We start from the raw sequence: 144179 nt of genomic DNA on the forward strand, positions 1-144179 counted from the left end.
TAACTTCTAAAGGTTTTCTGGCAGCAGATGATGCTCAGCCACTACATTCATCTGAAATAAGATACGAACTTTGTCCTGTGAAGGAAATATTTGAGGTTTGCAGCATAATTAAGGGGTTACAAATTCTCTGTGAAAATGGAAATTCCCTCCCATGTCTCCAAACAGGTCCCCCAGAGTGAAGTTTTCACCCCAGGGAAGTCACTCTTTCATTAACATGAGAGTCATCCCTCATAATCGTACTTGCAACACCAAAGTTCAGATAGAAATGTCTCACTGGGCTACTGCCATGAGGTAACACCTCTTCTAGACACTGAGAGAGAGGTTTTGAGAGACGATCAGAACAGATACACACAAATGCATCGAGTCAGCAGAAAGGGGAAAAGCAACATCCTCCATTTCTCCTTGCAGAACCTGATAAGTAGTGGGTAGAGACAGAAGGAAGAACTGTCCTTTGGAAAGGGCTCCCAGAGGGAGAGAGGGCCCTAGTCACTGCAGGGAAGCATGGCACAGAGAACATACGCAGTCAGAGCTGCCTTGTCTCTGCTTCAAAGCTGAGACAGCACCAGTCAGCAGGGTTTATTTCTGTTTTAGAGAAGAAAGAAAAAAAAAAGAAAGCCAAAGGCTACAACTGGCATTGCAGGACCAGACTGCATGTGGAATGTGCCCACTAAGAAAAAGTAAGATCACAGAGAAATAATTAGTAAAAAAGCTAGAATAAACAGAAAAATGTCCACTTGTGAGGAGGTTAAAAAGGGAAGTATTTAATTCTGAATGAGTTGTGGTATTACTTTTCTTCACTTTTCCCTCCATCTAGTCTTCTTTCTTTTAGAAAAAGAAATTTACTTAAAAGAATGAATCAAAATGATTTATATCTAATTTAGATTTTGGGCTCCTCAGTTACACCATATGGCAGCTTGAATTCCCTTGAGTGCTAAATGTGTGTTTTGTGATAGTAACAATAACAACTCATTCTTGTGTTACATCTTTCATCACTAAGTCTATATGTATTTCAGAAACACACAAAATATCTGAAGGCAGAGAAATATTTTGGATAAAGAGCATGGCAGGAGAAGCCTTCATCTTTCAACTTGAAGAGCATTCACAGCTCCTCATCAATAGAAAGACAGAATTTTTACAAAAAGTTGCAAAATGAATTAACAGAACCCAAGAGCATTGGCCCAGACTTTGACCCAAACACACGCTCAGACATTCTCAGTGTTTTTGTATGAAAACTTGGCAAGATCTTCTCTTTTTCTTTGCTTATTCCATCCTGTGCCTGCGTCCTCATGCATCTTTTTCCTACCCATCCCTAGCTGCTTCTGCCTCCGCACTGCTTTGTGCCACTGCCTCCTCTTTGCATGCCTGCTGCACCCGGCAGTGGCTCCAGGAATGGCCCTGTGGCTCCATCCCAAGCCAAGCCAGACTGGGACAGCAGAAACTTAATTTCTTGAGCTCTGTGCCCCTTCCTCTCTCTATTATATAAGTGCACAAAAACTAACACTGCAAGATGCTTTTTCCTTGTGGATCACTTCATGTCTCTGGGGCGTAAAAATGGCTAGCGGGCTGGGTCACCTCTAGGGACACTGACAGTTCCTCTGGCTTGTGCAATACTGAATTAATGCTGTTGCATTGTGGAGAGGTCAACATCAAAGCCCTTTTCCCTCTAAGTTCTTCTGCTTTGAGAACAGAACACATCTGGGGACAGATGCTGTGGTACTTGCTGGAATCAGACGAGGAACAGCATAGAACTGCTTTACCTTATGACTGAGCTTTCAGTTTTGCCTTGGCACACCTTGATTTTAAGTATTAAAACCACCTATGATTGTCAAATGTAGGTCAGACTTTCTGCCTTACTCCTCTACATCAGTTCTTACTTAAGTAACTCATTTGTGTGTTTATTTTTTAGGGAGTGCAGGGGAGCTTTAAATATATCACAAACTGCCAATGGAGATGGGCTGAGACACCAAGATAAGAGAGCTGTTACCTCTGTAAGCAGAGGGCCACGTACAGCATCCTGCTAGGAATGACTAGCCAGAGACCAACATAGAACTTGATTGTTAAATATAAGCCACACAACTAGGTCTGAACTCAAGGATTTCAGTGTAGCAATTTACTGGTATGTGCGGTGTTCACACACAGACAATATGAACCAAGGGACTGAATTAAACCTGCTGGGTTTTGACAGATAGGCTATTACTTCATTTTTACTGCTTATTGGTAAAAAGGGACCTGCCAACCTACCATAGTAGTAGGATTCTGGATCTACAGAATATGGACCATAATATCTTATGTTCTCTTGTGTTCCTTTAAAATTATCCATCCTACTTAACTAGGAGCTGTAGTGTTTCTTTTTTTCTTTTTTTTTTTTTTTTTTTTCCGTTTTAAACTTAAGATAAATAGGAGACAACACACAGCAGTGGAAGAGCAAAAACCTTTAGAAGCACTCTCCAAAATTAGTTTGTGAAATACTTCCAAACATCTGTATGAGCAGTGCTATATCAACTTTCCAGCTGACTGCTTACAAAGTGCATCCTTTAATCTAAACCATGTTCCTTGGGATTTCTTAAACAAATTAATTCTTCATCTTCTTTTTTACTTTGCCAGTGAGAAATGGACTAGTGGTAGTTACCTCTGAATCCTTTCCACTAACTGTTCCTTTCAGTTTGGGCATGATGTAGGTTTTCATTGCAAAGGGATCTCCACAAACAAAGGAAAATTGTGACTGTCAGATCAGATTTCATATGTTACTCTTGGCATTACACTCACTAGACCTGATATACAGCAAATTTTGAAAGCCTCTGATCTTTTATAATCACTTCCAGTCTTTTACATACATTTTAAGTTCCTCATCTGCAGTCACTAGAAATATGATTATTAAAGCTGAGGTAATTTGGATATTTTCTTTCTGCAAAGATATATGGAGTGATCCGTTACACCATTAATCATTACCAATGTTTCATTATCCTTTCTGCTATACTTCTTACTGTTCTATTAATACGCTTATTTTTTTTTCTTTCACTTTCTTTTATTTCCTCTAGTGATATATAGCACTGTAGAGCTTATAATCAAGGTGCTTAGATGCAGGAATAGGATAATTTATTTTATTTTCAGCACCTTTGGTTTTTAAGTCAGATTAATCTTACTTTTATTATTCTTTTTACTTTGTGATTTTCTATAGTGTTCTTTTATCATTATGTATCTTTGATTTAGTAGATTTGTATGTTTATGTAAATGCAAAAATGTTAAAATCTATTTCAGCAAAGAAAAGGAACTGCATTTTTCAGTACCTCTGATACTTAAGGTGGGGTAAAAGCAGTGGGTTTTGTGACTGCTTTGAATGGCAGAGTTAATACTGCTAAGGTATTAGTAAGTGGGCCTATAGGAATGAACACTGAGAATGAGTAAGAGTTCTGAGCTCCTCCTAGGTCTTTTGGCACCATGAAGTAGAGACATCAAGGACAAAAAACTTGTTTTCTCCCCCTAGACTGCTGTGTCAATCTGAAAGCCGAATGATTGCATGTTAGCACCTCAGTTATAACCATCCTGTGGGTTGGGATAAGTGTGATTTCTCTGCACCATTTCTCTGTTCTTCATCAGTTCAGGGAAATCAACAAACTGAAGATATGTTGACCTTTTGAGACTTAAATAGAAAATCTCTTGACAAAATCCTTTAAGTGTATTTTTATAGTAATTCCTTTGGCCAACTCAATAGGCCAAACAAAGGAGTTCCCGAGCTAAAAGAATGAGCCTTGACAACTTGGACTATGGTCTAGATTAAATGGAAAGGCTAAGCTTGATGGAGAACACTAACAGACAGGAATTCCTTGTTATTGTGGGATTGTAGCTCAGCAGTTTGCTTGAGAGATCAATCATACATGATTTCTTTAGGAAAGAATAGTAAGTTTTCGTGAACAATTGGCTGAGATGACAGGTTATTCAGATATCTTTTTTTAATGTAAAGAAAACAAAAGCGTATTATCTGTAATGCTTGTGTTATAAACAACTTGCATCCTGTTCTGAATCCCCTCTCTTCTTTCCATCACTCATATGAGCACTTTGATTTTAAAGGGGGAGTTATTTTGGAAAACTCTCCCAAACTTCTGATTGTATTTCCCTTCTTATTTGTACAGCTCATAGAAAAGTCAGCACAGAATATCTGTGTTCCTTTGTTGTGAATACAGCAGACTTTTTGATATCAGCTAACGTTCTTTCTAAAACAATTTCTTCGTATCCTTTCCATCCTGTCTAGGAGATTTGTAACTTTCTTAGAAGGATTACATTCTCTCTCTTCTGTTTTTTTTTTGTTTGTTTGTTTTGTTTTGTTTTGTTTTGTTTGTTTGTTTGTTTTTTTCTTGGCCATCTATTTAGCTACCTAACCTACTATTTGAATTACATCTGCTTTCCTAGCTCAGATGAAAGTCCTTCTTGTCTACATACCAAATGTTGGTCTCCTACCCCTGTGTGTCTTTTGACGGATCCTGTTATTTGTGCCATATCCTGACCTTTTGAAATTCCAGGTAGCATATTGACCTAGCATGTAGTCTGTCATTGTAGCTACATTTGACTTATCTTCATAAGTCATCCTGAACTGATGACAACAAATCTGTCATTTTCCTTGGTGCAGAAATCTCCATGAGGCAAGACTAGAGCTTCCTTCATTTTGTCTTCAGCACAGGAAATGTTCCTACCTCTATTTGCTGGCTTTTATTAGATGACTTTTTCTTCTCTATGTATTGAAATACTACTGCATTTCAGTTTGAGTAACTTGGTGTTATCCTTGCAAGATAAAAACCTTCTCTGATGCAGTGGTACCACAAGACTGTGGTTGGGTTGAGCTGGAACATGTCAGAAACAAATCCTTCCCAAGCCATCGGGGAATAATTCCTCATGGATTGTTCTCTTAGCTAAGAGTCTTTTTCTTACTTCAGAGAAATTCCAAATTTAGCTCAGCTATTTTTTTTCCTGCAGTGGGAAGATATGTGTAATGTCTCTGAGAGAAGGACAATAAGGCATTTTTCCTTAATGAGGTCTGTGTAATATTGCCTATGCTGGTCTTAACAAGCATGTTGTTGCAATAGAAACTCTGCAATTCATTAGCTAGTTTTATCTATCTTTCAAAGATGACAATAAATAAATAAATAAATAAAATCTGACTGATATGCCCATCCAAAGATACCTGCAAAGAGACCATTCTTCACCCTGGCCGTTCCCTTCTCTAACAAGAAAGACAAACAAAAGAACCCATGCATCAACTTTTTGATTCTCAAAGAAGAAAGCCTACAACCTAAGAAATGTTTTAGATTTAGAAAATGTGATAGAATGAAAGTAAATTCTTCAAGAAAGCTTCCAAGGTATGCATATGTCAACGTTAGCACTCTCCATTAAATTTTGTTTCTAAAAGGCAGCTTTCAGAGGCAAATATTACAACATAAAAGGAAAGACAGTGCACAGAAGTGAATGAGAAATATGAGAAGGTTATCAGTGAGTGTAGTCTGGAGGAAAATGGTCTTTACTGCATAGAAAAGAAAGTGTTTTATGTGGGGGTTCCCATATTTGACAGAACCTTAAGCTTTGCTCTAAGTGGTGTGGGCAGAAAACCTGTGAGGTTGGCTCAAAGTGGTTCACCTTGTGACCAAGCACATTAGGGAAGCTGCTATACAGCACCAAGTTCAGCGTGGAGATTATTATACCACTTAACCTTATCCTCAGGTCAGGCCCTCCTAGATCCATTAACTGTCATTTGGTTTCCTTCCACTTTCAAAAGCCCTTGAGATAGTCTGAAAATAAAGGGCCTGTTTTGCTTCAAATCATTTAGCATGGACCTAGCTTTGATCTAGTAACCTTTAGCAAAGCAGGGCAGTGCAAGAGCATTGCAGCATTACTGTGGTATGGAATATGCAACCTGGTGTGACACTAGTAACCCCAGCATCCAAGATACCATTTCCTATTATCAGGACTTCAGTCGTGTTATTAGCTGGTGGAGTCAGTAATTTCAGCTCCTGGAAATAAGTATGATTCTTACAAAATAACAACTGAACTTAATTTTGATGAATTTTTAACATTTCTTGAAATGCACCCACTCAAAAGGAAGGTGGCAGGTACTGGGCTGGACCACAAGGCAAAGGAAGAGGCATGGCCAGCACATGTTGCACTCCAGTTGGTCTCAGCTGGAGGATGGTCCTCTGAAGGCTCCTGATAGTCTCTTACTTTACTCCAGCGTCCTCACAGAGAATCTGAAATTTGGCAAATAACCTTAATTGTGGTGCCCCTATACATAAAACAGAACCAATGGGACTTTATTAGCCAGGAGGAATGAAGAGCTTTTAGTTTGTAAATACATACAAAGCATTTCAGTTGAAGACGGTATAACATGTGCAGTACATTAACACAATGACTTATCATCCTATTAGCCAAATTAATCGATCAGCCTTTCCTAACTGAACAGCGAATGGGGAAAAACAAACAAACAGACAAAAACTGTTGTTTACATAAAATACTGGCTTACTTTGTTATGATTTTTTAAGACAGACTAGGTCTTTAGACTAGATCTTCAGTACAAGTCTTGTGGTATCCTTAAGCCATAACTCTCAGGATGAGCTCCTTCCTCTGGGTGGGAGTGTTGTGGCAGAACACAGGGCAGCACTACATGCCACATTAAAGGAGCTTATATAGTATCCCAGGTCTGTGGGTCTGGTGGGAACCTTTGGCAGGTACAGAAATGCTTTGGAAGACCATGGGAATGCCGATGAGCTGACACTGATTTATAATATTGCATTAGAAAAATAAATACTTGTATGATACAGCAGAACCTGTCTGGATGGATAAAACAAAGATTTGCTGGTAACCCTACCACACAGCTTTCCAAACCGCTGAACCTGATAGTAAAGTGAGGCCTCTACTTCCTCCAAATCCTCAGAAAGATTTATTTCAGATGGGTACTAAGAAACCACGGGAAAAGTCTTCACTCTTCTGACATCATCTCTGCTTTTATGACAGTCTTGGAGCACCATTTTTTTCCCCTCCTCCAACTGGAAAGCTTCTCTCGAGCCCAACATGGTTTAATTCTCTCTTACAAATGGCAAACAAACAAACAAAAAATATTGGCCTAGCTGGGATAACCAAGGGATAAAGTACCAAAAAGCTTTATATGACCAAGAGAGGCTTAAATCACACTTGCAATCGCTGGCAAAGTTTCAGCTGCTGCGTGAGGAGCTCTGGTGCTATTCTCAGCCCAGGTATTATTTTGCTCAGGGGAAGGAGGGTAACTAACTGCCTGATATATCAGAACAAGACAGTTCTGTGTAATTCTGCTTCTCTTCTGTTATGCATTCATCAAAACACCAGGAACACAGAAAAAGCCCAAATGAAAGCCAGCCTGGGAGGCAGCATGATTTGGAGCTGACTGAAAGCTGGCATAATGGGGACCAGTCCTTGGCATGTGCTGTGGTCTTTAGCACCACTCTGTGAGCAGGGAGGCATTGTATACCCAGCTTGCAGATCCAGTTGGATGTGCTGTCCTGATAAACCAGGAAACAGCTAAGGAAAAGAGCCAAGTAGTGTATTATATGATGATGTGAAGGCAGTAGTTTGCAGAATCGCAGTCCTAATGCTCCGTTTTTCCCTTTGACCCCGAAACAAGCACCATCCTGCTTTTTAAACTGACAGATGATCAGTTTAAATCTCATTGATGTCAGAAGGTCTGCTTCAGAGCTTCAGGATGTATACCTGAGCAGTTTATTTGCAGAACCATGCTCTTGCCTAGCCAGACATTTGAAAGCAGATTCTCTGTCACCACAGAGATAAGAGTTAAAGATTAGTCTGTGATAACATTTTTTTTCTTTCCCCAAAGGGTAAATCTATTGCATTAAGATTTGATGGTTACTACTATAGTATGTGCATTTGCCAAAATGTTTCTCTATGTACATTCTTGTTCCAAAAAATGAACATTATACCTTTTTCTTGTGACTTACTGTAAAGTGCTGATGAATCTATTGGGGAATTTAACCCTGTGGAAATTAGGATCTCACTCCTCAACCAGTAAAGTCTGAGAACTGAAAGCAGCATTTGCTGGAAATATCAGGAGCAACTGGAATTATGTTGACATGCGGAATTACACCAAGTACCAAACACCAGTATTAGATGTCTGTTTAAGCCATCTTGATTTTTTCCAACTATTCATTGGTATGGTTTCTTTGACTGCATATATAACATTTATTTAATTGGTAACAACTGTCTTTTGTCATGAAAGTAGATGAAATTTATACTCATCCTGTACATCATTGTTAGTGCTTTTTTTAAAGAAGGAGTTATAAAGCACTGAAAAATCCAAAATAGAGAAAAGGACTTTTTACACATGAAAAAACAAGTGTGTACAAGCATTTTGAGAACTGACTGGCATTCCATTATGAACAGCATGTCAATTAATACACACAAACCAAAATCTTATTAAAGGACATTGAAAAGCATAAAACCGGCTTATTAAAAAGCAACCAATAGGACAAGTGCAAGAGTTAACCAAGTAGCTCATTCACTTATATGTGCCCTGAATCAAGATTAGATGTGAAGATATGTTGGTATGATTTTAATATTATAATTGTAACTATTTTCATACATTAAGAGGTTATAAATATATAGACAGAATCTCTTACGTCACAAAGGAACACTTCTGGCTGTATTATTAAGACTACAGGTATAAATACGTTTTACGTTGAACACGAAGTGTGCTTTGTATGTTCCTGGCGACAGTAGGTTAAGTCTCTAGATAACCACTTCAGACTGGCTGCATACTTCAATATTTTTCACCCTTCACAGTTGTTAAAACTTTATAGAGCCTCAAAACATAACCAGATGGACAGTAACTGTGACTGCCACTTATGAAACCAGTATAATCTAGCACAATACACAAAGTAGGGTAAGTGTGGAAGGAAAACAAGTTCTGAATAGAGGACCTCCTTGGAATATTGGATCAGCCATCAGACACACCAATTCTGTTTAGACAGGCCTGTTATACACACCCAAATGTTCTGCAAAACAAAGCAAACCCCCAACCTTTCACCACTTTAACTCCTAAACACTTCTGCCCAAGGGTGGTCTTCATCCTGCTTGAGGCAGTATTTGTGCCTACATCTTTATTCACAAAATGAAGCTCTGGTTTCCATAGTTTTTTGGCAAAGCTGAGATACATAAGCCATTTTCTTCCTCTCAGAGGAATATCGTATCTTGGCAGTTTTATTTGGGTCTGACCTTTTCAAATATGCAATAGAAAAATATAGACAAATAGATCACTGTACTAATGTGCTGTACTAATGTGCCATTGTCAGTGCATTCCCCTGCACACCTCCTTCAGCCTGCTTGCATGAAGCCAGGATTATTATAAATAACATAAACAGAGGATTTGGTCAAGATAGAAGCATGATTATTTGAAAATATAGTCTTTGTTCACTTGCTGGATGATGGCTACTAAGCACGTGAAAATAGCAATATGCAGTAGCTTCTATAGATTTTTTTGTGATGGATGCCAAAATAATACCTACTTTTTTGCATACTGTATACAAATATCACAACAGGATGATAACATAATGGAGCCAAGAAATAAGGGGAAAAGAAAAAAAAAAAAAAAAAAAGCAAACAACTTGGCAGCTTCACAGCAACTAAATCTATGGCTTCATTTCTCACTCCAGCTAGAATGGGTGCTTAATTCAACTGAACTGGCTTCTGATACCTATTTCTATTTAGGTATGTGTTAGCAGAGAGACATCTCAGTGCAGCAGGCATTGTCAGTTAGTTTCTTCTTAGTCACATTTCACAAATTTCCAACTTAGAATTTTGCAATTAGAAAAAAAGTCTGGGAATTTGCAATTTTAATTCACAGAGTTTCATCTCCTTTTCTTCCTTTCTTTCTTACCTTTCAATTCCTTGTAGTAACATTGTGTGTTAAAACTTTAGTGCAACTGTTCAAGTGTCATACCTGCTGCTTCTGGAGAACTTTGAAATATACTGTGCAAAAGGACAGCATCTCTTAACACGTGGTAGTAGTACTGTGTTTTAGTTTTCTGTTTTGCAGAAAAGATTGCTTGCCATATGTCTTAACAGAGCTTGCTCTTCTTTTCCAAGAAATTTTCTAAGGATGTTAAGAGTATTTTGTGTGTGTGTGTGTGTGTATCATAATTAGAGATTGGGACAGGAATTATTTAATTAAGCTGTGAATATCATCTTATGTTGCCAAGGTAAATGCTATATCTCCGAACAAACAAACTTAATTAAAAGCAAAAATGTTACATAAAGCCTAAATAATCTTGGAGTCTTTTTACCAGCTGTAATGTATATATACAATGCTATTCTATGGAATAAGAAAGCTCTCGTTCAAGGTTTCTGTCAAAGCAAATATATTTATAGTAATTCCAATACCTTTATTTCATTTTTTTTTTTCCATGTTGAAAACAAAGCTCTAGCCTTCAGCATAACATCTCAGCTCCATTTCATACCAGAGGTGACTGAGCCACTTGAATGGTTAGTTGCATGTAAATGTGCTGAACAAGAACCAGATCATAAACAAAAGCACACTTGGTCTTTAATAGGCTAAGCACAAGAGCAGAATATTAACCACAAGCCCTGCCTAGGTAAAAAAATTCCTTTTTCTTGGTCATGGCATATAACAAGGTTTCATGCCTCTCTTTCTGGTATGTCTAGTGCCACAGGCTCCCCAGGAATCTGATTTCATTCAGAAGTCTGCTTCTTAATAAGTTTTTCATCAGAGGAATGGCTATTTACTGATGCATTGCTGGGTCACACCTTTATCACATGATTTTTTCTCACAGTAGTTCATGAAATAGAAAGATCACTGCATCAGGAAACTGGAAACATAAGCAATTACAAGAACATTCATGCATTTGGATTATGTGATCCATACATAGTAATTTACAACAGAAATTACTAAAAATTGAATAGTCCAATTAAGTGGGTTAAGAAGTAATTAGGGATGCTAGGGTACATTAGAAAATATACTGTGTCATTAATCAACACCGTCATTAACCAATGCTGTTTTAAACATCAGTACATACAAAAAGTGATAAAAGTGATTTAAAAATGACTTCACCCACTTTGCACCTTGTGGATGTATCTACTTCACACCTTTTAATTTTTCAGGCTTCCACCTTTGAATACAAGGCACCCATAGCCACTTATGGGCTAATTGTTTAAATAAATTTCCTTCAGAATTGTTCAAAACAATCCTTTACTGAATTGTATCTCTATGAGAAAGATTGGGAAGGGAGTTAATGAAGCCCTTCAAGAACAACGTCTTCATGGACAAAAAGAAGAGACTTTGTGACTTGGTTCTTCCTCCCTGTACTTTATGTCTCCTGATTTTTCAAGTCTTTTTTTTTTTCAAGTCTTGATTTAGAGTTTGGCTGTTTCCCCTTGGACACCAGCTACCTCCTAATTTTACCATGTTGACAAAATAACCAAAAGATTGGTTTGTTAGGTGGACTTCAACAATTAAATATCGATTTTAAAACCTTGCTTTCCTCTTGGTATTCTTGTGTTAAATTTGCTTCCTGAAGCAAAGTAGTAACACCATTGAAGAACTGTTGGAAGTATTGAGCTAGCTAAGTATGAAAGGTACATAGGAGGGTGTTACCTCTTGGATATATTTATTCAATATTATTGTTGACCATCATTAGTTCATCATGTTAACAGAAAAAAAGGATGCATTTAATTTGGGAATTAGTGCACTTAGCTTTTCTAAATTTCATTAAGTCATTAGTGAACTTGTGGACCTAGATTACAGTATAAAACCATATTCCTGCATCACGTAAATCAGTTGAAATCTAGATGGTCTCTGTTGATTTCACAAAAATTACTTGAATTTAATTCACAGTAATTTGAATAGGAAATGGTCTATGTAATGAACAGACTATGATATGTAACACCATTAAAAAAGTAATGAAGAAAAACTTGTCTTGAAACAAAATATAGCTACAGACTAGTGAAAATAGCACATTTCAAGAATGCAATTTCTGTTCTGTAACAAGGTTCTGCATCAGTTAAATGTGAATCTGAATTAGTGTCTTTTTTCCAGATGAAGGAGAAACAGTTAAAGTTAATGAAAAGATGGCTTAGCTTTGTCTCCATCGTCAGACTGTAAAAATCTAAAATTAAAAAGACAAAGAGGAGAGAGATTTTCCTGAACCACAGCAACTCTGAAACCTTCCTGTCATATCTCTCTCCCCATCCTTTCCCTTTCCTTTCAGGCCCATTTGGACAAACATCAGTCAATCTTGTTACTTTATTCATTTTTGCTGATGTTCTGTGTGTTTCCAGTTTATTTCTGTGTAACCTGAAAAAATCACATTTGCATCACAAGCTGACCAAAATGTTCTTTAATTACTTCCCAGGAGCTTTGCTTCCTTCTCTGAGTGGGCACCACTTTGTTGCTACACTGAAGAAATTGTCAACACTCCCATTAAAGATGTCTAATTTTGCAGGATACTATAACCCAGCCAACTTAATTGTGTGGAGCTACAACTCATTTTACAAGTTTTCAGGAAAGATGCCAGTTATTTAACATGCTTACACTGAAATATCTTGGCTTATTTTTCTTTTTCCTCTTTTTTTTTTTCTTTTTTTTTTTTTTTTTTTTTTTTTTTTTTTCCCTCAAATGTGAGGGAAAAAATCACAAATCACAGCAGACTCAAAACATACCAGGTCATTTTTTTGTAAAGGTGGCTGTTCACTCCTGTCTCTTTGTTGCCTTTCTCAGACACTGGTTTTCAGACTTGAATGTCTGTCACTCCCAGTGCCTTTCTGGGGAACTCACGATCCAGATTTTGTGTGTGTGTGTGTGTGTGATGTCTTTGTTTGTCTCACTTTTAATCTTCATGTGACCCTGAGGACTCTCATCTGAAAATTGCATATCATCAAATATCTAATGACTCATTGGAACACAAAAGTTTAAAAAGCAATATATTGAGAGACACTCACTGCTTCAGCAGTGCACCACAATCCACATATGTGTAGCCATATGTTGCATCTGCTACTATGAGTAGATACTTAAATACTAAATGGATATCAATTTATTTAGCCCTGGGATGTCTTCTACCAGTGGTAGTAGTAGTAGTCTACTACTAAACCAGTGGTCAGGGGGACCACATTAAATCACTTAGCTATTGCCACTACCAAGAGTTGTCCCCTCCTCGCAGCCAGTGTAAGAAAAGTATCTGCATAGGTACATGTGAGACCTTCAAAAATGTTCAGAGTGTTTGGATTAGGTTCAGATAAAACTTTGGCTTTCTGTTTTCACATATGAAAAATCTGTGACCGTTTTGAAAATTGTCCATAAAATCTTCTGTATTTGTTCAGCCCAAAGGGATTTTGAAAATTCAAGTTGCAGCAGCGGAGAGTGAAAGGAAGCAAACCTTTTATCGGTCACCCATATTTGCTGAGGCAGTTTTATAAAAGCAGTGTAGACACAGAAACAAAAACTGGGGACCACTTGAGAATGCTCTAAGCCAAAAGTGAAGCAGAAAAAAAAAAAAAAAGAGCAGGCATTGCTACTACAGCTTACATCATATGAAATTCAAATAAAGGGGAACAGACTCAGTGCAAAGCGTGTGGGTGAGGCAGTCAGACACATGACATTGGAGATACAAGGTCAAACATGAAGCCATTTCTTCCAAATTGAAGCCCAGGGAATTGTCAACAAGACCCAGCCCACCTGGAACAAGTGAAAATGTGATTGTGAGGAGCCTGACGGTAATCCTCAGACAAATGCTGCTCTCTGCGAGCCTGGCATAAACTCAGAAATCTGCTGGCTGTGCTGGGATCGCTTTGCATTGACACTAAGTGAAACTGGAGCAGAGTTTAGAGTTTAGCCCCATATCATAGCGTGCTTATCCCCAAGGCGAACATGCGCATCTGTTTTTATATTCTAGTGATTTCTTGTATAGTTCTGTATTTCCTCACTGGTAGCCTTAGGGGTGTTTAAACAAGGCAAACCTTTTCACCTGCAAGACTGTAAAAAGGGAAGAGCTAATGAGGTACTATGAGGTGTTATGGCAGAGGTGATGAGGTGTCTTCAATGGACCTTTGCAAAGCACTTTGCATACCAGGTATAACGGGCAGAATCCCCCTTTCACCAATTTCTTGGGGAAGGTGCAACATGAAGCTTTTCCCAGCGATTGATCACTCTGCTGCCCATGTAAGTGCAGGAAATCTGTGAGATGTGACATGCTGGGTGGCCAGCCAGCACTCTGTGCTCTGTGCTCCCACCTGAAAATGGATGGGAATCTGCTGGCAAACCAGAGCTGCCACAGGTTTCACTCAGTCTTAATAATGACAAGCTCTGCTACCAGTTTCGGTCACTGTCTGTGTGTAATGAAATCAGCTGCTATACTGTGAATGCTAGAATTTCTCACCAGTGGGAGGGCACAGGCAAATTCTTCACAGACGCTTTTATAAATGATAGATGCATTAACCTCTTTCCTTGCCAATGGGAGCCTAGGATCTTGGCTTTCATTCTTTCGAAATTTGGCTTGGCCAAATCTTGTAGCATTGATACCTCAGTAAGCAGCACACTTTGAAGCCTCTGTGCTACAGCTCTGGCATCCAATACCAGAGAGATTCCTCCACTCCAAGGCTGCCATATTCAAAATAAGTGTGAATTTTTCTGCTCATTTGACATGCCCTGATTCTGCCCATAGCATTTCCATTGCCTTCCCTGAGAAAAGATTTTTGAGGGGTTTCAGCCTGCAGAACGCTTTGCTACGTACCTGCATGGTCTTCAGACCTTCTCCAAGTCCCAAAAGTACAAATGCTCTTTGCAGACAGAACCATTGGCTGTTACAGAGTAAGCAGTTGTAAAGGTGCCAAGTGGAGACCGGGGCTCAGCACAGTGCTTGTACTCCTAATGATGACATGAGAACCATGCTTCGGCTGGCAGTAAATACCCTGTGCCAGTTCTATGTACTATCTAATGCTACATGGCATGTCAGTATGAGCTTCCTATTTACATTATCTTCATTCCCAGACTGCGGCCACAGGGTTGCATTTGCTCAGGGCTTTGTTTCAAAGGTACCAAAATATCATTAGAGCATCTCCAGAGTTTTTTACATAGGTGAAACTTTGCTGTAACCTCCATTGTTCAGCTCTCACCATGTTCTTCTGTTCTGCAGCTGGAGGTTTTTGGGCCTCATCTGATAGTTTATGCTCTAAGAAAGGAGTGGTTTGGTAATATCACAATGCAAATAATGCACAGTAATCACCATGGGCATCAGTTTTTTGGAGCTGGAGGGAAAAAGGAACCAGGAGCATTTCGTGTAGCCACATTTTGGAATTCCAAAGAGTTGATCCACTACTGAGAAAAATCACAGTGTCTAAGGTCAGTTAAAAAAATAAATAAATTAAATCATAAGTCAAATAATTTATATATTAAATTTTAATATATATATATTTTAAATGAACAAGTTAATTGGACTTGTAGTAACAGGATAATTAGTACAAGGTGTAGAAGTAAAAGGTTTTTTTTGGCTAAAACTCTTGCAGATTTTTTTCAGAGTTCTTTTCTCCTTTTGAATACTGATTATGCTACTGTTTTTGTAGTTAAAAATAACCTTCTACTCGGATCAGGGCTTTCACCTCTTCTGAATTATGGATCCAACACACTTGAATGAACAGCATGGACAAAAACTTTACACTAGTTCCCACAATTCTTTATGTACTATATTATCCAGTATTTATAAAACCTATTATTCATCATAAAAATATTTTTATGTTTTATCTAAAGCAGGAGAGGAAAATTAAATTCAATAGCAGGAACTATTTGTTGAATAAATAGCAGGTAACTGAAATATAGTAAATAAGTTCTGCTGAGAGAGAGGCTTTAACCACATGCAGAAAATAAGGCCAGGTTTCCAAGTGGTTTCTGCCACTGATGACGAATGATCTGCTTTTGTGTCTCCTGATTTGCTTTGCAACAATGTGTTAGTAGTGATCTAAATTATACATAGCATAAAATACAAAATAAAATTGAGCAGAAAAAAAAAAAGAGAGAAGTAAAATAAAAGGGGATACAAAATATATTCAGATGGAAACATAAAAAAAAAGAACAATAAAACCTCAGAAGTTGCTATTATATGTATATGTACAGATGTATACGTTATATATATTATATATATATAGAGAGAGAGAGAGGGTACCTACTTAAGGTAAAAATTGTACTTCTAGTCATAGCATATCAGCCTTAGCCCTGCTGGCATACTCCAGGATGGTGTTGCAACATTTGCACACAGCCTGCCAATAAAATCAGTTAGTGCTGATAGATGCAATGGCAGATCGAGACCCAAGTCCTCTTTACTGTCCCAAGGCTTATGCATGAAATGAAACATGAGTGGTGACCACAAAATGCTCAGTCTACCAGACAGACGCTATACCAGTACCTCGGTGCATTTGGCCAGAGCGAGCATTTGCTGACTGCAACACTGAAACAAGCAAACAAAAGCATCATGGAAAAATGCTGTTATTCCGTCCCGTAACTACTTTCTCCTTGAAGCGATCATAAACATATCTAAGAGCACAATATACCAAGCATATTTGTATTATGGTGTTTGAAATTGGGTATTGTATTTCCCAAAGATAATGCAACAGTTAATGCTTTAGTTATAGTGCTTTCCTCAGCATCACTTGCTACTAAATAAGTCCCTATCATTTTTCAAGGGCGTAACTTGCAACAAGACAGCAATAACAATTGCATATTGTTTTCAAATAAGATGCCATTTTCCTTTCTGGCAGACAGCAATGGGTTTTTAATGTGTAACATTTGTTTAATAAAACTCACAGATGCTTCCTTGACAATTGCAAAGGAAGAGAGAAAAACAAAACCAAAGAAAAGGCAGAAAACACAAAGAGCAAATGAAGGATTCAGCTTCCATCACAATTATTCACGTTGTGTCTGAGGCTGATTATAGTCGGGTTTGTTGGACCCGATATCTGCTGGCCACCCTGTGCATAGCAGGGGTGTCTGATGTTCCCTGTTTGCTGCAGTCTCGCTGCAGTCTTGTTGCAGAAAACTGCAAATGAAGGAATACAAGGAATCTCTCTGTGCTGTCAGGAGGCCCCAACTTCATGAAGGTCACAGCATTTTGGCGTTTGTGTTTCATGAGGCAATTCAGCTGAGCAGGACAGATTTTTCTTTTGATTACCCAGGGCTGCTACATTACCAAGGTCTGTCTGTCCTTTCTAGAGTGCTTAAATTGCAGCAGACAACATTTCTTTCCTTCCTTTGAAGCAAGAGAAAATGGGTGAAAACATTTCAGTGATTGTTTGTGTGGTAAACTGAATGAAATATCATCCTGGTCTCACGATTTCTGATCTTAAACACAAAAGAAGCAGAAGGAAGGCCCACTTAAGAGTCCAATGGCCTTAAAAAATATAACAGACAAATCCCAGCTTTACGGCTATAAGAGGTTGTATATAAAGAACTGAGAGAGAAATTTCCCTAAGACCCCCCAGCCAACTACAGAGCTCTCCTGAAGTCTTTGGTCTCCCAACTCATGCAGCAACCTCCTCCGCTCAAATGTGCTCTCTGAAACACTATGGGAAATCAATATTGGAAGAGACCTACCATGCAAAGGGGTCCAGTCAGGTGAAAGCAAAAATCAAAGCGGATAGCCTTTCCAAAATATAAAGATAACAAATATAAATGCAAATATAAATGCAAATGTAAATGCAGAAGATAAACACAGACAGCTCCACTGTCATTCCAGCAGATAAAGTGCACCATGAAGTGGCAGCAGCCTAACCTGAACAAATGCAAAAGCCAACATGAACAGAAGAATTAGGACAGTAGCCATTGATGCTTCTTTCTCCATGCCTGTTTTTTTTTGTTGTTGTTTTGTTTTGTTTTTGAGCCTTCCTGCATACCTGGAGAGTGGCAATAGACACTTTTTTTTCCTGATAAGACACAAATAACTAAATGAGTCTGTCAGCACTGCCTAATGGCTGATGCCATATAACAACAGCCAGTCAGCTGTGAGTGCCGTGATCAAAGTGGCTGGACAAAATACAGGGGTCTCCATATATTCTGTTAAACAGAAAAATGGGTATTGCTGCTGGGTATCTTTGAAGCAGCCCTGCATACCTAAAACTGACATGCCCCCCAGGCCAGGAGAAGGCACACCACAACATCACAGGAGATGGCTTCTTGCTTGCAGCTCCAGGTCTCTCTCCACCTGGGCTCAGCCCTCAAGCTTGCTCCCACTCAGTTTCCTGCAGCTCCTCTCCCCATATCTGTTCCATTCAGAGCCTGTTTGGACTATTTCCTCTCTCCTAGCTTCTTTTGCTCTCATTTCTTCTTTTATGCACACGGAAGTCTCCAGGGAAAAACCGTGTGGGTCATGACTAGTATATTGCCATGCATTTGTTTTGGAGACATGTATCTGTACATGGAATGAGGTGTCTGAATGTCATATGAAGCAGATTCAGTGCATTTTCACTCATCACAATGCCTTTAATTTCAACAAACATCTATGTAGTCTGGTATTTTCTAAATCTAGTGGGTCTAAGAAATATCGCAGTGAAAACATTAATTTCCTAAACATAGGTATTTTGCTGAAGTTTGCAAGTCCGATTTGTATCACAGTGTGACACCAGCACATTATAATTTTTAATTAAAAATTGTATCCTTTCATAATGTCTGCAGCTCTTTCTGATGGCTGCCACCCAGAAACAGGGCAATGTGAGCCAGGCTCTGGAGGGAATGGGGCATCACGTCCTGACTGTGGCACATAGATGTTTTTTTTTCGGTCATCACACAAACAACTCACTGGCACAAAAAGCAGTGGGCAGGCATCGCCTTGTAATGGATGGCAGGCTGGGAAGGGAGCAGTTCCCAATTCACAGAGCAGCCGTGCTTTCTCAGATCAGCCTATAACTTGTGATAATGCTGTGCTCAAAATTTCCTCTGGAAAAGGGATTCCCCAGACAGCTACAGATCAGGAGATACTTCCTCATTACCCACCAGAAACTATGAGCAAACTCCCTGGGAAAAAAGCGAAATAAAACACAGCACAGAAACACATCTAGTTCTTACTACATATCAAGTCCATCTATTTTTCTGTTCCCCCAGCAAGTAAGTAAGAAGTGCTTTTCTTTTGTGATACTAGGGATAATTGTGAAACAAAAGGAGCCTTTTTTTTTTTTTTTTTTTTTTTCCAAAATGATTTCAAAGCAGATATCCAGTAATTATCATGCTCTAGCTTGCAGAAATGTGCAAAAGCAATGCTTGTAAGTCTGAAGAATTTTTAAGGGACTATTTGGTGGGGATGAGACAGAAAAATATCAGCCAGATGTCTTTATGTTAAACCGTAAAATTTACATTAGTTCAAATATTTTCTCTCATCAAGTAGGAAGGTGTTCTTTTAGTATTACAGGTAAAGTCAAACACTTATTTGCAACTAGAATGCCATATTATTCCTTAGCTGGAGAGAACTCATCTGGAGCAGGTATAAGTAATTATGGGTTGCACTTAGGGGTCTTCTAAAACTTTCTGCTTGATTAACTATCCCTGCTGGGCTGCAAATTGCTGTTAGGCATGAAAGTCTCCAGTGCTATGCAGAGGCATGGCTCCCCCAGCATCTCTTATGGCTGCTGATCCCCTTGTTCCCTACCCACGGGGAATTATGACTATTCAAAATTACTAAAAAGAGGAAGGAATGGGTTATATTCTGGTTTCTTGTTGGCTGAAATCAAGAGCTGTTCTAACAAGCCCAAGGAGTCAGGTGGATCTGAGCACCAGCCGAAGTAACAGGCAGCTCAGTTGGAGCAATGTATGCTGCTTGCTTTTACTTAATTAATTATTTTTCCACCAGCAATGCCCCCAAAACAGTCACTGACAGAAGATTCCAATAGCCATCCCCAGCTGTTTTGGGCTGCAGCCCCCAAAGCTTGCCTCCTGTAATTCAGTTTAGCTTTAGGCACTTTAAAGTTAATAGACTCATTTGAGCAAAGGGCTTATTTGAAATCTATGTTGGAAAAAAGTGAGTGTAAGTGTGCTATTGACAAGCTATAAACACATTTATACAGTGCAGTAAATCCACACTGCTGCCTTTTCTTGGAGTAACCAGGCCAATTAAGCTTCGTGTACAGGACATGAGGAGGGAGCTGGTCCAGCTGACGATGGATCCAGCAACAGAGCCTGTAGCCATATCACCCTGCTGAGCCTCATTTTGGTATTCCCCAGCCTGAACAAACTTTAGCCAACTTGCTCTAAGCTTGTCGTGTACTGACTACAGGAAGAGAATACATAATTTTTGGAAATTATCTAAAAAAGGGGTGGAAGTCAAGGAAGTGTCCAAGGCGTGTGGTAGTTTATTGTTTCACTGTCTGACAAAGTTTATGTAGGTTTTTCTTGGAAGGGTTGTTCAAATATGAGCTGGGCTGGGAACACTGAAGTATTTTCCTATAGCCAGCATTCAGCACCTGCTTAAATTTAAGCCTGGGAGTAGTTGCATCTACTGAAATGTCTGCAGGCTGACTGTCATTCTCTGGTCTGAGGGTAAAGGTATTAACCCAATTTTGTCTTGATTTACATGCAGTGCTTGGAAGATAGAGAAAAAGGGAATGAGAGAAATATACAATGAAAATAGAAAAACATCACAAGCCTTAGAAAATCCCGAATGGTCCATGGAGCCTTGTGGACATCAGAAGAGATCTGCACCTCTCAAAGTGAAGTGTCATGCAGACTCTCGTGTTTAAGATGAGGTTCTGTGTTTAAGATGAGGGTCTGAGTTGTCTGCTGCTAGGTTTGAAAGAAATCTGTCCAGCAGCCCTTTCCTACCTCCTTCTTGGTCAGAACTGCAGGAGGAAGTGTTTTCTCAGTTAGGAATTGCAAAAGAAACGTGAACGTTCAGGAGATACTGCTTTTCTTTCTTGAAAAACAGAATGCTTTCCTTCTTTTTTCCTGCTAACACCACACACTCAAGCCTTCACCCCCCTCAAAATCAATTGGCATAATTAATTTTTATATTAAAATGTATACTTTTGTATCAAAGCATTTTGGCAGGAGTGCATGCCAAACCCATATGTGCTGTCCTATGACAGCTGTTCAATGACCATATCTCTTCCTATTCCAGCAATGCCCACTGGTCTATGAAACCATCACTTTAACTTACATGCTTAGGTTGCATTGAAAAATATCACATTTAAAATAAGAATGTGTGGAACAAAGTCAGCATAATCATTCCTGTTTTCCTGATGGGGATTAAGTGTTCAGAGAGGTTAAGGGGTATCAGCAGGATCAGGCACAGAGGTATTGCTGTGAAGCTGCATTACAGGGACACATCTCACCCAAATGCAGCTTCATACAAGAGACATCCTGAGCCTTGGTCACACATTCCCCCAGTGCCTGAAACATGGACACAGGACCACAGAACCTGCCAGCCCCACATCCAGCTCCCACAGGGTGAGTTCTCTTCTGTCTTAGCACTCAGAAAAATAAATAAAAATAAAAAAAGATATTTTTCTAATTTATTGTATTGTTTTTGAGACTGCAAATATGTGCAGCTACCTGTGGTTTCAGGATACTTGTGTCTCAGGCTCAGCTTTGCACTGCATGGCTGGGAGATGAGGAAGAGCAAATGGAAAGAGGTAAAAAGGTGATGGACATCTACATCTTTCACTCAAACAGAGCCTGCACCTGAGAATAATTCATGCGGCTTTGGCTCTGTAATACTAGAATGACTATACAGTCACTGCATCTGTCCTCAAAAATTTCCACTGGTAACAATTTTCAAACAAGAGAATATTTTTTGTTTGTTTGTTTTTATTATCAGGGCATTTTTTTCAGTAAATTGCCTTAATGATAGGGTTTCCCCTCTCCTATTTAGGTATGGTAAAAATGCAAAGCACAGCTATGAGGAACAGAGATAATATTATGGAGAGCTGGTTAGCTTTTGTTGCATTAAGTCCCTGAAGATTATTTATATTTTGTGTTTATGTAAATTCAGAAATTGACTATTAAATGTAAAGCTAACGTTGCCTGAATAGATGCTAAAATCACAGAACACTTAGTGTAGTTGGAAGCTGGCAAAGCTGTCTTACAAAAACTCTCTAAAATGCATTAGAATGTGCACAAAAACTATTTTTTTTTAATGAGAGAAAACAGGAAGAAAAAGATGTCATATCATGTCAAAAAAAAAGTCATTTAAAAAGAAAGAATTCAGACTTTGAGAGAAGAAAAAAGGAGACCTTAAGAATTGTTTTAGATGTTTTCCTTTTCAGACCCCCCCAAACCCAAGCAGACTCCTTTCATGGCAGACCGAGCTCCTTGTGTAGGTTCCATTCATATCACTCTGCCATCACCTGTTTAAAGCCAGAGGGAGAGGTTTCCAAATGCACCTAAGTGCTGAAAGGCAGCTAGCAGGCTGTCTGCAGTACCTGCCCAGGTGGCAGCCCATCATGCTGATCGTCCCTCTGCCTCCTCAGGTGCCTGAGCTGTCTGGGGACTTTCTTGGAAAATGCCTTTGTTCCTCTTTGCATTCACACATCTTAGTCTGTGGGTGGTTCTTTTGGAATTATATTTAAATGTGCTAGTATTTAAAATGGAATAATAATAAAATCTTATAATAATACAAATACCATCTATACATTATGTGTATCTAACATATTGTCTTAATATTTAATTTAGCTAACTCATTTAATATTTAATTTATTAATGTAACAATATAAATACAAATATTATTAAAGGCAATAGAAACTAGTACTTGTTATTTTTCCATTCATATTTTCACTCATCTCATTACTCCTTCACTGCTCATTTACTCATTGGGACAAACATTGATTAAGTTGAGACAGGCAATAAAGAAATGTACATCTGTGAATAGACTCATGCCCCTAATGAGGTTAGCAACACACTGCACCACATAGTTACCCTTAAGTCTTGTTTTCTGGGAAGCAAGGAGGGAAACACATAAGCACAAAGTGTATAACATAAAACTGAAAATCCACAGATATGTCCTACAAGCAGGGTAATACGTGACGGTGCCATCCCTGGCAGGGAACAGTGCATAGCCCTAAAGATGCAGCAGTCACGGACAGCTCATTACAGCAGAGCAAATGCAGTCACCCAAAGAAACAAGGAGGTATCTTGGAATAGGCTGTGGAAACTTTTCTTTCCACAAATGTTGACTGTTAGTAGCATCTAGTGAAAGAAAAAAAAAAAATAATAAAAGAGCTACTGGGCTAAGAGGCAGAAAAGACAGAGTGCTCTACACATGGTCCATGATTGCTTCACCCCTATCCTTCCTCAGTGAGGCAGGAGGATATTTTTTCCCCTCCATGGCTTCTGCTCAGCATGATGTAGTGAGATGGCAATATTGTAGTCGCACAGGTCCTGGCTCCCATTCTCTCTCTGCTGAAACTGCCATCACTTGCAGAACGAAAAGAGCACAGAGCAAAATATAAAAATCTCTTGGGTGAGCTGATGACTGGAAAGGGTTTCATCTCTGGCTGCCTCTGCAGAGCACAGTTATTCCCCTCAACCTAGTTATTCCCCTCAATGTGGCACGTTATCTTTCATCCTGAGTACTCTTATTTTCTTAATATTTTGCCTGCTTCTCTCAGTACATTAGTCCTGCTTGTTTTTATAACTAGGATCTCTAGTCAACTTAATTTGTCCTCTTTTTGTCATTTTGCTTAGAAAGGCACCTCAGAATTTTCTCTATTTACATATTTCCAAGTATGATTCACTATTACAGTGTCTATTATATTGAGTTTGTATTGTCCTTACTACCCGCAAGGTATGTAAGGTTTCATTCATTTCGAATACTTTATAATGGCCTAATTTCTTGACTGGATTGGCAATAAATTTCATTGCTAATAAGCTGCATTTCAAAGCTGCCAAAGGCTTCATACAATACTAGCCTGGTATAGCTTCAAATTTGTTTTTTTTTTTTCAGACCCATATTTTGCAGAATACCTACTGCACAGACACATGCAATAACTTCACAATTACTAGGTTTTGTTCTTTCATTCCCCCCACTTTTTTCCCCCCTTTTCTTTCCCTTGACGTCATCCCATGACCCAAGGGCAAATGACTACTTTGCACCAGTACTTGCCAATGAACATTATAAAAGATGCCCTGTTGGTCTGAAAGAAGGAATAGGAGGTAGGGTTCAGATGCTCTCTCTTACTTACACCAAACCTGTTCAATGTAACTAAACCAAGTTTAGCATTATTATTCTTGATTCTCAGAAGGGCATATGTGACCAAAATCAGCTCCTGTGAGTACACACTCCGAATAAAATACACAGTTAATTATTATCTTTATATGAAACAGCTCGGACTGGCACAGCCTCTTTAACTTCCCCTCCTGTAGTGTAGAACAGACTTCAGAGAAAACACAAAAGCCTCAGTGGGGCTATCACAAGTAAAACATTTCAAATAAACCCAAGAACTTTGAACAGTACCCTTATTTGTGACACATAATGTAGCATGATATGGACATACAATACTGGGGGTGTATTTCACCATCAAGTCTACAGCGAGTTATTAAAGAGGGCTGCTTCCTGATTGTTTTGCTACAATATAAACTTGTAAAAGTACATTAGCTCCTCATCAATTTGCAGTTTATTTCTGAATGTTTCCCAGTGATGTTCCCAACAGCAACGTGAGGAGGAATGAAATGGCCATAGGGATTTCAGAACAAATCCTTTGCAGAGACAATAATAATTTACAATATGTACATTTATTTACTTCCATCATAATTGTTATGTCTGCTTTACTGACACTAATTAATTAAGCCTCATTTAATTCGTTGTGCTCTCTGAGGAAGGTGATGTTGACATTTTGCAGCTAGCAATGCAGACAGATCTGGGGAATGCAAAGCTCCTGGTGGTGCCTCTGATACAAACACCTCCAGCTCTCTGTACCCATGCCTGTGTGTGTAGACTCCATGAAAATGGAGCACCCTGGACCTGATCTTTCAGCATCTGACCTGAAGCCCAGAAATTGACAAAATAACTATTAATGGAGCAGTTACAATCCATATTCTGAGTTAACCCAGACCCAGAAATAGATATGTAGGTAGAATACCTTGAATTTCCTTAGTACTCTCAGAGAGACCTGCTCCTCTATTTATTTGCTCATTTAGAGTTACATAAACTCGCTTGGGTCAAACTCGGATGTGATGGGAGAGATCTTCTGTTCTGGATCAGCTTAACATCAGCCCCCATGCCTGCCTTGCACATCACTCCTGTGCATGGCTGCATGCCTTGTTTTACACAGAAGGGCAATCATGCATACAAATGCTGCTATAATTTATCCCAGAGTTGCTGAGCTGTTTACACAGGCGACTTTCCATCTATTCCTCACAGTCCACATCCTACAGAGGTGTTTTCTCTTGTTCCCAAAATATTATTCCTCATTAATTAAATTTTGGTAAAGAGGCTATATCATTGAGAAATGGTGATTCTTAATCTCCTGATAGGCTCTTTGTGGTTAGGAAAAAAAATCTAGTATTTTCCACATGGCAATATTACTTGCTGATTTATTGTCAAAAGGGCACATGTGTACCACTGCTGGTCTATTCTCTGACTTGAGTTTGGCCATAATACCTTTGTAAGCTATCATTTTACAAGCAAAAGCTGTACCTTTCCCCCCGAAAGCTATTTCTAAAAACACTTCCTTTAAAGAGAAATCCTTTTATAACTGCACAGCGTGCAAGTCCTGCTCCCAGTCTGGCTTTGCTGATTGCAGCACCGTCATTCCAGGCATGAGCAGGAGGCTCCCGATTGTTTCCTGTGGCATGATGTCGCATGCATTTACCATATCCTTGGCAACAGGGGGGCTGCCCTACGGCCACTTCAGAAGAAAGAAATAAAGTGAATCGGAATAAGCCATAGTCTCCACAAAAAGAGGGAAGAAGAAAAGACAGAAAGAAAGGAACAGCCATGAAGTGGGGTCTGGGAAGATCAGGCACTGGTTTGACAACAACGAGGCAATGAACTGAAATCCAAAAGATTAGTTGTCTACTTTCTAGCTGCACCAATAGTCATTTCTCTGCTAATTACCTTCCCTTTTGTGGAGGCGGTACCGTTAGCAGTATCACAGCGGTAGTGCTGTTGTACTCATGACAGTCTTTGGGTATGCACGAGGGAAAGCTTACACAATGAGTGTGTTCGGGGTACGTGCCGCAGGATCGGCCACCAGACGGATTTCAGAATGAGTCTCAATGCCTGAGTTTACTTTGTGTTGCTTGCAAACATCTTAGCTCTTACATTTGGCAGGAAAAAAAAAAAAAAAAGCACTGCATGCAGTTTTCTGTAATGCTCCACGCAAAAACCCCATCAGTGGTTTCTGGGCAGCAGTACAGTACTTCCCTCAGCTTGAAGTGCCCTCCTGCTCCTGCTGCCCATCCAGATGGAGAGGTTCTCCAAACAAAAGCCTAGTACAGCAAAGGCATGTGTGACTTCTCCTCCAGCCACTTCAGGCCACAGATACTTGTCTCACTTTCTGCTGATGGCAAACCTGTCTTTGAAGGGCATAATCAGGGGCTTGTTAAAACACAAAAGAACCTCTCTTCCCATGCTGTCACTCTGTCCTTCCTGCAGAGAAAGTTATCAGCAAACACTTGCCAACACTTGACTGCAGGTGATTACAAGAAATAAGAAATATTTGGTCTCTGAATGCCTTCTGTCTCAGTCCTTACCCAGGGTGCCACTTCCACTTGGAAATGTTTTTCACCGCTGTTATCTGAAGCCAGCAGATTATAACAAAAAGGGCTGATTATGTAAAAACAAAGTGACATTGGGCTGTCAAAGCAAAATATCCTCACCACAAATCACAGCCTGGGCCTTGTGCCCGCAGCTGGATTGCAGAGCAGCAGGAATGCCTTTGTGGAGATGGAGCATGCTGCCAAGCGTCCCACCCAGCCCTCTGCCCGGCACTTGGTGGTGGGAGCAGGTCAGCACCTCCACACCACACAGCCATCACTCCTGTGCACCCCTTGCTCCTGGATCGGAAAGGGCACGGGAGATGGATAAGGAGTGTGAGTAGGATATGTGTGGCGTTAATGTAAACAGTCTGGAGTAAAGCACTGCCCCGCAAACATATTTGATGTGTAATAGAAGCCATGCTCCTCTGCATGAATAAATTGTAGCTCTGCAAAAACCATAGACTTTTGCTAAGGGTTTGAATTTTATACATAGTTCCTTCTCCTAGGTCATGTTTATATATAAAATAATAAAAAGAAGAATATATGATTACACAGATTCTTTTTCTTTACATGAATGCAGGCACGCTGCCGCTAGCCACAAGCTTCATTTTACACCACGTCAAAGGGAGCAGCCTTCTGTCTTTTACCTTTTACTCCATTTTAGGACTGACACTTCCACTGATGATTTCAATAGAACCTATTACTGAAAACAACCTGTACCTCCTGCTACATAACCAGGGCAGGGTTCCACTCACCTAATGTTAGCTGTCTAAGACTTGGGCACTTAGGCTAAAGCTGCTTGTTTTGGCTTTTCTTATAGTGAATGGAAGCCAGATATTTTTCCCCTGTGCAAATGTTCCTTTCATAGCATGGCTGTAACACAGGGAGCTCTCTAGAGGTACCTATTTTTCTGCTTATTCCAGTGGAGGGAATTAGCTAATCCTTGACTCCTAATCAGCTGAAGCTGTTTAATTATGATCTTAAATATTGAATTACCACAGCATCTTAATCTAACATTTTATTGGGTAATTTTGTGAAATTTCTCCCCCCATCTTGTTATAAAAGTGTACAAAAATGTGTAAAAGCATTCTCTCTTGCAGGATAAGGTTTTCATTTTAATTTTGATAGCATCAGAAACAAAAACTATAATTTCAGAAAGGCTGCTATTACTGTCAGCATAAAGTCAGCAGTCAGTTTTGGGTTGGAGAGTTTGGTTTGTAGTAGAGCTTATTACTAGAATGAAGATGTGGCTTTGATAAAGTAGGAACATGCCCAAACTACAAATCAGAGATCTTGCTAACTTCCAAAAAACTCCTCCTTGTCTTGCAGTCAGCTGACTTCTTTTTCTCTATTCTATTTATTTATTTTTTTTATTTATGGAACTCTTGGCAGTTTCTATGCTAGCTGTGCTTGTTAAGATGATTGCTATCTGTAGGTCACTGCCAGAAGGGAAAAAAAAATAGACTTTTGCTTCAGAGAAGCCCTGTAATGAAGGGGATCTGGAGAGATCATCATCCTGGAGTAAAGCAAATGACATGAGAATAGTTGGGAAATGCATTCCGAATACCCACATTCTTGGACAAGATCAGGGCTCTGAAAGGTCACTGGGTCATGAAAAACTGGGTTCATGGATAAGGTGGCAAACCCACTTTTTTATAAGGAATAAATCTCTTAACAATGGAGAGTGAATGAGTTTAGATAAAATTCAGAATAAATACTAGAAATTCCTCCTGGAAAATTCTAAAGAGACTAAAAAAAAAATAAATCCAAAATTATTTTGAGCCCGGTACATAAGCACTCATTGCAGAGGATGGGTTATCTGTATCTCTTCTTCAAAAAGTGCCCAAGTAAGTGATCTGAGATGTTAGAGACTCCATGATGTTGTTCCTCTGGACCACTTGCTCATACTTGAAAATAGTTCTCCATTATGCAGGCAGAACCTTAAACCTTTATCTTCTGCAGCTAAGCAAGTAAAGTTATATTTACATATCATAATTGTAAACTGAGAAAAATAGGTTTGTTTTAAAGTGGAATGGATTTTGTCACAATCTCAAAACCTTTTCTGAAGCTGAATTGTCATCAAACAGCACTCGTTCTTTGTAATTATGCAAAGGGCAAACTGCTTTTTCAAGCAAATGTTAGACTGAGGTTTATGCTCTTTAATTGCCTGCTTGTAAAGGGAGGGTACTAAGACGTGTTAGAGAAAACAAACCAGATTATGGTCTTGCACCCTTTGATTCACCAGAGCCAGAAGGCAACATGGCCCTGGGTTAAGCTAAAGAAGAACATGAAAATTGTGTGGTATCCACAGGCAGATGCACCATAGTGTGTGGTGAGTGTGGTGAGTAAGCAGCCTGCTGACCTAGGTGAAAGAGTTGTCATCCAGCCAGATCTGAGACTGTACATGCACATATGCGTTACAAAACCAATGCCAAGCTCAATGGCAAAAAAGCCCCACCCGATTGTTTGTAGGCCTGGAAATACCCATTTTTCTGTGACCCCTGGCAGTAAGTCTAACTGACAACATCTTGGAAAAAGCAGCAGCAAATCTAAGTCCCACCTTCTTGTTTCCTATAATTGTTTGTTCAATATACCAAATAAAAGAGAGATTTGAATGGTCTCCGGCCTTTCTGATAGTGTGTGGCTGCTTTCCATGCTGTATCCTATAAAAAAGGTGGTCCTTGCCTTGCCAGCTTTCCCTAGCTCCCTCAAGACATACAGGTCACTGTCACATTGTTCCTGGCCAACATCAAACAGATTTTTATTTTTGAAAATAAGGTATGGCAGAGTTACTCAGTGAGCTGACTTTCACTGCCCTAACTAATATTTTCAGTGTAAATAGGTGGTGTTATGTGCATCCTCCTCAGAGCCTTGTATTGTATACAGACACATAAATTTTAAAGAGAACCATGACACTATATTTTCCCCACTTTGTGACCCATGGTATGACACATTTACTAAAACTGTTCCTTTGTCTGTTTTTGTTATGAGTTGTGGGCTGAAATGTCTTTAGAATCTCTTTGGGAGCTTGCATGCCATTTCTCTAAAACTGATAGATGCTCATGTCTCCTGCTTTACTCTGAAAGCTTCAGCTGTAAATCTGTAAGATGTGATCTCCTGAAATGGGGAAGGGAGGACATACAGTACAGTAAAACTGCTTCTATTTGTTTCAACCTCTTTGTTACCACCTTTCTTTTCTATTAAGAAAAATCGATATTCTGTTATCCCTGGTCAGCAGTAGATCTCAAACCAAATCATTTCTCAAAAGCAATTTGCCATTTATAGTGTAGCGTAACCTTTGTCCATGTAACCCCCAGCTCTGTTCCTCTCCAGGCAGCACTTCCCGCTCTGGATCCCACATCAGATGCCTCTGGTGGGGCAAGGTTTTACATCTGAATGCCACTGAATCAACCTTTACAGCACTGTTTTTGCTGATACAAAGCCCTTATCACTGGTGGGTATTTTAGCTGTTACAACTTACACCTGTAATTCCTGGTTACTGAAGGAGTGTGTTTTAACCCAATTGGTGTAACTTCTGACTTTCCTTAACTCTTTTTAAAATTTTCACCTATTTAAAAAACAAAGATGCGATTAAAAAGATTAACCTGTGACCTAGGCAGAACATTTCTCTGGTTATATCCCACTTCTGCCAAAACAGTATGAAATGTAAGGGAGGGGCAGTGTGTGTCTAACAGCACCTCAGGAGCTGGCAAAATGTCAGGCGTGCCAAGGTATGGAGGGCTAGGCCCCATAGATCTGTCTTACCAGCAGTAGTTAACTATTCAGGACTCTAAGAAAAACTGAACAGAGTCTTGATGTTGCTTCCTAAGTACAAACTCTACTTCTTGACTTCAAAAGGTAGCAGAGAATAAAACTTGTTCCTATTCAGACTCCTATGTTCCGCAGCAGCAGCTACTGAAAGCTGTAATGTCCATCACTGGAGTGGGGGTCTGGTTCACCTGTGTAGTCCTTGGCGGCATCTCATACCGAGTGGATCCCAAATGTGTAGCAACATATTGTAAACCTCTGTCCATGTTCCAGAGCAGCTAGTGAGACCAGACCAGACAAAGAAAACTATTAAGCAATTGGAATTGAGCCTATGCAGGCAATAGGACTGCTTTAGCATCAATTTGTAGCGTAATTTGTAATAATCCAGAAAACTCCAGCTACTGGGACCATAACAAGATTTTCTCAATGTTTTCACCATGGAGAAGCTTTGAAGAGAGCAAGATAAAGTAAAACAGGAAGAAAGAGGAAGCTCAGACTGTGCCATGTGCAAAGGCATGTACACAACACAGGGCTCCAGGAGGGATGTTTTCCCTTGAGGAATATCTGATACATTCATTGTTGGAAAAGCTGAAAGAAACAGGAGAGCTCAGACTACAATTTTGACTAACATATATCTCAACCCAAACTATTTCTAAGCAGATACATGCTATTTAACTGTGAAATGAGCTGCATTGCTGATATTCTTTTAAATTTAGAACTAGAAAAAATGTGAAATCCATGAAGCCAAGGCAAATACTGCTTACTTTATACTGCTGCTTACTTTAATATGTCAGCATGTATCAGCACAAATTATAATATCACTTGCTCCTTTGTTGTAAGGGAGAGGAGTTTTTTGCTTCACTTTCTGAAATTAATTGCTTTTTGCAGAATGGAGACACCAGGACTAGGCAGTTGGTAAGTGGCAATCAGCTGCAGTTAGGTTTTGCTACAATGATTACTTAATCTTCTTGGCATCTAAGGACAGAAATTCATGGGAAGAAACCCAACGGTTTTTAAGATGGGCTGAAAAATTTCAACCTCACCATGTTGCAGAAGAGGAGAAAGTCAATGGGTTCCACTGGAGTTACAGTGACTTGACAACAGTTTAGACACAATGTGATGCATCATGTTTAAACCCTTGAAATTAGACAGTAACGGCAGGACTCCATTTAACAGGAAAGCTGCAGCTTTCTGTCTTCTGATACATACATAAATCAAGCCTTTTATCCCACGTTCCTCCTGCCTTGCTGTGATGCTTGACTAAGCTTCCCAAGGTGAGTGCCTACTAGCTCCAGACCCCATCTGTACGTGGTGCAAACTGGCGGTGGCAAGAAGCAGCTCAGCCCAGCCAAAGTGTGCCTCTCCAAACATTTCTTTCCAGTACAAAGAAGTCCTAATTTGAGCACCTAAGTTATATGTGTGCAGTTAGATAGGATGGCTGCAGGGATCAGCAAGTGCAGGATGTAGTGGATAGACCCTTGGGCCAGGGGAGGTGTTAAGCCTGGGATGGCAAAGAGCAGCACAACATAGCACCATGCGCATGTTACCTCTGTAGAGGCTCCCCTTCCACGTCCACGTTCAGCATGCAGAGAACAGGATCAGAATTCTCTTCACCTCTAGTATGGCTGAGTCAGCCTCTGTTGAAAAGAAATATGCATGAATTTGCTTCTTGCAAACAGCCTCCTGCTAATAGGAAACTATTTGTGACGTCTCTGGCTCTAGAGAAGTGCCAGGCGCAATTAATATTGTTTAACAAAGCATTTGGCTTGCCTCTGATGAACAAGAAAGGTCAGAGGCTGGAGACCTATGTTGAAAGCTAATTGCTGAAGTTTTTTGTCTGGCTTGTGTTAGATATTTGGCTCCTGCTATACGAGTTAGAAAGTGCAGAGTGCCCTAAGTGCAATATTTTAATTTAAGTGCTTATAGTACAAGAGAGAAACAATTCACTGATCGTCTCATTAGAGGCTTAGCTATTTACATCTGGACAGCTTTTCGTCTTTGATCTTTTAAGAAAAATGAATGGAAGTTTAGGACATGTTTATTTGGTTTTGTAAAGGCCTGGATCCAAGCAAAACATGCTTATATCTGGGAAATAACAATGAAAGGTTGTAAATGTATTAAATACCTTTGACCAGCACTAGATACCATAACAGAGATTTCCAAGGTTAAAGAATTCAAGAGTGCTGACTCCTGGTTTCCATTTGACTCCCATTACAAACCTCATTTCTATGCTACTAAACTAAACAATATACTTCTCCCTGTGGGCACATGAATGAGCTATATCGTCATTGTTTGGTTTTATTTTTTCCCCTTCTAGTCTTTCAAAAAACTGCAAGCATTTTACCCTCAAAATTTCATGAGTAGAGAAATCTCTGCTCCCATCTATTGGTGAGCAAGAGAAGAATGCCCATGAAACTAGTCTGTTCAGTTATTCATCCAGATCACTGGAAGGACAGATAATACAGAGAGGCAGGGGCTCTCCGATACCACCAGTTAGTTAACAAAAAATATGGCCTTTCTATGTCTTTCACTACTCACTCCTACAGTGGCATTTTGGGGAGATAACACATTTAAATGAGCAAAGTCCTACCACTCTTAGCCTTTCATACTGGGAGGACTCCTCTGTAAGAGTTCTGGCAAAGGATTTAACAAGTAGCCTTGATGGAGAGACATGGTCATGATGGAGCTGAACAAAGGGAAGTCTTTTTTACTCAAACCATCAGTAACAGCTGCAGAACTCAGACATCATCACTGAAAACTCCTTTACTGAGCCATGAAATAGAATGAGACCTTTAGATGGGGCTTCAGGAAGGGAATTCAGAATACAACAGTGTATGGATTTGCAGGGGGTTGGAAACAGGCCTGCCTAAGCAGGATTCAGTGTTCTGAAGCTGCAGTGTCCAAATACTGCTAAAATACAGTGAAATTTAGCAGATAGGGAAGGAGAAATGATTTTCAGAAAGAATGCATGCCTACAGGAAATTCACACCATCAGCTGGCGAGCAAGACACAGGACAATTGCCAAAGGTACTGAATGAGTAGATGGTTTTATTTATTGTGCATTGTTTCTCCGAAGTTAATGGTATCTTTGTCTTGCCATTAATGAAGGCCTCTTTGTCCAAAGAGTTTCATACTTGCAACTGTTGCCTGAAGGTGCTTGGAAAACACTGTGAGTTGGAAGTGAGACAATGCTATATACTAGTTTTGAAGAGAGGGAGTCATATTGTGAACACAGCCTTGTCACTAGCAGGAGCTGGGTTCTTGGTATTCAGACATTAGATGTGGTGGCAACATCCCAACTAGGTGGAGCAGAAAGCAGTCAAAAGAAAGTAAATTACTGAATTCATATGGAAGGCCTGAATTTCTGAGCTCATCAGCTTCTTCACTTGAATTTTCTCAGCATCTTAATCTTAAATGAAGCCTCACTGCTATTGTTAGAAGCAACATTCAGTTCTTGCCATACTCTCATCGGTGGTCATTGCTATTCTGAGACCATTAGGAAGAGGTGCGAGCATGGTAAGGAATGTAAAAGAGGGCTGGGGGGAAAGATGTTGCTGAATAAATCAATACTGAGATGAATACAGTTCTAAGACAGAATATTATTCAGCAGAATAGTTTATCACTAAAAACTGGCATGCTGCAGTTGAACTGAGATTTTCTAAAGAAAATGCATCTACAGACAGCTGACAGATGAGTTCACATTATAAAAGACTGTTCAGGAGTTCATCCACTGAAAGGGCATTTATGGGCTTTACTTTCTCACGGTCCCACTCTGGAAAGAGTTACTCTGCTTGTAAGAGTTACACAGCCCATGCATATCCTCCTATTGTTTCAAGTTAAGGGAACATCAGCTGTTTTTTCTATTGTGAACAGGGGCAACGATGGAGGGCTAATTGGTTCTGTTCAGCTAAATGTCTGTTTTATGAGGCCAGGCTATTGCATGCACCGATGCTGGACAATGGGACAACAGTCTGAATCTGTGATCTCAGTTAGACAATGAGCATTTAGGCCACTTCTGAGGGATTTGGCAACCAAACTCCTTGTTTCTTTTTCCACACAATTAAAAAAAAAAAAAAAAAAAAAAAAAAAAAGATAATTAGGTAATTTATAGTGGATAATGATTATCCATAGTTTGGAAGGAATTAGTCTGACAAAAAACTCCTTTGCATCTATAGCACAAACTGAGTTTACTGGAAACTTGTTATCAGCCAGAGAAAGCAAGCTTACAACAGAAATTTTAAGGTGCACATTATTTGTTAATTTGTCAGTGTTAGATACAGACAAGGTGTCCTGGTTTCAGTTAGAACAGAATTAATTTTCTTCCTAGTAGCTGGTGGAATGCTGTGTTTTGGCTTAGGATGAGAAGAGTGCTGATAACACCCCGATGTTTTAATTGTTGCAGAGCAGTGCTTATACCAAGCCAAGGACATCTCAGCCTTTCGCTCTGTCCTGCCAACAGGCAGGCTGGGGGTGCAGTAAGAGCTGGGAGGGGACAGACCCAGGACAGGTGACCCAAACTAGCCAAAGGGGTATTCCATACCATCTGACGTCATGCTAAACAATATATAGGGGTGGCTAGCCGGGGGGAGGGGGCCGGACTGCTCGGGGTTAGGCTGGGCATCGGTCAGCGGGTGGTGAGCAATTGCATTGTGCATCACTTGTTTGTACATATTATTATTATTTTCCTATTATCACCATTGTATTATTATTGTTGTTATTATTATTATTATTATTATTATTATTATTGTTACTGTTATTATTATTCTCCTGTCTTATTAAACTGTCTTTATCTCAACTCACGGGCTTCACTTTCCATTTCTCTCCCCCGTCCCAGAGAGGGAGGGGGGAGGGTGAGCGAACGACTGCGTGGTGTTTAGCTGCCGGCCAGGTTAAACCACGACACAAGGACACATAAGGGCAATTCCAAGCAAGCAAAATGGCAGTATTGCTAAAGAAAATTTGTGCATCTCTACCACTTGATGTGAACATAGCGTCCAGGTACAGAAACATGTACTTCCAAAATAATGGACTCCTGTTCTTTTGTTGTGGCTTGCTTGTCATTTCAAAAAGGGCCAGTGATCATGTGCCAGGTTCTCCAAGAGGCGGTCTCTGGGTCTGCTGGAATTACACTTTACTACCTCTGTGACAAAAAAAAAACGAATACAACATAAATGTCAAGCAGCCAGCTGATTCTGTAGCATTGGGTGATGTGTTTATTCCACTTCCCCTTTCTTTCTTGTTGAGATGGATGCTTGAACAGCATAGGCAGGGTCTCAGGGATGTTGAGGGGCAGAGGTGAAATAGTATGTGCAGCCAATTCCTTCATCCTGACCTTGCTAGTTCAATGAAGAAAATTAAAGTAGTCCTGTGGCTGTTCTAGTCTGTACAAGATCCTTAGTTAGAGCAATTATATCCCCCAGAACAGGGGAAGAAGGAAGGTGGTGTGGGTCACCTCTGAGCACCTGCCTCTGAGGCAGATGATTCAGAGGATTAAAGCTTGCTCTTAATACAGAAATAATATCATAGTTTAATAGGAAAGAAAATATAAAGAACATTTTACAAATATGCTGCCATAAGACAATCGTGTTATTGGTTAACAGAAAATTTTTTTGGCTTGGGAAGGAGAGGATCAGCAACCTACGAAGCTGGAAGTTTGCATGCTGTTTGAAGACAATGGATCTGTCTTTCTGTAAATTTAGGTCACTGGAAGAACATGTTCTTTTTTGGTTTTGCAGGGGTACATTTTAAAAACATGTAAGGAGTTAGAAAACAAAGGATGGGGTAGGAAGATAATTTTATGTAGCACATTTCAGAGAGGCCCCTTTCTGGGAAAGAAACGAGTGCATCATAGCTCGTTATGCAAGGTAAATACAATGTTTCCTTAATGTGTCTTGTTTTTTGTTGGTTTGTTTCCCTGACATGCCATATCTGTCCCTTCAGCTGCCCCTCCTGCAGTCTTAGTCCTTTCTGTGTCCCCCAGCCCCTGGGAAGTGGGGCTCAGCCCATGGCAGGGTCAGTGCCTGTGAGCCTGCACTGTCCCCAGGGCTCCTGGGCAGAGACATGGCCATTTAGGGGTGCTGCAGGGTTTTCTTCCAGAAAACGTTGAAACATGATTTGAATTTTGGATGGTCCTGTGTGCACACAAGCAGTTGGACTCGATGATCCTTGTGGATCATCAGGGTAGACACTTCCAACTCAGGATATAACTGTATGAATCCCCTGGGAAAAAGAAATAAACCTTAAAGATATATGAATATACTCATTAATAAAAATATTGTTTGCTTTTAATGTGTTCTTTCATTTTATTTTATTTTTTTTTTTTGTACCATACTGTGTGTGGATCAGCATCCAAGTTGCTGACAGGTATTTGTTTAATTCCAAAATTGTCATCAATTTGAAGCATCGGTATCTACCCGAAAAATCAAATGCTGTTTCCTTTAGTTTATATCATTACTCCGAAAATTCTAGTGATCCCGGTTATGCTGGAGAACATAAAACCAGGGAGCTCTGATCACCCAGCCTGAAATCCAAGCAGCCCCTGGGTTAGGAGGGGTCTGGAACACCCTTCGTTTTCTGCCTTCTACAAAGGAAGGGACTCTTGAGGGACTGTAACAAACGTAGTCTCACTTAAAAACCCCCTTTGAAAATTTAGTGAGCTCAAGTCTTAGAAAGAGTTAACACTCAGCTCTTTTTACCCTGTGGCAGTTCTAGGATCTCATTGCTTATAACCATCATAATTTGCAGCTTAAATTTAGTTATAGGCAATTTATCCCTGCTTGTTCCTAATACCAATGTTGCTCTTAGGTTGCTGAAATAGCATTTCTCCGTTGATACTTATCTCCAGAACCTATTCAGTGACAATGACTATAATGCCCTCTTAATTTTGTTAGGCTGCAGAGGCTGTGATCTTTGCTTTTCTCTTGTATAATAGGTTTTCCACTCCTCCCATCATCCTACCAGCATTTCCAGCATCCATCTGAGATCATCTTTCTTAACCACAGATGGCCAGAATTTTACATAGCCTTCCATGTGTAGAGCACTCTTGTCAGGGCTTCATACAAAGGTGCTAACACTTTCCTATCTACACCTGAAATATTTATCCTGATGAATCCAGATGTCACATTTAAATTGTATAGTGTTATTGTATTTGTATGATTACCTGCTGCCGAGAGCTCATATTCTTCATGGGGTCAAGAAGAACACCTAGATCTTTTTCTCACCCTTGCTGTAACAAGTTATGTCAATGAAACAAATCACAGAAATCTTGTACACTGAAAACTGATAACCAAAAAACACTTGTAAAATAGATGTTTTTCAACAAATCTTTGGCAACCTGTGTACTGAAACTGGAATTACATCTGGATGCAGTGAATGTGCATGAAGTGAATCATTTAATCAGCTTGGTTAAAGAGGCAAAAAGTAAATGTTTGTTAGATATTATTGTGACTTGCAAACAACAACAACAACACATTTTTATTACCGCTTATTGTTTGTATTGCATTAATGCCAGGTAGTCTTCCACCAAAACGAATCTTCTATTGCACTGGGCCTCAAACATAAATTAAAGCAAAACAAAAGACTCTTCAGCAGTGTACTCTAATGCGGAGAAAAAAAAAAAATGTCCAGAGAAGATGGGTGTTTAAGTCTAGTAACAGTTGACATTGGAAACAATAACCACACCATATGGTTTCATTTTATGAATGTTGACGTGTAACCACTTGAAGCAAAAATGTACAGCAACTGTATACAAATACAATATAATATGAAATACTACTACTTTCTAAAAACATAGGACCCTTCTCTTCACAAACTTGCACAGGAACTTGAGCATATATTTTTGCAGATTGACTTTTAGTTTGGCTTGTCTCCCTGTCCTTTCCATTTTTGAAATGGAAAAGAGGATAGCTGGTGTTTGCTCTCCAAACCACCTGGAAGGCGTGCATCCATACAACATACAGCCAGGGGGCTGAGCATCTTCCTTCACAGAGAAGCTGGGGATGAACTGGCTGCATTATGAAAAGATTAGGAAGTACAAAGTAGGTATTAAAAAGCACAATGGGGACAGATAGAGCTGCTGACAGGATGGAAGGAGGGGGCACATAATGCTTTGATTTTTGTTTTAATTTGTAACTGGAATTTATGCTAAAACTTGTTCTACAAGAGCAGACGTATTGTTTGAAAGACACTATCTCCTTAAAGATCTGTGTTACTCTCTTCATAATTATCCTCTGCAAAGGCTTTAAAAAGTCAGATGGGAGAAAAAAATGGATTTAAAACTCACACAAAGTAGATTGAACTGAAGACTGATTTAGAATCAGTTTAAAAGCTAATCATGCCACTGCCAAAGTTTTACATCTTTGGAGAAGAGTGCACTTTTGGTAATTAGTACAATTGCTGAGATTTCAGAGATTCCCAGTGTGTGTATATATATACACATATATATATACACACACACATATAAATATATATATATATATATAAAATTAAAGAGGAAACAAGAATCAGCATTTTTAAAGTGTAAAAAGAATTTTCTTTGTTAGACTGAACTAAAGATGGTACTCTAAATACAATGTTGGAAGCAGTGCTAAGAAAAACAGACAAGTCCTCCAGCAAGAAACAGAAAATGGTGCTTTCAGCTAGTTATAATAACCAGTTATTTGTTAGGATCTCTGACTTAAAGAGTTTATTCTTACAACCACTGTATTGCATAATAATTCAAACAGTGGCTCACTGCAGACATGCTTTTTAAAGGAGTGCACCAAACTCCTACGATCACCCCAATGTGGTAAAAGAGAACTTTATCCATCAGAGGGAAGGTAGCTCAGCAAAGGAAAACCAGTGATGCTCACTTGATTTATTTCAAAATAGTTGGGTCCAACTACCTAAAAGGCACCAGAGAGATGAGGGAAGGCAACCATCCCAGCTGGTGGATGGTCTATATGAAAAGACAGAAAGCAGTTACAAGCCTGGAGGCCTTTTTCTGTGCAAGGTACAGAAAATGAAAAACATCCTATAAAGAATGCCAGAAAATCCACAGAAGATTCCTACATCTTACTTTCCATTTCAGAAAGGCAGAGACTGTGACAGAACACAATTTAGTGGATTTTGAATAGACAAAATTTATTTTTTTGGCAGATTACAGGCTCAAATGTTACTCATCTAGTTCAGTGTAATTACTTTTAATGAGAGTACAGGTAGTCTAAATTGCCAATTTTCCATTCAATTATTTCATACTACTCCTTCATTCCTTAGCACAATTTGAAGTTTTGCCCATTTATAGACAACGTTGACAAAATTAATGCAACATTTAGAGACCTACTGTTCCAGAAGTTTCCAAACAGAAATGGCATTGCTTAGCAAGAGTCACATAAACCACTGGCACACTCTAATAGATTCCTCTCTGAAAGTCAACTTAATTAGGTCTAGATATCTAATTTAAAGAGTGGTTCCCATGAGAGGGTTACAGCCCTTGGATGGCTTTGGTCCAAGTTTGTTCATTACATATATGTAAAAGCTAGTGTAAATAAACTATTTCAAATAGAGATGACATGCCTTCTGGATGACTGTCCTGGTTTCCATAAACTTCAAGTCATGCAGCCTTGAACTAGCAGCTGACAAACTCAGCAAGGCTGATTTCAAAACTATGGTAGCTGTCACGCTGTCCCCACAGTGCAGAAATCACAATGATTTGCATAGAAATAGATTCAAAAATCAGCTCCTTGGATTGGGGCAAGCTCTAGACTACATGGCTTTCAGTCCCTTCGTAGGTAGTTTAAATCTAGTTCAGGTGTACCTCATTTATCTGCAGTCACATTTGATAATCCAGGTCTAACCATTACTCACCGTATGATATTGGCATAACCTGAGGAGAGCCATGAGCCACTATTTCTGGAGGTGACTTCACAGTGCCAAAGGATACTGCTGCCATTCCCAGTAGTGTGATTCTGGGTGATGATGAAGACCAACTCAAAGATATTCTCTTACATTCAAACTAGAGCTGACTGCACACAACCAGGGGAGATATTTCTCTAAATGCAAGGACAACAGAGAATAATTTCAATACTGGATACTTCAGAAACACACAGAACAAAGACAAACAAACAAATAAAAAACCCTTTTTATCTATTCTTTTAACACAGTTCTCTGAGCAGAAACATATCCATGCAGCTGAGTCCAGGTAGCAGAGGGCAGGAAAACCAAGTCTGGATCTTCATTGAAACTCCACTCGGTAAAATTCTAATCAATTTGCAGGAAACATTAATGGTCTTTTTGCTGCTAATACACTTGTAGCAACCTCCTATTACCTTCTTATACCCCTTAGTTTTAGCTCCAGCCAGGCTTCGGCCTTCCCCATTTCACTATTAAGTACCCAAGCAAGTAAGCATACTCCTGCCCTTGATGGCCCATGCTTGTTTCTGCTTCTTGTGTGGTTGCATTTCCATTTCCACCCATTAATAAGCTAATTGCATAGTCAAGAGAGCCTCCTGACATAGTTTCTGTCTTCATGCAAAAGGGCTGATTTGGTCCTCAGCTCTCAGAAAAACTCACCAGCTCTCTTGAGCACCTTTACCCCATGTGGCAGCTTCCCAGAAGATCTTAATTAGCTAGCTAGGCTTGTCTGTGTAAATCATGATCTGATTATTCCTACAGGTGGTTCCAGTAACTTTTTAGAACAGTGTTTGAATTATCTGATGGGAAGAACAGTAGTTAGTTTTCCTGGATTTCTTCTACGCTCAGCTTGTATTTTATTTGAATTTCAAATATTCTTGCATTCTGAATTTGAACCAAAATATCCAGACTAATAAGGATAATTAGAATTTATTATTTTTTTTAAATCTAACTTCTTTTAGTGAAATTTAACATTTTCTGAAAACAACATGAATTTTACAAATGAATCTGAAATGGCAAAATTTGAGCACAACTCTTCTTCATGTCTAGCTGTTGCCACTACAATAGGCCCAGTAATAACTGGAAGGAAGAAAATTAAAAACAGTGAAAAAGCCAGATGTGCCTTTTGTCCCATATTATGCCTGTGGCTTAATACACAGCTGCATTGTGCTTAACTGAAAAGCAATAAAGACATTGCAAGAAGTACCATGAATGAGTCAGCATTACCCCCTGAAGATTGGCTTAGTTGCTGGAATCTTTCTGGTGGAAATGCTTGTTATTTCTTATGTTCAGCTTTGTTTCCAGTGCTCCACATCCAGAAGTTCCCAGTTGCTTGGTACTAAGTAAGTAGCTACCAAAGGGTCCAGGCTGAGGTCATGAGCAAGATCACAGCCAAGTCCTAGCATTTCAGAAGTATATATGCACCACAGAGAGGGTAAACACAGAGGATGTTGGCACAGCAGCAAAAACTCAAAGATGCCTGGTCTTAACCAGGGATTTTAAAGTTAAGAATAGTCTAGCTTGGAAAGAAACATGAGGGCATATGGTGAAAATGTGCAAAATGTGGACAAAGAAGACAGCACTGAACGTACATGTCCTGGAACTTCTTGCTATGAGGAATTTTGAGATACTGCAAGATATGAGACATTCTTGAGACAATTACATTTTTTGTGTCTCTGCAAGGACTTAGGACTTGATCGGTTTAAACTTTTGAAAGTTACAGTTCCCTGGAGGCAAGGTGACACATTAAGAACTGCTGCAAGATTGCTCTGCACCTTCTCGTCTATCAGGAATTCCAGTTTGAGTGCCAGAGCAGTGGGATATATGACTGAGTCTAGTACTCAGTACACTGATATTAATCTTCCTTATTTCTGTTTGCTTTTGACCAGACCTGAAATTCCTGGTTCAAAATTTCCTTTTGTCATTTGGATATAAATGTTGCAATAAAAAGTCATTAACTAAAAATAAAATAATAATTTAAAAAATCAGTCAAAAAAAGGCAGGAAGGAAGATTTAGCAAATATGTTCAAATTTTTTTCTATTCCTTAGGATCTGATATTTAACTTACTGTATATGTTTTGAGGAAGTATGCCACAATACTTAAAAATCTTCATCATAAACATAGAGTACTGCAGGAAATAGCAAGCTTATCAGAGATCTTTACGTTGCCTACAGTATCAAATGTTATGTTCACAGCGAGACCGGACAAACAAATTGGCAGAATATATCATTATAGTCTAGACTGAAAAGAAGTCCCCTGAGAAATTAATTTCCAAATCTTTAATGCATCACATTTTATATATTCTATCTACAATAGTGCAGCTTTTCACACACCCTTACTTTAAGAAAAATGCAGATAAATACTGTTGAAAATAGAAGAAAAGGAATAGTTGTGCTCTTTTTTTTTTTTTTTATCTAACTGCATGCTTTCCCCAATGCAACTTGAAGCCCCATTCAGCAGAATATTTACATATGCGCCTATGTCATTCAGACTGCCCACACACTTCCTGTGCTTACTGGAGCTCGTCTGATGCTTTAAAATAGGTGTTGAAATGCACTATTGAATCAGAGCCATAAGATATATTTCACTTTTTTAAGGTGGAGAATGAAGAGCTAGCTATTTCTCCTGTAAGCATCAAGAGTTTGTGACAAAGGAGAAGATGCAGGAAACTTTGTGCACCTCTCCTTGTGGGTGATGCCAAGTTCACCACCAAACCTGAGGGATCAAAAATACTCAAGATAGTGAGGTGTGACATGACATTTCACACATTCCGAGATCATTGGCTTTGTATGCATATGCATATGTTGAAAATATGCATATGTATGCATATGTTGAAAATACATGCATGAAAATACATACTGAATTAAAGAAGTATGAAGGAAATACCAGGTTACAAGATAGTCTCTCTTTGTAATGGGTTATTTCAGCTTTAGCCCATTTTTCATCAAAATTTTATGTCAAATTTGCAGGACAGAAGGATTTTATTAGTATTTTAGCAGAAATCTGTGTTAAATTTAAAAAGCCAGTGCCATGCTATCCTGTGTAGCATCACTCATTTCTTCTTTCTGCTAATTCTGGGTAAAGAATTTAATGACAAAAAAAAAAAATAAAATTGATCTGATTTTGTGAAACCATGACTGTCCTTACATGCAGGACACTCACCAGGGCAGTGTCCTTTTAACAAAAATTAGGAAGATGATTCTGAAACAGTTGAGATTTTGTACCATGACAAATATGTCATACTTAAGGATATTGAGCATCAATAGTCATGACATCTATGGATTATCCTATAATGTGTTATCCCATTGCTTTTCAGGATATTTCACTGAATGAATGAGAACAAATCAACTGCAAACTTGCACAGAGAAAACACACAAGCTATAGCTGTCAGTCTCCAAATGCCAGTGACTAAGAGGGAAAAGGACCCCCCTCCAGTGCCACCCACAATATTCCTTATGAGTGAGCTCTTTCTGCAGCCCTCACTTTTGTCAGCTCCTTTCTGAGAGAAGCATTAGAAGTTTCTGTTTTTCTCACTTAAAATTTTCTCTGTATAGGGTGCTTTCATCTGTCCGTCCCCTCTCTGCCAAATAGAAATGACCCCTGACCTTTGCTGCCAAATCAGACAGCCCTTCCTGTGATTGCTGAAAAATTACCTTTATGGCTTTTTGGGGGAACCATGGTATATTTTAGGGAAGCCTTTAACACTACTTTACCTTGCATTGAAGAATCCCCATAGAACAGCAGCAGTAACATTATTTAGAATACTGTGAAAAGGAAGAACACTTCTAAATATCTTGAATGGTGGCTCGTTAAAGACTTGAATTTCATGATGTTGCCCCAGTCCTCTTTTTGTTGGTATTTTTGAGTCTTTTCCATAACTAGGGTGTTGCTGAAAAATATATGTGAGTTACAAAGAAATAAAATAGAGTGGTTAACAGTATCCTGCCAGCACTGACCAGCTTTGACAGCCTAGTGCACTTCTGAATTTATATTTTCAGCCTGTCCTTTTGCAAGTAGCCATAGCTCTTTACTTTTACGCTTTAGCTTGCTCGTGCATCACTTCCATGCCCCGTTACCACCCACCCCACTGCTCTCTCTGAGCAGTTCCATTTGTACCTAAAGCATTGTGGAAACAATGGCCAGAACTAACCAGCCTGCCTGAAAGCATGACAAGCTATGTTTTTCTGATAGTGAAATACTGGGTCAAATACTGCTCTTTGTGCCCATTACAACTATGCATTTAAGGAGAAGAATTCTTTTAAGAGTTGCTTTTGCCATTTTTGTGAGTCAGAAGCAGCGGTGGCATTCTGCTGGCTTCTGCTGTGTAATTTCAATATGCAATAATCTCTCCGAGTTGACTAATTTGGAATCTCTGCACGCTTTGCAGTTTCAAGATAATTTGATCTGAATTGCAGTTTCATGTAAATGTTTTGGCAGCAATGAAAATATCCTCAGCCTTTCCACTTACAACTTCAAAACCCAGTAAGGATTTTACATGCCAGCAATAAAAGAGAGTGATAGGCAGGTTAAAAATCATTAATTCCCCTCTCTGAAATGGATATTTTCCCACTGAAAGATTTGAAAACAAATCTACTTCCAACAGGTTATTTCTGTCTGAATGTGGTAGCAGCCACTCCTGCGCAGCTCTCTTCTGCTGTGGGCAAGCACTGTCCAAGAAAGCTTGTAGGAATACAGATCATGGTTGCTTCACCCCACAGCTGAGCTGTGGGGTAAACATGAGACATGATGTCTGAAGTGTTAAATAATGGAAGGAAGTGGCCGGAGAATGATAACAATAGCGATAGGGAAATTTCTCAAGTGGTCCGAGAAGATTGTCTGGTGCAGGCTAGATATTTGATTATGCCTGCATTGGATACCCACTCCTCTCTATTTGAATAATACATGGGAACCAAGAGTTGTTTACTTTAAAATATCAAAATGAGAAATGACCACGTTCTGAAAATAAAACCTGGGAGTTTCAACTCTGCCACCTCTAGCAAAGCCCAGTGGGAGGGATAAGATTGCTAAAGCCAGGGGAGGCCTCCCTTTTTGTATTTGTTATCATTGAACAAAATCTGAAGGCATCTTCCTTTGCAGAGAGCAGGAAATAATTCCTATGCCGCTCCGGGGCTGTGCAGAGGTTACGGTGCCCGTTTCACTTGCAGTGTTAAAAAACGCAATGCTTCAGGATCCCACAGGGGCTGCACTGAGTCACCCAACACCAGGCAAAGGAAACAAAAGAGCACACGTAAAGCAGAATGTTTCCGACTTAGTAACAGATGAAAATACATAGGAGATGGCTAAAGAGCACTGACGCTCTCAGATTCAACTTGTTATTTTCCACTGCTTGGGAGATTTCCTAGGGATACATTTGGGAGGGCATAAGGCAGCAGACCAACAGTTCCAGCCAAAGTGTTCCTGTTAATTGGCAATTGCTTTGGAAACCTCAACAAGAACATTATGAATCAATGTATTTTCAGCCTCTGCTCCAAATCTGCTTGAAATTTGGAGCCTAAAGCTTTATGGTGATAAACTCCCTATTGAGAAGTACTAGTGTACGTGTTGTCTACAAGTTAACAAATGCAACCAGGCTTCTGCATTTCTCTGAAAAACACCAAGGACGGGGCACATGACATTTATATAATGCAGCGTTCAGACGTTGACATCTGGGAGACAGATTGCAGCTGCCACTCCAGTCCCAGGACGAGGCAGCCTGGCAGTGTCAATAGCTGAGAGGTCCTTGCCTTATATAGAGCGAAATGTGGCGTTACAGGCTTCAGTAGCAAAGTTCTCTATGGCTTTCATGCTTTGCCCAGGGTGCGTCTTTATGCCCCATATATGGAAGCAAATATTTTGACAAAACAAGCGTGATTTTTGCTAATCAGAGGATATGTAGTCACGTAGACAATTTGTAACATTTATACAATGAATAGCTCAGATTTATCTTGCACAGATCTTATTTTTCTATGCAAAGTTAATTGTTATGCAGACTCTGAGGACTGTTATATATTGTTTGAACAACCTTTACACAGTATTACGAGTAGTTTGTTTGGAAAGGACTTTGAAAAAGATCTGGCTACAACCTTAGGGCAAGCTTCCCAAACTAAAACAATTGACTGGGTCTGTATTGATGTGGCAAAACTGCATTTTTTCATGTCTGTTAGCTTACTGTAACTGATGTGTTCTTCTCGTTATGGATCCAGTTGAACACCTTGAGCCACCATGAGCTTTGGATCTCATAGCCTCCTCTGCTCTCTCCCTTGTTTGAACAGAAGAAACAAACAGTGCATTTGATACCAAACGGCTTGCTGTGGTGCTGTTTGCTTTACCAACTGCAAACAAAGCTGTCAGTTAAATGCCCTGCTCATTTCAATCCCCTCACCATTAGTCTTGTGCTTTGCAGAGAACCTGTCTTACATCTGCAGGCTTGAGAGCCTTTCCCTGGCAAGCTGTATCTAGTGTATGTGTGTGGCTGCAACATTCCTGTTAGCGTGAGAGAGATGGGAATCATGCTGCGACAGGGTGCTGAAGTCTCCAGCATCCCCAAGACCTGTCCATAGTTACTTCATAGTTTTCTCAGCCTTGCCTGGGTTTTAAGGTGCCAAGCCAGGGATGTGAACCACATTGGGGTACATCTCATGCAAATCCCCTGTGGGATGAATGTGTCCCCTGCACTGTCTCAGGGAGCCAGCCCTGAACTGGTAGAAAATAAAAATTAAAAATTAAAACAAACAAACAGAAATAACTTTCCAAAGGACCATGTTATTCTTTTTCAGTCTTTGGCTTAACTCTTTCTGAATTGATGTTCTTTTCAATGTTAACTTCTCTTCATCCATCCTTTTAATACATCTGTCAGAGCCAACTCGGGAAGATGTTAAAAAATCTTCTCTCCCATTTCTGAGTTACCAAGAAATCACGATGCTTTTGATCTTGGTTTTTTGGGAGCTCTTCTTCCACAGCTTGTATCTCAGCAGAAAACCTAACAATCTGTTTGTGCTTACTGGGGAAAAGATATTGTTGCCTTGCCAACATAATTATATTGGTGAGTTAAGGAATAATGAGTGAGAACAGATGAAATATTTAAGTATAAATAGTCTGTTTCCATGTGCTGTGATTGTCACTAATAAGGCAAGAGTGTGTGGTTTGTGATTCAGGGACAGGATGAGGAACCAGGACATCTGGGTTCCTTTCCCAGCTTTACCACAGTGTATTGAAGGAGTCATCAAGCCTCTTTGTATCCCATCAGTTGGAAGTGGATAATAACACTCCAGGGACTAATTCTTTAATGCTGTAGTTTTCAGATGTGCAAAGGGAAGAGCAATACAAGTGTACAGTTTTTGCATACCAGAAAACAGTCCAACTAAAACTTTAAATCTAGATACCCAGAAAGTTTGTCAATAGCCTTGTCCTATCTTCACTTTAAGAATCTGACCCCCATTGATAAATCATAACAATGAAAGAAAAAAAAAAAGGAAAAAAGCAGAGGAAAATTAGAAACAATACAAAATTTTGGAACAAAATCCTGTCTGAAAGTATGTGATTTTAAATTTTTTGTGATAAGTTTTTTTGGGCTTTACATTCAAGCCTTTATTATTATTATTATTACTATATATATCTAAAATGGTTAGAAAAACAGCAGAGGTACTATGTACCTACTGGGGAGATGTCAACGATATCCTCAGAGGCTGAAATGTGCTCATTTGCTCAAAGCCTATAAAATACTTAGGCCTTAACTCATAAGGTTTAGTAGGATTTAATAAGGACCTACAGAGACCATCTACAAAGGGACACATTTCCCTCAGCCAATGTGTATTTTGCTTACTGCAGCTGTAACTAATAATTCACTAAACCATAGATTAAAAACATGTAATTAATATAAAAGTAATTAAAGCCAAATTTCATCCTACCTAGGATTAAATAAGCACATTCACTGTTTAAGTTGTAGTGGAAAAGAGATTTAAAAAAATATTAATATACATATGCTAGCAAAACATCTTGAAAGTAAAGTGTTGCTTCTTTGGCTGAGGAAGAAAAAAGCTAAGCTAGGGATTTAAAAAGCTTTGAGATTAAATCATGAGAATATTTCCTTTAGGGTGAGTATTATACTTTTCTAGGTTTTCTAGTGGTTATTTGAAACAATTTTACTAGTAAAACCAATAATATACCAAGTAATATATATATTTTTTCCTACTGATGGATGCTGGGCATCAGATTGCTACGTCTACAATAGAACATTAAGCCGCCCAGCTGGACTACAGTTGGTAACAGGGCAAGGTTTTGCTCTAAATCACTGAAGCTGGATAATGCTAAAGCTGCAGTTGAAATACTTAAAACGTAGTAAAACTTCAGACTGTTTTAAAAGAGGCTGATGGCTATGTTTAAGGAACATTGGCTTCAGTTGGTTGATTTCATCTCATTTGAGAACACTTTTAAGAACAGTTTAGTCACTCCAATATTAGCTTAGAAGCAATCTTATGTAGGGATAATTAGCTTTTCATCATTATTCTAGAGTAATGCTATGTTTTCTGTGTTACTAAGTGAAGAGCCAATCTACTGATGCACAAGACAAGCTTCTGGAATCTGCAGGGATTCATTTATTTCCTAATTGACTTTTCCTCCAAAACCGAGAATACAAGCCCATGGATAACCAAGCCCTTCTCCTTTCCTACCCGCTAAGTGACTTGTTCCCCCCCTCCCAGTTCTTGCTTTCACAAAGAAAAATGAGGGCATGTGGCCTGCTGCAAGATCTTCAGAACGTTTGCCTGGGTCCCTGCAGTGAGCAGCATCCAAGGGCTTACTATTGAGTGCTGCCAGCAGAGACGGAGCACCTGGTATTCAGAGAGGTCTACCAAGGTATGTCAAAATGGGTGAAAACTGGTGAGCTGGGTCCTATCATCACATGCATTCAGACAAGATGCCTCACTCACCTGCAGAGTCTTAGGAAGCAAACATGCCCAGAGCTGCAGAAAATAGTTACCTGGAAGCTCACCAGCTCTACTGAAAAAAAAAAAATGCACTCAGATTCAAAATCAACAGGGATGTATTTTGTATCTTTGGCAGCTTACAGCGTTTTCTAATGCTTGGACAAATGAAAAAGGAATGTGTGAAGGCTCTATTTCACATTTGCTTCAAAAGGTGACATATGCCTCACTATATGAGGAACAGAAAATGCGTTGTAAATTCTGGTTGAATATGTTGCTTTACATTGCCATGATTTCTTTCACAATAATTTCCCTAAAAAGGCATCCTAACCCCCTACCAACACCACACACATCTAGCTGTATATCTATGTATGTGGAGTCATTTAAATAGCTATCTTTATGTGGTAAGGCAAAGCAGCTTGAACAACCAGAAGATTTAGCAACAAAAATTCTTTTCATATGGCATAAATCCCACTAGTAGTAATTTCATCTTGAAATGGAAAGCATAGCATTACAGTATCTGAGCGTAAAGGCCAAATTTCCCTGGTTGCCAGTTAGACCCTATGCTCATACAAACACAGCAGGAGAAACCTAAAATGATTTTGTTTCCTAGTGGCACTAATTCCATTGCTGGAGAAAATGTAATTATATTTATATTGACATTATAATGATAACTTTGCAGGCCAGATTCTGGTCCGTCTGTTAGGCCAGATAGAAACAAAGCACCAGGAGAGACCTCAGGAATTTCTGTTGCTTTGTGGTGGTATGGCTGGTGGCCTAGCTAGTAATTTCAACAGTAAGAAAAAAGTTTGGTCTGTGAAAAATGTAGTTAAGATTTAATTTTGTCTTAACTAAAAAAACTCTTTATTTTGTATTGAGCATAACACCCTCAAATAAACTCCATCTGGACTTTGCAATTTGCAGACTGAGGTTTTGTCCAGGATATCTGTAAAACTTGGTCAACATTGGTTTTACCATTCTTGAGCCAACCATGTACAATCTTCTCTAATCCATGCTCACCCCTTTTCTATATGTTCCACTTAGAACATTTGCTGTTGAAAAACTCAGATATGAGTATTAAGAAAAGAACAGCTTCCTATGCACAATATTTTTAAAGCAAATAGATCTGTATGTATGTGCAGGGTATTTTCTTCGATGTTTTTTCAGCTCCCAAATTGGAGCAGTTTCTATTTCCTAAAATGCTTCCCAAGAGATGTTTGTGTTTTTTATTAAGATTGTTTCAGCTAAGCTCAGTCTGAAAGTTTGGGCAATTCTCATTTTTCCTTTTTCCACTCAGTACTGAAAAAGAAGTTAAAAATGGAAGCAGGAATGAATTTATTTTTATGTATTTATTTATTTTACCCCTAATGTTATATCAGTATAGCCATGGGAGTGAAATAAAGGACAGTAGAATTGAAATAATCAATCAAAAAAATATAAGTTCAGTATAATCTTTACCTTCCTATAAAGCAAAGAACTTTTTTTTTTTTTGTGTCAGCTAATATCTATGTTAAGGCCACCCTTCCTAAATTTGCCTTCTGAAAGTTACTCACCTGGGTTTCTTAGATCACCAGTGGGAACTGCATATACTGTACTTGAAGCTAACTTTGACTTAGCAAAGTAAACCAAATACTTGCCCAACTTCATGCACAGTAATAATTACATGAATATTTAGGAAAATATTGAATCAGATCATTTAAACCTACAAAACTGGGGAAGAGGTGCACTTCAGGAAGCAGGGGTTTAGATGGAGGTACCCAACTCAAGGCAGGCTGTAGAATTTATGTCTTCAGGTCTCATGTGTGTTGCTGACTCCAGAATACATGGAGCAAGGTGGGCAGGTATAAGACCTCAGATAAGCAATGACAAATACAGCAGAAGTGTTCTCATTTTCTATTTGTACAAATACACTTGATGAGGAATCTGCAGGTAAATGTGAATTGACTTTGAACAGACAGAGGCTGTTGTGTAAAACCATTATACTGATCAAGCCAAGGTACAGCCAAACCTCAATATAAAAAAGTGATTTTTCTTACTGTTATTTTTGTTTAAAAATCCCCCTTTTAGCCTGTGGAAGAAACTATCTGTTTCTTGACAGATCTTTTACTTGGACAATAATTATGTTAACAACTACAGGCAGACGTATCATTATTGAAGCAAAAATAGGACTATTTATGCAAATAAATAAAGAAGTTGTAACTGAAATTCAAATAGAAATTCATCACTTCCGACAGTAGTTGTGCTAGCACATTAAAACCAAACAAACAAACCAAAACAAATCACCACAGTAAGAGTTCAAAACTACTGGATATAGATAAGCTTCTACAAAACCAACAACAACAAAAAATCTCTCAGTAGGGAAATTAAAATAGAAGAAAGTGCACGTGACTTCAGAAAAAAAAAACAAGGAACAAAGTGTAGGTATTAGAAATTGGGTTTAAGGTTGTTCCTTTTCAGTTTTCCTACAATATTATTTATGGAGGGATTTGCAGAGGTTAAACAATAAAAATCTCTCAAATAGAGAGACTAAAAAATAAAGTCCAAGAAATTTTCAGAACCACTGATAAGTTCTTCATGGACACTGTTTGGAACATCAGTTGTATTTAAAAGCCAGGTACAGTAAACATCAAAGAGAGGTAAAGAAATTCACTAGGAAAGACAAGCACTGAAATGCAAACACTCATGATCAGATGAACTAACAAGATTTTAGAAAAATGAAAAGGTAAAGAAAATCACTTCCAAGTCACTAGTCCTAGAAAGAAATATGTGAAATGTTAAATGTTAAATCAAAATTACACTTGATTTGTTTGTGTCTGAAACTTAGGTGGTTCTGAGTTTATCAAACTTTGACCTGTGTTAACTCTTTGTCTTCCAGTCACATAGGAAAGCTTAATCATTGCTTTAATGTGGTATAAAAACAGACTTTGATCATTTATGTTTATATTTTCTGTTCCTTTGTGCACATTCTGCTGTCCCTTGGAATTGTTGTTAAGTCGATGAGAAGTTCATGAGAAGTAATAACTGCATCAAGAGATGCATGGAAATAGAAAACCTGTGCAGACATTCCTGGTGCACGGGAAGTGATTACACCCATTTACGTGTACATGGTAAAATGTTTTCTGCGCTATACTAACTAAAATTTATCAGAATTAAAAACTTGTTTGTTCATAATAAAGCAAGAGATACAGTTGGAAAAAAATCTTAAGAGAATTTACTACATTATTGTTATTAGGCTGTATTTCTTTAAAAGGTGTTAGAGTATATCAAAGACATGAATACTGACCTACACATTGTTTTCCTGAAGAACTGGAGTCTGCCAATGGAAGTTTATATTTCCCTCTGAGGGCTTTCTGTACATTATACTATGTTCTGCACCACGTACACAATATTAAGATGTTCCCCAAAATCACCTGCGTGTTTTGCAGTCCCTGGAAATAAAAGCAGAGAACTCTCATTACCTACTTTTATATCATTTCCTTAGAAAAAAACACATATGATTTTAGATTTAGACGCAAATGCACAACACATTTTGCATTTGGACTTATCTATACTATGCACTGAATTGACTACAGGCTGATTTATTCTGTCAAGAATTTTTTCAGTAGTGCTGGGAAATAGCAGTTCCCACAGTAGCCTAGAGTAGACACAGTGTCCCATGGCACTATGGCCAAACTGAGGCCATGGCATCCCTTCAGTGATCACAGCTGCCTTCACCTGCCTCCTGAAATTTGTGGCATCCATTGTAAATTTGGGCAGCACTCTTGGCCATAAAATACTTCTCTGGTGGTGGCTCAGATGGTGCTTCTTTTTAGGTGCTTGATATACATGTATCAACAGGAAATCTTGTATAAGGTATATATTTTCACATGTACATAATACAATGCAAGCTTAAGAGAACGATGTTGTACGAAAGAGGCTACTCACTATCAATATAACATTAACAAGGTTAAAGTTTTTGTTTGTTTGTTTGTAGTGAAAATAGCCATTTTATTTTAATAGACCTTGTAACAGACCGTGTTTCTCCAACATAGCCCTTTTCATGCTTAGCCCAACTTGCCACCTCCCCATATCCATGTGTTTGTGGATGGTCAGCAAAATTCCTGCTGAGGTCTACTGCCCAGGTGCATGAGTAGTCAGTGCATGTTACCATATTACTTGTTTAAGCATATGTAAAATAACAACAACAAAAATAAATATGTATGTATAAATATGAGCAGAAAGTTGTCACGTGTGGGAAAAAATTTACAAGGTATTTTAATTACCTCTGTTGTGTGATAGAAGTAGAATTCCTTGTATTATGTGTATAGTGCATATTATTTCTATGAAAAAATGACAAAGAAAGATTTTTGTTTTGTTAGTGAGGGGTGCCACTATGCCCAAGTTCAGGGCTGACATCACATTTCAGGGAAGCAAAATAAAATACAAATTTCAGTTAAAGCAATGAATTCTTCACATGGAGCTGATATATGTTAACAGCAGACATAATGCTCTTGAGATGCCTTGCTGTTGTGAACAGTAATTGCCTGCTAGCAGTTTGAGACCATTGTAATCACAAACTGTATACTTAGACTAAAGTCTGGCATCACTTAACTTGTGGTTTTGCTTACTTATTTATCATTCTTGGTCACCCCAATATTAAAAGAAAGGCCCTTTGGGAAAATGGAAGTTCTTTCCTTAAACTCAAGGAGGGAAGAATTGCAACCATTCATTGTTGACACATTAAATTTATACATAGTACCATTTTTAGCTATTTATCCCGGCTATACTAATGTAATGTGCTATGGTACATGTGCCACCCCATCCTATTGCTTTCTTGAGGCACTTTATCAGTGTGAGATATTGCTAATTCTAAAGTCAAGGTCATACTTCTATGGTATGAATGGTGCCACTGCCCACAAGAAAAGTTATAGTAAGGGAGGGTGATTAAACTGAGGGCTGCAGGATTTCTTTTTCTCGTTTAGTTCATTAAGAGAACAGCTCCAGAGTAGAAAATATTTGCAAGCTGGAACTAAACTAAACTAAACAATTAATTTCTACAAGACTGACTCTTCTTGAGAATAATGTTCCACACCAATCAGAGCAATCAGAACATCTATTTTTTTTTCACAAGATAATAAAAAAAAAATAATTGTTTGGTCATCAGAATTTAATTGTATTTTCCTTTTTTCTTTTGCATTTGTGCACCAAGACTATAAACACTGGTATATCTGTAATTAGGATACCAGCATGGATTAGTCACTGGCCCACTGCCTCAGCTATTCTGCTATCAAAAGGGACTTTAGGGGACTGGGTCGGTTAGTGGATGGAGCGGGAGTGCAGGTGGTGTTTTCGTCCATCCCTATGGTGGCAGGGAGGGGTTCAGAGAGGACACGGAAAGCCCACCTGTTAAACACGTGGCTCCGGGGCTGATGCCAACACAGAAATCTTGGGTTTTTTGATCATGGGGCACTTTACTCAGCACCTGGCCTGATGGCCGCAGACGGGTCCCTATCTTTTAGGGGAAAAAGGATCCTGGGCCAGGAACTGGCAGGGCTCATTGAGAGGGCTTTAAACTAGGTAGGAAGGGGGATGGGGCTGAGGCTAGGATTGTTGGGGCTGTGCCAGGGGGAACAATGGCAAGGCCGGAGGATAAGGCAATGGCCCAGCTGAAGTGCATCTACACCAATGCACGCAGCATGGGTAACAAACAGGAGGAGCTGGAAGCCATCGTGCGGCAGGCAGGCTACGACTTGGTTGCCATCACGGAGACGTGGTGGGACCAGTCTCATGACTGGAGTGCTGCAATGCCTGGCTATAAGCTCTATAGAAGGGACAGGCAGCATAGAAGGGGTGGTGGTGTGGCTCTCTATATTAGAGAGTCTTTCGAGGTTGTAGAACTCGAGGTTGGGAATGACAAGGTCGAGTCCCTTTGGGTTAGGATCGGCAGGGACAACAAGGCTAGTGTCCTGGTCGGGGTCTGCTATAGACCGCCGAACCAGGATGAGGAGACGGATGAGGAATTCTACAGGCAGCTGACAGAGGTTGCAAAATCATCAGCTCTTGTACTCGTGGGGGACTTCAACTTCCCTGACATATCCTGGAAGCACAACACAGCCCTGAGAAAGCAGTCTAGGAGGTATCTGGAGAGCGTGGAAGATAGCTTCCTGACGCAGCTGGTTAGTGAACCTACCAGGGGTGGTGCCCCGCTAGACCTTCTCTTCACAAACAGAGAAGGACTGGTGGAGGACGTGATCGTCGGGAGCTGTCTTGGGCAGAGTGACCACGCAATGGTGGAGTTCACTATTCTTGGCGAGGCCAGGAAGGGGACCAGTAAAACCGCTGTATTGGACTTTTGGAGGGCTGACTTTGAGCTGCTCAGGACACTAGTTGGTGGAGTCCCTTGGGAGGCGGTTCTGAAGGGCAGAGGGGTCCAGGAAGGCTGGGCGCTCTTCAAGAGGGAAGTCTTAATGGCGTAGGAACGGTCTGTCCCCACGTGCCCAAAGACGAGCTGGCGGGGAAGAAGACCGGCCTGGCTCAACAGAGAATTGTGGCTTGATCTTAGGAGGAAAAAGAGGGTTTATAAGCTTTGGAAAAGCGGGCAGGCCACTAAGGAGGACTTTAAAGAAGTAGCGAGGCTGTGCAGGGACAAAATTAGGAAGGCCAAAGCTCATCTGGAGCTCAATCTGGCTACTGCCGTTAAAGATAACAAAAAACGTTTCTATAAATACATCAACACAAAAAGGAGGACTAAGGAGAATCTCCATCCTTTACTGGATGCGGGGGGAAACCTAGTTACAAGAGATGAGGAAAAGGCGGAGGTGCTCAATGCCTTCTTTGCCTCAGTCTTTAGCGGCAATACCGGATGTTCTCTGGATACTCAGTACCCTGAGCTGGTGGAAGGGGATGGGGAGCAGGATGTGGCCCTCACTATCCATGAAGAACTGGTTGGTGACCTGCTACGGCACTTAGATGTGCACAAGTCGATGGGGCCGGATGGGATCCACCCAAGGGTACTGAGGGAACTGGCAGAGGAGCTGGCCCAGCCACTGTCCATCATTTATCAACAGTCCTGGCTATCGGGGGAGGTCCCAATCGACTGGCGGCTAGCAAACGTGACGCCCATCTACAAGAAGGGCCGGAGGGCAGACCCGGGAAACTACAGGCCTGTCAGTTTGACCTCAGTGCCAGGAAAGCTCATGGAGCAGATCCTCCTGAGAGTCATCATGCAGCACTTGCAGGGGAAGCAGGCGATCAGGCCCAGTCAGCATGGCTTTATGAAAGGCAGGTCATGCCTGACGAACCTGATCTCCTTCTATGACAGAGTGACGCGCTGGGTGGATGAGGGAAAGGCTGTGGATGTGGTCTACCTTGACTTCAGCAAGGCTTTTGACACCGTCTCCCACAGCATTCTCCTCAAGAAACTGGCTGCTCTTGGCTTGGACTGGCGCACGCTTCGTTGGGTTAGAAACTGGCTGGATAGCCGGGCCCAAAGAGTCGTGGTGAATGGAGCCAAGTCCAGTTGGAGGCCAGTCACTAGTGGCGTCCCCCAGGGCTCGGTGCTGGGGCCGGTCCTCTTTAATATCTTCATCGATGATCTGGACGAGGGCATCGAGTGCACCCTCAGTAAGTTCGCAGATGACACCAAGTTAGGTGCGTGTGTCGATCTGCTTGAGGGTAGGAAAGCTCTGCAGGAGGATCTGGATAGGCTGCACCGATGGGCTGAGGTCAACTGCATGAAGTTTAACAAGGCCAAGTGCCGGGTCCTGCACCTGGGGCGCAATAACCCCAAGCAGAGCTACAGGCTGGGAGAGGAATGGTTGGAGAGCTGCCAGGCAGAGAAGGACCTGGGAGTGATGGTGGATAGTCGGCTGAATATGAGCCAGCAGTGTGCTCAGGTGGCCAAGAAGGCCAACAGCATCCTGGCTTGTATCAGGAACAGTGTGACCAGCAGGGCTAGGGAGGTGATCGTCCCCCTGTACTCAGCTCTGGTGAGGCCGCACCTCGAGTACTGTGTTCAGTTTTGGGCCCCTCGCTACAAGAAGGACATCGAGGTGCTTGAGCGGGTGCAGAGAAGGGCGACGAAGCTGGTGAGGGGCCTGGAGAACAAGTCCTACGAGGAGCGGCTGAGGGAGCTGGGCTTGTTCAGCCTGGAGAAGAGGAGGCTCAGGGGTGACCTTATCGCTCTTTTTAGGTACCTCAAGGGAGGCTGTAGCGAGGTGGGGGTTGGCCTGTTCTCCCACGTGCCTGGTGACAGGACGAGGGGGAATGGGCTTAAGTTGAGCCAGGGGAGTTTTAGGTTAGATGTTAGGAAGAACTTCTTCACTGAAAGGGTTGTGAGGCATTGGAACAGGCTGCCCAGGGAAGTGGTGGAGTCACCATCCCTGGAAGTCTTCAAAAGACGTTTAGATGTAGAGCTTAGGGATATGGTTTAGTGGAGGGCTGTTAGCGTTAGGTTGGAGGTTGGACTCGATGACCTTGAGGTCTCTTCCAACCTAGAAAATTCTGTGATTCTGTGATTCTGTGAAAGTCAGTTGAGGTGGATTCATTTTCCCTAATTTAACCATATAAAACAGAAGCACCTCGTTTAACCTACCATCTTATATGCCTCTACTTGCAATAAGGAGGGAGAGGAAAAGAAAGAAATTTGAACTTTCAGTGGAATCAATCACTCAGTGGTGGTGCCTCCTCCACTACTGGATAAGAAAGTGCTGACATATTTGAAACTCAGTTCTGATTGTTCAACTGAAACTTTATCACTTCCCTAGCACACAGAGGAGTTATGAAGATGACTGTGGGACATTCAGATATTAGGGCAGTTAGAGGCACATAAGATCCATTGATAGACTGCGCACTTCTTGAACTCCCTGGCCTTCGCAGCTGGACACAGCTGAGAGAGTTCATCAGTGTTCACAGTCCAAGTTTGGAGCACAAATTGGGCTGAGCTTGCTTTTTCCATTTTTGTCAATATTGAAAATATGTCCCGTATATGGTACTTCTCTGGCATTAGCCACAGAAAGGCCTTTACAGACTGAGTCCAACACCATAACATTTTTATAAATGCTGCACAGAAGCGTACACATTTCACAGGCTTACATTGGCTTAAACAGGAGGAATTTTATGTGCTTTACCAATGTTACCTGAGGAAATATAACTCCCAAATGGTGAGTTTTCCAAAATACAGTTATAATATGGGAATGGATGAATGTTGGCTCCGGGACAAACTTTCTTAAAGGACAGTTAAACCATTTTAGATATGGAGCTTTCACAACTTGCTTGTTCTTAACTGTAAGTTTTGCTTTTTCTGAATGTTTTTAACTTGTAGTATTTTTAATTGAATTTCTCCTCTAAGACTAAATGTTAAATTAAATATTAGATTAAATGTCTCTTCTTTCATTTGCAACCACAGCACCTGGAACTGGAATCAGTTTGTACGCAAATTCAGAAGTGAATTTTGAATGTTAACTGCTTTATAATCCTCAAAAAGGTCCCAGGAGGTTATGCAAATATTATAGAAAAAATAAAGATAATAGGCACAATAATAATAAACATAAATATTTGGGAAGAATGGCAGAAATCCTTTGCTTATGTATTGAAACAACCAGAGCATTAACAATAGTTCATAATTTTACAAAGTTCTGGTGTACCTTTCTGCACCTAAAAAGACCACCTTCAGTTCCTAGAGTTTTAGAGACGCCTGAACTGGTTAGTGAGAAATAGAGCTTTTGTGTAGTAGAACGTTTCTTCATAGCAATGTTAAGGATTCCTTATATTCTGAAATCAACAAAATTAAATCACCACAAAACCAGGGATATTGAAATCACTTTTTCCCTATTTGTTTTTTACCTGGAAATGCTTAGGAGGTCAAATTTTAACACATGATTTATTCAGTTGATAACAGATATAATAGGAAGTGTCCAATTTAATTTATAACTAGTAAAAATGCACCAATGGCATGGAATAACTCTTAAGCGTGAATATAACATCACTGGAACTGGTAAGTCCTAATACTAATACATGAAGTCTAATAGGAAGCCTGTATGTGAAAGCAATCCAGTTTAATACTATGGGTTTATGTAATTTCATTTGGAATTACTTTTATATGTTTCTAAATTGAACTAGGTCTATAATATGCAAAAATACAATATACATGTTGGAAATGTATACATCATCTTGAACAGAATAGTAAACAGTGTAAACATTAAATTTGAATCACAAAATACATCTACTTTTAAAACATATGTTGTAGTCTATTTTTAAACATTTTTCCAGTATTTTTTTCATCATTGGAGCTGGGATAACACCAACCCTGCAGCAGTACTTCAGTGCAAGGGAGAGTGTTTTTGCCCTGATTCTGCCCTGTCCAGAGTACTGGAAATTTCACAGCACTTTGATCAGAAGAGTCCTTCCTTTTCTAGATGAGATCTGAATAACCATCTGTGTGTTTGGATGATGGTAGAAATTAAACTGAGTATGGCAGACACTTCCTTTAGCAGTTTCCCTGTCACTAAAGGAAATTAGAGTGTAATTTTATAAGTCCAATTACAGGATGACTGTTGAGCAGCTGAACATCAAGTCAAATGCAAAGTAAAACACAAATTGCATGTATCTCAATGTAGATTGGTTTTGTCTCTTATACCTCTGTACTTCAGAATTGTACTGTATCAGTTATAAAGCCTTGTTCCTGAACCAGAGAACTCATAAACGATTTATATGACATGCCAGACTCATGAAGGAAAATGTATATAGCCTTGTTCAAAGCCTTAGTAATTCTGAAATAAATACTCATGATCTGTAGCATGAATTGTGATTTTCTTTTTCACTTGACCTTTTTCAAATTATCTGGTGTGCACAAGCCATCACATTCATTCAAGCACTGCCACATCATTAGGACATGTAACTTAAAATTAAACATTAAAAAATGAATTATTGAACAACATAGATGCTGCAGACTCCATCTGAGATAGAATTGGACATTCCTTCCTTCTTCCTGAACACTGATATCCTTAAAAAGATTTGCTGGGACAAGAATTCATCTTCTGTCTATCAAGTCTGTATCTCCTTCATGAGCGGGCACTTCTTTACTGTGAGGGTAGCAGAGCACTGGAACAGGTTGCCCAGAAAGGCTGTGGAGTCTCCTTCTCTGAAGATACTCAAAACCCACCTGGGTGCCATCCCACGCAATGTGCCCTAGGTGATCCTGCTCGGCAGGAGGGTTGGACTAAATGATCTTCAGAGGTCCCTTCCAACCCCACCCATTCTGTGATTCACGCACTTTACCAGCTACATGAGTGTATATAACTCGTCTAAGTTAGTATATGAATATTGAATACTGTATGTGAACTGTTTGTTGCGATGGTCTTTGTATAAATCTATGGATTTGTCTAGTAGGCTGTTAGAAAAGAAAACAAGAAAAATGGAGAATGTCTTCAGGTAAGACATCTCACAGGAAACTCTCATAATATAATGCCTGAGCTGTTCACAAAATTCTTATATTTTGACTTCAGCCATGTCTTAAAACTGTTTTGCCAAAACTGAGGGCCAGACAACCAAAAGGATTGTGGCTGTTTAAGAAATACCTCCAGGGAACTAGAAAGAGAGGTCACTCCTGGTGAACTGTTGCCCTGTAAAACCACCTTCTTCCATGCCAAATTCACTGGCTGACCACTGTCTGCTTGGGTCAGCTCACAGGATGCCAAGTTCATGTACAGTGAAGAAACCTGGGAAATGCTCAGCTCTCTTTGGGTTCCCCCAAAGGCAGCCTGGACTACCTAACTTGTCACAGGCCCCTTGGCCAAAAGCTGCCCTGCAGAGTGGTGCCAGGCCCAGACACGGTGTCCTTCAGATACTCCCTATATGTCTCTTCCCCTCCAGAGCCCCTAAACAGAAGTTGCAAGTGAGAAAACCAGTTATACCAAATGATTCCCACCATGTGCTGGGGTGGTAGTGGCCATTCACAGCATCCCCAGAGGACCAGCAGCACACTCTGGGTGCTTTTTTATACTACACTACCTACATCACTCACAATTGTGGCCGGTGCTTCCTTACCATCCAGCTGGCCTGGCCAGCTATATTGTTTACAACCAGAACAGTGCTGTCCACATAAATATACATGAAGAAATACACACACCAAGAAAGTCAAGTGACACCTAGCAGGCCCATAAAACCAGATGAATACTTGGCTGTGTGGAACTGCAGTACTCTGATAGAAACTTGTACTGTTTTAAGTTTAATATCATCTTCAGTGGATACCTTTTCTGCAGAAAAAGTTTTTTTTTTTATATCACACTCTTTTGAATACGGTCAGCTTATAGAAGTTTACAGTATGGTCAACTAAAATTAGTGGTATAAATCACATGGTTCAATTATTTCAAGAGAGCAGAGTCATGTTATGCCGTTAACAATTTTGCAAATGTTCGTGTATGAGTATTTATGAGGAGTGAACTCCTGTCTATATGTGTATTATCCTCTGCTTTAATTCAGAGGAGATACACCATATCATGAAGTAGCTAGTACCTGGTGGTTCCACCTGCGTTTGAACTCAAGTAACACAAAAAGATTTGCATCCACAACTGACGTTTGACATATAATCCTCTAACTTGCCCTTGTAGGACAGTACAGCGTTAAAATCTGAGTCTTGTTTTGCACTGCTCAATTGCATGCGTGACCTCTGTACTTCCCTTAAGAATGCAAGCCAGCTATGTCACATAGCACAAATCAAAAGAGTAACATGACGGTCACTTTACACAAACAAACTTAGCTATAATAATGCTAGAGACAAGGGGAATTAGATCTCATGAGTAGAAATTTTGAGCTAAAGAATTAATTTATGTTTGTTTGAAAGACATCAGTGAGACATAAAGATGTTCAGGAATGCTTAATCCTAAAGTGAATGAGATTTATCAAAGCAATTTGAAAGGATAATATGTTCATTTCAGGTTCTAAAGGCAAACGAAAGCCAAAAGAGTAAAAGCATCATACATTAAAACCTCAGAAGCTATTTTTCCTGCTGGCAACTTAGGAGCTATTTTTCATGCTGCTATTATTATCTCAAGTTTGATGCTACAATGAAAGGCAAATCTGGTTCTGGTAAGCAATTATTAACTTGCGATGAGCATTAGTTTTACATTTAAAGATCAAAGCAAACATACATAAACAATTTTAACTACATGCATATCCTTTGCTTTATGATCTCTCTTCTGGATTTATATTCATTCAAGTTCACTGTGTTTCTCACTTACCTTAACGAGCCCAGAAGCAACTGGATGAGCAACTGGAATCTGTATTAAAAAAAAAAAAATGGAGTTTATTTAGTTCATAGAAAATATATAATGGATGAAAAAGTTTGGCAGAGATTATCTCAATAGATGAACTAGACAGGAAGACTAGAAGATATTACTATTGAGCTCAGTAAAGAGACTATCATACACTTTCCTGATTGTGTTATATTCCTCCCCTTTGAAAACAGCTATCAACCAAATTATCAAGATATTAATAATACATATTTATTTAAAAAAAAAAATCCTATTTATCCAACCAATCCTAAGGATAGAGTTCATCATAATGAAAATAACTATTCAAGTGTTATTGTGTCACAAGAAGGAGGAAGGCTAGCAATTTTCTTCATTTGAGAAAAAATGCCATGAATGTTATAGCTTCTACCTACTCTTTCCAGAAATGAATTTGAACTACAGCTAAGCAATCTGCAGGTCATCACTATGATCAGATTGTGAAGTCCTTACATAACTAAATTCCACTTGGGATCATTCATGTACCTTTTTTAATATTTGAATGAACCTGGCCCTTTGTTTCTGCTGTCCCGTGCTTGGTCTAATCTTTTCAACTGTGTAAAAATGACATCATTTTGAAATCCTTACTGAAAAGTCTAGTTTCCAAGCATTTTATGAAAAACTAAAGCATAATGATTTCAGTTCAGGCTCTAAATAAAACAAATAAGAACTTGGTTTGAATAAAACATACTATACCGTAAGGTGAAATAAAAATATGCTTCATTTCATCTTAGGACAAACTGCCAGATATGATTTATTTACAGTAATTGTAAAATGTTATGAGCTATTCTTCTTTATTCACATATAACAGATTCTTTTAAAATGTATATGATAGCAAGTATTAAAAAGCAAATCAATGGCAGATTCACAATCATTTAGCAGATGGTACTTAATGTACATGTAAAAATATCTAAGCCTATTCAATATGCAGTTAATTGCTGATGAGAACACTTGATCATTTATAAGAAACCAAGTTCATCTGCCAAAAATCTTGAGAATCACCTCAAATTAAATAGATCTGTATCTTCAAGAGCACTGACCACGTGGAGCTTAGTATCATGATCACTTTAAACTCACTACTGCATGCTCATATTGATGTTCACATGAGACATCAAAGGTTATTTCCAGCTACTGATCACTTCTGGTTGTACAATACAGCAAAGCCGTGATATCGAAAATGCCTACTGGAAATGCCTAAAGCCTTTTTTTTTTCTTTTTTTTTTCTTTTTTTTTTCCTGTTCTATATGTCTACTTCATGGTCAGGGCTTCCATTAGCTCTACTCTCCAATCTTCACTACTGACTGATTAACATAGAAGATACTTGTTTCTGTGCTATAGCAGATTTAGGTAGTTAAAACTGCAGATATGCTATTCACAGGATTCAAAAAAGACCTGGCCACAAAACTTCCAGTTAGTTCCAATGTACTCATTCCAACTCTCCTAGATGCTCAATACCTGTAGTAATCTACCCTTGAGCTCACTTTAAATTGAATGATTTTTTTTTTTATTGGGGGGGGGGGGGGGGGGGGTTAGCAGCGGGGGGCAGGTGGGTGGGTGGAGGGAATCATAACATAAATGTCTGGAGATTTTTATTGTTTTTTTCAAAGTACCTCTAGAGTTTTAGCTTTGGTTTCTAATGCACATAAATTGAAGTCATTTTCATTTATAGTCCAAAAGACTTTTTTTTTTTTTTATTGGTCTGAAGTGCACCATTAGTTTTACATATTCTTTTACACTGGTTTGACTTAAAAACCAACCTAGCTGTTTTGTTACAAATGGTTTTAGTTTTCAAGTAAACTAAGTGGCAAAGCAACTCAAAACACATTGAATTAATTTAAAATATTAATATCCACAACTGTCTCTAAATAAAAAACACAGAATTACTGTAGACATAGTGAGCTTTATTTCTCACAGTTCTTATTTTTAAAGTATAGTAAAGCATATTGTGTATATTCACTTAGCTTAAAATAGCAAATCAGCAACACAGGGATTGACATATTCCTTTTTTTTTCCTTGCATCTAAAACGTTTCTTTATACAGGAAAAAAATGCTTGATTTCCTTTCCTTCAATGCAAAAATAATCCTGTAAATGCACTTTTCATGTCCCAATGTGTAGTCACTTTGCTGAACTTTTAGATTCTCCAATCAGATAAATCAGATTTCCTAGTGAAGAACTAAAGCTGCAAGTACAATTTATCTTCAGTTCACTAGTAATAGTGGCAGTTACTATCTTGGGACCAGATCCTGTAAACATGCACATGAATAGCTTCAACCGTCATGGTTGGTCCAGTGATGACCATTTCACTTCATATGAGTTAGGATGTATCAAACCATTCCCTGAGATGGAAAATGTTTGCAGGGTACCAGTCCTGACATTCGAACAGGAAATGGTAAAACCAAGCCATCATATAAACTCAACTCATAAATTAGATTACACTGAGAAACAAACTATACCCAGGGATATCTTTTTTTTTTTTTTTTTTACATCTTTTTTTCCTATTATGTTAAGGATGACCCTTATTTACAACAAGGCCCAACTTGGAGCTCTTAATAGGTGCCATCTACAAACAGCAATACAGGGCATTTTGCAACTCCTGTCAACAGAGGAGTGAGACAGAATAGCACAGACGAAGCATTTTCACAAAACTGGCTCTGCAAACAACATCTGCTGAGCTGGAGGTCAGCGTGGCCCTCCTGCTGTGGTCTCTGGTGAAAGCAGCCACGAAGAGCAGAGGTCCCATCAGCACTTGGGCCAAAACAGCAAGAGTAGCAAAAGCAGGTCCCAAAGTCCCCTTTTGGTGACCTTGGCTTGCAGCAATGGTGAATACCTGCAGAGCAGTGCTTGCATTCTGATTATTAGGTCTCAGAGAGGCCACCAGGAGATAGCAGTAACTTACACCCATCTCTGGTTATAGCTGTAACGATTGCCTGCAGGCCAGCCTGAAAACTCCTCAACAGGCCCCTTATGCAGTTCACTGTGTTATCCTGATTCATTGCCTCGTTACCCTGCTATTTTCTGCTGTGCTTTCACAGATGTAATGCCTCCAGGATTTGACCCACATGGAGGCTACTCCCACATTCTGTCCCAGTGACCTTTCCAGGAGTGTTAATGATTTAATGGTAATGGTAACAGCTACCCACTTCAGAAAGGGTTGTGGAGACTGGGGCGTAAGAGGTCATTATTGTTTAACCACATTTGTTTTGCCTTTCTTCTCAGAAACTTTAAATCAGAAGACATTTCCTTAAGCAGAATGCCCAAAGTGACAGCTTTAGGATGTGTGAGAAAGACACAGTTAATTTAGTGCAAAAGATAAGACATTTCCTTGGGGAAGTACTAATTCCAGGCCTATTACCCTTCAGTGTCATTTCATATTAATGCATTGCATAGAAGTGGATGCTAAATCTTATTAATTGAAAAATATTTGTCTTTTGCTTCCTAAAATAAGTTTTTGCCTGGAGGTTAAGGAGTCTTAAAATTATTTTTGAAGTACATCCAATTTCTGGACAGTTTATTGAAAAGTGGAGAATGAAATTTGTCTGTTGCCTTGTTAATTTACATCAGACAAGAGGAAGAAAAATGATGCTTCTTGGTGACCTAAATAGCATAGTTACATAAAAAGATGGTTACAAATACAAAGTCCAGGCATATATAACATGTTAAGATTTGCCAGATGTCACAGACACATCCACATTTGTGAATACGTGTGTATACATGTCATAGTTACGTATGTAAAGTAGAGGGGTAACTATCTAAACACAGTGACTAAAACAACACTCAAGAAAAGAACTTAATGCAGCTTCCCTCTCCCTTTTTTTATGGCTGAAAGTTCCAAAAGTACCAAAACTACTGATTTTAATCCTTGTAGGTATTTTATTCATGAGCCATGAAATGACCTCACAAGAAGAAAATGGAAATATCCTTTTAAATTTAGAGCATTCTTTGCAGGGATATTTGAAAATGGTGATCCTGCTTTGCTCAGCCTTTGACTCGTCACAAAAAGAATTGCACATGGCCATGGTGTTGTCCCCTCTTTCCCCAAACTAAAGAATGAGGTTTGAAGTGAAGTCCTCACTTTGACTGGCATAGACACTAACCAGTGCAAGAGTGTCCTCAAGAGCACGGTTTCCTTCATTACATATGACAATCTGGATTAAAAAGCATTAAACCAATATACTTAATTGTATATTTGGATGTTCTTCAGGGTACAATGATGCCATGTTATTTGTTTTAGAGGTCTCAACATAAAGGATTAAATGCACTCTAATTTGGGAGTGCCAATTTAAATTGGCACTCTGCAGCTTGGTGCTTCTATAGAGACACTGTCAAGTCCACACTCTCCAGGTTACTGCTCTGCTTGCAGAACACTTGTTTGTTATTTTTTTGTTTTGTATTTCCTTGAAACTCCTTCCAACCAACTGCACTCTTTCCACTTCTCCTCCTCACATAATGGTCACGTCTCCTCCGTCTTTACTGAAGAAAAAATATTTTCCTTTTCTAATTCACTCCTTATCCATTGTTTTCCCAACCTCCAGTTCTCAAGAAATATGATTTCTTAATAAAAAAAAAAAGTCTAATTAAGCCATTTATCAAACTTTTCCAAGTGGATAGAGTGACAAATTAGCCCTATCTTCCACCAACAATCTGATGGATGGGAAGATAAAGATGCAGAGGTTGTTATTTTAGCTGGAAGCTCTCTACTATATCAATTGTTTGGCCCCAAGCCAAAAACCCCTAAGAGATGACAAGAACTAATGATGGGTCTATGAAGTTTATGCAGCGTGAGGCCTGACATCAAAAGAATCTGCCCTTATTAGCAAAATCTCTATGCCTTCTGCCTGAAAAAAAAAAAAAAAAAAAAATTACTCTAAGTAAACAAATAAAAAAAATGCAAACTACATATAAATTTGCACAATAATATATTGCCAAGTTCTGTTTTTCTTTACAAATATTAAGTGATTATTATGACACTACTTTTACATCCACCAAATGAGCCTAAGACAGGATAGACATCAAATAATTTTCCCAGAAGTAATTATTTTTTATTTTATTATTTATACTTATTTTATTCCTTCAGAAGAACTGAAGGAAGCCTGTGCACCAGATGCAATATGTGCAAGTGGAAGCAAGGATGGAGTCCTGGTCAGCAGTCCATCAACCTCATTAGGGTCAGGACCCCAAAACTTGCCCTGGATTTTTGAAACCCAACAAAACCAGATTCATAGAGGTGGTTCCACAGTCAGGACCAAACCAGAACACCAAAAGTTTCCTTGGATTTAGAGAGGGATTGGGAAAACTTATGGAAGAAAAATCCATCAAGAGGTGGATCAAGCTCACACCAGTTCTGGCTCAGGAAGATCCTGGGCCACATAGCAACATAGGCCAGAAAAGAATTCTGGGTAAATATCACTAGTTGTTTTCTCATGTTTTTCTCTTCCTAAGTATTCATCCTTGGTTATATTAGGACACATGATTTTAGACAAAATGGATGCTAAGTCTGACACTGATCTTATGCAACATTACAACAAATTACCTTCAAAGTTTGTAGCTTACATCCTTCTTCCTTTTCACCAGATTTTTTAATATACATTCATTCCTATATATAATGGAAAATGTACATACAAGGTGGAATACAGTTATTACTCTGATGGAATGCAGGAATAGAAAAGAATACAATGGACAGGTTAACTTCTCAGGAAAACAAAACATTTTGATACTCGATTAGAAAAGTTTGACTTAAATCAAGCCATTTTTGCAGATACTTTACATTACTGTGAATTAGAATTAAAATCCTTTTTTTTTTTTTTCTCTCTCCACATTTTCCATAGATTTCTTGATGTCTCATTTTTTATTACATTTTCCTCGTGGAAACAGAACAGCATTCAACTTACTGGCAGATTGAGAAACTGTAGTACTGCTTTGTAAAATCCATCTGCAGTAATTCTGTGTAGCTGAGCATTAATATACCTGATCAGATTGATTCATCTTTTCAACAGGATAATTTTATAGCATGGTATTACAAACAACAGTGCATTGAAAAGAGGAAATAATTATGTTATAGTCATCCATATTCAGCACATCCTGAAATATTTTACTTTTGTTCTCCAGTCTGCATTTAATATTATGTATAGAAGCCGCACTATGCAAAACTAGGGTATGTAATCAATCTTGAACTTTCCTGTGTCTAAGTAAAATGCCCTGTATTCATCCCTCTTCTATAGCCACCTATCCATCAAGCAGCTTACCCTGAAAGTGAAAAACAAGTGGCTTTGCACTCGTGGAGTTTTTCTTTCTTGTCACTTTTCAAAGAAGGGCATGCCATTTAATCTGCCACACTGCTTTTTAGCTTGAGACATAAAGGCCATTTACTTTGCTTTATCAGCTGTAGGAATGTCCATAAGCTCTGATGTTTTGGGGTGAGCTTAAAAAAAAAAAAAAAAAAAAAAAAAAAGGCAAAACAGCTTGGAGTATGTGAGGTCTAACATAAACAATCATGGAAAGAATAAAAGAGGGCTTCTTAATACTGAAACCTTACCAGGCAACTTCAAAACAAGTAATAAGAATTCTGGAGAATATATTGTGAACCATGCAATGCCATCATAATTCAACTTCCATTTTCCTCCTGATGTGCTTGACATTCCTAAGTACAAGGTACTTTCTTAGCTGTTTATTGATAATAGGGCTACTTAGGAACTGCATTGTGGGTTCTTTATATGCCATTAATTTGTAACTTTTTGGATGAAGATGTAAATAAAGATAACACAGTGGCTGTAGTTTTCTACTCAGAATGGTATTTTTCCAATAAAAACTAAATGTAAGTATTACAGCAATACACAATCAAGTGTTCAAATGTCATTGCTTCTAACTCAGAAAGGCAAGTTCTTGAACAAAGAAGCTTAAATGCAATTTGGCTAGAAATTAAGTGTTATTCAGCAAAAGATCAGTACTGAAGTTGTCAATGAACCAAACTGTCTGCTTACTTATAATTAGCAACATGGTCATTGTCTGGCTATCCTGGTATATTGTAAATAAGCCTGTGCAGACTATATGATTTAAGATTATTTAGAAGACAGCCTCAAGAGATAGGTAAAATAACTCTCTTAATCACTCAGTCAGGTTGGCTTAGGGGAGTAGTAGATACAACTAAGTCCTATTTAACCCTTTCTCAGTAAACTGAATAAAGGTTTGTTACTTTCTTTAAATATTACTCCAATTACCTTATATAGCAACCTCATTCAGAACTATAAGCATCAGATTTTTCAAAGCCTCCTGAATTCCCTAAACTTTTTAGCAAGCAATATTAAGAGTTGTTGCTCAGTAATTTACACTTTATGATACAATTCCATGGAAGACTTTAATCAAAAGTTTTTCCCCAAATAAATAATAGCCAGAACTTTACTACACCCCAGACTTGTCTTTTGGTTGCCAGATGACTATTTATTTCACTCTCTATTTTATTTTTGCATGCTTTACTTTAGACTTTCAGGTTGAGCTTGGCTAATATCTGGGAGGAAATTTTCAAAAGCAAACACTTTTTTCTCCATGTCTGCTAAACATTTTAGATAGGCCAAGACAGATAAAAAAGTAGAAAAGAATAAATGTTAGAGAAGAGTAAATTAGAAATCAGTTAGAAAAGAGTAAACGTGAATGATTTACTCTGAGCTCTCACAGTCCTTAACTATTAATTTGCATCCTGGATATGTTTTGGACCACTCCAACTAACTTTCCAACCAAAAAATCTGCTCTAGGTTGCAACCTGCTCTAGGTGGCCCTGCTTCAGCAAGCACGTTGTACCAGATAACTTCCACAGGTCCCTTCTAACCTCAACCATTCTGTGATTCTTTGACCTCCTTTTCACAACTCCAGAAAATACAGCAAGTCCATATATCTATGGTTTCTACCTGTAATACACATCTCAGCAGCTAACCTCAGGTTAAACTATAAATTAACTCATCCTATCTTTCTACTTTAACACAGTATTTAATCAGTTAGGGCTGAAGGATACACACCAAAAGTTTGCCAGTAAATATTGCCTGGTAGATTTTGTGGAAAATAACAAGTTCAGTAGGACAAAACTAAAAATAATTACTTAAGCCCCATCTGTCTATTGAAGCTAGACACAAAAGCAAACAGATTAGCCTTGTATGAACTTAGGCTTTTCCATCCTGTCTGTGCAAGTGAAATTGAGATACAGTGAATGTGACAGAGTCTAGAGATATCACTCAGCTATGGCAATTAAAGTACAGGTTTCAGCCACAGAAGGAATTATTTTTGTCTCAATATATTCTTCTAAATTGTCTTAATATTATGTATGTTTTCAACTTGAAGTAATTTTAGTCTCTTGTATTGCAAAAAGCTTCTGGTTTTAGGAAGATGTTCATGGGAGCATTAAGACAGAGATTTTGCTCACTGAATGATACATGAAGGCAGTAATGATTTTAGAGCTGCATGTCCTATTTTAGCTATTTCCACTATCAGGAAAAGATGGGTTGACCTACTTGTAAGTAACAAAAATAGCCAAGGATCTTTAAACAAAATCAATCTCATCGAGTTGAACAGAAATGGAGAAGTATAATTGTTCCATTTCTTTTCTCTTTCCAGATCTTGCAACTGCTCAGAGCATAACCTGGGGACATGCACATCCTGGCACAGGAAGCAGGAAAAAAAGAGTACACCCACAGTGTCTTTTGCTTGACATGGTTGAGCATAGTTAATTAATGAAAATCTCAACAGCTTGTTTTTGAAATATATTGTTTAAATTCGAGGCCAAAAGAACTTCAGTGAGGATTTTGGTTAGCATCATTCTGTGGACTTGAAGATACAGAGTGGAAGTAGAAGATACAGACTGGTAACTGAGACACACACACACAAAAGATAGATCAGGAGAGATCAGAGGCTGAAAAGATCACTTATTTGAAGGGATGGAATGGACTAATTATGAACTTGATTTGGTGCAGGGCAATGTCCAAACGACATCTGGAGTACCTTTCAGACCTTAATGAAGGGATGTTCTGTGTGAGGATAAACTTTCTGCAAGATTCTGGAAGTAACAGCATACAAAAAACAAATCTTAACTTTAAAATCTTTTAGGATGGTTTACAAAACAGAAACTGCACATTTGCCACAAGAGCTAATTTTTTATTTCTGAACTTATATTGGTTTAATCCCTAGGAAACCTATTTACTTTTGGGGGAGGGGGGGGGAATAAAAAACAAGTCTGAATATAAACCACTCTGTCAGCCTGCAGAGATTTAGTTCTTGCTTTATTCAAAACCCTTTTGACTATCTCTAGTCACTTTTAGAATTCTACAATTAGACTTGGTCTACCTAACTTTTTGCTATTTTTTTAGTTTTATTTGCTATTATTCTAAGGATGAATATTGGCTATTTTACATTCAAACTCTATTTTCTGCACAAAGTCCTGTATGTGACTAAGATATGATTAGCAGTTACAATGATCAGCTGAGACTATCAAAGCCTTTATGCAGCATAACAACTTCACTAGATGGCAGTGGAGAGAAATATTAGATTATATAATTTTATTTATTTTTTTAATAGGACAGGGAAACATCCCAGTAAGTACTGCAGTTTATTAGTGTTGTCTGTGTTAACTCCAGATCACAAGACAGCAATGTTTTTGCCCATACAAAAGTCTGGGGGTTCCTGCCCAGTTAAATCTACATGCAAACATTTGCAGGAGCACTGTCACGTACTTCTCCAGTCCTACCACAGAGATGCAGAGAGCAGCTCTTATTTATCCTTGAACCTTTGTGTTGCAACTGCTCTTTCTATATCTTCTGTGTATGAATAAACATCACGTTTCTGTTGTCATAGTCACTAAAGCAATCCCAGGGAAAGAATCAATGCCATCACACATCAGGCAGTCCCAGGACCAGAAGCAGACAGGGAAGAGCTGTTGCTGCACTGGGTGGAGAGACAGCCTGGATGTAGCCAGGGCTGGGAGCAGAGGAGGGCACAGCACGGCTGTCATGCTGGGGGTGTGTGCCTGCCTGACCCAAGTCCTCTTGCCAGCCAGCAGGCTTCAAGAAAGGAAACATGAGTCTTTGACAAAGGAGCACTGAAGCATTTCTAGAAGCAGGACAAGACAGTTTCGTGTCTAGGGCACAAGCAATTTTCTCAAACTCAACTGTACCATGTTTTTTCCTGAAACTTGAAGACAGGGTTCCCCAAGGAAATCATCACACTGATGCCATAATCATGAGGAAGTAAACAAGTGAACAATAAGAAAAAGCAACAAAGAAATTTGAAGACATTTGTGAAAAATACTATTTATATTCATGAAAATACTTTTCATTCTCTCTCTTTATGCTGCTCAATTTTTTTTTTATTTATTTTTTTTGTTAGGAGAACTTAGTACCCCTTACAACTGACTGAAGAAACAAAGAACAATTTTAGAGACTCCAAGACCAAATATTTCAAGTACCAGGTCTTGTTATATGTCCTAAGATACAAAACCTTCAAAAATTCAATCTTTTGAATTCAGAGAATTGATACTTGCCAGCTTTTAGAAATTAACACTTGAACAAAAATTAAAATCCAGAATGGAGAGGATGATTTCTCCTGAGATCATGCCTTCAGTTAGAAGACTATCAGTGAAATTCGTCAAAAACTATGGAGTTGTCTGGCTTTGTTCATAATGTTCAGAATATATAAATTATCATTTTGCACTTTCAGATTAAAAACAATAATAGTTTCTTCTATTACCAGATATAAATATGTTTTCTAAGGTTTGTTTCTTGCCTTTGGAGAAATGTTATTTTAAAAACTGATTCAGTGACTAAATCATACTTTTCTGTATTAAGTCATGCCTTTACTTAGCAATGGCCAAGAATTCTTCTTACTGATACCTTGTCCTCTGACATCTCTTCTGCTTGCTTGCCAAACTGTTTCCAATAGCTAGCAGAGAATCAGGATATTGCAAGTGATGATAAAAAACAAACCCAGTTTTGTTGCAAGTGACTTCTTGACTTAAGTCTGCTATGCACAAACCTCCATTCTAAGACTTGAACTTTTAAAGGCATAATTCTCTGTATTTTTGTGTAAACATGACCAGATGAGAAACAGTTCCTTATGGCATTAATTCTCTGTGATTTCCCTTAATTTTCCTCTTCACTGGCCTTAGTGAAACAGAAATACGTAGAACTACAAAGCCCTGGGATTTAGTTAGTGACACAGTGGGTTGGGTTCTCTGCTTTGCAACTCGCACATGGCTCCACTCAAACAAACATGTTAGATATGGCTGTCAGATATAGAATGCTGCAGAAACCAATCACTGCCATGATCATCAAGAGGCAGGTAAAAATGTTGGATTACATGGATTCCTAGGAGGAATGCACTTCAAATTACTTTAGTGGGGTTTCCTAAATTGAGATGTTATACATAGACAGCTACAATTCCAGCGTTTGTAAACTGAATACGCTCAGCAGTAACAAAACAAAAGACCAACATGACAAAACAGAGTTGCAACTTATGCTCGCTCCAACCTGCGCCACAGGGAAGTAATTTTATTTTCTCATTACTATTAGCTTCATGCTGTATTTCCCCTGATGACTCCAATACACAGTGAAATGGCTCAGTACTCTGGTAAGAGGCTAAAACTCCTCTCAAACAGCCTACAGACTGGCAAAATTTTCCATTTAGATCATTGCACTCACACAGTTGCTCTTTTTAAACTGTTTAGTCCTACATGAGAAAAATCTCGATCACAAAATTATGATACCTGTTAAACCTTATCCTTACCCCTTTCTCCCAGACCCACTCATAAATCACTGTGGATTTGCCTGGAAGCTATGTCATCATATTACTCTTAATTTAGTGACCAATCAATATTCATTTCTATATTTCTGACTACTATAAATGATGACAATGTTTTAAGGTGCTGCTGATGTGAATATAATATCTAGAGTTGTTCTGTCCATGCTCACGTGAAATGTAGAGTCAGAATGGAAAAAGATATTTACATGTGTATTTTCTTCTATATAATCTTCATCCAACTGCATATACAGCAGCTGCCCTTGCTTTTCAAAGCTACAAACATTTCCTAGTCTACTTTGTTTGCATTTAATTCGCTTCACAGCACTTGGATTCAGTACTACTACAAAAAAATTAGTGACCTATTTTTTTCCTTAGGTCTAGAAGTAGGATTTGCATGATGGGGACATTGGTTAGCATCCTTTGGCCCACTGATAAGAACATAGCCAGCACAACACTCTGCTTGAAACGAGGACTGAAAATTGCTTTATTATTGCTATGATAATGCATCATCAAAATTAGATGTTCTCTTCCTTATCAATTTCAAATTATAAATATCTATGATCCTTTAAGTGTTTTATTAGATTTATTGGCACTTATAATACCTACATTAAATTGAAATAACCACAACATAACAGGAAAATAAAAAATAAAATAATAAAAAACAACAACAACAAAAAAAACAAGCTACCTTTGTCCATCAAAGAGCTTCATCCTTTTAGTCACAAAGAACCCTCTGAGCAGTCCAAAACAGCTTCCTCTGAGAAACTTGCTCTAATTTCCTGGGAGCTCAACCCTATTTCTCTCTTTTCTAAAGGGAAGTAGGCATTTAATTGTTTAGTGACTACAGATGATTTTTGCCACAGCCTGATTAGCTGATTAGAGCCATAAAGACTATAACTATCATCAGCATTAAAAAATTACTACTGTTTGGCCTTAACACAACTGAGAGAAAATTGTTTTTTATGCAATTTCTTCTTACACTTTTTGCTTACAACATGCAGATTTCTCTTTGTTGTTGTTTTGTTCTGTGTTTTTTTTTTTTTTTTTTTTTTTTTTTTTTTTTTTTGGCCCATAGTCATGCAAAGTAACTCCTCCTGACTTGTCTCTTATCCCACACTACACAGTTCATGTAAAATGTTTATTGCAAATCTAAAACTGGGAATCAGCCCTTATGTATTAATGCAGAACCATAGCTACACAGCAAGAAGAAGCTGATGCATGGTGATATTTTCCCTCTCCTTTCTCAACAGTGAAGTATTTGGGGGCAGGATCAGTGCAGTCTGCTGTCGTGGTTCTGCTCGAGTGGGCAGCCGAGCTCCACCACAGCCGCTCTCTCACTCCCCCTCCTCAAAGAGGAATGGGGAGAAAATATGTGAAAAGGGCTCAAGGATTGAGATAAGGACGAGAAAATCACGCAATAATTATTGTAACGGGCAAAACAGACTCGGCATAAGGAGATAGTAAGATTTATTGCCTACAACTAACAAGCGAGAGAAGTGAGAAAACAAAGGGAAAAAAAAAAACAAAAGCACCTTCCCCCCATCCACCCTCTTCCATCTCCTCCCCCCGAGCGGCGCAGGGGAACGGGGGAATGGGAGTTATGGTCAGTCTACAGCACTTCTTCTCTGCCGCTCCTTCTCGGTCACTCTCGTCCCCTGTGCTGTGGGGTCCCACCCACGGGATGCAGTCCTTGATGAACTGATCCGGCGTGGGCTTCCCACAGGCAGCAGCTCTTCCAGAACTGCTCCAGATATGGGTCCATACCACGGGGTCCATCCCTCAGGAGAAAACTGCTCCAACCTGGCTCCCCTACGGGCTGCAGCTCCTGCCAGATCACCTGCTCCTGCGTGGGCTCCTCTCCACGGGCTACAGGTCCGGCCCAGAATCTGCTCCGGCAGGGGTCTTCCACAGGCGGCAGCCTCCGTCGGTGCAGGGCCACCTGCTCCACCGTGGTCTCCTCCACGGGCTGCAGCGTGGAACCCTGCTCCACCGTGGTACTCCATGGGCTGCAGGGGGACATCCTGCTTCACCATGGTCCTCACCACAGGCCGCAGGGGACTTCTGCTCCGGCGCCTGGAGCACCTCTCCCCCTCCTTCTACACTGACCTTGGTGCAAGGCTGTTCTCTCACTCCCTTGACTCTCCCGGCTGCTGTGTGGCGCAGCGTTTTTTCCCTGTCTTAAATATGCTCTCACAGAGGCGCAAAACAACATCGCTTATTGGCTCGGATCTGGAAAACAATGGGGCCCTTCCCAAACATGGGGCAGCTTCTAGATCTTTCTCACAGAAACCACCCCTATGGCTCCCTGCTACCAAAACCTTGTCACATAAACCCACTACATCTGCACACCTGTGGCTGCCCAGTGTGAAAGCCCACCCAGCCAGGAGAGCATGAAACACAAAGGAAACCTTAATCCTTCTGACTGTGCGTTTTAACAGCAATTATATTACACCTTGATCTGGTTCTGAAGCTTAAACAATAGTGATATGAAGCTGAAGACTGAGTGCCAACTTACAAACTAAACTAAGTTTCATATATCAGTAAATCCTTGACCCGACTGGATTATAACTTAAAACCCTGATAGGCACCTAGCTACAATAGAAGCAGTGGAATAATAAAGCAGTAATTTTATTATGAATCCAAATATTAATTTTATTGTGAATCCAAACCTAATTCTCTCTTAGAAATATATTTCATATCATAGCCTCTCACTTCTGCTCAGATTTGTATTCCCTTTTCTAGAAAGTATTTGAAAATAAATATTTGAGTTTGAGTTCTATATATAACTAGATTATTTATCTTTTAGCTACATTTTTCTTTCAAAAGCAATTAAGAGTTCCAGTTGCTTGCCATGGACATTAGACGTGAGTTTTCAGCTCGTACAGTCACACTCTACTTGTGTTTACTGTGCAAGACAGTTAGAACAGTATGTGGGAATGAAAAGACATCATTTTTGTGGAATTGAATGAATTGTATAAATTTTACTTCTGAATTACTCTGCAAACTTGGAATTCTCACATGATTAAGAAGCCCATTCAGATGTTTTCCAGTCTTTCATTTTCTGTCTTTGATGCATTTGCCATTGGGTTTTTCACAGCATATTAAGTTTTCCATATGGTTTCATTTACGTTTCTAACACAAGAGACCGAACTTGCCACCATGTGTAGTTTAGGTCTCAATTGTAGGTCACATCTAACTAGGTAACACATAGAAAATGAAAAAGTCCTAGCACCTCTGTGGTTATCCCTGCTGAATAATTGCACCAGTAGCTGAATTTTGCAGTACAGATGTTGGTAATTTGCCATTGAAAACCACCAGTATCAAACTGTCAGAGTCAAGAAATGGCTTTAATTATTTCCTCCTTGGAGTGGTAATAGCCACTGCTTGGATACTCCCAAAGCTGAAGCATGTTTGTTTGGGTGATTTCTTAGCACATTTAGCGAACGCAGCTTACCTGCACTTGCCAGCCCTGCTGGCATTGAAGATTTGCTTCCAGTCAGTGCAAAGGCAGACCAAAGTGATTGCTTCTATGAGGCATTAGATCATCTGGAGACCACCTTCATTAACTTTTTTTTTTTTATTTATTTTCCCCGGTCACCAAAGACCAACATTGTTTTTCTGCTTCATTGAGCACTGAAAATAGAAAATAAATCAGACAGAAAACTCTTGGAAATAATGATACAGGAATACAGGAAAATCCCTCCCAGAGAGGGAATAATTAAAAATTAAAAAAAAAAGAAAAAAAAAAAAGAAAGAAAAATAAGAAGCTGCAGAAAACTCAATGGAAAAATTCACTAAGAAGGAGGGAGTTGAGTACATGCATTCAGTAAACTGTCCAGCTTCCTGCTAATTACACTTTTTTTCCCCATGGCTGTAGGTTACTAGTGAAGAAGCCTTTATGCTCTCAGTGGTAATACTGAGGTCCAGAACCATTTTATGCCCAGACCTTTGGCTTCATCCTTGTAATAAAAAGCAAGACAATACTCATGCTTTGCTTGTTGCCCTATTCTTCTAATAAAGAGCTTTTTTTCTACTAAGTATTCTCTAAAGATGAACAGAATATAGTGATAAAACAGCAGCTCAAAAATAAAAGAAAATAAAAAATCAAGAGCAGGTCAAAATATTTTCAACATTTCATAGCAATTCTTATATTATTCTCTGTCCTTCAAATATACCCAAATCCCAGAAAAATTACATACTGATGTTAATGTGAACGTTTCCACAGGAGCCTGCACATGGCTTTGTCTTGTGCTTCAAAAGAATTAATAAAAGCCCTTGAAAACAACGGTTGGGCTAGGATTTTTATTCCTCATCCCCATACTCTATCCATTTGGTAAGATGATCTAACCTGTACATCCCTTAATGTTATTTTGTCTCCGAAGTGGGGTAAGGTTTTTCTTCCTAGATGGCTGCAGGGATTTCTGTCCTTCTGGTAGAAGGGTATTAAGGCAGGCTGAGGCAAAGTTTTTCTGAAGCCTGGAGGAGCTTCTCTCCATTGATCTTGGTGGCCTTTGGATTAAATCATAGACAAGCAAGGAATCACTCTGATGTTCAAGCAATATCCTTGCACTTGGCCAGCATAAAGTGCTCTGTATTTAATGTGCATGCTTCAGATATTTGTGCAGTCTGAGCACATTTTCCCACACGTATTCACCTTCTCTTCTGCTAACTTCATGTCACAGACTTCCACCAGGATTGCTAGTGCAACACCACAAGTATAGCATTAATGGTCTTGGTGTTACTCAGGAAGGTTGGATGGAATCATAGAATCATAGAATCATAGAATATCCTGAGTTGGAAGGGACCCTTAAGGATCATCAAGTCCAACTCTCGACACCGCACAGGTCTACCCAAAAGTTCAGACCATGTGCCTAAGTTCACAGTCCAATCTCTTCTTAAACTCAGACAGGCTCGGTGCAGTGACCACTTCCCTGGGGAGCCTGTTCCAGTGTGCAACCACCCTCTCTGTGAAGAACCCCCTCCTGACGTCCAGCCTAATGATTCTGGAAGACAGAGAAGCAAGACATTGCTTATAAATAAGAAGAAATACTATGAGAAAAAAAACAGTCTAAAGAAATATGTTGGGATTCCTTTGTTTGGAAATACTTGCCAGCCAAGAAGTCTTTTAAGTCAGTAAGAACTTAACTCTAAGTTGTGCAACGTTTGCTATTAATTTGTACAGTGCTTGTAAGTACAGCCAAGGAAAAGGTCAAAGAACGTTTTAAACACAGCCTCATTTTCCTTCACTTTATTTTTGTTTTCTTTTAAGGTTAGCTATTAAAAAAATAAAATATTTTGAGAAAAAAAAATAGAAATGATTACTACTTTAAAACAAGGAACTCAGAAAAGAGATGAAAATGTGTTTTCTTCCAACCCCAGCAAAATAAAGGCCCACATATTCTACTGAGTTTTTCATCACTCACTAAGATATTTAAAGATATTTTTCCATATACACCTCTGCAATAAATATTTCTATCTAGTGACAACTTCTAATAGCAGTGATTTCTGCTGCTAATATTACACCAGAGTAATGGTAACAAACACTATGTGTCAGTATCACAGACTCTTTGACCATTATTGGAAAAGATTATAATACTGGTAATAGAGGTTTGTGATCAATAGCTATTAAAGTTTTGCTATTATTCCTGCAGAATAGCTAAAAGTATAAATAATAATGAGTTATGGAATGCTCTCTAGTGTCTCTGCATGGGCAGGAGTTGTTTCAATTGCAGCAGGCAAGTCTTGTGTGTGGCATATCTCACAAAATTGATATCTATGCATGGAGCTAGGTGTCATTGACATCCAACTCACAGCTGAAACTATTTTGGAGTTTTGTTAAGAATGACACAATTTGATGAATGGAGATTAATGATTAAAATATTTCAGCCTTTCTAAGTCCTCACACAATGTGACAGCAAATAAGTCTTCAAAGAGATTTATTTTTGTTCCTAGCAGCTGGATATCTAGAGCCTGCCGTTCCTGAGGGAGTCCCAGAGACCTACTTGATGATGGGAGCATTTCACAGCTGTAAGAGATGCGGGTTGTTAAACAATGACTTGAACTATAACATATTTTAGCTAACAGACTCTTAAAACCCTGAGGTTTTCTAATTGACTACAGCCTGCTTATCGCTGGAAACCTGCAAGCTCCCATGTTGTAACACGAGGTAGTGAAAGCCTGTCTTTAACATGTAATTTAATTACAAGGAAATTACTCCAGAAAAAAAAAAAAAAAAAAAAAACAAAACACCTTCCACCCCATTTTCTGCTGTCAGAGGTGCAGGTGGGCCAGGAGACTTGATGACGTGAATTAGATGATGTGATTCCTGATGGACCGTGGCAATGGTGTCGGTCTGAGGACCATTTCAGAATGTACAAATGTGAATAAAATCTGCAGTGAGAATAGTGGATAAGTGGTGTACACTGGATTCTATGAAATAAAAATTAGGAAATGGCAGAGAAATTGCCCTCCGTCTCATGAGGTCCTTACACAGGGTGCAGACAGCAGTGAGATATATTCTGTTGTCAGTGCCTTTTTTTTTTTTTTTTTTTTGGCCTTTGACCATTGTGATGGTGCCAAAATTAGCACTGTAAGATCAGATCCAGTATCACCTCTTCAGAGAAGAAAACACCTGCAATGGATATCGTCAAGGCTCCCTTCTCTAAGGCATAATGGCAATAATAGTATTAAAGGCCTTTATGATTCGTAGAAAAATATTTGTTATTATCACTTACAAAGGGAAAGAGGTGTGAAAATTAATTGTTTTGTGTACCTACACTGAATATTTATTGGCAAGGTCATTATTCAATTACAAACATATCCATTTTGAACTTGAAAGAAAATTTAATTTGGACAATGCCTGAAAAACATTCCTGAAGTCATGATGATAGGAATAGAGCTTTGGTAAAGCACTTTTTACAATCTACATGCACACTTAAAAACCACTTTGAAACTCATCAAAGATTTAATTACAGGCTCTGTAGTGATCTATATTATTAGGCCTTGATTATTTTTGAAAAAATATGCTACATTAACTTACATATGATGGAGTTGTAGATTTAAAGAGCTTTAAAGTGTTATAATTAAAATTAAATAACCATAAACAAAATTAATGAATAACGCTTTCTGGTTCGTATCCCTAGTTTTTATGGACTCTATTGACTTGCTGATTAGTATGCTGAAAGTAGTCATTTTCTATCATGCAATCATAATTTTGAATGGCTGCATTTGTAGATATAATTCTTCTCAAACCCCAAACGATGAAGATCAAACTACAGAAAGTTCCAGAAATGCAGGTACTGCCTTGAAATAACAAGACTAATAAAAAATCTAACAATTAGCACTTTCATGTTATAGGAGATAAATATATTAATTATTAGAGTTATGATTTGCATGGCTTGCATTAAGAATGTTATTTTGAAAAATCTAATTTATTTCAAGTAAGCTGTGCCAATTGATCCACAGTAGAAATAACAACAACATCCCAGGGAGATTAATCTTTTTTGAACCACATACTTAATCACAATATGATAAAATGTAGTGTAACAATTTAGGTCAGCATGAAGCATTTCATTTGACAATAATTTATTATTGTCACTCTATTTTGACATGCTTTAGTAATTTTCATTGAGCATCATGCTGTCTTGCCTCAGTCATATACAGCATCTTGTCACAAAACAATTCAAGTCCTACTTTGATTTTTTCCCCAGGAACAGAGACTATGTGTGATGTCTAATGTTTATATAGTGCCAGTCAGCTTACAGGCATCATGTCTTAAAGACAGAAAAATCCAATAATTTTGGATTAACAGAAAAATCCAATAATGCCAATTTTGAAGCCATTAATTTTCTTGTATTTCAGTGCCAGAAATCAAACTACTGGCATTAGGCATGCTTATGGGTGAATAACAGCTGGATGGGAATGTGGGCAAAGCTTCGAAGGTGGATGAGATCACTGTGTAAGAATTACCTCAGCAAAATAACTAAGTATAAAGAAAAAAGCTATTCATTTGAAAGAAGGAAGATATCTTAAAGGAAACCAATGCTTTAGAAATGGCAATGCAATTTTAGATACAACAAATAAATGGAATATCTCACAGCACTTTGTAGACTTTTTATAGTCTACAGTCTATTTATATTTTCTATAATATATCCATCTGCTAGGAGGAAACCAGGCAGTTTTGCATTCTCCATGGATAATGTTGAACTCCATTTTGCTCTAGCAAATTCTTAAATTCCTCAGAAAAATCAAGAGGAAAACAGTCTGGAGAAAGCCAGCCAATGTCCTTCATGGTGGATCCACATCAGACATTGGAAGTGGATGCTACACTTTGTTAAAAACACATACATTTGTTTTGTTTTTTCTTCTCAATATTTTGGCACATTTGTTTCCCATATATTCCTTGATGAAACAAAGCTGCTGAGTTGATCCATGCAGCTGTTCCTAAAACAAGTGGTGCAGGACACAGTCCCAAGTGGCACAACCCAGGGTGCACTAAACCTTCCCCAAACAGGAATGTTTCTGCTTAGGTGGGAGCTGAGCTGTCATCTCACAAGCTGGACTGTGGCTACCGGCAATGCGAGGCTGCTTAAATCTGGTCCTCATTTCTTCTTTGCAAGACCTTGATGACCACAAAAGTGAAAAATAAAAGAACTTTCGTCTATTTGGGGATGGAAAAAGTTTTTCTTCACTGTGGGTAAGGAGCTACTGCGCATTCCTGTAACTGCTGACTTTTGGGTGTTTCTCCCCTTAAGTGGTTAAGTAAAAATAGATATAAATAATGATGTATTTGATTTCCACCTGAAACTTTTACTGGATCAGGTCTATAGGGAAGTAGATTTCCAGTGTGTCCTCAGCTGTGGAAGGAGAGACAGGTGCAGGCTGAAAAAAAGGCTTGTTATAATCACTCCTCTTCAACACAGCTGGCTCAACAAAAGCACAGAGGTTTATTTGGACCATGCTTGGAAAACGGGAATTTCTATCTTTTTGTTCTGTTCTTAATGTACTGTGCAAAAAGGTCACTTGTTCTGGCAGTGGCTAATATACGACATCTGAGCAGACCCTTAACTGGGCTAAATTGCCATAGTTCACCAGAATAAATAGCCACCGCAGCACTCACTGGCCAAGGAGCCACTTTAAAATGCTTTTGACTAATTTCCTGTTACTAAGTTGGTCTTCAAATGCCTCTAGATAACTTCCTGGCAGTGCAGTTAAAACCCAATTTGCAGAGTGGCGTTTCCATAGTCTTTCCTTTGATTCAGAAGCCAGCACTTAATGCTTCCTATTTATCGTATTTACTCACCTCTGATGGTGGCCTCAGTGGGGGGTTGACTTGAGAACCTTCCTGGTGCAATTTGCATTGACATAGTGCAGATAAACAGTGGCGTTAAAGCCTTCCACCCACCATCTGGTGTTTTTTCTGTTATGTACTTACCACTCTGTGGAGTCCCCGTTTTGTGTGGAAGGACTTCATGCCTTTCTTCTTCTGGCATGTTGAGCTGGATGACACAAACATCCCACCCCTTTGCTATCCAGTATAAATTTATTGCTCTTAAATTTTGAAGGTTGTATTGTTTGGTTATGACGGCAATTCCTCAGAAGTTTTTTCATGACCAACAAATACTGAATATTGATTGGAAAAAAAAAAAAAAAAAAAAAAGAAAGAAAAAAGGATCATTATCTCCACAATACATTTTCTTAAATCCTTAATATATGTTAATATATTAATGTGCAATTATTTGAACTTAAGCAGAACTCTTTTTAATTGTAGCATTTGATGATAATTTGACTTCAAGTAAGGTTGTACCCTAAGTGGGATTTCTAGTCATAAGATTCCTTCACTAGAAACAGATGAAGAAATATATATTTAAGCATAAGAAACCAAAATCTGAATGGTGATGTTCAGAATAGGGCGTTCTTTTCTACAAGGCATAAATCCCAAAATTATGAGCTCAATTCTTCTTCATCTACATGAGTTCTGATGGAAAGCATGTATCATTCACAGGACAGCACAGTGCCAGCAAGTGATCTAGTTTTTGTACCCATGATGTATAGCTGAGATTTTATTTCCAGTCATACATAAAATTACATGAACAAGGTGGAAAAGGAGCATTGCTTCAAACAGTAAGAAAAGCTAGAGGAGATCTTAGCAGCCTGAAGTCAGAGGGAAGAAGATGTTCTCAGGGCTGCTCTCTTGAGTCCTGATGCAATCCTAGAGACCACCCCAAGGCAGGTCAATGGAGATGGATCAGAGGCAGGACCCCAAAATGGTGGTTTATGTGGAGTCCTTGTAGCCTTTCTTTCCTGGCAGTTACTTCCAACAAATGCACTAGAAAAATAACTGAAAGAGGCAGGGAGAATGGTGGAAAAAGGAAAAGATAGCATTTTTTTTTTGCAAAATTTTGGCCCACATGGTGATAGTGGGGAGATGGAAAAATGTTCATGTCCCAACCTGACTGCACTCCATCTGTTTGCAACAAGATCCTTAGTCCCTGTGTAAGCAGAGGGAAAAGGGATGGGCTATTTTATTGCACATTCATGTAGATTTTGAAAGGAGGAAACCAAGCAAGCTAAAATTAAATATAATTTTCTTTTTCCCCATAGACTCACTCTGGATGGATGCCAAACCACATTTCAGAGGGGTGAGAAAGACCCAACATCTGCTTCTGGTGTAACTGTTTGTATCTTCACTCTAGGAAAATTAGGTTTGAAATAATCTCAAATTGTCTGACACCTGTATCCTATTAGAAGTGACACATGGAAACACCTTCAGCATACTGAATTTAGCACCATGTCAACAGTTTAAAGTTAACAGGAAAAATTGGTAAAAATCATTGCTTCCCAGTTTCTGCTGAAACAGATCTGGTGTCTTTTCACAGGATCATACTGCAGGCTTGATCCATGAATGTAATGGGCTTTGAGCCCATAATTACAACATGGCTTGTGTCCCTGGCTGTGGCTTGAATTAAATTCAGTGTGCACCTCAGGGTGACTGGTGCACTGCATTTTGAGCCAAGGCTTGCTGGAGGCACACCTAAGGGCTGGGTGCCAGCCAGCAGCCAGGACATGGGCATGCAGTGGTTGCAAGGACAGTTTCTCTGAAGTTTGGCTGTGAATCTGAAGTTTAGCAACTTGCAGATATTAGAATAGCAAGCAGGTCACGTCTTATTTGTCTCAAGAAGGGGAGTTGTATTCCTGCTACAGAACATAAATTCTGCCGTGGCATAACGGTTTGCTCATGTTTGGACACAAAGAAAATACAAAAGACTTCAGGATTCATGCATCTGGTCTTGCTATACCAGCTGTGCACATCCCTCAGTGCAGACTGCGATGTGCACGTAGTGTTTTACTCTAAACTCCCTTCCCCAACCATCGTAATCTCCCATTTGCAAATGCCTCCCTTATCAGAACAGATCTGGTGACCTTTTCGCAGATAATGCACTGATAGTAAGTCTCAAGTTATTCTGAGAAGGACGTTCATTAAAATTCATAAAACATTATGACTTCCATAAAAATTATACTACCTAAAAATAAAGTACCTGTTACTAAAAGCATGTGTCTTCCCATTCATCTTTATATACACTCCCCCCCTCCTTTTTTTTTTTTTTTTTGAGAGAGCTTTGAAACTTTTTTTTTGAGAGATTGTTTTTAAATGTTTGTTTGAGAGTAAGGAAAACTGCTTTCTTTTTAGATAGCATTGTTTTTCAGCAGATCTGTCTTTTCAGTGAGCACTGCCTAGAGTTAAGAAAGCAGGGAAAACATTGGTCTTGATCATTTTTCTTTCACGTTCCTGCCCATTCTTTGACACCATGTGAACAGTTGTTTTATCACCAAAATAGTTGTGACAGGCAAAGAGTATATTTACAGTAATACAAGCAGATCAAAGAGGTTTTCAGGAGATGGAAAACAACAAATTAATTTTTGGAAGTGTAAGCAGAGGGCTCATACCATGGTTTTTCAGCTGCTAGACATGGGACTGGACAGGAAGGGGGTCCTGCCCCGACAGTACCAAGGCTACGGGGCTGATGGAGAAGAAAAATAACATCACCAGACAATAAAAAACATGTTAAAAGTAGAAAAATTGGATATTAATGGAAGGAGAGACCAATAACATTGAACTGTTTTCTAGAGAGAGGAAAGCATGTAGGACCCTACCAAAAGGCAAGGGTTCAGGATAAGTTTAGGCTTTTTTAACCCAAGGAGCATCCAAGTGGACTTCCAGAATGGATTAGTAGTGGTGGCACTAACAAAGGCCATCATTTAATACTTTGCATGCACCTACAACTGAAAAATATCAAGGAAAATCTGGAGCACAATGAAACCTAGCAGTGATGGAGTTTATTCTGAGGAAACAGCTTCAGTGCCATGGACCGGTTTTGGATCCCAAGGCATTATTTAGTTAAAACTTCCAGCTTATGAGAAAAAGCTATGACTAGACCCATGCAAGTTTCCCAAGAAGGAAAATGATTAATTGCAGTAAGTGAAACGTGTGTGTACATTGGAAGAACAGCTTGAAAGCAACACAATTTTGAATGAAGGAAGCTTACAGCTACATATTGGAAACAGCCTTCCAAAAAGGGATGTGAGATGGTAGGACACTTTCCCAAAAAGGATGCTACAAATCACATCCTTGAGTTATTAAATGACAGCAACAGTCTGAAGGGAACAGTATAGGACAGGCAGTAATTCTTCATTATGAATGCCTGATCAGAGGATTTCTCTTTCTAAAGTATTTTTGCCTATTACTGAAATAGATGAGAAAAAATAAGGATGCCTTGTAAACAGCTGCTGTACTTCAGGTCCACAAAAAGTCTTCAAATAATAAGGTGCCAACATGAATTCAATAAGCCTGCTCTTCCTGTATTCTGGTAATGTCGCAAATGAGGCTCAACTGGGATATGGATGCAGAGTACTGTTATTTGTGAGTGCAAATACAGATCCTACAGATCCCATCCAAATATCTGTATGAGCTGTCCTCTTCCCCATGGGCAGCTTGGCTTCTGAGACAGACTTTAGCTGCTGACAAAGATCCTCCTGCACACCCCACAACCTCTTTATCCAGACCAAGGGCTCTGCAAAGAGCTGAATCGGCACACATCGATCCACATTTGCGAGTGCAAACATGGGCTGTGAAACTCCCAGCTGAAATGCCATCACAGTCTCCTCACCTATCCCAGATCCTGCCTTTGAGCATTCAGAAGTTAATTTTCCATTGGTACTTCTCATTTTAAATGCATAAAACCTTATGCTTCAAAGCCTTAGCAAGTTTTTGCTCTTCAAGAAATAGCCAGTCTTGGTTGTTCCTGATTGGACCTCATTATCATACTTGACACATGAAACAAAATAACAGGTAATAAATTCAGATAAAAAACACACATTGGTCCCTGAGGAAGTACACCATCCTTTTAAAGATGAGTAATGTGGTCTTAAACCAGCATTTGCAGCTCCCTTTCAGAACTATAATAACACAAGGATATGATGATAATTTTCTGGAGAATAAACGTTCAGGTTCATGAAAATGGAGCTTCCTGCAAGAGCCTGATCAGCAGCTTATAACATCACCTGGCCTGAACAAGAACAGCCTAGAGACTGTTCTGTGAAAGAGGAACATTCACCAGCTGGAAACCTGTACACAGGAGGTACCGGCTTTGGTTACCTTCGTCAGCAGCACCAACCTGCCTCATGCTTACCAAGACCACCAAATGCGGCTCAGAGAATAAATAGAAAGCTACAGCAGAAATGCAGATTTTTTCCTCATTTCACTGTTCCATACCTTAAACACAAGGTGTGTTTCCATCAGATGGTCTTCAGGAGACATGAGCTGCTTCCTGACCTCCAGCCCACCCAGATCCCCCAGAGGTGACAGGCAGCGGCTGGTGTCCAGTGCCATGGTACCACCCTGCCCACCTGGGGGACCTGCAGCACTGGCAGCCAGAGAGGAGTGAACACAGTACACCACTCGTGCAGGAGCATCTGGGCCCCAGTGGGGCACTGGCACTGTTCTGGGTTTCTCCAGGCACCTTATCCTCCTTTAGGACCTATCCATAAGTGATTTTACCTTTAACACTGTAACATATATATAGCAACGGTAGGTTAGGCAGAGCTAGAGCATCCTCCCTTGTGAAACTTTTCTGAAGGTCAAAGTGATATTATGGAATGCAATAGTATCGAAAAATCCATAATACTCTTCCCAAGATGAGTATCTCTCTCATCTTTCTAAATATTTGCACTTCCATATTGTTTGTTGTAGGTGTTCAGCAAAACAATCATTAACAAATAGAGGAACATGGTGACAAACAGGAAACAATGAGCCTAAAGGTGGCTAGATATGACAGACTGCTACAACAGTACACCAGTATGCACGTGTAACTAATTACAGTGTGGGATTCAAGATGCTAACAACTGAGTGGAAGGATGCCAAAATAATCTTTTAAGCCATAAACAGAACTTCACATTTAGGGAGACTTCCTGAAAGAAAGGAACCCATTTCCTTTGGAAATACTTGTTAATAGTGAGTCTTACAAAGTTATATGCATCTACAGATCCTACAGTAAACATATTATGAACAGACTAATCAAATTATTTTACTTTTTCCACTCTTGGATATCTACAAACAAAAGCTGTGAATTTTCATGTAATGGTCTTGAATTTCGTAAGCCTGGGAACTGCTTGAAGGATTTGATAATGCTCATGTCAGTTCACAAAAGGCTCGTGACAAAGCATGACACAGAAGGAGAGGTAAATACTCTTCTGGATCACAAACAGAATAGGAGATCAAAACCCAAATGAGATGCAAATATCAGTTTTATAACGTTGAAGAACAGGCTTGCAATCTCTATCAGAGCCAACATTACTTAAAATCATTTATTAATGATTTAGCATAAGCAGTGAAGAAGCCCAGCCTGCAAGAGGAACTGTTCTTGATGTTTGTGAAGCATCCCCAGGGACTGGGAAGAATTTCATAAAAATTTAATGTGTGTCCAAAAAAGGGTCACAACCTCTAGTAAGTTTTCTAGAGCAACATCCCCACCATTACTTTAAAGTCCTCAGGTATATAAGTTGCTTTTATCACCACACAGTCCGTTTACTGCTTTGTTTAATCCTGAAGTTATAGCAGAATTAAAAAATAGTAACAATCTCCCTCAGAAGAACAACCAACCAACAAGTAGACTGCAAATGTGGTGTCACAGCTGAGAAAAGGGATAGCTCATGCCAAGCGCTCCATTGGAATTGCCACACTGCTGCCAGACCTGGGTGAACTGCTGGGGACTGCTTGTTGGCCTTGTGTCTTTTTTCATGCAACCATATTGCTCTTCAAAAAATGATATGAAAAGCATCTGCTACATATATACAAGTGTGCTAAAGGTATATGCTATGCTATATTCTATATTTTCAAAAGGCTCCTAAAATGTGACCCTACTTATCAGTTCTTAGCTGAGGGAATGTTTTCATACACATTTCTAGAGGACTGAAAATGCCTGTTTAAATAGAAATGCTGGCTAATTGAGAAAAATGCAAGAGAAAACATTACAGCTATCTTTCAATGACAGGCATAGTAAATGTGAATGGGTATTTTACAGACATTTAAGCCTACTTATATTTTGTCTTAATACAAAGTAGACAATCACTTCTAATTTATTGGCTTAACGAGAAATAGACTGCTAAGGTCAAAGTCACCTTAAATGTTTTAAAATCAAGTATTGACCATTTACTCTCCTCAATCATATTAACTATCTCATACATCAAAACCGCCTTTTAGCTGCATTCATAGATGGTCCAAATGCATAAAAACACAACTTAGAAAAGGAACTTTTTAAAAGAGTGAAATCTGCTGAACCGAAGCAAGTTTCCTCTTCCCTGGTGCCATCATGCTTTGCAAATGCTATGCAGTTCGTCTCACCATCAAAATTGAAAAGTAAAAGGGTGGTTCACTCCATACTTTCCATGGAAAATATTTATGGCAACATGACTGGAGCAAAATGCAAGCAGACTGACATGCAGCAGTAATGGACGTTGTCAACAGTATTGACTAATTTTTTGTAATTGCTTTCTGTAACTCTCAAATTAAAACAACCAATACTGCTCAGTAACCCAAGAAATCCTCAGTGCCACTCAGAGCAGTGCCAGTTTGAACTCACCAAGTGGAATTTTGAGACTCGTTCCCTGAGTTTCTTCAAACAATAAGCATATCTGAGTATGATTACAGTCTACCAGCCAAGCACATGCTTAGTTTTCACATAATATACTTGGTTCATATTTGTCTGGCATAAGTTACCCAGCAATTTTGAGAAACTTGACCACAATGTGTTATCACCAGTGGAGATTTTTCTCCACTGCACATGCAATGCAACGTTTTCTGAGAAAATGTGGTTTTGTTGCTTTCAGACACAATTTGAAGACAGATTGCTTATACACTGACAATATGACCAAATATTGATGTTGGTGTTATTTGGATAGCAATTCCATAACATATTGCATCTATCAAACAATTACCTTGTCACTAGCTTTTGAAAGTCTCGAAATATGTATATGCACAAGCAGCTTTGTTGATGCATGTCATTCCCCAAGTGAATAACTTGCAGCTGGGAAAATAACAACCTAATTTGTACCTTGTTGGGTGACACGATGCTCTGACTATCCATTGTGCAGAGGAATTACAGACTTCTAAAAGTATTTTTGCTGATTCTCTATGCTTCCAGTAGATTTTTAATTGCCCTCCAAACCGAGGATTACTTCCCCGAACATATAATATTGAAACTATTCTGAGTTTTTCTATTATCCTAAGATGAAACAGGATTGAGCTGAAACTCACCGTAGAACTGGCTGCTTAGGTAAATCTGCAGCCTCAGTTCACTGAAACCCTAGTTAAAGTCCTGTCTTTGGCTCTGGTATTTCTAAACTGCATAGACTATTACAGCATTCAAAAAGCGCTTAGGAAAAAGGCTAACATGTTTTAAGATAAACAAACAGTTTTCTTTAGCTTCTAAAGAAATCAAGCAAAAAATGCACCCTCTTTCTACCCTTCCTCTCCTTTTCAGGAACGTATTTTGAAAGAATCATTTCAAGTATACTGTGGTTACTATTTTTCACAAGCATACCTGCTTTTCTAGCATGGCTCAGAATCAGAAACTTCACAAGATTTCTTTATAGAACCGAACAAAATATCTCACACATGAAATGACAGAAAATTATCCACTGAGGAGCTGAAATCCCTAAATTTCTCACTTGAAGCCCATTGTAACCATTCACCTAACAGTTAACAGATCCAAATAAACTCCAAAAGCTGTGCCACAGCAGACAGCAAGTCAAGGTTTGATACTACCCTGTGGATTGTGGTAGAGCAGAGTGGCACGGGGACTCTTGGCAGCACCACGGACAGAATTACATCACTTCCATTTACAAATAGAATTATACAATTATTCAGGTTGGAAAAGACTCACAAGATCATCAAATCCAACCATACCTTGGTCCTAGCCCAAGGTGTTCAACTACATGTTTGTATCTAGGCACACTTGTAGGCACACCATGTGATGCTGAAGAAATTTACTGATAATTTATATACAACTACTGAAGAAATACTCTACTGTGAGATTCACCTCCCACATCTCTATATTCTTCTCTTTACTTTTTGTAACATAAAGGTCTAGGCACCCTATTTTTACTGAAATAGAATGGCTATTTTTTTACTACAGTCTTATAGAAAATCAGTACCATTATCACCACACTAATAAATACAACAGCCGAGCAAGAGAAACCCACTAATGTCATGGAACTAATTCCTTCACCTTTACTCTCTCTTTTATTAAATGACAACTGTTTGGAACAGGGATTCTACTCCTCAGTAACCTGTGAAGTAGCCAACATTAACATGCCATTGTAGTTAGCAAATAACAGCCAAAACATTAGGAACAGCATAAAGTAATGTGCTATATTATAATGTGTTTTGAGAGAGGCTGTAAAGTTGCTGCTTTCTACAGCTTGTCAGGATTTAAAAAGGGGAAAATAACATTTTATCGTGTTTGTTACCACACCAAGAATACTGTTTTTCTAGTGATTTACCCAAATTTTGACACCAGAGGGAACGACACCCTCTTACGTCAGCTATCTTATATTTACAAAACAGAGTGTAGGAATATAGATAAAGGGCTCTGTGAAGCCTAATTACAGTGATGGTTTCTAATGTTGCAGCAATTTCACCAAACTGAATTTAGATGCACTTTCAGATACAAGCAGTTAAAAACAGCTCTGGGGTCCCCAGTCTGCAACCTTGTCTCCAGTAGCTTGTTGGATTGCACTGGGAGATAACAGATTGACATTATTACTGGTCGTGGCCAAATGCTGTTGGTACAGTGCTCAAGGTCATTCTCGGCTCTCAGCTTACCTCTGCATGTGCTGGGTGATCTACAGCAGTGCTCAGCTGCGCTGATGGGTTCATCGTTCTCCAAAGGCAGTGACCAATGTTGAGCAGCTGGCTGAAAGGCTGTTTGATCTTCCCACTGCTTTTCAGGCAATACTGCACTGCTTATGACTATAAAAGAAAAAAAAAAAAAAAAAAAAAAAAAACACCACTATTGAAAAGATTTATCAGCAAATGTTGTAGAGCCATGCTTGACCTCCAATATCTTCTCTTGTTCCCCAAAGGCAAAACGTGTAAGGTATTTCCTGTCTTTCATGTTACTGACTGGAATGCATCATGAAGTCCAAATGTGCAACCTGCTGTCTGGTTTAGTCATTAGGCATGATTTTCTTTGTCTTTTCTTTAATTAGAGCTGCAGCCAATTGTTCACTGTTGTAATGCATAACCTTTTATTATTATTATTATTATTATTATTATTATTATTATTTATTTATTTATTATTATTATTTCATCATGCCCCTGAACAAACAGCTAACTAACCAGCTGGGCTGAAAGCTGAAATTCACTCATCAGCCAAAGCTGCTGTGTCTTACGCCATCTTATTTCCAGATCAGCACATAACACTTCACTCTAGACCACCAAAACAGAGTAAATAGCCTCCATCTGTAATTCAAGGGCCAAATTCAACTGTTATTGAAAAATATTTAGAAGTAACATATAGATTTCAAAAGAGATGATCAGACCCCACACCTATCTGACTGAGCATGAAAGTTGGAGTTTACTGGCTTCAACTTGGCTTGACATTCATGGATTTGTCAGTAACATCCATTCATTGAGGGTGTATTTTTCTAAAATGATGCCCCCTCTGCAGAGATACGCCATAAACTGTGAAATTAAGCTGTTGTGTTATCTTCTCCAGCTGAAGAATGTTGGAATATTGTTCACAAAACAGTTACTTGGTATTTTAACCTCTGACCACCTTCAAAGTCAACTGACAACAATTTACAATGGTAGTAAAACATACATAAAGAGAGTAAAATACAAGCCTGGTTATGTTTTGATCCCAGTAGACAATACACAAGTACTGGTCATGCCCTTGCTCTGTTGACATTATATATATACATTCAATAAATGTCTTTAACATGAAAGAAAACCCTAGAATCTCCTGTCATATTTATAATTCAAATATGTTATGAAGTAGTAATGTTATAAATCTTCTGCAATAGTAACATTATGTCAGGGGAAAAAAAAAAAAAAAAAAAAAAAAAGAACTAAGAAGGTACACAGGCCAAACTGATAGCTAATTTGAAAACTAGATTAGTGAGAAGAATCTCACCCTGACAGTGCTCTAGAGAAAAAACGGAAAGAGACTTGTGGGGCTATTCTCTAATTTCAATGGTAAAAGTTAATTCCATAAGCAGCAAAATTAGCAAAGCTTGATTTCCTTTCTATTTTTGCCCTTTGTCTCCTAAATCTCCTTCTAGCACAATAACCCCAGCCATCTGCTCTTCCCCTGCAATAACCTTGATTGTGGATACCTGCAGCGTTGGTCTGGAGCTGGAGATGTGGGCTGGCCCAGCAGCTCCTGTCAAACACTTGATGTAATGGATGGTTTCTGACAGTGCTTCTGTCAGCGCTGGCAATAACATGAATCTTTTCCTTCCATCCAGCTCATAGACCTCCATAGGCAATTAAGGTGATTAAAGCCCACCTCAAATTTGGTCGGAGTTGCTGACCCATCTCCAAGATTGATAAAGGGCTGGCATGTGAGATTACAAGCAGCGCACTCCTCTCACCCAGCGCAAATGGCCAACCTCCCAGCATTAGAAGTAAAACAGCCTTTGACCATATTGCACTAAAAGATCAGCAGCAATTTTGTAAATTATAAAGGAATTTCATATTTTCTTGTATACGTATGTTTGACATCAGCCATTGCAAGCAAGTTGAAAGACCTAGAGGTTAACTCATCCATTCTTCTGCAAACACAATTGTGTCATTCTTCTGTGTCCCATCTTGGAACTCAGAGACCGGCTTTGTTGTTTTGATTTACTTGGAATCACAAGACAGAAAACTGACAGAGATACATTCCAAAAGCTAAGAATATCTGCCAGTTTTCTCTTTCAGTTAAAAACCTTGGCCTGAAGGGAGGAAAAACATTGAATTCAATTATTGTACAACAGCGGGAATTTCTGTCTTTCCCTTTCAGGAAAAGTTGAAAGATCTCAGACATGAATCATCTCCTTGGAAGAAAAGGATGGGCTATTACAACAATTTTTGCCCAAGGACTTCACCAAGAGGACTTCATTTTAATGGAAAGTGCCTGCTCATGCCATGCATCCCTATTTCCAGCTCCTTATTTCCAGCCTTTCCCTGACCATACCCATTTCCTTTGTAAGGTGTGAGCTCTGGTGGAGCAGGGATGTGAAAGCAGTTTATATTGTTGTGTTCCCAGCTGCGGACAGCGCTGTGCAGTTCAGTCCCTCAGCTGTAGAGCACAGGATGATAGCCAAAGTTATTCTGTTGGAAATTACTTTCCTTATAGCTTGAAGTAATTAAGTGACTCTCATTACCTGTTTAAGCCATGGATTTTCTCATTAATTTTAAACAGATACTAAATAGATAATTTGGGGAAAGATATTGTAGTAAAAGTACAAACATCTTTAAAGCAAGAAGGTCTGTGCTATGAGGCATTTTCCTCTAATTCAGTCCATTAAAAACATCTGAATACAACCAATAGGACAATAAGATCTGCTTGACTGACAGACAAGATAGAGTCTCTCTACTAACAGAAATTATTTAGCTACTTCATGATTCAGGGAAATTTGCATTGCTGTCAGTCACATTAGTTGTTTATAAAGCTTTGTGTAAGGTTAAACCAAAACCAAAACCCAATAAACAAACAAGAAGAAAGCCAATATACAAACAAGCAGAAATCCAATAAACAAACAAAAAAGCACATCTCCAGCACTTTAGATGATATGGCAAATCATCATCATCTTCCAATACTACAAAGGCTACTTCTAGTGTATAAGTGATAAAAGGTCCAGAACTGGGAGTGTGGGTTGGAGGCCCAATGTTTGGTTCTGGCATTGACACCAGGAAAATTTGTAGTGTCCCTTAACCATATATATAGTTTGTTTGTTTACTTGCTAAGTACAATCAAATAATGTGTCTTTTTCTTTAATTCCATTTTCATTTTCTGTGAGTTATATCTCATTTTGGGTTACAAATGCCAACTTTGATTTCATCCAAATGAGATCTGAAATGCCACACAAGATGAGTATTTAACACTTTACATTACCACACCTAATTTAAACAAGCATCTATACACACACTCTAGATACTGTATTAAAACCTTACTTACATTAAGCAGCATCAGGTTTTGTTCACTGAAGAAGGGAATACAGCTTTTCCAAACTTTGAGGTTGATCTGCCAAATCCTCACATGTCAAACCTCAAGCACAGATATTAGGGGTAGCCACTGTGGTTCACCTCTTTGCTTGCCCATTTTGAACATCTGTGTAAATCTGCAAACAAATTTCATGATCAGTGGTAAGTTACAGCCCCAAATTTACAGTTGTTACCTGACAGATATCCAAAAAGCAGAGGTAGAAATGCAACTTAACCTGGCAACATCCAGACCCCCCTAAAAATAACCAGACCTACAAAAATATATACATCTAAGTCACTTTGCTAATTAATGTGTAAGCAAATGTCACTCTGGATAAACAACATCTGAAGGCAAGATAGATGACTGCAAAAAATAAACAAGAGCAATTTGAAAAGACCAAATCAATACTGACCAAAACAGACAGAAGTGAGAGCAGCAGTTTAAAAATGAGATGATCTGTGGAGGCTAACCAATAATACTTTATGTTTTGGTTTATTTTAGGCATGCCTTACAGAGCCCATTGGCAATGTTTCTCTGTAATTTTGTCAAAAATCAAGATAAGTTTGAAGATAAAAGCGAAAATGATTCATAGGATCTTGGATGGTAGTGACAGGGCAGACTCAAAGACATTAACACTAATGTGTATTTTGGGGACCTTGGAGCAAAACTAATGTCTATCTTCTATAAATTGCATAATTTGCATGAATTACTCAGTGCCCACAGACTAAAGCAAATTTGCCACAGAAAAGAAATATTCCCATTCTTCCTTTTGTTGATGAAAGAAATGGAACTGTGCTGAGGGAAAAATAAGACTGGCACATTAAAAAATCATAGTTAAGAAAAGAACTACTGGTCAGATTGCAACTCATGTGTGATTCATTCAGCTGCCTGTAACTATGAGACTGGCACCATATAAATTCACAGCATTTCAGAAGTATGAAACTTGCTCCCTATTCATCTTTGCCACCATCTAAAGAATTAAGAGAGTGGCTGGCAATGAAGAACAAATTAATCATGATTATTGTGACAACCATGACTGTTATAAAACAGATACTCTTACAACACACACTAACCTCCCCCCCCACTATTTTTTTTTCTTCATTCAAAACCTGTTGAACATTCAGTTCAGGCCCCCTGAGATTTATGTCTAGAAGACCAGTGATGCCAGGAAGAAATCTGTTTCACGTAAATGCAACAGAAGATGCTTACAATACACTAGTTGCATATATGTGTCTAGATGTACCTTTGTTCTCAGATCTGAAGTCATGCAGTTATTTCTTTAAAAATGTCTTTGAACAGTCTTCAGAAACAACCATCTGTGTAGAAAAAAATATCTAAGTGAAAGATATTTAATTTAGTTCTATATTTGATTCTTATCTGAATATTTACTCTTCACAGTGAAAGTGGCTAAGGACAAGGACAAGTGACTAGGAAATTTCTGAACCAAGGTCAGCCCAAACACAGTCAATGTGAAATTATTGTCAAAGCTAATATTTAAGGTTTTCAAGTGTGTTTAACAAAGAGTATGAAAGGAATGTCTTTAGAATAATGTGGATGGACAATCATAGGAAGGCTTTGGAGTATGAAGGATTCCTGACACGTATACTCTTCTCCTGGAAGCAGCTCCTTGCTGGTCATTGGGAAGTGTTATCAATCTTCATTTCAAAAGACATTAGTGGAAGAAGGGCTGCAGGCACCCCTTCCCTTCCCTGACCTTGCAGAGTGCAACATGCACTAAAGCACAGAAGGGTTTCCTGCTGCACACCCCACCCAGCCTATAACATGCTGCCCTGGGATGGAGAATCATGTTCCGGCTCCATCACCACTGCCCCACAGGACATCACAGCACCAATGAAAGTTCCTCAACTAGAACCACCCCATCCTGGCAAAGATAAAGGGCTACTATCATCTGGCACCACTCCATCTAGGTCATAACAGACAGATGCAGCCTAATTTCTTAGTCTTTTCACACTCCCATTAGACCATATTTCTCCAAGGTTAAGGAGCAACAAGCTGTGCTACCCACATGGGCTACACCTTCAAGCATTTAAGAAATGCAGGCAATTTAATACTGATGGCTGCAGTTGGTCATTTTGAAAAGATCTGCCATAGCAACTATATGATGATAAAAATATTTGTCTGCCCTGTGCTTCAGACATCGCAGGCAGGTAAGTGAATACAAATTTTGGAGTGAGAAAGCAAAGTCAGTACAGAAAACCAGGTGCTGTACACTGGAATCACAAGTCTAAATCACAGCTGCTTCATTACTGGCATCACACTTTACGGTCTGTCAGAAGAGTCTGTTATACAAGGTAAGTGTCAGGGATCCAGGCTCCTAATTATTCTTCCACTGCCCCGTTCATGAAATTCTTTTAGAGCTAAAAGCATAACCTGGCTTGATTTGTTTCCACCCACCTTTAGTGAGATGTCTTAAGCTCACAAGGTCTACCATGAAGCAATGGGACAGCTGCAGTCATGCTAAAAAATGCAAGGAGGGTAACAATTCTGTCATTTCTGTCATTTGCTCCTTCATAACCATCAGCAGGCCAACTATGTTTCATGCATCAGACATCTGATTTGCTGTAACACTCAAATAAGGATAACAAACAGGTTTTCTGGAGCACAATGAACACTGCAGCTTTGCTGAAGACTCATGAGGATGGAGACAATTTAAAAGAAGATGCAGAGGAGAATCTTAAAAAATCTTAAAATCTTCCTAAGCCCATCAGTAGGCTTTATGCCAGGGACTATATTAAATTCAAATTTACCACCTATAGTAGTGAAAATATTGCTTTCAGGCAAACTTCTTACAAATCAGAGAAAGCTTCATGAAGCAAGGACTCTCACCACTAAATGTTTTATATGCACCTTTCTGCTAAAGGTACTAAAGAGGACTCAGTCTGACAGCCAGGATATTGGAAAGCAATGAAGTTTTGAAGCAAGGTGACTGAAGAAAACTCTCTCTCTAAACGTTAAAACTAAATAATTCTGATTTGTATAGAGAAAGAGAAGCAGAGGCCTAAAATAAACATTTGAGTCATCTGATGCACATACTGTAACAGCAACTCATTAGGTATCTGCTAATTACAGCTTTGAAAGATGCCATGGAGTGACACAAGGCATCCCTAGATGTATTTAGTTAGTTTTACAACTGAAGAGCCTGAGAAACCCTTGGGTTCTTTGCTAGAGTCAACAGCTTCAACAAAGAGCTTCTCCATTAATTACAACCACATCTTGTCCTTTTTTATATATGAGAAACACCACAATCCTTATAAAGCCTATAAAACAGCCATTGTCATTTAGGGATGCTATTAATCAAGGCATTCCCATGTGTTTTCCCTTCACAGCTCCCTTGCCTAGATTTCGGTGTAACAGCTCATTGGTTTTTAACTAAAAGCAGAACAGCCATGTGCAGCTATTGCAGGAGGCTCAGGGTTTTCACTCCAGTGCTCTGAGTGCTTATCTCTGATCCTGCTCCCAAGGGGAGACCCTGAAGTGTCTGCAGGCACTATAATGATCAATCTGACAAAAAGGATTGATAATATATACGTCGTTCTGAAAGCAACTTGCACATTGTTCCTTCCCTCCTTCTCCACTCCCAGAAAACCACTGCAAGAAGTAGGAAGGAAATGGAACTCTTTTCGCACTATATACCAAACAAGTTGTTTTCCTTCAAGGAACAAGACAAACTCTGAGGCAGTAGAAAACAAGTAGAAAGAAAGATGGTGCTTCAGAGTGAAAATGGTAGAGTGCTTCAAGGGATGGCTTTTTAGAATCTGTCTTAGATTCAGGACTATTTTAAATATATTTATTAACGTCCCACATGATGGAATAGAGAGTATTTGGAGTCAATATGAATCTGAAAGAACACATATGGGGAACCATGGGATTAGAAAAAAGAGCAGATCAAATGGAGACGTGATCTCAAAGAATAAGGACAGATCATCTGATGGCACACTTACAAGGCTATTGTGTACCTCAGGATATTAAATTGTGCCAATACAGGCCAGACTACTTCAGAGCAATTCCTTAGAAGTTGATACATAGGTTATAGTGGACATAGCACAGACAGGACAGGCATGGACGATATCACATTGCAAAAAGCTCCAGATACAACACTCAGCTGTATGAATGGGAATATAATGGACTCGCTGATCCTTATGGGTCCCTTCCAACTTGGGATATTCTATGATTCCATAACTTGCAAGGCAAAGGAAGTCGTCTCCCCACTCATCTCACCAGCCTCAGTGGAAACCCTCAGCTACATTAGTGTGTCCAGTTCTGTGTACTGTACTGCAAAGATGTGGATTAATGGGGAAAAAAAGACAGAAGAGAGAAACAAAATTGATAGACAACACAAACTCTGTGGAAAGACCCGCTATGTTGGAGCTTTTCCATTTAAAAAAGTGCCAGGGAAGCTCATGGAGCAGATCCTCCTGAGAGTCATCACGCAGCACTTGCAGGGCAAGCAGGCGATCAGACCCAGTCAGCATGGGTTTATGAAAGGCAGATCCTGCTTGACGAACCTGATCTCCTTCTATGACAAAGTGACACGCTGGGTGGATGAGGGAAAGGCTGTGGATGCGGTCTACCTTGACTTCAGCAAGGCTTTTAACACCGTCTCCCACAGCATTCTCCTCAAGAAACTGACTGCTCTTGGCTTGGACTGGCGCACGCTTCGTTGGGTTAGAAACTGGCTGGATAGCCGGGCTCAAAGAGTCGTGGTGAATGGCGCCAAGTCCAGTTGGAGGCCAGTCACTAGTGGCGTCCCCCAGGGCTCGGTGCTGGGGCCGGTCCTCTTTAATATCTTCATTGATGATCTGGACAAGGGCATTGAGTGCACCCTCAGTAAGTTTGCAGATGACACCAAGTTAGGTGCATGTGTCGATCTGCTTGAGGGTAGGAAGGCTCTGCAGGAGGATCTGGATAGGCTGCACCGATGGGCTGAGGTCAACTGCATGAAGTTCAACAAGGCCAAGTGCCGGGTCCTGCACCTGGGGCGCAATAACCCCAAGCAGAGCTACAGGCTGGGAGAGGAATGGTTGGAGAGCTGCCAGGCAGAGAAGGACCTGGGAGTGATGGTGGATAGTCGGCTGAATATGAGCCAGCAGTGTGCTCAGGTGGCCAAGAAGGCCAACAGCATCCTGGCTTGTATCAGGAACAGTGTGACCAGCAGGGCTAGGGAGGTGATCGTCCCCCTCTACTCAGCTCTGGTGAGGCCACACCTCGAGTACTGTGTTCAGTTTTGGGCCCCTCGCTACAAGAAGGACATCGAGGTGCTTGAGCGGGTGCAGAGAAGGGCGATGAAGCTGGTGAGGGGCCTGGAGAACAAGTCCTACGAGGAGCGGCTGAGGGAGCTGGGCTTGTTCAGCCTGGAGAAGAGGAGGCTCAGGGGCGACCTTATCGCTCTCTATAGGTACCTCAAGGGAGGCTGTAGTGAGGTGGGGGTTGGTCTGTTCTCCCACGTGCCTGGTGACAGGACGAGGGGGAATGGGCTTAAGTTGAGCCAGGGGAGTTTTAGGTTAGATGTTAGGAAGAACTTCTTCACTGAAAGGGTTGTGAGGCATTGGAACAGGCTGCCCAGGGAAGTGGTGGAGTCACCATCCCTGGAAGTCTTCAAAAGACGTTTAGATGTGGAGCTTAGGGATATGGTTTAGTGGAGGACTGCTAGCGTTAGGTCAGAGGTTGGACTCGATGATCTTGAGGTCTCTTCCAACCTAGAAATTCTGTGATTCTGTGATTAAAGAAGATTGGACTAGTGAGGGCAGATAAGTCTTCAACAATCTAAAATGATGCTTCAAAGAAAAGGACGTGTTTATGTTCTCCATGCCCACCAGGGAATAAGAGCAGAAATTACATAAATGACATCCTGAAATACTTAGGTTCAGTATTAACATAACATTTTTAACACTAAGGGCAAACAGTTGTCTAATGAAGCTGAAGTGTCGTCATCATTGAAAGACTCTTTAGAAAAGCATCTTTTAGGAATATTAGTGTATCTTGCTTTGGGGCAGGAGCATGGATTTAATGACATCTTAAGATCCTTTCTGTTTGCCTGACTGTACAACTCAGCAACCTTCCCTCCCAGATTACCTACCCACCATTTTAATAGTCTTCTGGACCAGATTTAAATGCATTCACAAAGCTTCCAGAAACTCTGGGCAGATATACTTTCACCCCCAAGGAGCTCAGGAGAAGACAGGAATATTAGTTACTGAGTTATAAAAACGGAAAATGGAAAAACCAAACAAACAGAGACAAGCAAAAACAACATAAAACACCAGGACTGTTATCCTATTGAAAAGTAAAAAAAAATAATTAAAAAAAAAGACAGAAGACACAGGTGATAAAAGAAGATACCAGCACTACAGTAATATAAATTATGAGTTACAATGGGGATATATATTCTGTTAGCAAGTTGGCAGAAAGCTGACATTTTTCATTTCTCCATAAAGCTATTATATACCCTTACTGGACCGGAGACGTAATGCTAGTTCTGCCAGCTTGAGTCATAGCCAATTTAGTGGAGCTGCTGTTTAGTCCATGCTAGACACCTTCACACCACACCAGGTAATTTAGTGCTGCAGTAGATCAGCTTTGCAGCATTGGTATGTGAAACATTTTCCCAGGCACCTAGAAAGCAGCTTAGTGTCTGAGGATAACTTTGGAGTGCCTTGTTTATCTTTTTTTTTGTTTGTTTCCTGATGGAAAAGTAGGAATCCTGAAGAAAAGTAGGAATTATTTACTTCAGATTCATTGCTTACAGCTTACAGTCTGTTACAGAAGTCCTCTGAGCCTTGATTCACCAGAATCTTTATCATAGAAACACATAGAAGAGGGCCAAAAAGGACCTTGGTTAGTCCTTCCTCTGCCCAGAAGATCTGGCAGGCAGGAAGATGACAGCTGGGTAGGACAAGCCAGCAATATCATGGTTCTTCCATGTGGTTTTATCGGGCAGTTAACTTTTATTACCTGGTAATTACTATGTGAGACTTCAGACAAGCTGACTCTACAGCCCACATGGCAACAGGCTTGTGTGGGCAGCAGACTCAAAAAAAAAAAAAAACAAAAAACAAACAAAAAAAAAAGCTGCATGATTAATAGTTTCAAAGGGGAAGGCCAGTGCACTGGGAAAACTGAGTCCAAGAATACAGCTTAGCCATACATTAATACTACAGTTAAAGAGTAGAAATACCAACTCTTAAAGAAGGGAAAAAAGAAAAAAAGAAAAAAGAAAAAAAAAAAAAGGAAAAACATGAAAAAAAAAAAAAAAAACAATGAATAGGAAGAAGCTACCACGTACAGACTGCAAAGACAAAAAGAGCAAAATATCTCAAAAATAAAAAGGCCTGGAGGGCAGGGATCAGAGGACAAAAACATGTAAATGAACAGAAATGCAAAGAGCTTTTGAGCTGAGGTGGGAAGGGTAAGATCCATGCTGCAGAACAGACGCTTGTAACAGGACCACTAAAACTGGTCTAACAAAAAGGATCGAAAAGGAGGGATGAGGTGGCCTTAGAAGAGGAGGAAAAAAGACATACCAGTCGTATATTTTTCTAAGCAGAAGCAGCATAATCCAGGGGTACAACAGTTGTGCTTTTAAACATTGGGAATTACTAGTGAAGAAGTTGCTTGATATATTTTTCCTCCTTATCATTCACTACTAAGATACTATTTCTTCACATAGGCAATAATGCAAAATATTTGTGAACAGAAGCCATTACTATTTGTAAGATCAGTACCAGCAGTTTCCTCTGTAGAGGCACTTTTGAAACACGAAGGTTTGGGGGAACCTCAGACTACTTTCTGTAAACTGATGCCAATTAAATAGTTTGGTCCCTGGCAGAGATGTGCAGACATCTACATTTTGATCCTGTGTACCTGTTTTAAGCTTCATTTACATCTTAAAGCTAAGAAGATATCAAACAATCCTAAACCATGTGATAAACAGATGCCAAAATCTCATAACTCATGATCTCTTCTGTTCATTCTTTGCAATAAAAAGCAAAAGCTATGGTTGATTTACTGTGCACTCAAACATTGGGAGAACCCAGGAACATGTGGGATCAGTTTAGGTCAGGATCAAAACCCCATAATTTAGCTGAAGAGCAGCTTCCAAACTAAGCTCATATTTTTTCAGACTGTATTTATAGCACAGTTACTATGTGCCAGTACATCATTAAATGTCCTAAGAACTAAAACAACCCTATTCTTTATTGGGAGAGGCTTTTGCCCCCTTAAGTTAGAAATACCCATTCTAACATAATTCCATGTGAATCAGGAACACTCACTGTATTCAGTCCCCATCTGATCTCCACGTCTGAGGGCTGCTGAGCTGTCTGCAGACTCTTCGTGTTGCTGGTAAGAAATCACACTCTCACGTTCTTCGTTTCTGCCTAACATTCAGCTCAGCCTGGCTGAGAACTCTGCTTCCCTTGCAGAGTTGGACAAAATGCAGAAGAGGCCTGGGATGAAAGCAAGTCTATAGTTCCACTAGGTGTACATGAGCGTCAAGTAGGCTGATGAGCAGAGAGGAGGTCAAGCTACAAAAGCAGGAAAACAAACAAACAAACAAACAAAACAACAACAAATGAACACAGAAGCCTTGAACCATTAATGCTGTTGTCCCGAGTGCTGTCTAGAAAGCAGGACAGGGAGCAAGAGTAGCGACCCTGATTTCATTCCACCACCACTATGTCTGTGATAAAAAAATCACTGATGGGCTACTCCATCTGTGTAACACAGATAACGGTGTACTTCTGAAATGTTCTGGTTTCTATACTGTGTGCTCAGCCACATGGTGTTGTTAAAGTCTGATTATTTCCAATCCCACTGCATTAAAAAAGCAAACGAAGAAGAGTGTTGTGCAGGAGACAAATTAGACATGCATTGGAGATCCTAGCTGAACGTATTTGTTAGAGAAACGGTGCTTTTTGATGAATGCTAAGAGCCAAAAACTTGTCCTTATCACAGAAGTTGCTGTCTGCAGAGAAAGGCACAGTAGAAAGCAGTGCTGACGGGAAAAGCAGCCAGCTGACTTGGTATCTCTGTCAAGCAACACTGGGACATGCTGAGTTCAGGAAACTGTGGAAGAATGAGCAAAATCATGCCACAGACTAAATCAAGAGACTTCTGCTTTGCTTGCACAGCCTACAGCTGTTGCGATATCCACTAACTTATTTGAAACATAAAACATGAGCTGAAAATGAGCTATTGGAACATTTTTGTGTTGTTTTCTTTCTTTTTACCATTTGAATGCATGCAGAAGATATACTCTGTGTATTGAATGGTTTCCTATGAAGAAAATTACAGAGACAGGAATAAATACCCTGGGATTTATGCAGACAGTGCATTTTCAGTGGCAGAAAACTTTGCCAGGTTGTTATATGCATTCATGAAATGGTCTCTGGAAACATCTGACTGGAGAGCACTGCAATATTCAGTGGGATGCACTGAAAGGCAGCCAACATGGCAAGCATCTTGGGTGCTTCTCCAACAATAATTAGCTTTATCAAACTTTGACTAGTGATGTCAAAATATTTTCAGCTTGTAGTCATGAAGTGGGCAGCAAGCATGCAAGCTTTCCACTTCACGCTAACATGTGTTGAATCTCAAGAGGTTAACTAGTCATCTGTTTCCAAATCATTAAAAAGAAAAAAAATATACTTTTTTTCCCCCTCTGCTCATGTTTTTGAAGTGTGTCAGCTTGGACACAAATTATGGCTTTTGCAGGACATCTACTCTCTCAGATATTTCTGACTACATAATGGCTTCAGTGTAGACCTATAGGGGAAATAATGGAGAGTTTTCAGCATGCATAGAAAACTGAGCCTTCAATCAATGTGGATTTGGTGTCAGGAGGAAAAAATACTTTGTCACACTGGTAACTGAGGAGTTCAGACTGTTGTGACACAGACACCAAAGGGCCTGCAACCTTTTGCTTCCTTGAAACAAGCTGGGAAGCAGAAGACCAGATTTGACTTCCACTTTCAAAAGCCTATCTTCAGACCTGATAAAAACAATGGTAATTTAATTTGTACAGTGATAATGGACAAACCTGTAGTCAAGCACAAACCTCTTTCCTGATATCAATTAAAAGAAGAAGCAGAACAACTCTTCTGATAGCCCAGTGAAGGCCTAATGACATTCGTGGCATTGGCACTTATTTTTGTGAATGTGGTTTTTCAACCTTAGCACTGAAAAAGCCTATACATTGAATAAGCTGAATCTGCCAGTGATTCCTGTCTGCCTTAAATTAAAACAAACAAACAAAACACATTACCACCAACACCACCAAAAAGCAAAAAACACCCCAAAACCACTGTTTCACTACTAAGCTTAATATATTAACTTATAGATATGAGTTAACAATATCATGCTGCTGGGAAAAAATGGAAAACCATTCTGGGAAAAATAAACAGAAGTACCATCTGTAAAACACATGGTGTACCACTGGCATTTGGCTTGGTGGTACGAAACACGTGGCTCAGCTGCAGGCACCATAAGTCCAGGAGGATGTGGACAGGATAGAAAAAGTCTCATGAACAGGAACAGGGACAATGAGCGGCTTCGGGAAGACAGGCCTTGGGAAGACAGCTTATTAGGAAAGGCTGCTTGCTCTGGGGAGCAGAGAAACAATCCTCAAAGTGCTTTGCAGAGGTTGTCAGATGTGTGAAGAGCAGTTAAGAAGGGAATAGTTTCCTCCACACCTCCCAACCCCTTAGACAACATTAAGCTCACTGAAGACCATGAAGTGCCAGAGACATGACTGAGCCAGCACCCCTGCTGTGTTGCTTACTTTATCAGGAATTAGAAGTTTGCACAACACGGTTTGGCTACTTTCTGGAACAAATCATCATGATCTCACTAGCTGATACATTCCATGTACACATGCAAGTGTTCGCTCTGAAATTGCTTTCCCTCATGGCCAAAGCAAGAGAGTGCACAGCACTTCCTTCTGGTGCCCACCTGGCCCTTCATTTCAAGCTGCTTCGCTCTGATCTTCCTCCTTTCTTTTATGAGCTCGTTAGTGGCTTGCCTGTCTTTTTCTCAAGCCTGCTCCTCCAGCTGTTGGGAAACGTGCTGAGTTCCCTCCCCTGACCCAAGGACATGTTGCTGTTCTCCACTGAGAGCAGCTATGGAAAAAGGACTGGCCTGGTGGTTCCCATGGACTGATCAGCTCTCACAAAAAGTATTGAAATTAAATAGTTCAGTTAAGGAATCTATGACTGGCACAGAGCTACTGCTTATAGATCTCCTGCTCAGGAAACATAGGAGAAATATGTTGAATATGAAAGGAAAGGATCTAATGTTCACTTAAATATGAAGCCAGCAAAATGCAGAATACAAGGCATTGAGTTTGAATGCTGGCAGGAAGCGCAGTAACACTGATACAGATAAAAGCAAAGGAACAAACAATGAGGTAGAAAGTAAATGAAGGAAGAAAAGTTGTGAAAGTGCCTTGGTGATTTCTCTAAGGACGTGCCTACCCAGCTGTCCAAACTAATGCAGACAGCCATGAGGTGTTCACGACCAAGTTCCTGTCAGTGGAACAAATGCAGATGTCTGCATACATGGTGTGCGTCTGCTAGCACAGCAGGAGCGAAATCTAGAGGGCAAGTGAGAAACAAATGAACAGCATTTTTGAGAAGCACTAAGTCAATCATCCCAGATAGCATGCTCAGTGTTTCAGATCTGTACAGATAACTGTGAATCCTTATAGATTATGTAAATTTGATCCTCATGGAATAAGGACCTAACAAAAAATTAAGCTGTCAGATAATCCAGGAAAAAAATACGTATCAGTGCTCAATTTATGCTTGGTGCCCTCAACTCTGCATCTCATGTGAGGGCTCCATGTCCTGGCAGACATTCCTGCGGCCCCCCAGTTTATTTTCGTTTTTCTTCCCAGTACCAGAAGCCCTTTTGCAAAGCAGGGCACAAAGGTACAACTGCTGCTCTCACACACAGAAACAGCACGGATGTTTCAGTTAGCTGGAAACAAGCGATTCAGAAAGGTCCTGGCACAACTACTTCTGTTACCCAAGTGCTGGCTTTGTGCATATTTACAGTACAATTGAACCATCTTAAACAGTTTAACATTTTTTCCTGTTATACAGTGTGGTCTGGTGTTAGCTGTTGCAGGGAAAATTAGCACCTAGGGAGAATATCCCAAGCAGAGGAACATAGATGACAGCTGATAAATTAAATAAATTTTGTCTTTTATTTCTGCTGAAAGTTTTTATTGTCCTTTTTTTTTTTTTTTTTTTTTTTTTTTTTTTTTTTTTTGTGTTCCCTTTTTCCTCAATCAACTTTCCTTCTATCAACAGCACTTAAATATATACATGCACATTTCTTGCTGTAGTAAAGCTGTAAAACAGTTTTAAATGATTTGGAGAACTAAAAATGTAAAGCATTGGCTAGAAAACTCATCTCCACAAAGTCTCACATTTGCTGCAGTTTCAACCAACTGGCTGAGGCTGCCCATGTAAGCCCCACGAGATCCACGAGCACATGCAGGATCAGGCAGGTCCCTGTCCCGCTTAATAATGCAAAAAGGCACCCAGAGAAAATGTTCAACCTTGACCAGATGTGTCCCGGCTGATCTGCTCCTGAAATCAGCTCTGCAAACCTGTTTCTCAAGGTTTTTCAACAGCCTGTGCAACCTAGTTCAGCTAGTGCAGTAACACTTCCAGCTAAAGATAGCTCATACCTTTGCTTCACACTCACTCATCTTTTAAAGACCAATAATAATGCACAAAAACTTCCCACCTTTCTATTTGTTATGAGCCAAAGGAATAGTTGCCATTTGTTCAGTTTCCTTCTGACCTTACTGCATTTATTTTCCAGTGTAAGAGTTTTCTCAACATGAATTTCTTCTGAAAGCTACTTTATCTTCCTTTTCCTTTCCCCAAATCCAAAACGTAAGTTTTTCAGGAACTGTCCCCCAGAAGGCTATCGGCACCAAACTGAAAGTATTTTCTTCTTGTGTAAAATCAAAGTAGTGGTATTTCTAAAGAGGTTTTTTGTTTGTTTGTTGTTGTTTGTTTGTTTTTAATTTATTTTTAAAAGTAACAATTTGGCATTTATTTGTCACTCTACAAATTTAAAATATTTCCAAGCACCACCACTCACCTGAGGCAGCATAACTGAAAAAAAAAATAATCTTTTTCATAATCATGTGTTGACAAATCCAGAATGGAAACGTCTTTCATATTAATTTTCTATGTGCAAGTACCCCAGTTTCCCAGCAACTCAGTCAGTGACATGAAGTTAACTTTGTGGGAAAGCAGCTCTGCACTGCACTCTCTGAACAAGAAGCTAAGAGCTTTGTTGGAGTCTATTCATAACCCTGCACTGGCATCTGGCAAATTGCCTCTTTGTTATGTCCCTTCCTCTTTAACATAAAGATTAGTTATTCTCATATTACACAAAAAAAAAAATATTTGTTTTAAAGTGCTAATCTTCCATCATTTTCTGTATCGTTAGAAGTTCAAATTTTTCCAAAACTTCAGAAAATTGTTTGGATATTTTCCTGAAAACAAAACAAAACAAAACAAACAAACAAAAAAAAACCAACACTATTCATAGGCTGTTTCTTCTATATTTTATATAAGAATATAAAGCACAATATTAATTGCTTTTAAACAAAATAAAGTATTTATCACCTAGATTCCCTGTTTTGAACAAAAGAAAAAAAAGTGATTTATAATATTGCTTTATCCATAACAACAGATAAAAATTTTCCTCTGTGTGTTCTCAATTTATATACCAACCAGTTGATTCTTGAACTGCAGCCACAATTTCTTGAAAGAGGGGCACTTTATCCAAGTTTTTTCTAATTGATCCATTTATATGTGTGTATATACATATACATATATGCATATATATATATATAGATATGCATATATATATATATATAGATATGCATATATATATATATAGATATATATATATATACACACACACACACACACACGCACGCACATAATGGAGTTATTCATACCAGGTCAAGTGGGACCACACTCTGAGTGAGCTGGATTTCAAAAATAAATATTCCAACTCTGCTAATGTCAAGGTGAGTATTTCCCTGGAACTTTTTAATAGAAATTTATCCAGGCAAATCCTTCATCACAGCTTCATCAGCCTTTTTGGGACAGCAGAGGCAGCCTCCTGTGAGCCATTTAGGCCTATGAAGGCAGGCGATGTGAAGAGTTAAGCAGAGGCCTTGTCCCTGCCACCACCCAGCACATCACCACCAATGCAGGTGTCTGCAAAATGTTTATGCAAGGGAGCACACATGGGGTGGTGACGTTTTGACTGCTCCTAGAGAGGAGCGCAGCCACACAGGGTGTCTCACAGAGTGCCACCACCTGTCCCTCCGGCACCAGCATCCCACTGGCATCCCTCTGCCACAGAGAATCCCTCAGCATCTGGGGCAGCACCAGCTTCATGCACACTTCTGATCCTCTGCAGCCCTTCCCCAACCAAAAATCCAGCTCTTCCTTAAACTGTCCACAAAATTTTTTGCCACTTAACTTTGCATACCTTTCTCCCCGGTCACATCTTGAACTGAAATGGAAAAAAAAAAAAAAAAAAAAAAAGCACACCACCATCAACAAACCAAGCTGGGCTTGGCTTGGAATGCCAAGAAATAAAACCAGCTCTGAAAGAACTGCAAAGCGGCAAAAGTAGGTTTCATTGGGACTTATAATGGGCTGAATTATATTCCCGCTTAATTAAATTACCTTGCTGAATCAGGTCCTAAATTGAAGTGAGAGATACTCTTCAGTGTTTATTTGGTTCAGATAATTAAAGAAAGTAACAAAATGAGTCTTTAGAGCTAATGTAAATTGAAGTTTTAGCAATTAAATATTTCTTTGCTCAACCACCTATTTGGTTCAGAGTGAATTCAGGAATAGCTGAAAGTAGTTCTTCTGTTGTCCCCTCTGCTATGAAAACCAAAGGGGGAAATCATTCAGAACCAATCCTACCTCACACAGATTCATTTGGAAATACTTGATTTTTTTTTTTAATTTTTTAAAATTGTTTTTCATGTCCCTTTTGTACCCTGGTTCTGGGCTCCCTCTGAAGCCAACAAGCAGAAGCTATTTACTTATTTACTTTATGCTCTGGAAAACGGGAGATTTTGAAGAGGCTGATTTCTTCCTGAGAGGGGGATGAAATTTCATACTGTCTCTTATTGAAACCAGCTCACATCTCTCAGGCCCTTCTTCCTCCTGTCTCCGTCTCTCCCCCACGCCCATAATATGCCCATTTATGCACAGAATGTGGTATAATAAATCAGGCTCCCCAGAGATCCAGAAGCCATTCCTATTCTGTTGCATGAGGGCAACTCCACCAAAGGTTGTGAAACGGCAGCAGGGTGGTGGAGAGCAGGACACGCTTTCCAGCACTGACTTGAATTAAACTGGAATTGGAAGTAAAGACCCCTGAACAAAGTTTCTTTTTGCAGTGCTAATAAAATCTTGGCAGCAGCAACCAAAAGTTGGCTGACACACTGAAAGCAGAAACCCTTCCTCTGTCCGCTGTTGGTGCTTTTCCTCCTAGCGCTGCCAGAACCCACGGGGCGCTGCCGCAGGGGAGTACCCATCTCACCCCAGCTGCTCCGCTCCTCCTCTGCCCTGCACAGGCTGCCAACGTGAGCCCCTAGGAACCCCGAGAAATTTGGGATCCACTCTTTTCCAACCTGCAGATAAAGATGTTCCCCTTTTCCCAGGTGAGGAATGCTGATTGCCTTCCACGTTTAAATCACAGGTTCTGAAAACACAATTCATGTTGTATCAACACCTTGAAATGGCATTCTCCATTTCTGTAAAGACTCTTCAGTGTTGTTGTAATACAAGTGTATTCTTCTAAAGTAGAAGCAGAAGACATTGAGAAATGCCATCATATTCAAGTGACTGAGTTTCTAGGAAACAGGGTGGTTTGTTTTCTTTCATTTTGTTTTAAGAAAAACTTATTCTTCAAGAAAAAGTATAGTGAGCTCCCATAATTTGAATTTCCTTTGGTGACTTTAACTTTCATAATGAATGTTAGCAATTAAAAAGTCATTATCATTTATTATATTCCAGATATGTATTACTATATCACTCACTACATTATTTACTGTATCATTTACCACAGTGCCCACAACAAAGGAGAAGAAACTGAGACTTCATTCATTTAAAAGCCTACTCACTATATTTTTAATGAAGGTAAACCAAATTACTGAAAGCTCAGGTTATTTTTCGACATAGAGGTTAGAACAGATAGAGAACAGTACATGCAATGAGGGATTGGAAGAGGAAATTCAATTTATGTATGGGATAATACAACATTTTTAAGAGAGTAATATTTTCATCCATATTTTCTTCAATAATTTTTCATAACTAGTTTGGGAAAGCAATAGTCCTTATGTTACTGTGAAATCTATGCTTATTACTTTACCAAATAAATACTTCTTTTTGCAGGCACAGTGATGAATACACCTCCTTTATTTATCAATAAAAGTACCTTTTTTTAAAAAAAATGCATATATATCCAGTTCCCTCTTTTTTCATACCACAACAATCCAGACTTACTGAGACCAACCTTAAGTTTTGACCTCTGTTTTCAATATCAGATGTATATATTTTCAGTGTAGTACAATGGTGGAAGATGTCAGTATGTTATACGTACTCATTTACACCTTCTAAACATTTTCTGCAAATTATATACCTGTTCTAAAATACTGCCATTATTATTATTATTGTTATTATTATTATTGTTATTATTATTATTATTTTACATATCCTGCCTAGTTTCTGTAGGGCTTAGTGTGACAATTTAATGCCTTTTTGGATGGAGCAACACACTGCATAATCACCTCCCTAACTTCAAATAATTGCTTCTTTCACAGTTAATTTTCCCAAATTAGGTTCAAGTCTCCATAGCTGCATATGTTGCCAAGAATTAAAGACGTGACAGTCTGAGTGGCAACTGAATGGCAATACAGATAAGCCTGAATGTGCAATACCTAAATACTGCATGAGCTTTTCCACTAGCATCCTGGGTGCTGGTGAGGATGTGTCCCCAGCCTCACAGAGAGGAAGAGAGGTCCAAGATCTGCACTGCCCACAGGCAGTCTCATCAGGGTAGATGCTACCCACTGGGCCAGAGTGGTATGCTGTCTGCCAGAGCCTCCATTTGCCATCAAAAACATTTTTTCTAAGTTTAAAAGCCAAGCTTCTTAAGGGAAAGGGGCCAGGCTGTATATATTTAGACATTGCTAATTTGAGTTCATATGTTTGAGTGTAAAATTTTCTCTTTTTTGCCCCAGAAGTAACAGGTTTGATCTCTTCATGGAGGTAGCCTTTTCCTTTATATTTTGGAGAAATTTGCAGCTATTTTTGAATGTGCAAAAATACAGAAAAAATATTTATTAGCTTTCTTATTTTAACACTGTCACCATGACAAGCAGGGTAGGCAAGGGAAAATAAATACAGAAGAAACAAGAACTCCTAAGGTGCTGGGATAAGCCATTCATCACTTATCACTATGCTTGTACAACCCCGTGCTTTTGATTTCTCAGCAGCAAATAAAGAAGTTAAATTAAACCTTCTAATCCCTACAGTTATGACAAAAAGTACTTGGATGCAACATGGAGTGTTGCAGCTACCCACTGACTGGGAGAAAAGAGCTTACCCAACACATATATGCCATTCAGGATTGATCCACGCAATGATCTCTTCAGTGTTAAAATGTGCACAATATACTCAAGGGTTAATTAATTCAAACCGTCTCCTACTTCCCTTGGAAAATTATTATGCTGGCTAATAAGTCTCAGTGTTATGAAGCTGTATGAACTTATAAATAGCATTATTTTAAAACACCTGTTCAGCTTATTCAGCTGTTCAAACACTTTTTATACTTGCTGTCCACTTTAGGCATGTGAATTCTACCTTAGATTGGACAGAAGTAGCTCAGGTAGTCAAGAAATGTTGTTTTGTCCCACAGTTACTGGAGCAAACACGTACTGATCTAAGAAAATACGTTACCTGGGGTCAGGGTCAAAAAAACATGTCCAGGAATCTTAGCTGGGCCCAAGATTACCAAGCTTGACTATTTACTAGGAGACATTGTAGGTTATTCAAATTCATGTGGATCACAAATCTGCCAAAACCTTAATAAACTCCATTTAAATGCATTATAAAATCCTTCCAGAGTCTAGTGGAAAAAAATGACTTTTTTGTGCTAAAAACATGTCTGTAAAATGCAAACTTTTTGTGAATCATATTTGCCAGCTGCGCTAAAAGCCAACAGTGATATTGCTCTAACCACAAAAGTTATGCCTTTGAATGTTGACATCCTAACAAAACTCATACAGAAAAATAAATTACTCCATCTACAGGAAAAAAAAAAAAAAAAGTAGCAGATTTTGCTTTGAAGCTGTTTTGCTTTGAAATGTACAATAAGATACCATTTTATCACTTCATTGCTACTGAAAAAAAAAAGATTTCACCAATAATAATAATTATATATTATTATTAATATATTATAAAACATATATTATTATTATTATTATTTATTATTATTATAATATAAACATTATATAATATTTATAATATTAATTTATAATATTTATAATATTAATATTATTATATAAATATTATATAATATTTATAATTTTATAATTATATATTATTATATTATTATATAAATATTATTATTATTATTATTAATAATAATAATAATAATAAACAAACCAGAACCTTACTAAGCATAAGTATTTCTAAGTAAACAGGGAACCAGTCCATGTAACAGCATGAGTCGTTTATCCTTCCATCTGAAAATATTTGAGAAAACTGACTGAAATCATCAGTGCCATAAGAACAAGTGAGTGTTATCAGGTATCATTTGTGATTTTTCAGACCGAATTTTGTTCTTGAGCAGATGATGTAATCCCTTGAACACCTAGTTCAACAGGTATAAATTTCTCTGAAAAAAGCATATTTATTTCATGCATCATTTCCTTAACCAGTGTGAATGTTGTACCTGGCACTATGCATTTTTGAAATGTGGGACTGTTTTTTAGTTCTACATATAGTGGAGAAAAGTGCATCTAAAATGATGCAAAGCAGAAAAAAACTTGAAATTCATTCTTGCTGATACATGGGTATTTCTGAATGCTAGAAAACACATTAATTACCAGCGCATTTGGGACTTAAGCTTGCAAACATCTGGAATGCCAACTGAACAAGTCCAGCTGCACCACTTATCTAGTATCTAATGCAGAGAAATATGTTCTGTTGTCTTTTCCCTGGCATTTACTCCAGGCAAAACTTACTTTCTTGTTTTTTTTTTTTTTTTTTTTTTTTTCAAATCAGGATTTAAAAAACAAGATAAAACAGACAAATAAACAAACAAAACAACAACAACAACGCAACAACAAAAACCAAACCCACAGACATTCACTATTATTACATCTTTCTACAATAGAAGTAATAAAGAGAAACCATTCAACCAATTCTTAAGTGGCTCTCACAATCATTTCCACTCCAGTCTGTGGAAGACGCTGCAGACAGATATAAAGAATACATTGCTGTAGCATATGCAACCTTCTCACCTTCAGGAGATGGCTACTATAGGAACATTAGTCGTATGGTATTTCAGAAGATACATGATGTCAAGGCAGAAGAGGAGCAGTCATCACGAGGGGCAGCACCAGACTGGTGAGCAATGGAGAAGACAGCTGATGCCAGAAACATTCTGTACTGCATGCAAAGCTGGTAGGAAAATAAATAAATAAATAAATAAATAAAATAAAATAAAACAAGATTATTTCCTTTATTTTTATAAATGAAAAAATGATAGTGGCTTTGGATTTTTCCCCCTCTGGAAGGAATTAAAAGAGCTATTAAAAAAGAAAAAAAAAATAAAGGAGAGTGGAAAGTAATAAAATCTGCCTTTTCTAAGTCGGATTACATGCATTCTTGGTGGACCATGCTCCCCAAAAAGGAGAGAAAAACAGAATTTCTACCAATAAAATGATTATTTCTTCAATATAGCACACTTTGACAAAACATTTTAAGCAATTCTAAGCCATTACTAACCCCAGCCACAGGAAGGAAGTGAAACTCCATTGATGCTTAGCATCTAAATTCCCATTGTACAAAAATCATACCACACTCCTCAATGTAATTTCTGAACACTTGGCCACAATGCATTAAATCTAACCATGGCTGCCCACTGGCTCTGTCTTCCTGTCCTCAGAGCAGGGTAGCGAACAACATTTACACTTCTTAGGGAGGCAGAGAAGTTCTGGAAACCAGGAGCCTCTCCTGACACTGGATGGGATCAGCTTGCATCATTGCACAGGAGAAAAATGTAGCAGAAGCATCTTAATTTTAAAAGATTACTCCTGGCTCTGGAGAGGTCTGTTATTTTTGGCAGCTTTCAGGTGGGCTGTGCTAAAGGACAAGGTACCTCTCCGCTCCCTCTCCCACATGGCAGCCACACAAGGCTTGGTGGCAAGCAGCTCTTGGTGAAGAAACACAGGTGTGCCCTGCAGGCACTTAAAGACTGAGAGAAAAAAAAAGGAAACAAAATGTTCCTGTGTGTTTAATAAATTGGTATATAACTGTAATGCAACCTACTATCCTAGATATAAAATGAAATATTTTAAAAAGTATTGAATCCTTTGTGGATTTTCTCAGTGGATCGGCATGAAGCTATTTAGCCCAGATGTTTCAATAATTCTGATGCATTAGGAGATGTACGGCTCTGTGGCCAAGTGTTAACGTACTGAACTATAATGTAAAACATGTAAAGATACTGGTTTCCAAAATTGTTAGACATTTTCACTCTAACCACTCTACTCTCTTTTGTAGCTATGTTTTCTTTACAATATACACTTATGTTTTAGCGCACATGGAAGAAGAACAAGTAACCCCCACCTCCCCTCCTATCAAAGCCTAACTCTCTGCATTCCCTGGAAGAGCACACAGGGGCCAACTCAGAATTGATGTGAGAGTCCTGCAGAAGTGGAAATCTCATCTCTGAACAGCAAATCTCCTAGTGCAGGCAAACGCAAGGCCAACAAGCCACAGCTGGGTACCACATGAGCAGGTGAAAAAGCAATGGCGAGATTTTTGATGACAATTTGGTGTCAGAGACACCAAGACAGAGTGTCTCACTGCTTGGTTCTCGTGTGCATCTGTAATGAATTTAGGTATGTGCAGAGGTAGTTTTAAAGATATTTAAGCAGGTGCAATGTCCCTGTTGGAATGGTTTAATTCAGAGAAGAAACAGCAAAGGGAACATAAAGTAGCACAAAAAATGGCAAGAGCACGTACTTAGAAGGAAGCAAAATGTGCAAAGGAATAGGCTGGCACTCTATAGAAGAGTAATGCAATAGAATACCTTGCACTGAGAGCATCTTTGGAAAATCTCTGTTGTTAAATTATTCAAAAGAGCTGAAAATATTTCAGAGCTCATTTTTGCACTGTTTACCCGCCAGAGTGCAAGCTGAGAGTTATCTGACTATTCAGGACCCTGTTAGCTTTAAAGGACAAAACACAATCTGAAATTAATGAAAATGAACTCCTACTACAGCTTCAAACTTACCATCTATTCTCTCTATTTCAATGCAAGTACTTGCTAAAGAACAACTTACACTTTAGACAGAAAAGAAGAACTGAGAAGTACCCTCCACTGCTTCAAGTAGTGTTTGATTTTATTTCATTTTTTTTTTTAAACAAACAATACTGATATTTCAGTTAGGTCTGTAGTTTCTTACTCATTTTTAAGGCAAGCAAATGTTCAAGTTTCATATATGAGTCATATACAGCAGACTGGTGCAATCTGCCATAGGATGCCATATCGACTGCTGATATGCTGATTATCCTCCATAGTAAAGTATGCTGTGGAGGATTTCTTTCACTTCCAGAAGATAAATATTTGTTGGCCAACCACATTTCCTTCATGCCACTTGCCAACTAATCTGTTTGTTTTTTTTTGTTCCTCCCCCCTTTTTTTCCCATGACTACACAAAGACTAGTCATTAAACTGTATCCCAACAAAACTACTTCAATTCACATTTCCAGCTGTAACTTTTACCTTAAAATATTGTGTGAGTTTCAATTAGTCAGATGAGAAACCTGTACTTCAAAAAATGATTTTGTTAAACCATAGCAGGTGGCAGAATTTGTCCTCCAGTGTTAGAGCATAATCCCAAACCTTGCATTATTCACAGATGATTTAAACCACTCTGTACTTTTCAAGTTGGATACAGTCCTTGATAGCTGTTGGACAAAAGATGATGACATCTGTAACCACTAGATAGCTCTCTTCTCTTTAACAACTGAAGAATTATAACACATCTATGAAAAAAGTCAAGCATTCAGCATGTACTAGATCATTCTATGCTGTTTAAAAATTGCTGCTTTATAGTTTAAAAGAAGGTTCTTGCATTATATTGCATTATTATTTCATCCTTTTCTATTTGCCAGCTAAAAGGTTATATGAAGCAACAATCATGTAACATTCCTTTAATTCACAGTAATTTGAAAAAGAAAAACATGTGATAGCAAGAAAAGAAGCTTGGTCTGGAACTCTTTCAGACTATGAAAATGTTGTCAAATAGCCATTGTTGTCATGTTTATTTCTGAACCCCAAACTCACCAACAATCAGATATTGTAACAAACCTTTCTCTTCTAAAATGTATAACAAAAGCTGTAAAAGGAACCAGAAAAGAACTAATAATGAAAATGCACATTTGCCATGGATTTACTCATTTCCTTCCCTATTACTTCTTGTCTTGTGAAAGCTTTAACAGAGAAGTCCCTAAATGGCTGTTTCAGGAACGGAAAAGCTCCATTGGAAAGCATGCCAAAAAGCATGTCCGGAGGCAGGCTTCTGTTGAGTAATTAATATTTATGTGCGGAATGCACAGGATAACTACTACACCTGCAAAGGCTACCTAATCTTAGTTTGTAAAATTCTGTCTATGATACATCAGTGGGAGTAAGTCCTGTTCTTACTACTTGACCAAAATGTCCTTTGAGAAAAGAGGCTGACTCATTTATCCTCTGACAACAAAGGCCATTATCCAGCACCTGAATGCTTCATGTGGAAATTCCATGCATCTTTGTTAGTAAACAAAAGCATTTTATCTCCATTTTGAATAAAATCTTGAATAGTGAAATAATAGCCTTAAAATTGCAATTACTCACTGAGATTCTGCAAAATGTGAAGTCCCATTCTTGATGAAGCTACTAACTAGGCATTGTCTTTCTCTACCCAAATAATAGACAGTAAGGACCTTGTCAGAAACGATTGCTCACATTATCCAGTTTCTACACTTCAATTTGCAGACTTGCTTCTTTCCTATATAATTTTCACTAATCTTTAGCCAGCTCAAATGGCTCAGAGTCCACTTTGCTTAACTAGCTTCAGTTTCTCCTAGAATTCAATTGTTCCAGCAAAAGAAAAAGAAAATCTCCTTTTTGGCTTTGCATGTGAAACACGAGGCCTGAAGTATTACATTTATGACTACATATAGTGACAGGCGGAGACATAGTAAAATGCCTGCAGAGGAAAAACAATGGCTCCAGCAGGTGAGCTGGGAGAAGCTAACTCAGTAATATTTCACGAATAAGTCAACCAAAAGCACTGGAAAATAAATAAATCATCACAACTAATATACTCTGCTATTGCTGTGTCCATTCCTTGTAAAAAGATCCATTTTCCTCAAATTTCTTCCATTAAAAAGGCAACAAAATGTAGTATGACTCAAACACATTATTAAAAGCTCCTGCTTTTTTGATCAGAAAGCCTGTAACTGGTTTGTCCATAACTGATTAAATTTATTTTCAGTATTTAAATGTAGCATATCCCTTGGTTTAGTACAGTTTCTTGAAATTAAATTTATCCTGAATTTACTCGGTTTTTAGTGCAGGAATTTACTGTCAGGTTGATGTACAATTTATTCTACAAAACTTCTTGATTCATTCATAAAAATCTGAGAAAGGATAGTGATGATTATTTTTTGTTATTATTTTATGAAAAAGGACTCCCTGATGCAATGCAGGGAATGCTGTTTATCATTGCAAAAAGCCCTAGTACAGTGATGGCAATAACTGCAAGGACCAAGTTTCAGTACATTTATAGTGGTTCAGGTAGAAATGACTTGAGTGAAGGTAGTTCTGGTCCTATTTTAATGATTCTATGACATTTTCTTATTTAACAAAACTTATTTTTAACATGTGGAATTGCAGTACTGATCAATAGAGAGATGAAGATGAGTGCTCACCAGGTTCTGTTGGGGATATCTTCCCACAAACTATTGATCTGTTTTGGTCACTCTCAGGACTTGTGCACTACCATTTTTGTATTCAGCAAGGCAATGCTAGCATTTATTAGAGTTATTTGCAGCAGCAGCTATTTTTGAGAGACTTTGGGATCAATTTTTGATGGATTAGCTGCAATATTAGATCAGATGCAGAACGGTTAAAGTTCCAAAATATTATTCCACTGTGGTCTTGCAATACATCATAACAATACATTGTTGCAATTATTTCTCCCAAATTCTGTTAGGGATGTGGGTTATAAAATATTTCTAACAGAAGTGGGAATATATGTCAGAGACACTGTATTTAGCTACTTTTATTTCTCTCAGACACACCAGCAGAGAAGGTTGACTTGAAATAGTAGCCCCTCCTCACTACAAATCCATGCTTGTCACAGAGGTCTCTTACTGTGAAAGACAGACTTGTACAACAATGTAGGCAAAAAACACTTTATGATTTTTCACACTCGACATGTCTTCATTTCCTCTTCCTTGCCCCTGCCCACATAGGGATTTTGCAGATCCAGTAAGAGATTGCTCACCTGCAATATGAAATCCAGGGCTGCCTCTGTGATGGCTCTGAGGGTGGTTGTTTACATTCCATCCCCAAAACTATTTTCTTCTTATTATCCATACTTTATCCTAGATACTGTGTCACTCCTTTTCTTGGCTTTCCAAGCTGCCTTTCTTGACAGAGCCCCCCCTTTCCTACCCCCCAAGACTCCTCTAGAGATTCATCTCTACCCTGTGTGAAACAATGACTAAAATGGGTTTGTAATCTGCAATTCTTTTTCCTTCTAAGATGACTGGAAACACCTCAGAAACGGCATCAGAATAAGGATGACTCCAACTCTCACTGAGGCTACTGCATTGGGCAGAAACCGTCATATACACAAATTTATTTTGCCTTTATATGTGAATACATTTGCAAGATTAATACTCGTACTTTGGCCCAGCAAAATATTGCCTTTCCACAGCACTCCTAAAGAGTTTGTTGTTTTGTTGTTTTTTCGAGGGCACTACACCTTTTGTGCATTAATGAGCTCTACAGAAAAAAATGGTGAATTTGATGACTATCTTCTGAGAGGTCCCACTACTTTCATGGAAGCACTGTGTCAAATATAAGGAATTAAATTCAATACTCTGATCTGTGTGTTACTTTTTTTTTTTTTTTTTTTTCCAAAATACAGTGCAAATCATAAATTAGGATGGCGCATCAGCTACGGCTTAATTTCACTCCCTGGTTTGCTCTCCCTGAAGAGGGAAGACCAGAGCAGACAAGGATTTTATTAACTTAAATTTATCGTTTTTTGTTTGTTTGTTTGTTTTGTTTTTATGAAAAAGGTGTGCATTTAAAAACAAATACAAAAGAAGGCAACAATCTGAATGTAGTAAAATTCAGCTCCCACTATAAACTAAGGGACAGAAGCCTGGCAGGCTACAAGTTGTGTAACTGCTATCCACGTGGAAGCTATTCAATTATATGCCACTCTCCTATAAGGAAGTACTGAAGCCACATGCACTTTGCAGATTTTCAGTGCAACAAATAGGCATTATAGGTACCAAATGAATGCACATGACAAAGGGAAAGCTTCAAAACAGATACAAACCATGCTTGTTTAACATCCAATAAAATTTGATATTGTACTCACTTGACAGGAATAGTCTCTGCTCTACTTTCTGCAGAGAAAATAAATCACAGCATCTAACGTTATCTGCTATATGCATTCCTTTGTTTCTGAACAGCATTGCCATACCTAGGAACTGTTTTCCTTCTAAAGACCATCTTTGTGTTGTTGCAGTGCTGTCAACAGCATGTATGTTGTCGTTCCACTTGAAAGAAATTCACCAATATCAGTACATGCATGCAATCAGTTTTCTAAAACTATCTGAAAGACCATAGTTTACTTACTTATGCAAAATGAAATAATGATAGTTTCAAACTTGCTTACCTCAGGATATAAAATGATCTGGTAAAAACAGGAGAATGGGTTTTCTAGCTCTCTGATGCCAATGAGTGGCAAAATTATGCTCTGGGGATCTTATGTGGGATTTTCACATTTGCTAGCAGAATATGGCAGATCTGAACCTAGAACAAATCAGATATTCTCCCCCCCTAACTTCCCCTCTCTCTAAACTGACTGAGATAACTTGGTGAAAGTAAACTATCCATTTCATCTGAACAAATACCCAATCTGGAGCGAGAAGTGGCAATATAAAAATCAGCATTGTTACGTATCTTTGGGACAAAAGTCCAATCACTTCCCACCTGTCCTCTGCCATCCAGCATTAATATACTTTGGACAGTCTTTGAATACATATAACTAAGTTATTATAAATACAATAACCTTTGGCATATAAAGAATTACACATCTGAAAACTAACAATTAATTTTTAACAGAATAAATCACCCTGAATTAATAGCGGCAAGTACATAAAAGAACAAAATGCAGAACAAGCCACTGTACTGAATTACTTTCATCATTTAATATATAAATGAATTTTGTTTCTTTAAGTTTAAATAAAGCTGCTGCAAAACATCTATGTTGTGGTGCCAGAGATACACACAATTTAGTGGCCTAAGAAATTGGGTACCTTTTCCTGAAATAAACTATCCCGAGAGAGAGGGAGATCCTTTCCATTAGGCAACAAGTGCTGGCTGTAGTTAAGGAAATGATACTGAGCTACTCAAATAGCTGGTACAGGATGAGACTGAGAAAACATATCATGTAAATGAATTGAGATTACAGGTGCTCAGCATCTTGACAAAACCAGCAATTTTCAAGCACAAGAGAGCAGCAAAACTGTGTCATATGTCTGTTAGTCTTCTGGAAAATAAAACATCCTGTTTAAAAAAAGGGAAAGCATCACGGATTTTTGCAAGAGCTCTGCAGGGAAAAGTTCCAAAACATTCTTCACAACTAAAACTAACAGAAACAGCTTTTCCCAAAGCTGATACAACATTAGTCCTTTCCTTTGACTTCAGCATTCATATCTTTTAAGTATATGCAAATTATGTTCATATTTCATTGACTGGAAAATATTTAATCTTTTCCAAATTGTTTTAATCAGTCGATTTCTCCAGTCTCCAAATAATTTGGGGGTTTGCCCTTAAAATGTCATGTATGCAGCAGAGAATTTCCAAAGCAATTAAAAAAATTCTAAGTATCAATGAAACTAGTTAAATGGTTAAGATACAGATTGTTTCTATCTCCTAGAGGGAGGCCCAGTATGTACATAAGCTATCCTTTGTGACACAGAACAATCACGTGCAGTTTGTCTGACACTCTTACACTCATCTCTGTGCAAAGGGCAGTGAATTGCCTCAGCTCCTGAAACTGCACACCTCAATTTTCAAAAATCTGACTGAGATTTATTCTATGTCTGCAATGAACTCAACAACCACATGAAAGAGGCAGATTAAGGCCTTCAACCACTGCTGCGTGCCCCTTCAAACTTCTGTGGCACCATTTTTTAAAGTCACTCAACTGCCAGGCCACTGCTTATTGCTTCACCTCTTTTGGCTTATCTCTGGGAAAATCATTCATGGGAAAAGACTGACACACAGTTCTACTCGCTGCATAGAACACCAATAATTTTGTTTGTCCTCTTTATGCTGACACATCCTTATGAACTTCCTCTTCCTTTTGAGAAAGACCAAAACCACTGTTCTGAGGACCCAGAAGGACTTTGGAATTGTGTATATAATACCAGAGAAAAGGTGTAAATAGGAAAGTTTTCTTCTGTAACTTTTTTACCATATGATTAATGAGGCTTTTTGTATTAATTAGATAAGTTTGACCAGAGTAATAAAAGACTAACTAAATTAATGGAAAGTTCTTGGTTCAATGCGTGTTGCCTTTTGCCTGCAGCAAGATTTTAACTGTAACACCACATAGGAGCACTATACCTAACTCTTATGAAAGCAGATAAGTCAAAATATAACACACTTGATCACAGCTAAATGTTTGAAAGGTTAATTTCTAGCATGTCTCTCTCATTTTTTCATTCAACATCTTCTGGCAGTCAAATCCAAGTGCCTCAAACCACTAAAGTTTTACAACATTTTTGGGACAGCTGTGGCTGACGTACGAATTTCTCATCATATCATAGTAGGTGCAAGAAAGCTAATTTGGCATAATTTGTCATCTGAGAATGCAAAAATAGGTTATGTTAATAAAAGAAAGTGTGAGATCCTTGCCACGGGTTCTGTCAGCCAGCGACTCATGCAAAACCCCTATAAATGCAACATGAGTACATCCAGATACACAACTATGGGGCAATGGGACGGCAGCTATCAATTATTTAAGGAAAGTCTGCCTGGAGACAGCCATGCCAAGCACCTGAATCCACTTTAATGGTGGAAGTGGACACATATGCTTGGGGACTTCAAATCCTTTATGAGTAACACTCACTTATGATATATGAACAGAGAACAAATTTTAAGGGAGACTGCAGTGAGTGTGTGGTGCTGGAAGGAGTGAGCTCTGCATGGCTGTGTTGTCGCTGCTGATGTTCAGTGATGCTCACGATATATAGTTCAGTTTCTTGTTGCACAGATTAAAAGTTAGGTTGTTCAAGTGATCTGGCACATGTAAACATTTCCATATCACAGCTGCTTGCTTTAATACCACTTACATTAAAAGGCCTAATGAAAAATTAAGTGAATAATGCTGCATGTTGAAAAAGTACTGCTTTTGACAAACTGATTAACTAGAAAGCCTCTACCAGCACTTCTTGGATGCATTCCCAGGAAAACCTCTTGTGTTCCTGCTATTCCTCATCCTAGATAAATAGAATAACACAAAACATTACTCAAATATGAAGAAAGTTGTTTTCAACAACTGATAGGAGACATTTTGATAATACCATACTTCGTGTTAAAATGTAGCTTAACACAATACTTCAAAGTCCCCAATACATTTGTTAAAAGCAGCAGAATATAATACTGCAGAAAACTTCACTCCTCAAATCTTTCTTTTTCCTCCACCAAAATACAAAAATTTGTGAAGTTCATGGAAGACAAGGATTTAATTTTGCACAGTTTGAAAACATTTAAATCAATTCACACCTATGTGTTTTTACAGACTCTAAGTCCTTTGAGTTTCTATTTCATGAGATTTATACAAGTTACCTAGAAGTATAGACTGCATCGATGTTTGCTGTGAAAGGCAATCAACTTCAGGCAAAACAGTGAGTAATTGGGGAGCAAAGTGTTAGACCAAAAGCACCATCACATATACACTAACAGAAATTGTAATCTCAGAAACTTGTAGGCAACAGCTACACAAAATGGCAGCAGGAGAAAAAAAAAAAAAAAAGATGGTGAAAAAAATGATTTCATTACAAATGAAAGATGAAAGACTAGAGAAAATGAGAAGAAAGAAAAGTGAATGTTTAGAAGAAAAAAGAGAGTGCTCTGGCAATATACAAGCAGAATGCCTGGCAAGAGAGAAGCAAAAAGTTTGGCAGCAGAACTTGAAAGAAACGCCCAGTGGGAATAAGCCTGAGAGGAGGGAAAGAAAGAGAGACAGATAGAGATGGAGGGAAGGGGGAGAGAGAGAGGGAAAGAGAGAAGAGTTGCACTGTAGCTGGACCACAATACAAAACCTTACCAGCCATGTGTTGTCATGGTTAGCAGGCAAACAACTCCTGAGTATTTGTCAAGGCAATGTGCTTTGTGGGGTGAAAGCATCTGCAATTCTTCTTGGAGAGTCTAAATTAAGTTAGAATGTGAGGTTTCTATTATGATTATATCCCTAATTTTAGAGTTGTAACAATGGTCTATGTCTCTATGACGATTCTACTCTTATTCTGGTACAATTTTATTGTCATGCTTTTTCCCCATTTCCTGTTCTTCTGTTCATCACTAGCACAACTGGAACAGCCAGATGCAGACTGTATTGTTAACTCATTTGGCATGCTGGATTCTGAGATGTCTTCTTACATAAAATGATACAGTGGGTACTTTGTCATGCTAATGCACAATAGAAAAATCACCTGGAAAAGGTGCATGATTTGGGTTCTTCCACTAAAGTATTAAAAAATGCCAACGCTAAACAGTGTAGAATGTATAAAAGAGTGAGCAAACTAAATTACCAGGTATTAGTCTGTGGGATTCCTGTATTAGCTAATTTCCTATCAGTCTCTTCTGGTACACTGAGACTAATAAGTCTCAGAGTTGAGAAGACCTATAAGGTAGTTGGTGTTTCCCTAGACACAGATGCCATGTTTGCTTCTACTGTTTATACCTCAGGTCTCTTCCTGGTAATTCTGTTCTGTTGCTCTGAGCACATGGACAGCAAACTCATCTTGAAATGCACCTTTCCCACAAAGTGTTATCCTGAGAGTGTTTCTGAAGAGCATTCTTTTCAGCTTGTATCAGATAATGATGCCATGTGTTACATGGATGCCTTTGGAGGATTTTAATACCAACAGTATTTTTTCCTCATGTGCAGTTCAGTAGCCTTTCATTCTGTGAACTTAGGACATGCTGTTTCTCTTCACCACAGCATAGGGGTGGAAATTATATTTCCCTCTGTGTTTACAGTTTGCTGGAGCTCATAAAAACATCGATGCGTTATGAACAGAACATTCCCGTAACTATGAGGAAGAATTGTTTTCTTCCTGGCTCCTCTTCAGCACTCAACAGTTAACAGGACCAGGCTGCCCCTTCTGAGCCCATGAGATGTTAACAAAGCTCTTGGCCATGTACTGCAAGAACTTCTGCTCAATCTGATTCAAGAAATGTACTGTCTTTTGCAGCGGAGCAGGAAAGAAACATGGTGAAGTCTTACTTGGCTCTTTTCAGTAGAGCTGACAAGCTGTTGTGGGCTGAGTGACTGTAGGCTGAGTAAGTTGGCAAGGAAAGAACAGTGTTCTTGAAGCTTGACTCTGTTGCCAAGTCTGATGGGTAGCATAACATACTGTATAGCCTCTAGTCAGAAAAAAAAAACATAAAATAAAAAAATAAAAATTAAAAAAAAAATAGAGCATGCAGTCATCAAATCTATTCATATGTTCAGGACTGGCTGCATAATCAAAGGAAAATTACTTCATTGGGCACACTGCCCAATAACAAGCTGGAAGGGGTGAGACTTCTATTTCTTGGCTTTAATTGTAGGCAACGATGACATCTCTAACCCCTCAAAGCTTATGTTTCTTGAATAGTTTATTATGACCTTTATGTTCACCATAAACCTGGAAATGTGAAACACAAAGGAAATCCAGAAAGCAAATGATGCTGCCATTGTGTAGAAACTGCACATACAAGCAGGAAGAATTTCCCTGATTTGAAGCATAGCCAACTTTTTGCATTTGCAGAACTACTTTCCATTTCACAATGTCTGTACTAGTTCACCACGGATCTATGTTTCAACCTATATGCACCATCACTTTAAGACTATTACATTAAAATGATTCAAGCCAAATTTTGGCTCCTTGGCTGAGACAATACCTTGAAGCAAGTGCACTCCTTATGAATGCCAACTGCTTTCCTGCAAACTCTTCTCCGACTTGGAAGAAAACAGGCATTTGTGCAGAAAGAAAGCACCAAATAACTTACCCAGTCTGGGGAAAATGCATCTCAGCATTTCCGGGAGATATTTTTCCCACTGTGTTCTTAAAAATCTCCAAAGGAAAAGACTCCATAACCACCTTGAATAGCTGTCTGGTTTGGGATATCAGCTCTTCCTGACACAAAAATGTCTTTGCTGCATGTTCACCGAATACTTCCTGCCTGATCCCTAGGGGATGCATTGAATCAGCCGGTACCATCCTTCTCACAGCCATCTTCTTCCAAACCACAGAAATTGGACCAAGTCTTCTATCTGCAAAACAAAACAAAAGCCTCCATTTTTTTCTAAATCCCTTATTGCCCAGACACTCTCCTCTGCACTCTAACTTTTCTACCTTAAACCTGCTTATACAACATACTGCCAGTAAGTCTCTACCATTACTGAGCACAGTTGTACATACAGTCTGACGGACCATGTGTCTACCAACATACTCCTGAATGAAATCTTTTTTTTTTTTTTTTTTATTTTTGCAACAGCATCACACCATTGCTTCATTTTTGAACCCATTAAAATCTTTCATTTTTTTTTTCCACAGTATTATTGCCTGCTTACATGGCCTTTTTTTACACTTGCATATGAGATTTCTTCATCCCCACTGTCATAATTTGCATTTGTGCATTAAATTTCATGTATTTAAGACCATTTCACCAATTTATCCAGTCTTCGCTTTCACACTCCGAGCTGTTTCAAATCCCTTCCATCTGGACTTCTTCCACAAAGTCTTACACCAGTCTTTTCCACTGGCCATGCTCTGAGCCATTAATGAAAACACTGAAAAGAACTTGATTTAAAAAACATTCTTAGGTCCTGTCCTAAAATGCCGTTCCGTTTGACATCTATATTAGTTACACAGACTTGGTGCCTAAGCGTACTCCACTAGTCCTTCGTATAAAGTTTTTGTTACCAAAGCACAGGCACATAGACAATGTGCTGGGCAATGCCAGGTGTAGCATTTTGATTTGCAGAGAGCAAGAAAAGTCCTGAACATAACCAGGGTGACATTTAGATTCCAAAGTAGGACATTCTTGAATGGAAACAGATAGTAGTCAGTTCTTCAACAACTACAGTTCCCTTGATCCTCCTTTTTCTTCCCTTTCAAAAGCATTTTCTTTAATGTCTTGCCTCAAATCTCCCAAAATTGTATCATGACTCTATCAGTTCTTGGAGATAATCATTAATTTCTAACAGAGACTGCCTCAGCTAATTTCTCAAGTGATACATAATTCTTCAAACTCACGATGTATGCCTGAATTAGGCACCTACTCCTAAATCTCTTTTTCAGTATTTAGGTTGCACTCTTAATTATTGGTTGTCAAAAGAGGGTTAAGGATTTTATTTATTTGCATGGTGCCATATGAAATCAAATGCATTTAAATGAATGTTCACAACATGTAACTGTTCTTAAAAAATAAATTTGATACTGAACTCAAAACAAAACTGATAAACAACAAAAAAACACTTGTTATTATCTCCTAATGAGAACCACTGATTATTTTTTATGTTTCATTTGACAGTCTTCGACTTAATTAATTCTACATGGCAAAGTTAAATTATTTGGTTGATGAAGATCATCCTGACTCCAAAATATACTTATTAAATGAAATTAAAGCGTGGTGCTAATCAAACGAATGAGCATGTGTTACTAACCAAACATACAAACCCTAACAATGAAATAATCACAAGTAGGGTGACAGATACAAACCACTGTTATCTGAAGCTAGTAAAACACTTTGAGCTTCTTTAAAGGAAAGAAGAATGTAGATGTAAATCCCTACAATCTCCAGAAAGAACATCCTTTTCTTTTTCCCCGCATTGCTTGTTTCATTCCTCAGAAAATACAGGCAACATCTGCATTGAAAAGAGACTGAAGATAATAAAAGTAGTAGACTGGGAGGTTGTACCAGAGCCAGGCAAGACTCACAGAGCTAAAAGCAGAGCTCACTGTTACATAGTGCAAGGGCAGTTTTCCACAAATGATCTTGGTACATTCATCCAACAAGTTATTTCAAAGTGAACCAGGAAAGTCTGGATTCAATACTGTTTTCCACTGACCTCCACTAAATCAGGATATGTTTGTCAGATCTTTAGTTAAGGCAATGCTAATGTGTGTGTATGTACGAGAATAACACTGCACAGGTAAGCAGACCCAACAAAACTTGCATTTTGATAGGATGGAAATTTCTGAATTAGCGTCAAAAGCTTTATTTTGCTCAATGACAAGTGAGATGATTAACACCAGAACAATTTGCTTTCATTTGCATAGAACACAAGGTTCTCTGGCTGAGAAAACTATTTATAATTTTTCCCCTGGCAAACGTCTGACAAAACAAAGGGCTGAAGACCTGGCAGTTCAAACCTGTATCATTGCAGGAGGCAGCCTGACATAGTAACCTTGCTCTGGCTGAAGTGAAAGAGATTTTGGGGCATAGCGCAAGTATCTTCCGCATACCTCAGGAGTCAGGAAGGTTTTTGTGCTGGTCTGCTTTTGGCCTTGAGGGGTCATTTTGGCCCCATGTGGGCAGGAGGATGTGCAGACGTGCAGCTCCCCAACTTCTTGAATCATTCCTCAGTAAGTGGGGGCTTCACTCACTGATTGAGGACCAGGGTAGCTATGCAGGCCATAGGTACTCAGTGGCAGCTTACCATCCCCCAGTCCTTTTGGAAAACACATTTTTCAGAGTGATGCAGGTATGTTCAAGGACTCCCACAGTTTAAGTTAATTTCTCACATAACTTTTCCAAGATAAAACATAAGTACTAGTGAAGTGCCATGTGCTATGAAATACTGTGGATTAAACACCTGAATATAATTACTACTTTTGCACACCAATTACTAATGGGTTCTCTGGGGAGAGGAAGAAAAGCCAGCTTATGTTTCAGAGAAATCCAAGTACTGTGCTTCTCCAAATATACAAGAGGAAGCTCACCCAAATATTTTGCTCCCCAAAGTACCCTCCTTCCTGCTGTTTCTTATTTTGCATGGGTTGTCCATAGGTGTAATTAAACCCAGATTTTATCTTCCAGAAACAAACCTAAGTTACATATAAGAAAATAAGGTAGTGGGGGAGACAGAGCAGTGGTTTGTATCATATTGACCAGACCCTTCAGGCTCTCTCTCTTTTTTTTTTTTTTTTTTTTTTTTTTTTTTTATGTGTGCACTGAACTACGGCATAATGAAATATATTAATCAGTATTAATCTCTTCATAATCTGAAGATTCTTATCTTCATAAAATACATGACATACAAAAGGACAAAAAAAAGGATGGAGATTATATCTATTTTTTAAATTTGCATTCTTGAGCGCAGTACTTCCATTTGCACAATTATCTGTACCTTTATTTTGCACCAGTTTGAGCATGCATTTTTGAGTCTGCAGTTGAAATTCAGAGAGATGGAAATAGAGGAACATGTAGGTTTTTTTTTTATACAAGGAGTAAATCATGTCGTGTTATTGTCTGAGTGCATTTTTATTTCTAGAAGTCACTTGGGTGGAAAAGTATAGATCTAATTATGTTTACTGTTTCTATGGCACACAAAATAAAAGGATATATTCCAACATATATATAACTTCCAGTGAATTGTTTCAGGTTATCCTCATTTGTTTACAACTAACATTGAATTGAATTTGCCACTTTAGACTTTATACAGATAAGGACTAAAAAACTGACAGTATTAATGATATCACTGTTGGCATAGGACTATGATTTGATTCAAATTATAGTGATTTAAATTACAACTCATACTATAAAAATTTACTCATCTCATTGATTTCAGAAATGGAATCTTCATATGCAGCTCTTAGAGAGAGCTGTTTCATCTTAGAAAGAGGTGTTTCATCACCTGTTTTCATCTAACAGTGGTGCAGGTGCATTTTGTCACACTCCGGTGTGCATTTCAGGAGTTCACATCCATCCCATTTATCATTCAATGATGAGCATGGGTTGTTCTGCCATTCCTGACTACAATTAAGTGCATTTTGAACCTAGGGAGTAGAATTTATTGTTGCTAACGTATTTTAAGAATCCATTAAATCTTAAGATTGAGAGATACTTTTGCTTTAAATTTGTAAGTACATCTGATTTTTATGGCTGGTTTAAAAAGATCACGAAACCCTGTGTTATACCTGATAGATTTTTTTCCCAGTTTCTAAGCGCACAACAACTAGCATATATGATTGTAACACTCAAGATACAAAGATGGAATAGAGATGCAACATATCTGTGCTTAGTGTAACATATACTTTACAAGAACTGCATATTTTTATACCCAGCATTGATTTACTCCACCAGTGTTTATTCAATAAACACAGCCTTTCACACCACCAGAATTCTTTTGAAATGTATTATTTGGATAGATTCTTCTCCCTCAGCAGTGCCTTATGTAGCTAAATATAGATGCTCAAAATGAAGCTCAGTCATGAACTGCAACAGTAACACCAACCTGTATTAAAACCAGTCAGAGTTTTGGGTACTAAAGAATGTGGGATACTTTATATAAACCCTCACAGACAAGAGTCATATCACTAATTAGCTGCATGCCAAAATAAACATGGAACAAGGACATTGCTGAGTTAAAAGAATAAACCTTAATCAAAATGCAAGCCCAACTTTTTCCTTGAAGTTTGAAAATCCATCTAACCAAAAATTCTTACACCCATTCCAATGCCCTCTTTCTTGCATAACTAGTAATCACGAGCTATTTTCCAAGCTTCCAGGTATATTAGTTAGGTTTTGTTTGTGTGTTTGCTTCTGTGAGACGACAGCAGTAGGTCTTTGGGGTGAAACTCTGTACAGTCTTGACATGGTGGAGTATCTCAAAACTCATTCTCTCCACAACTGTCATCCTCTACCAGTTCTATGGTTGGACAAAAGAGCTCAGCTTAAACAACCTGTCAGAAGGACTTCTGTTGAACAGTAGAGTTAACTGTCAGTTTACAAGGTCTCTAGAAAGAGAGACCTTTTTTTTTTTTCCCAGTATCCCATCTTCAATATGCTTTATATGACCCATAAGAGATGTGGCCACAGCAGACTGTTACTGGCCCAAAAGGCTGAGTGATGTTCTCCAACCCAATGCCTACTCTCAGATATAGATTATTATGCTTAAAGCTTTTGTTTCAATAGAGAATTAGTTCTCTCCTTTTCACCCTGGGGAATAAAAAGAGGTTGAAATTGCAATTTGTAATTCACCGGCATGTTTAAATTAAACCTTCTCCGACATGGTGCTGCTGCCATCCTTTCATAACATTTTTCATACTTTCCCCACAAACCCCTCCTTGTCTTGACTTCTTTTACTCCTGGGAATCTTTCAGAAGAGGGAATGGGTGTCAAGACATTGTAAACCCGCATTCCTTTCTCTTAGGGGTTGAGAAACAAAGATGCTCTGAAGTTATAGCTAAACATGTAAAGACACAAAGACCTCCTGTGTAGCTGTCACTGGTGGGTCAGTTCTGGCAGCACAGTTTGTATGATCTGTTATGCCAAGAAGCCTTTTATACCTTTCAGGGCCATTAAAAAGCTGCCTAAGGTGTAGGATACAGGCAAAAGACCCAGAGTACATTTCAAATGCAAATGTAAGAATAGGAAAAAGTACAACTGGAGGCAAATCAGACAGAAATATGAATGCCAAATCCTGGCAAATGTATCTCTAAGCTGTGTGTGCCTGGCTCCATGCACCTAAACTGAAGCATTCTTGGCCCAGGAGGTAACTTGTTCTGGAGAGAGGATATTGAATCATTTCAATAGCAGAAATAGATCGTATTTGTAACCCTGTTATCTTGTGAAGAAAAAAATTTGTGGTATCAAAAATGGAAAAGCTGGATCATATGAAAGATGGGCAACAACCCACAGACAGCCTAGTGGCCTTACAAGGTCTTACCATAACGTACTGCTCTTTGCCAAGTTAAAGAGGAAACATGCTAAAAAAAACAGTTATTCCTCCAAAGATGAGACCAATTACATCCATTTTGTTCAAGGCCAACAGCTTCTGGTTTCCCCTGAGTTCTGAACTGGTGGTGCAGGGAGGGGGCACTGCTTCTCACAGATAATTTCCTCAAATTGTGCTGCTCTGAACTCCTGGCCAAAACAGTCTTGTGCCAGGCAATTCAAGGTCTGCCCTTTGAGAGCTTTGGCATTGCATCAGTCAGTCAATTTGGTGCAATGCTTCTGTCCTTTTGAGTAACCCTATAAAGCTGTGAAACTAGTTTCTAGCAGTTTGCATCTTCTTGTATCATTAATATTATGGTTAGATTCAGACTGTATCCCAGCTTAATCAATTATTGTTTATATATAGCCTACACTTTCTCTACACAAAATTAGGCATAAGCAATATTCTTACTCAAAACAGAATCAATACTGAATAATAAAATCTTTAGCACATATGAAGAAAGCATTACTTAAGATTACTGTGGTACAACACACAAGCCAATCAGAAACACCTGGCACGGTAAATTAATTTTAAATCATGAGGTTTTTCTTCTAATATACCTGTCAGTATATCTCTATCATCCAAACATACTAGCTAAAAAACTGACTTGAAAATTTTTGGATCTGGACACTACATTATTTTTTTTTCTAGTTAATATGCAACAGCTGATGTAAATCAACAAGCTTTCTTGATTTCAGTGCAGTGGTGCCAATTCATAGTATGCAAGGATTTAGCTGTACTTTTCCTGCTAGAAAACAGAGTTTATTTCAAGCTGTCCAAATAAATATACTTTTAACTCGTATATAAATAAACAAAAAGAAATGAGACAGACTTGTTTTGATGTGACTGTTCGATGAGACATCCTTCTTTCCCACAAGTGCACATTCATGCAGCACTGACAAACCCCCAGGCCTCACCCTTCTTAGTATTTTCTCTGTCTCAGAGAAGTTGTACATAACAATCTCACCATACCTGCACAGCATTCCAGTCTCTTTTCAGTTCCATCCCCCACCTCAGATATTTCCCTCTGATGTCTCAGGACACACACATAGATACACTTAGAAATGGGGTCTGCCACCTGCAATAGTTAGAAGTTTATTCATAAAGAGGAAAAAAAAATACTACTTGGCAGCAAAAATCTTGTGTGCAATTTCACAGAAGCAGCCAAATGTGTACTTTACTAGTTCTTGGTGTCCTTGCTTCTTACATAGAGCTGCATGCACATGTGCGTGCATCCCTGTTCCAAGTAGCACAGAAGGCCTTGTTCTTGTCCTAAGGCTGTCCTGGGATCCTGTAACAAAAACTTCTTACTGATAGCAATTTGTTTGCTTTCTGCAAAGTAATTCTGACTGCTGGCTTTCCTTAGTCAACATGACTGTGAGAAAAGCTGGACTGCAGAGGCTTGGAGAAGAGAAGCTCTTTCTCTGCCATACTGAAACACAGAACATGCATGCATTTGACATGGCTTTATACAAATGTTACTTTTGAATAATGTGCTGCTTCTACCATTTTGTAAATATGTACAGCAATCCTGGAAATAGAAAGATGATTTAAAAACCCTTCAGCTGCAAACTCCATGTAAGAGTCCCATGCCTATCTTAAATGCACTCTCCAGAGTGGTTTTATGTAAGTACTGTCCATGTGCAACCAGAAAGATGACCAGATGCACGAATCTGTGTTTGTCTGGAAAAGACCAGCAATATCATTATGACAGCACAAAATTGGAGTAAAAAACTGAGATTAGGGGGAGCAGGGGATGAAAAGCCTCAAGAAACAATGCAAAACTCTACCTACGTAAGTGTATCATCATAAAAATACTATCTTTAGACTACACTTAGTTTAATGATTTTGATCCCCAGCAGAAGACCACATCTGGGGGAAAGTGGAAGAGAGGACCTTGGAGCTACTCACAGTAAAGAAGGAAAATTTCTATAGAATAAACACTTTATGAGCATAAGGTAACTTACACCAGTGGTCAGACTGGCACATAAAATATGGATAGAGCAGTACGTCTGCATGATCTGGAATGTGTTTCAAGCATTGGAGCTAGTTTTTCCATAGTATATTTTCTTCTCTGTGAACAATATTAGAACACTTAATTCAAAATAAATAACACAGACCTCAGTAACAGCAGACTTCTGTAAAACAGTCGTAAGGTTTCATCTTTTTTGAATGAACAAAAAATAATTCCACTGCAAAACCATAAGAAAAATACTTTAAAAATACTTAAAAATTGGGCACTATCACATCACATATTTAAGACAAATTTACTGACGTTTACTTTCTTTAGAAAAGAACATAAAAAATTAACTTGCAAAAGCACATTTCTTTTTTTGCATTAGATTACCATACTAGAATTAAAATAAAAGCTACATTACTATAATCTGCATCCGCCAGCTACAGATTTTTGCTCTAGAAGATAAACAGTACATTGTAAAATTATTTGCATACAAACTAAAATACTTTTAGAAAGAACTGATTCTTCAGGTGCTGTATTTTCGTATTTGTATGTAGATATCACACAGTTTTAATTCTGCTCTGCTCTCTTGTTCCAAGCTAGCAAACAAAACCTTTTTGATATTTTTTGTTTCCTTATGTCTTTTGGGGACCAAAAATAAATAAATAAAATCCAAACGCTTTTGCGTGAGCCCAGATTGCTAGCTGCTCCCACACTTTAAGAACAGAGTATTAGATTAACAATAATTACATGTATGAGAGGCAATAGGTCACTGCCATTAGTGGGTGTTCCACCATTAGAATAGAATCATCGAAATAAATGAACTTTGAATAAGGTAATGAAGCCAGTTTTCACATTTAGACTCAAAATTAATAAGCAGTCCACTGATGCCGTACAGGAAGAAGCTAAAAATTAGACCTGCACTTTTGATGTTCACTCTGAATGCAAACAATGGAACATATAAGGGACACAATGGTGTCATTTTTAATTTTCTAATGAAATCCTGTATTAAAACAAATAATATTATTCAACATTAGTGGAATTTTGCTAGCCTAAAACAACAAGAAATAAGATCAGAGTAAAATCCAGATTTTGCTGTAGAAAATGGAAACTACTTAAGAAGAAAACTTAAGACCTACTTCTCTGTTGAAAAAGTTGCCAGATGAGAATTCCTGCAACAAAGTCTGACATTAGCTCACATAGAGAACATAAAGTATTAATTTACTGTCCCTGCTCCTTCTCTTGAAACCAGCCAGATTTTATCTGCAACTTTCCCTAGAAATAGTATTTTATTCTTAATGAGGGCTTGTTTCCCCTATGTGTTCTTGGAATGAGTGCAAAGTAAAATATCAAAGAAAGCAAACTTCATATTTGTTTCAAATAGCTTGCACTATTTCACTTTCCACATAATCATCTGAACAATGAATCTGTAATTGTAAATGAAGGGAAGAAAAAATTACAAAAAATAGTATCAACAGTTTAAAAAAATATTTTTTAAATAACTTGCCTTAACAAACTCTACCTCAAGATCTGTATATGCAGTTGACATTTATGCAATACCCACAAGCCTACACTTAAAAGACCTGATAAATCAGGCCTATACTTAGTTTAAAGTAAAATCCCTACCTAATTTCTGCTCACATTAAGATGACAAGATCTATAAAACATTATGTTGGCAGCTGATCAGTGGTGTTTTTCAGACTCTGTGGCATTGAATATGACATGTATTTTTAGCTAGCACCAAATCACTGAGAAATGAAAGAGAAAACGATGGCTGAGTTCTGCAGCACAGAAAGATATTTTTCAATTTGAAAAATGAACTTTTACCTCATGACTAGTATAGAATATTTGGGTTCTTCTGAGGTATCCTGAGAAAACACATAACGCACAGATCATTTTTATTCAGAGATTCTATTTTCTGTGATATTTTCAGCAAATTACCCCATCTTCCCACTACATACACATAAATCATACACACACTTTCTTAATTATTGTAGGGAGTGGTGTTATAAATCTCTCCTTTTCCCAAGATCTACAACCTCATAAAATTAGAATAATGTGCATCATCTCTCTTGCGTAGCTTCTGGCATGTCATTTTCACCCTCCTTCCAGCATAATCGAACACTCTGTGGGATATTTGTAGTAATAGTCATCAGTCTCTCTAATGAAAGATGCCTGGAAAAAATATGGTAGTTTAACTATATTATGCTATTTTATAACAATAAACTATTTTTTTTTTCAAATACATATGGTTTGCTTAACTATACTAAATTTGGCTATGTCAGTTAAAACATTTTTATATTGGGCCATCAATGCTGAAACTAAGACTATTACAGAGAAGGTAGGTATAATTTGTAGTTAACTTCAGGAAAACTCTCTATCTCCAAATACCTTAGCAGAGAAAATTCATTATTTCCCATCAGACCAGTGTCACTCATCTCTCAGAAGAAGGAAGATGGAGGGTCTTTAGACCTTCATGATTTCCCAGTTAAATGTAAGCACATTAGGGCAATACTCCTTCCTGGTAAGCCAGCTGGGCATAGGGGTCAACAGACCCAAATAAGGGACTGTGTGGAGAAGTGTTGCTCCCAGGTGAATTACCTGTGCCTCTTCTTTTCTTGGGAATAGATGGAAATAGCTCTTTGGGCAAGCAGGCAAGTATAAGAAACTCAGGATCATAATTCGGATGGGTGCTGCCTGAATTTGCTTCAGATGTAAGAGTTGGGAGCAACTATGCACCCACCTTCACATAACCATAACTAAAGGATGAAAATCATACTATGGCACAGCCTTGGAAGTCTAATTTTGCCAAGTTCTGATCAGTATTCTTACCTTCTTCATAGATTAAAAGGGAATAAAGCTGCAGAAGAAATCAGTAGGAAGAAGAGATGCTTTGTCACCATTCAAACCACAGGCTACTGGAAATGACACCAGGCAAAACAAGTGTATTTGGATACCAAGGGCCTGTTCTCGAAGAGAGCACATTGGAGATAACAGACCAGACTTTTAGCCAGCATCAAGGGTCAACAACAGGACGTGGGTTCATAGACCTTGAGCTTTGAGGAAGAGGTCCAGGTTCCTACCACTAAATACATCCAGGATTATGCAGTTGGTCTTATACTTAGAAGGGGATGTGCACAGAGACCCTAAGACAAAAGACCTTTGTAGCTCTGCTTGAATTCAAAACACAGGGTACATTGGTGCCACCTCCCTCCATCATGGGCACAGTATTTTACTAGGACACAGAAAAATGGCTACTCCATTAAACTAACATGAACAGTGGCTTGAAAATCATCTGTTTCTAAAGGAATTCAGCAGCATACAGGACACCATTAATCTTTCATCAAACTTCTAGATAAGATCTTTCTTCTTGCATCCACAGAACTCCTACAAGAGCCTCTGCAAAGACAACAACATTTCAAATGTAATCGTTCATCTCAAGTACATTGGACACTGTTCTTTTGTCCACTTACATTTCTCTACACTACTGTTACTCTCACAGCTTTAGAATATAGCATATTTTAACAGAGCAAAGATTCCTACTGCAGTACAAAAGACTTGGAAAATGAAGCCTTGCTGGTCAACAAATGCTAACAGAAGCCGACAGAGGTCCACCTGGAGTTTTCAAGGATTCATTGGCTTCTTTGACCTCATAACGCCTTTTTTTTCTTTTTCCTTTTCTTTTTTTTTTTTTTTTTTAATTAATCAACAGCAAATTTCTTACTTTTACAGTTGTCATATATCCACAGATAAAAGACTTCAGTCTAATGTTGACTCCTTCCTCCACATTGCTGCTTTCAAAATTCTGCAGTTCTACTCTTGTTGCTGAACTTCAGCCATTCTTGCACACTTAATTTGTTCACCTCTTTTGCTAACCCATCCAGTGAGACTTAACACCATGCTTGAAGGCTAACTTCCATTCTCTGTTTCATGCAATTCCAGTTCTAGAATGTAAATAGAAAGTAATAACTATTGCCTAATAAACCTAAAAATGTGCCTGCAAATCCACAGGCACATAAACTCCTAACGCTAAGTGGTATATAATTATACAAGCAACCCTAATGATTAAGTCATATTTAACATGGATAACAGTCTATTTGTCATGTAAAAAATTTAGAAGTCTGAAAGTTAACTCACTTTCCTATTTTCATTTCTGGTTAACAAGCATTTTATTGACTTCTTACTTTACCATGGTAATTCCAGATGCATTATGTTTAGGTTTCTGAGAGTTACTATCAGTTAAGCTTAAGTTTCTATCTGAGTAAACACTACGGCTTTTATAGAGTTGTTCCTTTTACAGAAACTATAGGAAAAAAGCCGCTTACGAAATGTGATAGTAGGCAATAAAGATAAATCCTGGGAGTTAAGACAAACAGTGTAATATAAAATTGATTGCAATTTACCAGAAATGTTGCCACATTAGCATGAGTCCTGATTCTGTAGAGTAATTGTCTTGAATCAAGAAACAAAGAAACAAAAGCCCTCTCTTGCACTGTAACTGACTTTTGTACAGTCAATCACAGTGAAAATACTCAGAGAGTAAGGCACTAAAATATGTGCAGCTGTGAAATTTCTAAAACTCAGGTCCAACCAAGCCATGCGTTGGAAATACATTGCTAGTAAAAATGTTTCTTTGAATAGCTCAGCTTTGATTTCTGAAGTGTTTATGTGCATTCTTTAGCTGAAACCTTAAGACCAATTTGTGCCTTCACAGGCACTCACATACACCTGAAGAATGAATCTCCCTCAGAGAGAGTTCAAAAGAGACTGTCACGAGATACAGTTCAGAATTTTCACCTTGGATGGTACTGAAAAACTATGTCCCAATTAGAGATCTCAGAGAAATGATAATGAAAGGTTACTCTTTCAATTCCCTGCAACATATTAATGCACCTGTACAAGAATTTACACTTCTGCAATGACACCAAAAGTCTTATTATTCTAGAAGCCTCTCTTCTTATGTCCTACTTTTACTGTAGCTTCTCATGATATTCCTTATCCAGTATATTTGTTTTATCACACAAATCATCATGATACTTAGAGATGCTGTAGAAATTAAGATCGTAGGAAACGCATTCTTCCAGACTTCTCCAAGACAAACAATACCCAATAAAATGATTCCACTGCCCGACCTGGAATTTTATGCTCCCTCTGAGCATGACATATTTTGCACCTACAGAGTCAACGAAATGCCAATGTTATTTTTCTTTATTATCCAGGGCTGGTAAGCCATTTCAGTAAAAATAATTTATGCCAACTGTTTCCGGTTAATGGAAATTCAAAGTCTTCAGACAATGTTTTTTATTTCTAGTGCTTGAATTCTCAGGGAAATAGTGAAGTATAATTGATAACATATGCTTTTTATTGTTTTCCACATGAAAGAATCATGATATTCTGTGGATCACTGAATTATGCTGTGGCATTGTGCCAAATCATCGAACAGTAAGGTCACATGTGATGAAGGTACAGTACTAGTATGGAAATAGTGTTTGTCATACCTTTGAATTGGAGGTTTATTTCACTTTGTCTGAGTAAACCCAGACTAGGAAATTTCTGGGGCCTTTCACAGCCTACATACAAAGTACCTTCTAGTAAATTATTGAAAGAAGTCCAAGAAATATGCAAATGTTCATCACTAAACAACAGGATTACAAAACAAATAAACAAAGCAAAAACACACCATAATTCCAAATACTGCATTACATTAGAGATAGATCAGTTGCTCTGGCAACTTCAAAAATGTTAATAACTACCAAATATGAAAATGACAGTACCTGCTGTATTTCAGGAATATCACTCAAAATAGCCTTTTTCTTCCACACTTGTGCCTGCTATTATGTCACTAATTGATTTGGACATCAATTTGTCTGCTTTATAAGTCCGCTTCACAAAATCAAAATTAAAGGAATATTTTTAGAAAATCTAGCATTTTTTTTTTTCAGCTTTGGAAAAGCACTTTTTACTTTGCTGCAAATCTATATCAGATTCAGTATTGGAACCTTTTTATCATTCTTTGACTTGTTCTTTGATGCTACTTTGCACCTCCATTTCTGCTGTATTATTTCAAGCTGAAAACTTGCTGGAACAAGAACATCATCTTCATGACATGTAGCTCACAGAGTGGAGCAATTAGGTACATATCCAATAATTAGAATTCCAGTACAAAGTGAGAGTCAAAAAGCTGAGTTCTTCGATCATATATTACTGTTTTATTCCCCCAAACAAAATAATTTCAGATAGCATATAAATTAAAAGCACTAGTCTTGAAAAGATATGAAGTCATTTTTTTCATATCCAATTTCTACTTCATTCTTCTATGGTAAAAGTCCAGAACTCCATAATGGAGTTTTTTCAACAGTTAAATTCAAAAATTTTGTTCTGCCAAACACTGTCCACAGCTGGTTAATCTGTTTTATTTTGTTGTTTTGTTTTTTAATTACACTGTTTTATAGCATGCTACTTACAAAAAAAAAAAAAAAACAAAAAACAAAAAAAATACAATACAAAAAATGCAGACCTCAGAATTTCAAATAAATTAAAAACAACCCACTAGAATCTTTATGCATTTCATTACATAAAATTTCTTAAGGTTTGCCACTAATTACAAAATCACTGCAGTGCTTCAAGTTTGGCCATTGCTTTACATACAGAAGACGAGTCTTTCATTCTCATAAAGCTTGCTTCTTATGTCAGACAACAAACACTGTTACACAGGGAACAATCAGGCAACAGGAATGTGTCTGGAGTTATAATATGGCTGAACTGCTTACAGAGTTATTGCAGATGCATTTCTAATAATCAAAGCAATTTTTCTTTTTAATTTGATTTACAAAATTGTTTCTAAAGTAATGCATATAATATCAAAAGATTTACTACCATTAGCTGATGAATTAAATCTTTCATTTAATAGTTCACATTGCAAATATTACCAACTGAAGTGCAATTGGCATTTTTGTATCCAATGGTAGGACTTCTGAAGAGAAACAGAAATCAAGGCAGATTTTCTCTCCCAGTACTTCTCAGGCAGGAAATTTAATTTTTTGCCTTCTGGAAGGGTTTCAGTTGTAAAGTTTGTTGAAGGAACAGAACAGTGGTATGACCTAATTTGATGGTTTTAAAGAGAGGAAGCACTACATTTATGGCAGGGACTATGCTATAATCCCAAATCTTGGCTTTTTTTTTAGAGATAGAACAAACATTGCCCTGGGGTCTGAATAACTCTTTGGATGATCTTAGAATCTTCCACCAAGGCTTCTCCAGGTCATGGATAAATTTACTTAAAAAACAACCCTCCCTCAAAACCTGAGTAGGCAAACAAGACCGAGGGAGAGCATAGCTAGTCCATTCTTCAAACAATATACAAGATGGCAATCTAGCTATTTTAAACTTCTCCCTGATTTTTGCCTCTGTTAATACTTCCTTGTTTATAAATTAATTAGCAATTTTTAACAGATTTGTTTATATCAGATCATTACCAAAACCTTCAATGGCAGATTTCTCCATAAAGGTTGAGCTCTTTGTCTGCTGTTTCAACCAGAAGTAGAAAGTGCAAATGATGGGATGAAAATAGAACAACAAAAATGATTCTAATTGCATCCTACATTTTTGGATTTCACTGACTGACCTTAAGAATTGGGCCACATTAAGATCAATAACCAGCTGTATCCGCATTAGGATAATATTTGATAGGATAATATAGATATTTGCCCAGGCTGGCAGTCCTCTGGAGTAGTGTGATCTATTTTTGGTCCATCTTGAACCAACTCTGGCACATCCTGGGTGCACTGTTTGAAGCGTCCTTCACACATGGGCACAGGATATTTGCACAGCTGTGAATATGGCATCCCTTATTCCCTGCCTAAAGACCCATCCTACCATCCTACAAACATTTGACCTCCAGAGGGAAAGGTGCAAGGATAAGACATGAGGTTTACTTCTGAAAACATTTAGCAATGGTTCTGGGATTTACTGGCAGAAGGGAGGCAACTATATCACAGAACAAGGCCCACAGCATTTTCAATAAAAAATGTAAACTTACCCAAGAAACATTTCCATTTACAGGATGAGCAACAAAGGAATGAGAATACCTTTTTTTTTTTTTCCTTGAGGATGGACAAAAGTATCTGAGAATTCTCTTCCTGAGAAATCTGTGAGATTTATACGTTTGTCACCTCCACAGAGCAGTAAATGCTGCAAGACAAGATGGAAAAGTACCTACCTTTTAGTAGTACATATACATCTGAGGTGCAAATCAAATGCTTATCTACCAAATATGTACATATGCAAATATCTATCAAGTGCAAACATCTACCTAGAGACCAAATTTTT

At 38.6% G+C, this 144179-nt stretch overlaps 1 protein-coding gene across 5 annotated transcripts; it reads right to left on the reverse strand.

The window, feature by feature from the left end:
- Window positions 1-28584: 28584 nt before the first annotated feature.
- LOC311436522 (uncharacterized protein) lies at window positions 28585-76652 on the reverse strand. 5 transcript variants are annotated; one of them, XM_084518781.1, is made up of 9 exons: window positions 76158-76652; window positions 62500-62538; window positions 52693-52710; window positions 49289-49358; window positions 46531-46620; window positions 44075-44250; window positions 40316-40500; window positions 32020-32109; window positions 28585-30750 (listed from the first exon to the last, which is right to left on the reverse strand). In XM_084518781.1, the coding sequence occupies exons 1-4, from the start codon at window positions 76338-76340 to the stop codon at window positions 49356-49358; spliced, it is 243 nt and encodes an 80-aa protein (XP_084374907.1). In that variant the 5' UTR covers window positions 76341-76652; the 3' UTR covers window positions 28585-30750; window positions 32020-32109; window positions 40316-40500; window positions 44075-44250; window positions 46531-46620; window positions 49289-49355. The 5 variants fall into 5 exon arrangements, 4 of the variants coding, with proteins under 4 accessions (XP_084374907.1, XP_084374905.1, XP_084374906.1 ...); XM_084518779.1 differs by lacking the exon at window positions 46531-46620 and having other exon boundaries at window positions 49289-49355; window positions 52566-52710; XM_084518780.1 differs by lacking the exon at window positions 46531-46620 and having other exon boundaries at window positions 52566-52710.
- Window positions 76653-144179: the final 67527 nt, after the last annotated feature.

Source organism: Aythya ferina (genome assembly GCF_964211825.1).
Source record: "Aythya ferina genome assembly, chromosome: 4".
In the NCBI taxonomy this organism is placed as follows: Eukaryota; Metazoa; Chordata; class Aves; order Anseriformes; family Anatidae; genus Aythya; species Aythya ferina.

Bases quoted from the DNA above. Each gene is read 5' to 3' on its own strand.
- LOC311436522 (XM_084518779.1), bottom strand. From the start codon at position 76,340: ATGTCCCCCTGCAGCCCATGGAGTACCACGGTGGAGCAGGGTTCCACG. The intron at 62,539-76,157 runs GTGATCTGGCAG...TTTTTAATACAG, and splicing joins AGGAGCCCACGCAGGAGCAG to ATTCCAGTTGCTCATCCAGT. The intron at 52,711-62,499 runs GTAAGTGAGAAA...TTTTATTTCCAG, and splicing joins TTGCTTCTGGGCTCGTTAAG to GGACTGCAAAACACGCAGGT.